A 121,896-nucleotide genomic window follows, 5' to 3' on the forward strand; every position below is an offset into this window, starting at 1 on the left:
ACTTTCCCTCCTCTCTTACCTCTCTTTATTTTCCCTTCTGTCATGTCGCTCCTGTCCTTTTATCAGTGTGGCCAGCGTTATTCCCACTGGACTCATTTCTTTCGCACAATAACAAACACAGATTTTGTATTAAGGTTAGGGTGAAAAATCCAGCCGGCTAATGAAGGTATCAATCGATCTTGGAGCTTAGTGCCTCTAGCTGAGGGTGGGACAAACCTTTAGGTGATCAATAGCCTCACCTGGAAAACATATTTATCCACACCGCTTGTTTGACAGTCCTCGCCAGCTGTGTATCAATGATGTAAACACTGCAAGGCTCTTAACTATTGCTAATGATATATCCTCAGTTTACAGATGTATCCATCATTGGTTGACGATAACTTCTGGTTTTGGACAGTGAAAAGAGGGTTAAAACTGATACCATATGTGGCGCTCCACATTTGATGAGTATATGTGTATATTGGAGTAAATGTGTCTGTGCGTGGTGGTGGTGGTGGAGGGTTTTTGGGATGAGTTTTGTGGATGCTCACACTTACTGACAGGCCTCCATGAGTGATTCACCAACAGACAAGCTGTTTTGTATCATGTGGTTTCCAAAAATACAGCATTATGGACACACATTCATTCCACCCCCTCCTCCACCTCCACCTCCACCCTACCCAAACACACAGCCGAACACTCAACCCAAAGAGACAGTGAGAAAGCCCAGGCTGGCTGACCCTCCATGTATGCTGTTGCCTGTGACCCGTACCTGTTTCTGTGGGTTTTACAGGCAGCTTCACACCGCCATGTCACGCATCGCCACACTGTAGGCCTCTGAACACTGACTCTTTGTACGGCCACAGCAGTGCGTGGGAAGGGCCTTCTGCCACACACCACCACCATCATGTGCACAACTTCACATTGAATTTTCAGTGATGAAAAAAACATTTAGTCAAGCACAATTTTCATCATTAATCTGACACCAGCTGATACTGTCACCTCAATATCGGTAAACATTTCCAATGCAAACTGCAATTTAATTACATTACATGCATTTACTGCAGTGTTTATCTGTATGTTTTGTAGGATTTTTGTGTGTTTGTGACCTTGTGTCTGTGTGTGTGTATGGACATCCTTAGTTTAGGACAGTGGTCCAAGTACTGGAGAAGTGCACAGCAAATGAGTCCCATCTGGAAATCATTGGCAGAGACTGGAGCCCTGCAGCTACAAGAGCTTCTGCCCACTTTATCCTCTTTTCACAGGGCAAAGCCTCTCGGTCTCTCTGTCGTTTTTTTTCTGTCTCCTCTTTCCATCTCTCTTCCTCTTAGATGTGCATGCACAGAATGTAGGCCCAATTCAGATAAACTTTCAGAGGGACACATGACACACAGGCCTACACATATACAAAGAGTGACTGACATAACACACACACATACACACTTAGCCAGTTATTGGCAGCATCTCTTCCAATCTGACCCCAGAGGGAAGTGGTGGACTGGGTTGGAGATCCCTATCATCATGGCCCCAGAGACACTGAGCTGATTGTGTGTATGTGTGTGTGTGTGTGTGTGGACGACAAGCTGGTCCCTAGAGAGAGGTGGATGTAGTGGAGCCCTGAGGCCACAGGAAATCCACAGAGACAGACAGACTGAAAGAGTGAAGCCTGTCAGAGAGAGCAGAGGAGGGAGACGGGGGAAAGAAAACTGTAGATAGAGTTTGTCTGCTGTTGTGATGGATATACAAAGAAGTGGAGCTGTTGATCTTTTGCATCTTCGTATTTACATTGAAGGCAGCAGCTGTTCTTGTTGGAGATCAGATCCCCCACTTTACATACCTGTTTATTTTTTATTAAAAATAGAGCTTCTGAAATTTTTCCCTTAAATGGTCTTTTGAGTCATTCTCCAGCTGCTGTTAATGTGGAACATGGATTCAGGTGGCCAGAGTCAGAGCAGCGAGCAGCAGCCGGCTCCTCTGACTCAAGGCCTTCTGCTTTGCTCCACTCAGACCTGGCTTTGGTTGTCCAGCTATTTAAATCTATTGAAACTTTATTAGGCGAATCAGCCATCCCATATATGTTTCCCCCCTTGTGAAAGAGTTGCTTTGTAGAGGCGAGCAGCCAGGCCCATCCACAGTCTCAGTGGGAGACACCCCCCACCCACCTCCATGTAGTTGTTTTTTCATTCTGGCATATTGTGATTTCATTCAGGCTGCTCCTGCAGCCTTTAACAGTTCACTTACGCTTGCAGTGTAGAACCTTCATGGCCGTGCGCTCTCGTTTTAGGAGACCACCCACTCACACACACACACATTCATCTGCTGTCTCATTTGCTCCTTTCCTCTGTCTCTTTACCATGGACACAAACACACACGTATGCAGGCAAGACATGGTACACTGTCCAAACAGAAAAATCATCATTCTTGCATTGGTTCTCCAGGATGGAAAAAAATCATACTTGGGAAAAAGGAAAAAAAAAATAATAAAGAGTAAATGGAAAGGTTGCCTCTACTTTCCTGTGTGCATTAACTCCAAAATCTACCAGTGGATATTATGTGTTCTCCATTTTTGGGTTTGATTACAGCGACTATCTCTACATATCAATGCACCCCGTGTCCATTTGGTTCTTAATCCTTCAGTGTATTGTCTTTGCTCCAGGCCTGGACCAGCATCACCCCAGGGCCATACAGAGACAGGCGTGAGCCTGGCTAATATGCTGACCACTAATATTGTATTAAAAGGTCAGCTACCCTCACCTTTAAGGGTTTTTTGAGATACAGCAAGACAGCTAATATTTGTGGGAAGAAATCATTTGCATCAGCAGGTCTCACTGTGTGTGGTTAATTTATCTTCAGTGAAAGACTGAAGATAAATTAAGTAAAAGAAAGTGCAAAAAAAAACTAAAAGGCATGGTGATTTGTTAGTTTTTAGAGTTGAAAACAACTAGTTGTCTTTCATATTTTATGATTGAAATTATCAAATACATTTTAACCGTGTTGCAGCTAAATACAAAATAGTCAGAAATATATTTTTTATATTTTTTAAAGCACCATTTTAATTAATGTAGGACTTTTTGTGATGAAGAATATTTTAATTGATCACTCATAATAAATTAAATGTGTTTCATTGCTGTATAATATGACATTTGTTGTTATCATGCATCGTGAGTAAATCGGGAAATAAATATTCTAAAGGTTAGAGAAACTCAGTTCTTCCTTATTGAGTTACTTGTTCAGACACTTGCACATGGTCAGAGACAAACACACATTCAGCCACCCACCGAGGATTTTAGAGCCATGGTGGATATCAGATAGATGGCAGATCCTCTAAAGCTCTAAAACGGAGCTTGCAAATTACCATCACCTCCTCCAGTCTTTCACATGCATGCCTATACTTTTCATTTAACCCCCCTCTTTCCTTCAGCCTCTAACTCCCTCTCTCTGACATGCAGGCTCTCATGTTACTCTGTGTTGCTTTTGCTTGGTTTACAAGACAGTTAAGTCTGGAGAAAGCCCTGGAAATAAGACAGGAAAACCAGGATTGTTCCTGAAAAAGGCTGCTCGGTGACATTGTTTTTACTGGCAGCGAGAAGACAAAAATCAGCTCATATAGTCTGAATGGTGAGCTCCAATAAACCCAGAAATGATTCTTCTTTAAATTATTGTTGTCCCCAGAAGAAACAGAAGAAACAGACTCATAAGCAACTTCAAGTCCAAAGATCATTTCAAAAATAACCTACATAAATGAACTTTGACAAATTTAATTTTGTTGCTACTTTTATCACTAATAATTAACAAGAAATAATACTATTAATGATACTTATTTAATGTGTTGTATAGTATTGCAGGATTGAGGTGGAGCTACGCACAGTTTAAAAAAACTGCTGGTTTATTGTGACACCAGTTCTCACTTATGTAAAATTATAACACTATTAATGTCCCAACACACTGAAACCCTCTGACACTGTACAGAGTGTGTGTGTGTGTGTGTGTGTTTGTGACAGAAAGAAGACATTGAGAGAGAGTACCTTGTTAGGTAAACTGTTTGACATTCATGTGGAAAATGTGATAAACAGGAAACAGTGAGACCCCACGCAGTGTCCCACAGCCACACGCCAGGGTCATACCAAACATCCTTAATCTAAACATGTCTGATAAATGGACTTTTATAGCTATCACCCTTGTCAAAACATCAAAGTATAGCATGAATATTGGCTCCTTGCATATAACAGTCTCACACAGAAACCCTGATAGCTGCAGCATACCACACTCCTACAACTGTTCTAACATTTTTTTTGTATGAACAAACTAGTGAAGGCAGTTGTCAGTTTGGATTAGATTATTTGTCTAAGAGCACAGGTTTGTATATGAACTTATATTCTTATTTATTAATAACTAATTTACAGTAAAGCGTTGCCATCGATCAATCTGTCTGAAGTCACTTATTGTTGTTCAGTCTCACCTTACATTTCACCTCTACAGTGAAACCTGAGGGCAAAGCCAGAGAGCGAGGCATAAACAACCTGTTTCTGTGTGTGGTACATCACTCTGGCAGTCATGTGGTAAATATTGTGTTTCCTGTCTCCTCCTTAACTGTTTTGGTAATTGGCTTGTGTTAACCCTGTGACCCAGTTACTGCAGGTCCATGTAGGCCAGGCCTGGCTTGATGTGTGTGTGTGTGTGTGTGTGTGTGTGCGTGTCCATGAAAGCATCAGGAGAAGATTGCATGACTGGATTGCTGTGAATAATCAGATAATGGAAAGTTTACAGTAACTAATAATCCAAGATTTGTTTGAGAAAGTACAAGTGTGATATATTACAGGTAACTTGCAACAGTTTCTGGGCCACATTCTGGCCGACATCATGTCGTCTGATTTATTATATATAATTTTTACTAATAACAGCACAAAAATGTAAAATATGCAATGGAATGGCATTTATCATTTCCTTAAAAACAGCTATATTTACAGCAACAATAATAATGTGTACATAAAGAAATGTAGAAAAAGTAGAAAAACAAAAACAAATTGCATAGTTAGATTAATAATAAAGACAAATTAATTTCCTTATGGTATATAATATTAAACTCAGCAAATCAGCAAATGAGCACAAATTAAAAACAAATTTTAAACTGAAGTAGCTTGATGCAGAGCTTGACACTGAGGCTGCGTCAGTGCTCTGTGACAGTTGCATCCTGTCCGGCTGCCTCCATCAGTTCTTCCTCTGCTGAAGCGTTTCTCTGATTCTCCTGCCAAGTTCAACTCTTGTACCACAATTGTCGAAGCTGACACTGGTCTGGTGGTTATAAGTTTTTCATAAAACATGTTAGATTAGATTTGCTACCTGTTCACTTTCTACAGCAGTGTCGGCTAGATGTATACATGTAACTCTGTAACCCTCACAGAAAAATGTAACAGAGCATCAAGGTCCTCAGTCTGCAATGATTTGTATTTTCCATGTCATGTATACGAGGAAATAAATGATTGTAACTAAATGCCATGATTACAAGTAAACATCTACTATGTGGGCATGTGCGTGTATACATGCAGTTAGACAGATCACGGGAAGGCTCGGGGGCCGAGACTGGGGCTAGTTAGTGTTGCTGAGTGGTTGGAGATACAGAACAAATGAGCAATTAGGGAGCTCTTCTGTATCCCTCTTTAGTCCTGGCAGGCTGATTAGATTGGCTGTGACGTGCAAACAAGCAAAGCTTTTCTTTCTCAGACCTATCTGATCACCTTCTTCAAGAAAGTCTTGTGGCTGAAAAAGGTGAAAAAAATCTATTAGAAGAGAGTTAATAAAGAAATAATAATTTTAGACAGTGATAAATATTTTAGGTTTAGTCTCTTGTTTTTTGAAATGTGATAAAAAACAGCTATCAGATGTCTTGAACAGTACATATACATTATGAGTAAACACTGAACTTGCAAAGTAACAGTAAATGCTTTTATACTTTAATACTTTTAAATGATCTGGGTTATGTATACAGCTTCTCTTATCTTTTGCTTTCTGTATCTGCCATTGCAAAAATGCAATTTCCCCATTGTGGAACTAAAAAAGGTATTCTTATTGACAGATTTTTAAAGATTTAAATGAATTTGTTGCCATGAGGACAGCTAGAATGGTTGTGCTTATTATATCTCTATATCTCTATAATGCAAATAGAAAACATTCTTCTCCTAAAAATAAATTTACTATTGGCTAAAATGTATTGAATTACATTTAATGTTTGTTCAACTGTCACTGAAACTACAGACCACTTAACAATATGTTTCAACATTTGCCTATAATTAAACCAAATTATATTTCTGAATCACATTTTTGCAGGTGTTCAGCCCACACCATGAGAATGAAAACGCAAAATTTTAGCAACTGATTTCTCAAACGAATCCTCCTCTTGTTCTCAAATAAATTTGGCTAAACTGCATTTAGATGGAATAAAAAAAAACTGCAGAATCTCCCACGGTACAGGGCTGGCTGCAGCTGAGCAGAAACAGTGTTTGCATATGTATTTTGGTGTTCAATGAAACAGCACTTGCTGAGCCAAGGTGACGTCACAAAACCATTCGTGTGCTGTTTCACTCACTCTCCAATTAGGCTGCCTGCACTTCCACTCACCCATCCGGCCCTGTCGCAGGCAGACATGGAAGCTGGTCCAAACACAACATCTCTTTGTTTCCACTGGCACTGGCCACTCCGTAGGGCCGGCCTCTCATCAGCTCTGATCTGTAGCTCTCACACATTCTGTAAAACTAATTTCAGATTGAGTCCATGTGTGTGGGTGGGCATGTGTAAGGTGTAGCATTGTAAGTCAGACAGTTGATCGTCATGTGATGCACATTCCCATACATTGATAGAAAAAAATATCCTGCAAAGCACTAACATTTGTGTTTATTAATCCCAACAAATCATCAATGAGAAAGCCACTGCAGCATCTAATCACCAGACATGTCATACAACCTGTCATACTATTCTCTGTGTGGTTAATCTGAACAGAATCTGTCAAACGTCTCACATGCAAGGCACTGGAAAACAAAAAGCCTTTCCCCGCAGTCAACTGATGACTCACTCTTTTTGTTCCATGTATGGTGTTACTGTGGCAGTGAAGACATGGGCTATTATGGTCCATCCCTGGGGAGCAGACCACGACAGAGAGATATGAGTGGTATCTGCAGCTACGGAGTCCACGACCCCGGTATGTAAACAGTAGGGTTAGTACAGGAGAGGACAGGATGGGACAGCACTGCAGCAGGCTCAGGGCGAGAGACAGTGCTCTGTCAGCTAATACATCAATAATAATCCATTAGAAGAGCTAACATATATACATATATAACATATATACATAGGTTATGTATATGTTGATTTTAAGAAAGAGAGAAAAAAGAACCTAGTTTCACCCAAACATAAAAGAAACAAAGGGAAACAAAGACACAAATACACTGTGAGACTATGAGAGAGAGAGGCCAGCACCACTTCTGCTCTTCTGGGTGGTCCCAGTTAGGAGGAGTATAGAGGACAGACAAACAGTCAGATGTAAACTGTAAACCAGCTCTACTCTACAATAGTCCAAATGCCGCTGGCACCGGCCACAGAAACAACATGAGACTACTGTGCTGACGTTTTGGGAAAGATGCAGTGACGACGAGAAGAAGAATCAAACATCGATCTGCAGAACATGCTGAACAATACAAAATGAGTGATGAGTCACTAGACTTCATAAAGAGGGGGAGGGTGGGACTACAGCTTCTTGAAAGGTGGAGTGGTTGTTCTTGTAGTAAACTTTAGAAACACAGGTCATATAATAGCCTGCAAACTGGAGGCTGTCTAAGGTGATCAGACAGCCACACACACAAATGCACACACACATGCATACCGAGAGCTACAACAAGTAGGAAATGACACAATTTGCTTGTGATTCCAACTGTCAAACATGAGGACGTTGACCCCAGCTGAAAAGGAGCAGTGTAATCTCATAGCAATCAACTATATGCTTAAACAGAGCCACGGCCCTGCAGTTTACCTCGTCCACAGCAGCACACAGCAAGGTGAAGCCAGGCGACCTGGAGGGCCAGACGCCAGGCCGGTCGGAAGGGGGTGAACTTCCATGTTTAGTGACAAATCCTCTCTGGTTGAAGACCAATTGAGAAACATGCATGTGTGGATTTCTAGCTGCCATCTCCGGAAAGGACCAGGTTAAACTTTTGGAAGAGACAGGAGAAGTGAGCTGGCAGGCAGGCTCTTGTCATCCCTTACCACAGGAAATGAAGGCAAACAATCAAGACCCTATATCCTGTCCATGGGACCACAATGTGCCCTGATCAGAAGGTTTGTGTGGGAGCAGTGTGTGTGTTTGCTTGTATCAGAGTGGGGTAGTTAAACAGGTCAAATGGGTATACTCCACTACTCCACTAATATGCTCTAATCATTTCCGTCTGTGTGCACAAATCAAAAAGAAATGAGGATTATGCAATAATATTATTGGAAATGTTTTATTATACACGTTTTTAATTAGTTTTTACAAAATTGTGCACAACTATATAATTATTACCTCTATTTCATGTAATAAAACTATTGTACTGAAAATGGTATTAGCCTAATTAAAATGATGCAGTGTCATCGCTGTTTAGAAAATATAAAAATGCAATAATTGCCCTCTTGTAGCCATTGTTGTGCACTAAAACAGTGATTTATATAAAAATCTTAAATGGATCTTGCTGTCTTCCTTAGTGCGGTCCTCACCTCATCTCTTCCTCCTCACCTTCATGTCCTGCCCTCTTAATTTGTCTACTTCCCCTGGCTTCTTCAGGCCTCCCTCCCTTCTCCACTTTTCCTCCCCTGCCTCCTCCTCAGGGGTTCTCAGGTTACCACGAGTCGCTGGTCCAGACAAGCTGGGGATTCTTTCAACGAGCAAATTACAGGCAATTAGGAGCCCAAAGGATAACATTTAGCATGCAGGGGAAGGCCGAGGCAAGAGGACAGAGGGTAGTGCTGTGGATTGGAACACCCAGATCCTGGCCAGAGTGGGGGGAGAGAGAGAGCGAGAGAGAGAGAGAGTTTGGGTGCATTACATGTGTAGATTATGTCCTGATAACTACCACCCCAATCCTCATCCAAATACCTTCTTCTTTATCCTAACACACACAAACAAACACATACTCTCTAGAAAAAGAAGTGTGGACTGAGTGAAAACGACCAAACGGACAGATACAGACACAATGGGAGTGCCACATACAGGAGTGTTTAGAGCAGCAACATGTCTAAGTGAACCGCAGCCATTTAAACTGCAGCATTTTTCAGAACATCTAACCAATATGTCTATCAGTGTGTGTGTGTGTGTGTGTTACAGAAAGAGTGTTAGTGTGTGCTGCCATCATGCCTTTACCCTTCTGAAGTGACTGTGAGAGAAGAGGGAGGAGATTAGATCTGAATTGGATGAATAAGGAGGAATGGAAAAATGTATCTCAGCATCTCCACATGATGGGGTTTGATTTCTCCCCGTATCTCAAATGAGTCCAATTATGCTGGGGGAGCTTTGTGCTAAATGAACATTTGGTTTGTGTTGTGTTTGAGCGGGGTTCAGAAAGTCAGTTTCATCTCACTGATCACTGCTAATAGATGAGGTTTCACTAAACAATGAGAGTATTTGCAAGCGACTCCAGATGGTTGTTTCACCACTCATCATGCAAAGAATATCCCACACTCTATATATTAATTATTCAAAACACATCTTTACACATTTCTTTATATAAACAAACTTCAGGACAGCTATTTTGTATGCACAGCACTCATCTGAAAGTGCGGTATGGGTGCAACTTGACTTTTCTTTGTTAATATGTGCAAATTATCTTCACTGTAATGAGGTGAGAATGGAAGGAAGAGCATGAGAGGAGGATGAGTGCACAAAGGATGGGTGCAGCCTACAGCTGTGAACAAACTGGGGCCTGGAAGAGCCAACATCATAATTCCAGGCCTATCATTGTAATCACAGCTCCATCACAAAATGGATTTTGTCAGGGCACGCCAAGTCCACTAAGAGCTGCTCCAGTTAAACATTAACCAGCTGGTCTTGCTCTCTCTCTCTCTCTCTCTCTCTCTTTCTTTTTCATGTGCACACCATGCACACACACACACGTACATAAGTACATATATGCACACAGAGATGCATACATACAAACACACACACAAATATATCACATGGCTTTGTTTGTGTAATTGTGAAGGATAACAATCTTTTGCAGCTGAGTGTGAGTATACCTGTGTGCATGCGTATGTTTGTTTTTGCATGTGTGTGTGTGTGTCAGTGTGTTAAAGTGAAGCCTGGAACTGGTTTGGATTAGCTCTGTGTCTTGTTCAATCTGACAACAGTGACGTGTTCCCCGGTGGCCTGCACTATAGCAGCTGTGTGAGCATGCGCATTTATTCCTCCTCTGTGTATGTGTGTGAGTGTGTGTGTTGCTTGTACCTGCCGCCTCGCAGCTGGCTGGGAATGCAGGGAATGCTTGGCTCTGACCCTGCCCCACTTGTCCTGCTTGCCCAACCCACTCCAGAGGGACACAGATGGGGAGTGATGGGGTTGCTCAAAGGGGATGGGGGTAGTGACAGTTCAGTAACACTCGCCAGAGCCTGCCGTCCCCTGTCGCAGAGTGGCATCGCCCACCCTCAGTGCCAGAGGCGAGAGTTTATTTTTTTAGCTCCTGCTCTCCTGAGCACTGGCTGCAGAAGACCACCGAGAGCGGGGTCTGTCTCTCCCCTCTGCCCTAAGCCTCTTCTGCTCGGCCGGAAAGAGATTTATTGGGGAGAGGAGGGGAATGAAAGAAAAAAAAATGCTTGTGACCTCCACTTAAAGAGAAGTAAACACACGACTGTGGTAGTTTAATCAAAAGTACACGCTCTTCTTTTACTGTCATAGCAGCGGGGTTATGGGAGTGCTGTAAACAGATTGTAATGTTAGCTTAAATAAAGATGGAGACGTAAAAATGTCAAAGCTGGGGCCTTTAGGGTTTCCTTAAAATCAGGCTGAAAATACAGGCCGAAAAGTGAACTGTGACAAAAGCCTTAAATCTTGCAGGATGTAATCTGAAGGCCTGATTTGATCAAATATTATTAATAGGAGATGAGCTCACTGTTTTTATGACAGCTGTGAAGTGCCGCTCATCTTTGAATATCTCTATCTGTAATCAGATCCAGTCCTCCCGGAAAGTAATTAAAACACACAACACTAATAAGCCAACATCTGTTTGACATCATATTTATTTTACATTGAGGCAGGCTTTACCACTTATTTGGCTTGTTGGGTCCAGGCTGTGGCTATAGGTTTCTGCTGAATGTTCAGAGGTTGTCCTTACAGTATGTAGTAAATACAGTTCACCTATATTAGTTTTCTGTTTCAATTTATAACACATTACACTATAACTATAACAACTATGCCTCTCCATAAGAATATAAATGTACTTTTATTAGTACAGCTGTTCCATTTAAGTGTTTTAAATTTGATGAAGTGTTTTGATGCTGTCCATAAATGTTAAACTCTCCAGAATTATATGATTTTTATTCATGTGTTAAAGACAACATCAATAAAGCCTGAACAATTTCCTTGACCTGCTAGATGTTCCAGTAAAATGTCTAAAACACAGGTGCAATTGTGCTGATACAGAGAGGGAGTCAGACCTTGATAAATGTCAGGAGTTGCACCACTCTTACACAATGTTTTGCACATACCAGTGAAGAAGACTGCAAATTCGTCAATCATCTTCTCCTTCAAAAACGTAGACAGTGTTCACTATCCCACTGCCTACATCTCTGTCCGGCACCTTCCAGGTCATATATGAAAAATAAATAATATGTTTGTTTTTCTGTTCCACCTTCCGGCTGTGTTTTGTACATTGGCCTTAAACTGACCTCTGCGTGTCCTGTTCCTCCTCACTTCCTGACGTTTTCTTGGTTATGAATTCACAGCGATGTCTTCTGTATCCAAAACCACACTGACCATTTTACAAAATACACACACAACACTGTGCACTACCAGCACTGAATCAACAGGCTCCTGCTCCTTGGGGGCGCTGACGAACACACATCCAGCCCTCTGACCAGCTCCCCCTCACAGGGCAGTGGTTGTGTGAGGCCTACAACTGGCTTTCCTGTCTAGACCAGTGGAGATAGGGTTAATGAAATGCTGAACGCTGTCTGAATGCCGTCTGAATGTTGGCTGTGGCGTCCATCTTCAGCTCATTGCTGCTGAAGCAGACCATCACACCTCCGAACACACTTTTGTTTCTTCTCGCCACCCCCTCACCGCTGCCTACCTCCTTTTCCTCCACCCTCCATGTGCAAACACTGACTTACTCTCTTTGTCACTGTGGAATTCTTCCTTTCCCACCCATCTCTTTGGCTTTCACGCATGCGCTCTTTCAATCCATGGAGAAGCACCATTTACGAGACAGTCCTAGAATAAATGGTGGTCAGCAGTTCAGCATGTTGGCTCGTCCAGCACTGTAAATATGGATGACTGGACCCAGGCAGAGGGAAAATGTGCGAGTGTCTGAAAGAGCGGCTGCACAGCGCTGCCAACAAGTGCACCTGGATGGTGTTAATCACAGCTTAACATAAACAGCACTTCAAAACAACTGCACACGTTGGACCACGAGCGCATGCACAAAACTTGTCTCCTTTATATGTGGGGACACACACACCAACACTTGGTGATGTAATGCACATACAACAAAGTTAATCCATTGGAGGGCATCCAATATTCTTACCACTTTAATGTTCAGTTAAGGGTAATATTTAATTTTGGTCACCGAAGCTCCCCCTACATCTGCCTCAGTTGTTTCTGCATTTAGTTCTACACAACAACAAGCCAAACATGACACTGAAGTTATTATATTATAACAGAATGCCTCTTTAGGCACATTTTGCACATTTTAGGCTACACATTTTATTGAAAGCTATGATTAAAACTTGAAGATTCCCTCAATGAAAAGTGTTTCTCTTTACTAAGTTTAGTCCACCATCACAGCTGCAAATCTTTGAGGGCATATATTGTCATATGACATGTAGTCACATATGTAACGATTATAAATCAATAAAAGAAACACACATCACTGGTCGGCAATCACCTCACTTCAGATCATATTAACTGCAAAATGTTAACCACTCATTAATCTGGACTAAAACTGTCTTTTTAATTTAGGGGCCAAAAATAAAACTGTTTATCTGTAGCACAGCTTTCCATGTTGAATCAACAGACACTGAGGTGGTTTATATATTGAGTACACAAATTTGCAGCCACACACACAGAAAGGAAGGGGGACACATTTCAGCACAGTGCTTTTTTTTCAGCATTTTAAATAGGTCTCGTGGCTCTTGGCCATCTAGTTATTTATCTTTCTGGGACCTGGACTCAACCATAATGGATCATCCACACTGTCACTTAAGATACAGTCAGCACCGTAATAAGTAAACACATGCTGTCACACATCAGCCTAACAGCCAGATCTCTCCAGGCTCTCCAGCGGAGGGGGCCCTTGATCCAACATCCCTGCCCAGGCTGCGTCAGTGATTGTCGGGTAAAGAAGAGCACATGACTGGGCTCGGTACTGACAATGAGTGTGCTTTATTGCCCTGTGTCCGGGCTGAAATAAACACAGTCAGCATGCCACAAGAAGGCTGTGTGTAAGTGTGTGAGTGTGCTTATCAGTCAAAAGAGAAAGACACATTATCTGTTTAAAGTCTCTCAGTGAAACCAGGCCACACAGCAGGCCTTCTGCCTTTTTCATTACAGCTTACACAATCTGGCCTTCCTCTCATAACTGTAATACTTAACATTTTTTAAAAAGCATGACTTTAAATTTCCATTCCTATATCATATGTCCAGGCTGATGTAATACAACACAGTGACAGCTGTAGACAAATAGAATTTTCGGTGTTATCAATCAATGGTGTAACAGAGACACATTGCAGAACAAAACTCTTTATATGGGCTTTCCTTAGATGCTCCTCATGCTGATCTGTTCTGCCATGCTGTATATTTTTCAACTGACTTACCATATGACGTTCTCTGAATTGTTTGCTTTTCTCTGGTGTTATAAACCCACAATGTGGCAGCCACAGTGTCCAAGCCTTGACCACAACAGGCCAGGTCTTGGTTTTAGAACTGGGTTTGGTTTTAGTGGAGGAGAAAAAAGGAAACTAAATATTTTTTTTCTGTTCTGTTTCTGTTATCTGAGAGTATTGTGGTTTATATAAAAGGACAGAGCATATGATAACTTAAATATAGTATTATAAACAAAGATATTATTGACCAATTAATTATTTTCTTTCAATTTTTCATATATTTTTGTATTATTATTATTAAAATAATATGCTCTACTACTGAGAAACTTGGAGTGAACCTGTGACCTTTACTTTATGGGAGGCACTGCAGTGATCCAGCTGGAGTCTCTTCACTCCCAGCCCATTATCTAGCTGTACATCCTGCTGTGTCTCTGTCAGACAACAGACCTTCTTCACCATACATTACCAGCTCCTTCTGCTTCTCCTCTTATCCCTCTCATCCTAGGCAGTAAACTCAGATCCACCAGTGAGTTGCAATGTGTTTCTACACCAGCAGCTACACACGTGGCGGCCTGTGTAGTTGTGAGGCCCCCAGACCTATACCCTGCCCTGTCTACTCACACATTGATTAACCCTGAGAGTGTTTGGCCATTAGAGCCCGATCTGCAGAAATCAAACCAATATGTGAACTCTGTGATTAGTGTCAAAAGTATTACAATGCCTTTCACTCAGAAGCCAGAGCTCAGTACATTCCAGCCCTGCTCCCCATATCTCTGGTATGGAATACGAATACTCTCCATTGAGGGAGAGAAGCACAGGAAAGATGTAGGGTGGGGGTTATCGAGCAGCTGCATTTTTTCCATGTCAATTCGGAGAACATGTCACCCTAGTGCTCCTTCTCTCGGTCATACACACTCACACACAATCAGTTATGAAAATATTTCCCCATCGTCAAATGTCCAGGGGCTACAATGGCAACACAATTCTCTCCAGTGGGAGGCAGATCAGAGGAGACGTCTGCACTCTACCTGTTTCACTGACAGACCTCCCTGAAATCTACAGCCTGCCTTTCACCTGCAAAGACTGCATTAATACAAGCCAATAACCCCACACGGCAAAGGGCGGGCAGCAACACAACTCAGGCTGTTTCTCCCAAGACAAACAGAGCCTCCAACCCTGAACACCAGCCAAAAAGTTACACATGTCCTGCATCATTTTTGCCATCCATACAACCAAAAGTCCAATGACAGGAAAGAAGGTGAGGCAGTAGGGTGAGAATACAATAGCATGGGTGTTGGAAGGATGAGGAGGTAACAGGAAGGACTTTCACCACACTGTGTGGGTTATAAGGACACAGAGGCAGAAGGATGGCGGTGCAGAGATTTCTATTTACACCAGGGTTGTATTTTTTTCTCCTATTCTTCCACCTCTGACTCAATGGCAGTGTGCTAACGGGAAACTGAGAGATGGTTGCTTTCCATTTCACCCTCACCAGACATGTCTTTAAACTGTCTCATCAATTTCACAGCCTTTTTGATCCTAGATTAAATTTTTGACATAAAGATGTCCCCCCCAGAGACAAGACCTTCTTGTGTAGCAAAGTTAAATTACAGTCATAATTGAGATATGATATCATGTATCTCTCCCAGGGGTGGCTGGCATGAAGACAGAGGCCAAACGGGAAGTTAGCGATAGGAACAAATTGTTAAGAGGAAGGAAATGTTTAAGTCCAGAGGGATGATAGCTGCTGATTCTGCCACAACACACCTCTTAGGACAATCTAAGTCACTGCTGAAGTTGTGCATACTGTTGTACACTCCTGTGTATCATGGCAGTAATTAAATTTGTGAACATAACATAACTGGCAACAATCAGTGCTCCAGTGAATACTTAGAAGGGCACACTTGTGATTGACTTTGTGCTTATCTACACTTTCAGCTGGAACAAAGACTGGCATAAAACCAATGGGAAACCTCTGCAAATGCAGAAGTGCCTAAAACTGCAACAAGTGAGTCAATTCTCATAGACTGCCAAACTCCAGTCGTGGTTCAATGCTTGACCCATACTGCAATCAACCCGAAGTTAGACAGACTTAAGGAACTGGGTCCACGCTGAGGTCTTTGGGAGACCCACAAGTGATTTCACAAAGGTTCCTCACAGTCTATGCTGTAATTCTTCTTCTAAAATCTAAAATATGTAAAACAGATCAGATCAATTATTAATAATAATAACAGTAACCAACTTTTTTGCCTTTGTGTCATATTCAATGCTATTTTGAGTGTTCACTGTAACAACGGGAGGCAGCATTAACAGTAAACCCCCTGATGCAACATACCAATGTTTTAGTTGCACATGGATGGTGTAACATTGTATGGCTGCCCAGGCTGGAAGGTGCACATGTGTGCCACAGCCCTACAGTGTAAGGATGAGCCAAGGGAGGCCTGGAGCTCCTCTCTCCACAGGTTTAGTCTACATAAGCAGAGGACTACGGCCCCACATCTGGAGTTGACCACCATCAACGCCATCGACACGTGCAACCCCCTTGTCCAGCACAGAGCATCAGAGGACAGCACAAGCTACTTGAGGCCGAAAGATAGCATGTATTACATTATACCAGAAAGACATTCATTTAGGAATAACATATCTTTATAAAGGGCGTGTCACAAGTATGTGTTTTAGCCAACATAAAAAAGGCACTGCATAGCTCACTGTACAAATGTGAATGTGTGCATGCAGTCATGATGTGAGGAGCCTCACCGAGGTGTTAGGGGGCTGTAAACAGATATGGAGCAGAGCAGACTCTAATGGTTCACCTACCAACAGGCCACTCACAGTTCACTACACATAGCATGCTGGAGTGCTGGTTCACTTTACGACTCTTTCTCTCTGTCAGTCTTCCACACTCTTCATCTCCTGCTTCTGTCTGTTCAGCTTCAGAGAAAAACACATTTGTGTAATAATCAGCTAATTACATAGAAAAACAGATTTCTATTACCCTACTGTTACTTGTGTGACATACGTGGGAGAGCAGAAGCATCCAAAGTCACATGTAATGGCACAATTCCAGCAGCCACACTCAGATGTCCCCTCTTCCTGCTATTCTATATGTGTCACCAGCCCTTTTGGACGGGGCTCTTATGGGAGTCTTGCTGGCGAGAGATTTGTCTCTTAACACTCATGCACACTTGGCATGGAAATAGACGTATATACATACTGATGCCTGACACACATACACACATACAGAGAGGGATAAATGTGAGTGTTCAGCTGCTGTGTCTGGGTGAGAAATGACTAGCCCAGGCTTGTGGTCTGACACTTCTCGCTGTCTGTGTCACTGTCAGCCATGGGAAACACTGCTGCCCAGGAGAGCCTCAACTAGAGGGTGACGTGATTGGGGCAGGATGTGTTTCCAGTGGTGAGGTTTAACCATGTATGTGGACATGCTCAGAGACCTGTGGAGGAAATTCTCAGCACCCCTTGGCCTCTTCATCTCGTGGGTGTCAGGAGAGGTGTGCCCCAGCTGGCCACACACACACACACACATTTACCCAAATGCAAGGTCCTGCACTATAAACACAATTGCTACATCACCCTTAGTTTAACCTGTTAACAGGGGATCTACTAGGAATATTCCATTTACTTCATTACTTTTTAGGCTACATAAACTTTCTGACATCTCAGAGGACCACTGAAAGACCCCTTGGAGCCCATATAGTGGCTTAATAACACAAGGCGGTGTGATTGATCCAGTTCTGCTTTGGAAGTTATGACTTCTCCATGTTGCTCTCTGAGTTCAAGCCTGTGATAAAAGCATCAGTCATTTACATTTAAAAGCAATCTGGAACTTTAATTGTTCCCATTCTACCACACATAGATTTCCTGTGACAAGAATATGAATGCTTTCTCTGCTTAATGGACTGTGACAATCCTTCTCACAAGTCTCACAGCACGGCCACACGTTTTCAATCACAAAATGTACCCTTCCATCAATTTGTTCTGCCTCTCGCAGAGTGTTTATTTCTCTCACTCTCGCCCTCTGTAACTTATCCTCACTCTCTTCCTTGCTGCTTCCCTTTTTTTAACCCTCTGATAGAATTAGGGAGTCCCTGAACCATGGTGATCATGCTTCCTGAAGCAATTACTATTAAGCAGTGGTCTCCAGAGAACGTAGCATGAAGTGCACTACAGAGAGGTGGGAATCTGTTTACATGAAGAAAAGAGAGGAGCTGGGTGACACCCACAACAGCAGCAGTGCTTAATGCTGTCATTAGGATGGCATAAGGGGTTGGGGTCAGTAAGGACAGGGGAGCACAGAGCTTACAGGGCACCGATCTGGTGTTCTGTTTTGTTTTGTTCAGGATCTAAGCAGTCAGGATTTACCCACATTGCATGATATGTTAGGAAACATTACATTACAGACAGATGTACCTCTGCTTCACATGGAAAACCAGAGGTCTGGTTACACACATTGTATACAGAAAGATAAGGAATGAAGGAAAGATGAAGAAAGGCGTGTCGAGAAGGGGGGGGGGCTTCAGAGGTGAAACAAAAACCAGCACTTCTCAGCAGTTTGGAGTTGCTCTTTGTGGACATGTTTTTAAATTTACTGAATCTGAAAATGATGACAGAAGGTAACATAAGAGAACACACAGCCTGTATGTCCTCTGAATGCAAAGATGAGTCAGCATTATGTTTGTCTGATGTTTGCGAACAAAGGTCAAATAAAAAGGCAGAGGTGGGGTTCAGAATGGCATTAATATGCAAATGACGAATAAAAAAGTGTCAAATCTTGATCAAATGTTACGAGTTTGTCAGAGCTTCTGACAGTGAAAAGATTTTACATGTCCATCCCATGACTGTAGGAAAGTCAGTTGTTATGTTTCTGATGAACATCAAGCTTCCTTATACTTAACTAAATCATTATTCTTCCACCTCTCTGTCAACGAATTCACTTCCTCAACTCTGTTGTTTTAATCAACATTAGGGTCATTGGAACAAATCTATGTCTAAACCAGCTGTTTATTTTTGGAATGGTCTGCGTTAAATCTAATTTGTGCAGGATGGGTGCTGGAATCCCCTGCAGCCTTCGAGAAGGAAGAAGAGGAATGTGACCCCCAGAGGTCACTGGTCCCCTCTCCCAGGTTACAGGGGCTCCTGCACCAGGGCTGGCCCAGGGTCACAGGTCAGCAGGCTCGCTCATTCGGCTCTGCCCTGGCGCCTGTCGGCATAGACCTCAATTTGTAAAGCAGTAGAGGGTGACCCCAGAGGGCCTCTCCTGGCTTCCCTGGCCAAACACTGGTCTTAAACACTACCAGCCTCCCCTCTTATTCTCCTCCTCTCTTCCCTTGACTCCTCAGTCCCTCAGTTCCGCAACAAGCACAACACACACACACACACTCAACACCAATCCATCCTTAATAAGTGGAATTACCCCGGGCAGGGGCAGAAGAACAAGGGGGGAGGGGGGGGGGGGTTGGAGCAGGTATGCCGCCATCCCCGCCTCATTACTTAGTGGATTTATGTAGGATCATATGCCCTGTGTATAGTGGCACACTTGGGTGCTTGACTCTTTGACCTGCACTGTAAATAAGTTAATTTATAAATTCAAGGTTATATGCTGTCTGAGGACAGAGGTCCTAAACAAAGAGAAGCTACAAGGCTATGTTGACATCATCCCTATTAAGCTCTCGGTTCTAAAAATGATAATATTCCACCGAATAAAAAATGTTGTTAGACACAGAAAACAGAAAATACTCCTCGCCTGTCGTTGTCAGATCAGCCACCATCACTGACGTCAACCTCTGCAGGCTTTGCACTGGAAAATGTAAAGGTAACCTCCAATGCCAGACTGTCTGCTTCTGAGAGAGTTGCCAATCTGTCTGTTTCCACTGATGAGAGAGGCTGTACTGGTTCTGATACTGACTGTTACAGAGAGACCAATTACCCTGGCCAATGAGGACAGGCCTCTGACAGCATAATTACAGGCAGCTTTGCCTTGCAGCAACCAAATGCCGGGGTATAGCTACCAGTCATCCAGCAGTACGGAACAAGAGCTAGGGGAGAAATGAGTTGGGGGTGGCTCTGAAGGTGTCTTAATCCACCAGGACTCAATGTCCTGTCTTGTCCCATACTCTGGGGCCTCTCCATGGGCTGCTGAGAGCTGGAGCTGGGGCCTGATTTGGCCCAGCTGGAGGAAGCGGGCGATCAGAGTTCAGTTGGTGCAGACAGAAGTAAAGTAAACAGCCGTGGTCACTGGGCAGGCCGTTAGCAGGCCTCGGACAGATGAGCAGGGGGCCGGGAAGACCACACACATACACATACAGCTAGACCACACAGGGGCCGGGGCTCAGGGGCCTACGCACGCAAGCACACACCCCATCGGCAGGGTTCCCCTGTGGGCGAAAGCATGGTGCAGGTCAGGGCGGAACAACTTGGAGCCAAGAGGAACAGCAGGCTGGTACAGAGCTGGACAGGGACCCTCTGTGAATCTTGGTGATGCAGATCTGACCCAGTGACTGAGATATACTCCCTCTATACAGCAGAGTTGCAAAAGTGACTAAACACAAACAGGAAGAGGTTCACAAGTATGCTGCTTCTCTACTGCCAAATCCTAAAGTGCATTTTGGAGTGTGTGTCATCTCGGAGACACACACACTTTTCTAGTAAAAACAACACTACGTTATCACTGGGAAATCACATTATCTCAATAAAACAAAGGTCAGAGTCTTGTCAGAGGGATTCACATGTCAACAGCCACATCATCAATATCAGTTTTTTTTCTAAAAATGACTTAATATACAAAATCTATACAAGAAAAATTATCCTTTCAAACATGAAGTTTTGGAACAACAGGTCAAAATGTATGCATTTTTTCTGGTGCTGAATACGTCTGTGGTAACTAAAAATCTCCCTAACTTAGTGATTCAAGACAAATAAGAGTTGGTGTGTGTTGAAACTTTTATAAACCAACATACAAATATTCAGAGATATTAAAGAAATTCATGACCTAACAATTCCATCACATACCATTCCATTTTGTTTTATGTTTCTGGTAACTCCTATTAAAATTAAAAAAAAAATGCTTATCATACTTCACAAATCTCTCCCTCACACACAAGTCAGAAGTTTGGCAAACACATTAACACGCCAAGGCTAAACAAAAATAAATATATATACCACACAAACTCACACATACTCTCTCTCTCTCTCTCTCTCTCTCTCTCTCTCTCTCTCCCCACGAGTCTGCATAACCATCAGTCTCTCTTTATCTGGACAGTGTCAGAATGACCCATGGGAGAGCCTGTGTGTGTGTGTGTGTATCAGCCTGACTTAGGGTGGAGTGAGGAGTAATGCTCTCAATCACAATTACTCCCCACTGCCACCAGTCACGCTGCCTGCCTCACATCACTACCATGTGAACACACACACACACACACACACAGAAACACAAGGTCAGCATTTCCACTGGAAAGTCATGATGCACTCGAAGTTCGGCAACGAGTCCAAGCTCACCTCCACTGAGGATCTACTCCAGCTGTCAGGGGGATCACACAGAGCAGGACTGGACCGCACCATCTGCCTGTTTACAACACACACACACCCTTCAGTGCGTCAGTAATCCCCAGCACCCTGCCTCCTTCTTCTTTCATCGCTTATCTCCACATTTAATACCACATTTATGATAACGAATGACAGGTAGCTTGGGCTGTGATCCCTGCTCATCTGGCCTTTATCTCATAATGGAGCTAGCTGCATTCTTCGTTCTAGTGCTGGGCCCTGCAAGCTTTGATAAATCCTGATCACAGGGTGGGCAGACCACAGACTAAAAGTTTTCTGGCTATAAAGAGGATAGTTGAGAAATAAGTATGAGAGTGTGATTCTGGGGGTTTGTGTGGCTGGACAAGGACATGCATAAGTTCAGTGTCTGGACAGGAAGGGTCAGGGGGCTGAGAAGTGGCAGTGACTGGAGGTCATGGTTGCAGGTTTGAGGAAAAGAATTGGAAGAAGTCTGCAAGGGTGGAAAAGGCAGACAAATGATTTAACGTTGATGGTGAGGTTAGGTCAGGGTTGTTGGGAGTCTGGCTGATCCATGGCACTGAAGAGTGGAGGCAGAGAGCTTCAAGAGGGGAGTGGGACACTTGTCGGCTGGGTAGGGAGCCAGTGAAGGTCACAGAGCAGTGAAATATTGTTGTCAGGTAGAGGGGAAGAATAACACAGACTCTGTCCTTCCTGCCTGCCACAAGAGTGTCTGGGTCCTGACAGGGGGGACACGATGAGGTCACTGTATGCAGGTTAAGACAAGGTTCTCACACTTCAGTGCTTGTACTGTAAACTGGGCCGCTGACACACATTTTACAAGAACAATTGGCAGTAATCATGATTTTGTCTTTATATATAATTATATAATAAAATAATTAGCAAATGCTATTTGATTTCAAACTATATAATTTTAGCAAATTATTGTTTTTGGCATTATTTTAAATGATGCCATTATGATGATGCCATGACTAATACTTTTGTTATTTTGAGAGTGAAAAACGGGGAAACTTAGAGTGATTTAAGAGTGTGGTGAGAATAAACTTGAATAAAAATTGAAAGACTTTGGCTCCGATTCTTCTATTGTTTCTCCAGACATGAGAGGTCCTCAGCTTTCCAGATTGGTCCTAAATGAGACTCTCACGTAGGCCACTTCCCTTTGACCCCCACATCTCCAAGCTTGTCTCTCGGTTCCTCTTCGGAAAAGGAGGACCTACTGGCGAGGAAACCTTCCAAAGGAAGAAGGAAGGCTCGAGAGAGAGAGAGGTGACTCATTTAATGTTTCAAGCTCGGGTACATGGTCCTAAAATGCTTCAACACGTTTCCCGTTATGGATGCTGCCAAGTGCTGCACTCACAGGGCGTAGCAGAGAGGGACAAAGATTTGTGTGCAAATAGTGAGCTCTTTTTCTCCTCAGATTACATGGGATAATTATTAAAAAACACCCATTATTATTATTATTATTATTATTATTATTATTATTATTGAAGGAGTGATTGCTAATTTTATTCAGTTTATATTTGGTTGGTCAGACAAAGTTGAACTTTTGTGCACTTTGTGTCTGGCTGAGAATTGAAAGACTCTTTCAGTGATTTCCAGATGATGTTTTTTTTTCTGTTATTATTGCTGTCTAACATGTCCGGGAGCGACGACGCTTCGCACGGGTTATGACCAACATATTGCGCATGAAACATTTAAGTCTGCTCTTAAAATAGCACCTGCGCTGCAACACGTCGTAGAGGAAGAATAAAGAAAGCCATAGCTAGAAAAAATAGCCATGGATCCTGCAAACTGTAAATACAGACTGATATGAGGGAGAGCATCGGTGACTGACATGAGCGCAGATTAATGCGTCAATGATCTGTGAAAACTTGACGTGACTGTGGACAGTGTGCACGTTTCACCGGGCAGGAGGAGAACCTTTTATTTAAATAGTTGCATTTATTTAGAGTATTTGGTGGCGCATATCTGAGGTGTTCGGGTTCCTAAATCCTGCATTTTAATATGTTGCAATTCGTCACTATTTTTTTTTTTTTTTTAAATATTACAATGCGTTTTATTTGCAGGTTAAGAGAGATTAAGAGTCCAGAGATTAGATGAAGGTTTATTTAATTAGTTACAACAAAGTAAAGGTATCTATTTGCTTTCAGGGGAGTTTTAATTTGAGCACTTTGATTGTGTAATTCATGTTTTTATTGTTAATAATTTGCTTTGTCTGTTGGAACTGTAAACACTGTGACAGACATATTATACAACACTGAGTGTGAGTGAGGGTGCGGTTTACTAATAGAACCCTCTAGATGGCGTTAACATGCTGTGAGGGCCTGTGGGCTATTTTCTGAATATAGACACTAAAATAATGTGTTCTGTTATTTGCATTTAAATGAGAGTGTAAGTATCACAATGTTTGATGAAATCTTCTGTTGGCAAATTTAGCTGAAAGTTAGAAACTGCACAGAATAGAATAGAATAGAATATATTTTCATTATATGGTGAGGTAGGTACAACGAAATTGCGTAAAATTATAAAGACATTTCTGAAAGTATCTTAAAATACAGTAGAGTGCAATAAATAGTTCACAAATAGAGATATTATCACTGTCACACATGTTTGCTCACATGGACCAGGTGCTCACTGCACGGGTGTGTTTTCACATATTCTCCCTGCTGCACTAAATACTCATAATTGTTGCATCGGTCTGTCAGCTAGCAGCACATGATTGGTCTACACAGTTCTGTGAAGGGGTGGGGTGGGCTGGGAGCAAGAAGCGTCTCACAGACCTCTTATATCTAATGATTTGGGGTCTCGGGGTCTCGGGGTCTCAGGCTGCATGGCTGTGTGGTCTTGAGCAGACACAGCAGGCTCAGTGAAAAGCAGCACCCCCCCACCCTCTGGGACAGAAACAACATTCATTCTCTGGATCAAATAGCAGCATAACACTCCTGTCGACATCAGATCTTGTTACCGCACAAAAGAACTGTTGTGTCACTCAATATCAAACAGACAAGCATTTAGACAACATACAAGGTCAGTGTCAGCACACTGTAACGGCATCTTCACCTGGTGATGGCATTTTAGTTTAAATAATAAATTCTAATCTATTTCAATTTCAATTTTTAAACTTTATGAGCAAAATATTTTTTGTGGTCTTTGTTCAGTGGTGGTTTCTGCTTACTTTTCTCTTTGTCTATATTTAGAAACAGTAATGGAATACAATGGAATCCAGAGATGGAATAAAAGCCAAGTGGATCTGAGTGATTGCTACTATAAAACGTCTCCCAGGCCTTGTAGAGCTTTAAAGGACAAAGAGAGATAGTTGGACAGGCCAGTTCTCAGGCTGCAAACAGGCGTCTGGCTGCCTTCAAGACCGCTCAGGCTCTCTCCCTTCATTTCCCTCAGAGTCCACTTCTTTCTGTTTTTTAACTTTGTCTTTGTCTCTCCTTTAAAAAAAAAATGTTTTTTTTCGCATTTCCCTTTTCATCTCTGATAGTGTGGCTTGTCTGTGTCTCTTAGTGTCTTGCCTTACTGAGCAACGGTCTGACACGGCTATTTAAGGGTATAACTGTGTGTGTGCATGTGTATTGGCAAGGGTTATGGCAGAAGTCTGGGGAAACAGTAACCAGAGAGTGTCCCTGAAGTGTCGAATGGGGTCAGAGAGAATCGGGGGTCTTCTGTGACCCATCACAGAGCAGAGCAGTCGACAGGGAGTTCTTATCACGCTGTCACTCACAAATCAGCTCCTCCACACAGACAGACAGCTCCAAACACACACGTGTGCAAAGCACTGATCGACATCTCTGCTGAGGCACCGCATAAACAGCAGTTTTACACCCCATATGTCATGTTAAAATAAAAACACAGCTTGATATTTGTCCTTTAAAAAAGGAATATCCCCATACTCAAGTGTGTGCAGACTCAAATGTATACAAACAAATGAAATAAATGCTGCAAGCAGTGTTAGTTAAATCTGTGCAGGACATCAATATAAAGGTAAACAGATATCGAACCTGAGTGTATTCTTTATATGCAAGAGCTCTTAAGATAAATTATGAATCACACTTAGTAAATTTAAATTTAAAAACTCTTCTGTACTCATGAGAGTGGATCCAGCACTTTGAATTCAGTCTTCTGTTTGTGTTGCTGCTTCTTGAGTATGTGCGAGTGTGCAGGCAGGTTAGGGGGAGCAGCAGAGTATGAGCAGAATTCATGTTAGTCAGCTCTCACACAGAGGTCTCAAATGTCTGATTTCCTGATGTGTGATCCATAAATATTTGAAGTGGAAAGGGCTGAGCTGCGTTGTAGGACAAATCTAATTAACCCAGAACTTCCTAAGGGTTCCTCAGCCTGTGGGACTGTGTGGGTGTCTCTTACACTGCCACATCAGGGTCTGACTTTAAGCAACTCAAACCTTGATACATCAGTTACTTTATTCAAAGACCTACTTTTAGACGAGTTAAAGAAAAAGGCAGGAGTGCTGACTTCTTTTACCCACATTGAAGCTGTTTGTGTTTGTCATCACAATATTGTAAAATTACGTTTAACATTGACGGACGCACACTTGATGCTGTATTTTGACGCAGATGCCTCTAAGATGATAGTCTGTATTTAGAGTGTGTTGTCACTGTGTGGTGAGACAGAAAAGAAAGACAGACAGCCCTGTGACCACAGACAACCTTTTTCTTCTGTTTTTCTGTCCTGTTTCTCATCAGACTCTCCATATAAAGTTAAAATTACGACTCTTGGCATTGTCTCCAGCACAGTCTGTATGTTTAGTACACAACTACAGTAGCCTATTATTCAGTGCATTATACATCTCTTCCTTCTCTGTTCTCAATCTGACCCTGGCAGGAAACATACAGTGCCTCCAAAATACTAAAGTACTACAGATTCCGAGATAGTCCGCCATCCTTTTAGCCAGATGAGACTTGAGGCCTCTTCTCCTTAAAACCAGCACTGGAATGCCCAATTGAAAAGACGGCTTGGGTGAGGATGCAGGGAATGAAAAGCGGTGCATGGATCTCATTCCTGAGGCCTGGGGTTGCTGATTTCATTAGAGTGCACCACACTATTAGAGCTGCCTCAGTTTGCTTAGCACTCTGTTGGAGCCCCACATTTCCATAATGCAGCACAGGATACAGTTTCACACCAGAAGACTACGCTCAAAATATTTCCGCCATAAACCACTTGCTTAAGTCATTTTCACAACAAATACAAAGGAAAATGTGGCCAGCAGCTCATTAGAGGAGCTTAGTTCTAAAGCAGCGTCAAGCCACACTGTGTTCCTGTTGGTCAGTGTCAGCTTACTTTGTGATACAAAAGTGCCTGTACCTTCTTAAGCACGGCACATGCTTTACTTTATTTTAGATTTTTACCACAACACTGACAGACAGCTGAAGAGAGCAGGAGTTGAAATAAGGTGAAAGAAGCATTCTCTGCTGTACAGTAACAAGTAACTCTGAGAGAGATGGCCGAGCCTGCTGGAGGAGCATGGCCTCACGGGCAACCAATCAGGTCTGTTAGCCTGCCTCTGCACACTCAGTGCTGCCAGCAATTATTAGACACACAGACGGAGGGCTAACGCCTGCTCCAGATGTTCCAGTACAAGCAGCAACAGGGAATTGGATGAGACCTTGAATTAAAAAGCATCACACACTGAGCATAGAGTGCACTTCCCCTGTGCCCCTTAGAAGTGCTATTCCATTACACTGCATACCACCAACAGTGTACCACTGAGGCAGGATAATGAGAAGGGCCAATTAGGAGCTGTTGGACAGGATGAGGAGTTTTAGAACAATACTGCCTTTATTATGATTTCTCAGTTGCATTAGCCCAGTCAGTGCGTGTTCATAGCCGAAGCTGCCTTTGGGATACAATTATCAATGAAATCCTTCTAAATTCAGGATCTGTTATCAATATATGTCTTCATTTATATCTCATTCATTTGCTGTAGTGTTATCAGGTTTAAATGTGTTACACATGCTGATAAAGAGGGTGGTCAATAACTCACTAAATGTGATGAAGTGTAGCTGAGTTCAGATTTGATGTGCACATTACATGTTATGTTTAGATTAATTACATTTATGAAGTCCATACTGTACTATTTACTGTCCTACAGCCACAGATCCTCCATTCTTTACAGAAGTCATGCTGAAAAATGGCCCCTGATAAAATGATCTCCCACAACAAAGCTCTTAACAGCAACGCAAGGATGTGACATGTGGATTAAAAGATGGTGCCAGATGATTGCAGAACAGCCTGGAACAATTCACAAAACAGAAAGTTTACAACCAATCTGACTGTACTCAAGTAGCATATAAAGCTAAGCATGACTTAATAATCTGCCTGGTTTTGTAAAGAGTGAACAGTGACAAATATGTGCCACATTATTGTCTTTGTCATTTTATTCTATCCTCACAGTGTGCAAGGTTTCTGTGCAAACGAATGTTTATGTGATAAGGGATTAAATAGCTTTAATTTAAGCACCACAGCTACTAAAACAATCAACACATCATTATTAAATAGTGTTCATTTTATACCAAAAGAAAGCTAGTGCAGTATTTGTGCTATACTCTACTTACTCATGCACAAAAGTATCCGCAGTGTGCACCTTTGACGTCTTCACAGAAAACAGTGCCTTTTGTTCTACACACAACATAAAGAGAATAAAATGACCAAAGCAAAAGTACAAAACCATTTAAGTTTTTTTTGAGCTGTGATGCAAATGAAAGGCTACTTCACATAACAAATGAGACATTACAAAGACTTGTTTAGTCTCAGTGGTTGTTTAGTGCAGACCACTTCAGGCCCTGAATGACAAACAGAGAAATCGAAGAAAAAAAAAATGGGTGCAACTTGTCATTTAGAGTTCCTTGATGTTAATTGTTATATATGAATGGATAATTAATAATGTCACATTTTAGGTAATAAAGAGCATTTTGAAGGAAGTGATAATTTCACATCAATTGAGTTTCCCAGCGCTGACAGCAAAGGGTTCATCAGCTTCACCAATTATTAAACTAAACACAAGGAGAAAACAGTCTAAGTGGAGCTGTACTTAAGCTAATTTGTCAGATAAAATAAGATGAAAAACATCATGTATGAACCAGATGAGCTGACAAGCATCAAAGAATGTCTTTGTAGATAGTATAATTATTCAATCAGTTGTTGAAAACTGCCCCAATGGATAAAAAAAACTGATTTGTGCAGCTTTAAGCCTTGTAATAATAGCTCCCCTCTTCCCCCTGCTCCCTCATTTGCTCTTATCTTGGTTGTAGTGCGTGAGGGTGAGACAGTGTTAGAACATGGAGGGAAATAGAGAACATGCATGCCATGTCGTCAAGTCAGATAAGAGAGTACTCAGAGTGTATGTCTACATTTAAGAGCACATTTGTGTGTCTCTGTGTGTGTGTGAATGGCGTAGAAGAGTCTGGGTCTCTGATTGCCTTTGCCAGGCTTCCCACATTAAAGTGGCCTCTGCCTCAGGGAAGAGATTCCTGACTTCATGGCAAATGGAGAGGGGTGGGGAATACAGCATGGAAAAGATATGGGAGAAGGGAGTGAGGTGGGAGGGTAGGGGCATTTAGGTGAAAAGGAGCTGCCAAAACAACTCCCAGGCTTCATCTGGCCTGCATCCAACTGTCGGACACACACTTGTTCACTCTCTCCCTCTTTCTCTCTTACAAACACACAAACACAGAGAGCTTCGCCCCCACCACATGTTCTTGAGTGTGGACCGCACAGGGGGTAGCCCGACTAACCTCGCTGGCCCCATATCCCGTTCCTCTCTTCCCCCTCTCAGCTTTAATTGAGAAGACAAATGGATCTTTCAGAGCCCACTACTACGGCACCATACATCAGTCATGACAATGTTAGCTTTATAACGGTGGGCCTTCCATGAGCCGAACCACATGTTTGGCCCAGGCCACATACACCAGCAAACACTTCATTGCCATGCTAATGGTGCCCCAGTAATTGTCTGTTGTTTTATTATTAAAGGTAATTTAGGCCCTAATGGAAATGATTCAACATTGTGCATCCACCCCACCCGGACAGCACCGGTTCTGTGTCGGACATCAAGAGGGCCTTTTATCTTTTGGCATCATTTGGGATGATATAACATTGTACAGAGAGCCAGATAGCAGCCGCCTTTTCTTTCTGGCCTCTGTTCCAGTGAGATGAAGTTTCCATCTTTTTCTCTCTGGGATTTTTCTGAAATGGCAAATCATAAGAATGCACAATGCACTTTCTTCATCTGCATATTGCCATCAATCCTCCTCATGATAATAATGTGAGCTGATCAGTTGAAAGGGCAACTTGAAACAGAAAGGGGACGCGGACAGCAGCAAAAAGTACAGGTTTTCAACAGGTTCTCACTAAACACATCACATTCAGTCAGCACATGCATATGTTTATGCTAATGGTTAACTCACAGCTAAAGTTAAAGCATTAAAGTAGAGATGTCACATCACTGCTAGAGTAAAAGACAGTGCTAACAAGAGAAGAGAAGGATAAGTTGTATTTAGTTATCTAAATTGCTCCACTGCAACAGGCCAACCTAATGGCAGCACCCAGAATCTGCTGTAGCTTAATGTGTGTGGGCAGAAACAGGCCGCTGACGCCTGATTTATTAAGGTTAGATACAGTTATGTGAATGTGACAACTCTGAATTACAGTATAGCTATAAATGGATATGATGGATTGTATGCAGCCCATCCTAAAGAAAAGCAGATACTCCACAGACATGTGAGAAAGTGTCACATAGACATTCACAAACTGAGAATCTGCCCTAAGATTTACTAACGTGTGCTGACATAGTGTCAGTGTAAGTTCACTTATAATGTATGTAAGGCTGTGGATGTCCTACAGAGCTGTTATCAGTCCATCTTCTATCTCTTTCCCCTTCCGTTTCTCTTTACAGTAATGTCCAGTGAGTTTTTAGTTTTTCTGAGCCTGAGTGTTCCACACCTCATCATCCACTGCTGTACCTTTTCCTTCACTTAAACCAGTCTCTTTGTTTTACAACACAGGAAGCATGTGGTACCATGGGAGCATGTGAGGGTGTGTGACCATCATTGCTCGTCTTGGTCCCTGCTCCCATGACTTTTAATGCCTGGTGTCCAGCATGCCTATCCTCTGACTGGACTTACTCTCATCTGGGGCCAAAAACACCAAAATAACAATCTTCCCTCCCCTCATCTGTTCAATCTTATACTCTGCTCTGTTTTCCGCTGACTAACTACCAACAGGGTTTCCCATCATTTGTGTCGCCACGATCCTGCATCACATTTTATGAAATCATTTTCAGCATGTTAAGAAGGGAAGTCAGTGCTAGATTCTTTCTAGACCTTCTCTCTCTTTCTATTCTCTCTCTCTCCCTCTCTCTCTCATTCCCAGCAGCATGTGAACATTAGCCAGGGTTTTTATCAGAGGGCTTCCAGCAGAGCTCGAGCAGGCCTTCCCAGGAGAGGAGGCTACAGGAAGTCGTAGGATGATAAAACTGGGCCATTACTGGGCCAGCACAGGACCCGAGGGTTCATTACCCCCCCTCCCTCTAATCTCACTCTGGAACTGCAGCATAACGGAGCCCTGCACACACCTAAGAATCATGATCAAAATATTACCATTTTATTTAATTGCACTCACTACTGGATCACTAATGAGGGATTCATGGGCAATAGAAACTGTAGGGAAGTAATCCAAGGTAAAATTTGTATTTTCTGTTGTGTGCTTTTCAAGAGGATAGTAGGAAACAGAACCTGTAGTCATTTACAAGTAAGAAGAACATTCCTTAGCATTAAGCTATTACTCAGCACTCTGCCAGGCCCTGTGAGTGGGTGCAAGAAGAACATAAGAATGAAACCAGCTGCCTCTGGAGTGACGTCACAGCCTTGAACACCACTGATGTAGCTCCTAAGAATAGCTCACAAAAAAACACATGCTCTTGAATAGTAGTGTGTGGATGTGGAGAATTAATTGGCAGTGATGTTGGAGTAGAAGTGATGACAGCTGATAGAGAGAGCAGCTGGAAGTGTCAGAAGAGAGGAGCACACAAACCACTGAGTGAGGAAACAGAGACAGAATACAGAGTTAATTAAAGATTACATGATCTGGTCACTGTTTGAGTTCTGTTCTGTTTTCCTGGTACATCTTCTTTATTGTATATGTTGTGTCATGTTTTGGCTACGTGAAGTATGTTAGCTTAGCTTAGCACAAATATCCATCCATTCATCCATCCATCCAACAAATGATATGGAATTACACCAAAGTCAAGAAACTGTTAAAAACATGCAGTTTAACTGGGTCAAACACTCTGTGACCTCCTCTTTCATTTGAATTGAAAAAGCAAATAGTATGAAAATAATAAGGCTCTGTTGTTGGAAAGACATTGACAAACTGTCTTTAGTAAATAGGTCTATAAAATGTGTCTGGTTGGTTCTGACATTCCACTGCCAATCCAGGGAGAGCAGCTAAATGACCCTGATGCTCATGGGACCCTCTACAGGCTCTTTCCCCCCTCCTCATACTAGCAGATCAGCCCAGCTAGTTTCCTTATCTGTTCACCACTCAATTACCCAGGGCTGCACAGGGCATTTGAAGCCTCAGATGAACAGCCTGGAGGTTACACTGGACTGAACTGGGAGGAGGCAGAGGCTGCTGATGGCCTTTTAACCCTCCATTAAAAGAGATAAAGGCAGAAGGGGTGGGTCGCAGAGGCTCCACCATTAATGTAAAAATGTATCATCTGCAGGGTGATTTTACCAGGTCACCTCTGATATCTAAATAATTCACTGACTCAGCAAAAACTGAGGTCTGACTGACAAGTATCTGTGCATGCTGAATTTAGCAGAATAATCAAGTTTCAACTACATTTGTAGTCTATTTGTTATTGAGTATCTACTGTTTAAGAGCTGTAAAATAAAATGTGTTTTTAAAAGGTTATTGGAATTGAAATTCATAAAGATTCTATATCTAAAAATCTGCACCCATTAGTTACATACAATGTCACAATCTCTGCTTTACATTTATGATATGAGGCTTTGTGTAGCTCTCAGGATATGTTTTGTGTCAAACAACAAGACCTAAAAGGGTGCTGTAAACAGAGATGGAAACAGAGGACAGAGCACTGAATGAATGTGACTGCAATGAACGGAGACAGGAAGACAGCACAGAGAGCTACCATCTCTTGTCACGACTGCCTTTCTGTGTAGTGAGATGTTTCCCTCCTTTTAAGGCAGCAGGGATGTTCCACATTGTTCTGTAGTGCAGCTACACAGAGCAATGCATGATGGTTAGACAGGAATTTGGGGAGCAGTTTTTAGCCAATTACTAGTTATTTTGACATTTTTAGAAAAGATGAACAGTGAATTTAAATTGTGCTTCTTGCTGTTTGTCAGCAAGTCTAATCTGGCCAACCAGGACCGAGTCTGTCATGCCATCCATCACCCGCTGGTATACAGTTATCTCTCTGTCAGCACCCAAATGCTTCATGTGAGCTATCACCCTCTGCGTGACAGGGTCTCCTCACCTGTCCATCAATCACAGCCAAGACATCTAGATTTGGCATCACAGGGTGTTTGCCTGTTTGTCAGTGATTAGAAGGGAGGTGCTGAGACTGAGACCAGCTGTGGGCGACTTAGGTCTGATGGGGAACTGACAACAGAGAAAGCTCTTCAACATGTCGACAGATCACACTCTCACTCCTAGTGTAACTTGCACTGCTAAGATTGTATTTTGTCCCTTAATGTAGTAATCAGTGGAGTTGATTTGACATGGGAAGTTTTTTATATGAAGCACATGGTCAGCTGGAGCTGGAGAGATTTGATTCTGTGCTCAAGGACATGACATTGTTACTGTACATACAGGTTCCACCACAAGAAACAAAGCTGAAGGGTGGTCTTTCCGCTCACTACGCCATTCTGCCAGCCTGAATGCCATCAACAGAGGGAGATTTAAGAAAGACTTTGTAGGTTTGTGTATATGCGCATGCCTACATGTGGGTCACATGTGCATGTGTGCCAAAATCTGACTGCTGCAATGTTCTCCGCTCTCTCCTTTTCTTCATGTGTGTTCCACGTGTTGCAGCCACATTTCTGCAAATATTTATACCGGGTGTAAAATGCTCTTGATCTCTCTCCCCTGTTTATTCTCCTGTTCTTTCTCTTTGCTGACTCTCACACTGACCTTTTTTCTTCCTGACTGAGAGTGACAGGAGGGAGGGGACAAAGAGTCAGGGGGCAGAAAAAGAGCATGTTGAGTATAAAGTGAGGTCAGGGAGAGAGAGAGCGAGAGAGTGGGGAGAAAGCTTGTGGGGAAGAGAGAGAAGTGTGCAGGGGAGTGGGGAGAGAGTGTTAAGCATGATTGATGACTTGTCATTTTATAGAAATCAAAAGCCCAATCTGCCAAGCCTTCTTCTAGCAAAGTACACAATGTAGTCGTGGCAAGGAGGCCCATTGGGTTAATTGTGCAGTAATTTGACATCTGTTGACGTCTGAAAACGTGTTAGCTACTACTGAGAGACAGGGAGAGAGAGAGAGAGGTGGGGTGGGGTGTGGGGGGGGGGGGCTGTTGGTGCTGTTGTAATGATCCCTGCTTGATTTCTAAATGAGGCACATGCCGCTGACCAAACTGGGTGCACACGCCTCTGAAATGAGAACAAAAACATGCAGATCCAGTTACAAGAGCAAGTATCACATTTGTGGTCTTTGTCATCAGCTCAGCTGCATTCACAGCAGCATGATCAATGAGGTTTGTGTAATGATATTTAACCTGAAACATGAAGTAATGTGTTGCCGAAACTAATGAGCTTTGTCGCTGGGTGGCCCACTAGACACCACACACACAGCTGAACATGAACATAACTTACCCATCCCATTCTTCCATGCAGCATTCATTTGTGTTTACTGTGCTATGACAAAAAAGCCTTTTAACCACGATGCAATGTCTAATATGTGCATAAAGATCTCTCCAAGGGATGTTATTTTGAGCATCCGGAGCTCTATGCTATAAAAGGGAACACATTAATCATGTAATTTATGTATTTTGAAGATCCCTGTCATCAGATACGTGGGGCATTTTTATTAAACTAACTGTTAAATCATTAAAATCTCTGTGAAAAACATTTCTCCTTTCAAGACTGTATTAGAAAAGCTAATTTATGGATTATTTTTCCACCATTGACATTGCAGACCTGCTAACAGGGTGCTAACATGTCTCCAGCTGTGACGAGTCCTTCAACTATACCTCCACATTCCTTCCAGTGTAAAAGGCTGCTGTTCTCTGCCCGTGGACGGGAAACAGAGCTGGTCGCTGGATTCCTCTGCAGTGTTTTGGCAAAAGCTATGGAAGAGGCCTTAAGATCATTAGTGAGGCTGGCACGAGAGGTTGAGGGATATCTGCTAACACTCTGCCATTATTCAGCAAGGATGAAGACAGCTTTTGCCTGACTCTAATCACAGCGGCAGTTTTATTCTCGTTTAAATGGCAGCTGTCAAAACAGGTCTTTTAACACAAAATAGTCATGCAGCACAGGCACGTTCCAAGGCTCTGCCCATAAATGAATTGCTGACCGTGCTGGGCTGTTTGCCCTCTGTGCCTTTTGCGCACACCCTGCACACGACCTTGCAACCGATCTGCCATTTGGCCTTGCTCCTTTCTGTGTGTACTCAGGGTGCACACCTGACTTAAGATAAGCAGAATGTAGGCGTCAAGACATATAAGACAGAAAAAGGATGCTGGAAGCAGAGAAGAGCAGAATGGAAAATTGTTGGATAGAAAAGAAGAATCTGAGGCATGGCTAAAGAAAAAAAACAAAGTAAAGCTGTCCTTTCTGTGCACCAGTGCATGACATCACAGCACTCCCAGCTTCCATTAGGGCCTAATAAATGAAGGACTAACGAGGCAGAGTGGGTGGGAAATATGGGAGAAGGGGATGGGGTGGGGTGCCACCCCAAACCTCTGTCAGCCCCTTCAGAAACACTTGAAGGAGGGGGAGTGGAGAGTTCTGTAGCAAAGCAAGGGTGGAAGAAGGCTAAAAAAAACTCTCGGCCCATTAGAGAAATCAGGCCGGGACTCTAAAAACACCCTGAGAGCGGAGAGGCCGAGTGGCCCTGGTGTAAACATACGGTGGGTGGCAGCCCCCGAGCGCTCTGACAGCCAACAGCGGCCATGATGGATCTGTGGAGTTATCTCATTTTCCACTGTTTTAATTAGAGGCCAGGCTGTGAGCCTCGGCAGCTGGCTCTGCTGTACTGACTCCTGCAGCCTGACAGAGAAAAATGTCCACCAATAACGCTGCCAAGTTCAGTCTGACCAGACAAAAAGAAAAAAAAAGATCAAACTTCTGGGATCCATAACTTGTTTATTAATCAGGTTGTACAATAATGTACTTTAATAACTAGAGTTTATTTCTCTCACATGTCTGTGACAACATGTTTGGATTTCCCTAACTCAATTTAAAGAAAGCCATGTCCATAATTTTGAGGAGAAAAGGATCACCTATATTTACAGATAATTAGAGCCATGCATCTTAGATGACAATGACAGGATGAGCTGAGGTATCAGGTATCCATCCACATAAAGGTCTACAGTAGAATTCTACAGTAGAACAGTGCACCCTGTTATTAGGTGGTACTCTGAACCCTGTAATCCAGCAGAGCACCACAGTGATGGGGACAGGCTGGACACAAGACGGAAAACTACCCCACACAATGGGACGAATATTAAATATATTAATGCAGTTAAAGGTATTGATGTATAATTGACGGTATTTAAACATAAAAAAATATTAAATATGAGAAATATTATCCTGAATGTTCTCACAATGTAGATGAGGCTCAAATGTTTCTGAAGCTGTTCTGTAATTTCGGTGGGTTTAGTTGGTGTAGTAATCGAGCAAAATGTTTCTACAGTTATTCTGTCATTTAAACTTTTGATTTAAGGTTTACAGTGATACACAGAATTACAGGCTTGGAGGATAAAAAGCTGAGCAGTGACCATTCATTGCAGAACTCATTTTCTGTAATCTAAAATCACAGCTACCTCAAAAACCTTCCAAAATGAATGATGAGGTGGGAAAAGAAATTCTTTTAATATGTAATTTTGATTTTTACTTGCAGCTGTAATTTATACATTTTTAAATAAATAGCAGTTTTAATGTAATAAATCTCTTATACAAATATTTGACATATCTACATAGTCTTGGCTATATTCGTCATTATTTTGAGCTTCTGTATCTGTGCACATTATTCTGCACTCATGTTTTCCACATTGGGAGTGTAAGTTGTGAAATATACAGAAGATTTATCCATTATTCAAGCACAAGCAAAGAATTTATACACTTCACAGTAAAATGTGTACAATAAGCTTTTATATATGCTTTTCTTCCTCTTGAGGAGAGATAGAAAGTAGAGAGAGTACTAGCGTGAAAGCATTTTTACTGAGGCGCTGTAAATGAGGAAAATAAAATCATGTCGTCGTTGTTTACACTGGACCGCCCCGACTGAAAGCCTGTGTGTGCGAGTCTGTGTGTGTTCCAATGTTTTCACTCTGTTATTGTGACTATTGGGCCTGAAAGGAAATTTTGAAATTCACAACCACAAGAGACCAATTTATTTACTTGAACATGTATGTGTATGTTTTGTATATCTTTTTAAACATAATTTTCTTATGTAATCAGTTTTTTTAAGATAAAAATGAAAACACTGAACATGATTTTTTTTTTAATTTTGCACATAGCTTAGCAATTTTCTGTTAAATCTAAATTTAGTGGAATTTGTATGTGTGTGAATATGTTTTATTTTCAACCTTTTCTTTGAGCAATAATCAGTCTGTGCAATTGGTTGATAATGAGCCATGCATGCACAGCAGTTCGAGGTAAAAAAAAAAAACCTTTCTGCTGGCACTGGTCATAAAGTCGCCTCCTCCTCACATTAGAATAACCTTTTATGTTCTCTACACATAAGGCCAGAATCTCATGCTTCCCTTATCTCTCACTTCCACTCTGCTCCTTCAGCCTGTTTCATAGAATTTCTTTCTCTCTCTTCCTCTGTGCCTGTTTAGAATGAACAGCAGCCTCCATTGTAGAATGGCAGGGTGTTATGACAGCATGCTACTGTTAGCTGTGTTTGGTTTGGGAGGACAGGGGAACACACACATGCAGACATTCTGCAATACGCACATTCACAAGGACATTGACGACTTCATCTTCAGAGCTGCTATTGTGCATGAGCATGCTCTCTCTCTCACACACACACAAATGCACACAAACACACACAGCCATCAGCTTCTCCAGATGGAGCTCATCCCCTCCCTGCTTGAACCCATATTTTGACTGTTTACTCAGAATTTCTCTCTATATCTGGCCATTGTTAAGCCTGCTTGGCTCATCAGATATGTTCAGAAACATGTTTGAAGTGGGAGTATGTGCTGCGTGTGCCAGTGGAGAAGTATTACAGTATGGGTTTGTCTACATGCCAGCACTGGGTGAAGGTGGGAAAGGTTTTCAGTTTAGCACCACGGGGAAGAACGTGAAAGTGTTTGTGAGCAAACATGTCAGCGAGGCCCCTAACTAGTGAACCGCTTGACCTGCGCAGGTGGGTGTCGTTCTCCAAAGTGCATCCTGCCTCCTCAGGACAGTTGTTTGTACACATGATGAGTTAGTGTTAACTGCAAGCAGGATGTTTGGGACCTGAATATGTGTGAGAGAGTACATCAGTGGGTGGGTGGGTGGATGGTGCGTGCATGCATTTGCAGCCAGACGTTAACCAATGTCCTTAAAAGTCATGTTATCCCCGGGAATTAGAGGCTTTCTCCGAGATTCTTAAAATCTGTCATTGTGTGAAATTACACCTCTCACATGAGTGTGTAATATATAGTATGCCATAGCTGCTGCAGAGAGAGGAACGCAAACACATTTGAAACTTGGAAAATAGTGGAAAAATGAAATGGTCGACAGAGCGGAGCCTCATTCTGCTATTGTCTTTCTCTTCTCTACATTCACTTTTTCCACATTTAGCACTGGCTGCTTTGATGCATGCTGAAGGAATGCAGGGTGAGTAATCATGGTGGGAGAGGGAGGAGGAAAGAGAGAGGTGGATTACACTGATGAACTGAAGAGGTGATGGAGACAATTAAAGGGGCCACAGGGTGAGAAGAGATGGACATTTAAGAAGAAAGAACAGGGATAGATAGAAAGTTGAGCAGGAAAGAGAAGTAGAATGAAAGTAAGAGGGGCCTCCCTGGTTGTCGTTACGCCGTGTGCGATCATTTGGGTTGATTTGGATTAATGCTTTAATTGGGAAACACACACAGACCGTTAACATCTGTATCCCATAGCAGTGGAACGGCCGCCAAGACAAACCAGCGCTGCATCACACTGACAGATTTCCCCCAGTAAAAAGAGTGCTCCAGTAAAGGCTCCATCTGAGAGACAGGGGTTTAATGGCAACAATTGTCTAGCTCTAGGTCAATAAAATGGCACTGCCAACCTAGAGCCACACACAGAACGCACAAAGAGCATCTCTGTAGAAGAGCAGGGCGCTGGAGAGTTACACATCTGATTGCACAATATTCCCCATCTTGCCCCGTGCATACAAAAGAAAACAGTTCTACAGCACTTCAGTGTTTTGATTTCTTGGGTCCTAAAAATAAAAAAGCCTGAAGGTCAAACTAATACAGATCTCCTGGAAACCAGCTGCAACTCCTAATGTTTTAAAATATGGGGCTTTCACGTCAAACTAAGAGTCCTATCTTGTCTAAATTTTAGCTGAATTTCTCTGCAGTTAAATTGTCAAAAAAAGTGGAAGGAGATGCCCAAAAGGAATAAGAGGTCCAGTTATTCCCACCATGTTGCACAATGCAAGAAAATACTGGCAAAAAGTTCGTAAGAGATAAAAACATTAGGCTCGTTGAACATAAACCCACATAAGAAGATGCAGCAGTGCTGTTCATCAGTACAGAACTGATGAAGCTGCTTGGATGAGCAGCGAAACGTGAGTTTTTCAACGTTCTTGATGGTTCTATTCTCTGTAGTGGACCGAAGTGTCATCTGGTTTTTACAAATTGCTAAAGAAACCTCTCGGTATATGCCTCTAACATGGTCTTGACATAGTGTTCAGAATCTTCTTCAGTGGTTAACTGGATGTAGGGTCCTCACCTAGTGTTGCCACTACGACCTGTGCTGATTTTGAATTTTTAAATGTAACAAGTACTGAATATTTCCTTCTACCTAAGAACAAACTTACTAATACTACTTGTATGTGTTTTTTTCTTACATGTCTTTTTTCAATTTGTTATGTATCACAGAGGAGGAACACAGTAGCATACATGAGCCTAAAATTCATGAGCACACACATTCTTATAGACAATTGTGAGAAAGTTGTTTTCATTGTGACACATCGTCATTCTTACAGGCAGGCTGCCACAGAACAATGTACGGCTACACACCCTGTCTGTGCGACTCTGTGACCTGTGGACCCATAAGCCTTGGAGTGCCTCTTTTACCCAGACTGGGTCCCTGCTACACCACTCCAGCGCTGACCCCCATTCATTTGCTCCGACCCTTCTTATCAGGTCTGCCAGTTTTGGCTGTAACATGCTGATGCATGCCCCCCTCCTCAACTTCTACCCCCTCTGCTTCACTCTCCCTAAACCGTACATGTCAAAAACTTACTAGTTTCCTTCTCAAGCGTTCACACACATCTAAAGCCACATGCTGTGGGAAACCACGTTGACTCGATCCTGATGGACAGCGCAAGTAGCAGAGTAGAGTGTCAAGGCCTTGGTTTTGGAATACAAGGCCAAGAAATCAGACTTGTGCAGAAGCGATTAATATACAGCAGAAAGCCCAGGCTTAGTGAAAGGCCACATCATCCAACAAGCTCTCTCTCTCACACACACACACACACCTACACACACACGACTGCCAAGAGAGCTTCGTGACTGCTTCCCCTGGTCCCTGTATGGTTTCACATTCAGCTCCATGCGTTTGATCATGCAAGCCTGCAACATACTCACATCACCATACCTAATTAACATTGAACAGTGAGGGGAGACACTTACATGCACATACTCACGCAAAGATAAGTAAAGCATGTACCCCCAAAAAGAGCCACCTCAGTGTAAATTGAACCTGTTGTCATGTATGGATTAGCAGTGCTACCTGTCAGATGCACCTGTGTGTACCGCACACCGTGACCACTGATTCAGTAGCAGTGGTGGAATGTAACTAAGTATTTGTACTTAAGTAAATTAAGTAAAAATAATAGTGCATACTTTATACTTTTACTCAATTACATTCTGCAGCTATTATCTGTACTTTCTACTCCACTACAAAATTTAAAATGTCTGTAGTTACAAGTACATTTATGATACAGTTGTGTTCATACACCTGACTGTACTGCTGGACTGATGTGAGGTCAAACATGAAGATGGTGTCACGCTGTGAGCTGTGTTTCTATAATGAGCCTCAGTTATGATGCTGGTGCTCTGGCAGTTAGCTAACTAGTTAGCTACTGTCTGCTAACACAGGTCCATCCATTAATGTCTGATTAACATTAATCATAACAGTAATCTACAGCAGGAATACTTACACAGTAAAAATGGCAAATGCTTATTTTTTATTACCAGCCTCTCTGTTCACTTAATGCCCACAGCCGGCCTCATGACACACAGACCTGCCCATAGCTGCTTCTGTATATATTTCAAAGATTTCTGTACTGAAAATGTAAATTAACTACACATTGACAATTTTAATTTTAAAGGTAGGGTAGGAGATTTCATTCTGATGCACTTTTTGTTAAATAAGTGTAACTTGTCTTTACAGTCCGATAGCAACCAATTAAACCTTTAAGACTTTTACTTAAGTAGGATTATTGATGTAGCACTTCTACTTTTACTTAAGTATATATTTTGCTGGGTAGTTGTACTTTTACTTAAGTACCAATCTTCAGTACTTCCTTCACCACTGCTCAGTAGCAGGTTGCACAATCCACAGCACAAAATAACCTTAATCATCCACAGACATACTAGAAGAGAGAGGAGTTAATAAAATTATAAGTTATGTTTATTAGTTATAGTTACCTTATGAGAGTACAAAGTAAAAATACAATCTCCACACTCTGATTTCATCTGAGAAAATTTTTCTATTGATCATTTTCTATAAAAAAACTGCCCTTTAATTCAGCAAAGAGGCCACTGAGATGAACACTTGTAGCTACAACAAGTTTCACCTCAGACCATGGGTCAGCATCACAAGCCAGGAAGCTCCCTCCCTTCACCTTTGCCACATTTACATTCACAACAATCTACTCCAACAATATGTACAATAGTTGTATTGCTCTCAGGATCGTTACTGCACAGCATGCAGCAGCAGTTACTGTTTCGTTATCTCCCTCCACAAGTTGAAAAAATGATGAATGAACTTGCATCCCTGCATCACTGTGGTGGATTTACATGGAGGGTAATAGAGGAAATGTACTAATACAACAGGGAAGGCTATCTCTGTTTTTCAAGCCTCTGTGAGTCAGCTCAGCTTGGTGACCCCTCATCAGTCACCATGCAGCAAAACAAAAAGATCACACAGGCCCCGGGGAGGATAAACAAGGGGTGGGCCAAATTATGGGTGCTAAAATGTGGCAGAGAAAGGTGGTTTTTCTATGCCTATTTACTGTCTAAAAATACAGCAATGCCAACCCAGAGGACTGCGTGCCCACAGAGGTATCCGTGCCAGTACCTTTTATATAAAGCATCTTGACTTGTGAAGAGTAATGAGCATCCTGAAACATTCAATTATAGATTTTCTACTAACGAGGTAAACAAAGCATCAAACGCAGCTCAAAACAAAGCTTGTGATGAGAAGTTTTATTCAGGTAATACTGTCTGTCTCTGGAGTTACGGGGGTGGAAGGTGTTGACAGTGTTAGTGTTTTCCAGGCGAGAGCAGCACTGGTGCTTTCCCATATTTGCGTCAGTATTTATGCATGTGTGTACCGGCCCTTTGAGAGGTTTACATACTGAGGGGTAATAGGATAACTTCAGCCTCTACTAGCAGAGAAACAGGTGCTTATCTTGTCAGAGCTGTTGTGCTAAGCCACCCTTTGACCCCTGGTTAAGAGCCAATTGAGAAATTAAAACAAGAAATTTGCACGCCTCCATCCCCTCTCCCCACTCTTGGCTCCTCTCCCTTACATATGCACAAAAAAGCATGCGCGTGGTAAAGGTCAGCCTGATGAGGAATCATTTTACAGCAGTTTGGGTTCTGAAGCATCCTCTGCTAAGGAGAAAGAGATAAATTCATTAACATTGCAAAAAGTGAGTGAGTTTAGGGGTTTCTGCTATGTGGAGGAAGGGAGGACTGAGCGGTGAGGTGGGGAGTGAACAGGGAAAAGCTCTCCGCTGTGTGGGGTCCGTCTCGCGTGCGTTCACCACCGGGGTCTGGGTTATTGATTTTCAGGCATGAAGCAGGAATATGGTCCAGGGTCTTACTTTGCTCTGCAGTGCCTGCCAAGCACTTTCTAGCAAGCCTCCTCCAATTACACATCTCTCTCTCTGACAGAGAGACTGACATTGTCTTTTCATAAATATAACCACTAACTGTAACAGAACCACATCCTACAACTGAGCGACTGGGCTGGTAGAGGTTCTATTCATAGGATATTTTAAGAAAAATCACAGTTGTTACAACAGTTTTTCATATTGTTGTGCCAGTCAGAAACTCCTGGCTTCTCTTTCACCCTCAATTTGAGTAAACTCCAAATTTGTTTTAGCTATTTTACAGGAATGCCCTGCAATTTTTTTAAAAAGCTTGCTCAATGTGTCAACATGCATTTATTATAACATTTCTTTCACAACTGTCAGCTCTAACTTTAGTTTTTTGGATTTTACGTCTTACACAAGTATTATCACTACTGAAAGTTTCCATTATTATCCACTTAACCACTTAAGACATAAGACATAATACAAAACAAATAACATTTTTTTTAGAATATTTTTATTTGTGTTTGGGAGGCATGCATATAATTAAATCACAGGATCCTTGTCATCACATTTCAAAGTGTTTGTCTGGTCATCGGGCTCAGGGACTGTCATTAACTTTAGTTGTGTCTATCATCCCTGACACCAAATATAAAGCAGAGACATAAGCATGCAGGCACACTTTCATGAACTCTCGCTCACACACATAAACATGGATTTATAAACAAGCAGTTGAGCAGCTGAAGGAAGTTCTCAGGCACACCATAACACAGACAGTAGGAGAGAACACACATTTATGAGCCTGCAGTGAAAAATAAAGCACAAAAAACCACCTATTCTAGGACGCACTATAAGGACTTGTAGAAGACACTTACGCCAAATGCATGACAATTAAAATATAGTTTAACACATAATTACTTTAAAGAAAAATAGAAGAACAATATAGTTATTCCTTGGTTAATATGAAAGTCATCAATCCTGTGTTGCGGGTGAAACAGCGGTTCAGTTCATAAAAACCCTCTTACAGGGACACCAGAGTTAAACAAATGAAAACAGTCCAGTATTTCGCCGCTCAAAGAATGTGGTGAAAAATATGTGTGATGTGCTGTGGGGCTGCTACAGAGGCCAGGAAAAACAGGCTTTGAGGCTTTCATATGCATATATTAATGGATGTCTTTTGTGTTCCTCCAAAACATCACATTTGAGGAGAGCGACTGCCTGGCTGAAATGCCAATGTGTATTTTTAGAATAAAAATGATCAGATGAAGACATACAAAAAAATAAAAAGGATAAAAAATATATGTATCTTCTAAACTCTAATGCTTTGTGTGCATAAAATTATATCAGTAACATCTTCATATATCTGAAAAATGTGTCTTCCTTGTCAGATAATGACCAGAAGATTACCCTGCCTCCCACGGAAAGATGCTGTTCAAGTGTTTGGGGTTAGTGAAACTCAGCCTGTGTGTCTCCCCAATAATCTTTAGCAATGGAAGGTGGAGAGCAGCCTGTCCTGCTGCAGCCTGAGGGCTCAGGGCAGATCTGGGATTGAGGTTGATAATGAGCAGAGGGATAAAGTAGAGTTATGGAGGTCTTATCACCCTGAGCCCCTGGGTCACACAGTCCTGTTGGTGGTCACAGACAGTTCTACACAGAAAAAGGGGGTAGGCCTACTTGTTGTTAATAGATAAATGATGCATTGATGCTTCTTGAAAAGAGTACATTTATTTAACGTTATTTATCCAATATGACTGTCATAATAGTTCTTAGTGCAGCTGCTGATGGTCCTGAGGTGTTGGGTTGGTTGGGCTCCTGGTCAGTTTGAAATCGGCCTCTGGGTGATATCTAAGTTGGGTGCTGTACCCTGTCACTGAGCTGTGTGGAGGTCAAGGAGGGAGACATAGAGGAGTGAGTGTGGTGGGGGGATTGCCAGACCTCAGGCAGTGATTTGTTAAAGAGCATCAGACGGGAGTTGACCAGAATCTGAATAAATCACTTCAGTGGCACCAGTGACAAAACCTTGATAATTCCCCTGCATTATCTGCACGAGCATCCATGAGCCTCTCATTGTAAGCCAATAAGTGGGCCAAATGTTTAACTGCCTTCACCTAAGTGCATTTTAACCTTTAAAAAAATCCAGAATTAAAATTGGGCTGGCTTTAAAGTCCTTGTCCCACATTTAAACAATAAATATATTTTTTAAAAACGAATTATCCTAGCAGAACAACAATAAGCAAAACACATTTTGAGTTCTAAATCACTTTAAGCCAAGCTCCTCAGCTGTAATATGCACAGATAATTGCACAACATTGCACAACACAAAGTTGAATTTACATTGGCACGTTAGGGAATAGCAGGTCAGAGCAACTTGTAGGAGTATCATGCATGATCCTGGCCAGGATGAGTCAAGCACAGATTGCCTTACCATTACCATTCTTACTTCAGGCCAACCACAGACACAGCAGCTGATGAAAAGATTGATTGGGGGAGGTTAAAAAGCCATTTGATACTGCTGAGTTTGAATTAATGACGTATTTTCAGATTAAAAGAGTATCAGCAGGAGCAGACTGGGTGACAGGGAACAGAGCTGCTTTCTGCTAATCACCATTATTCAACTTATTTAAGTCATTTTCTACACTTTACAAATTTAAAAAACACAGTTAAAGATTTTGTCTGTACCAAACACAGATATTTAGTATCATGGCAGCAGTAGTCCATCAGCATTTCCATGGCAACAGCACTGAAAACAGGAGCAGGCCTCCACTTCTTCCCTCATGTCAGTATGTATCCCATTATGGTTGTACTGTGCGGACAGAGGAGCCCTGCCTGCTCACCACAGCTTTATTTATTTTACTGTCTTTCATCTGCAAACCACCACCAATCTGCATCAGAGGGAAATCCACTCTGTGTATCCCATAGGTGTCATTTAGGATTGATTCCCTGGAATTAGCAGACGTCAAAGTAGAACCATGTGGCTGCCTGTCTGTCCTTCTGTCTGTCCATACCAACACCTGAGATAAGGCTGCTAGCACGCAAAGAGAAGCACATAACTGCCTTTGGTTATCCGCACATTAATTATGGCCGCCGGGGAGCCCTGAAGGTTTACATCTCAAGTGTCTGTCAGGTTCTGCTAAATATTAAGGCAAGAAGTGATTATAAGAGAAAAGTCAAATCTGCAAATGTGATTCTTGGATAAATATCATGCGTTAATGCTAGAGCAACTATTTTCCCCAATGGTAAAACATTCCTAAATGATCCACTTACTAAAAAGACACAAGCAGAAAATATTTAAAATGCTGACAGAGACAGTCTTATAAACACAGTGATCTTTTTTTCATGGTGAAGACATTTTTAAGAACTCTTCAGCTCCTCTGGTTCACATGACCTTTTCAGAAAAACTGATAAACACGTGCAAAAGCACAGAGAGAAGACACCAGCATATATGACAGTGGCACAACACACGTTATTGATTTAGCATGATTTTGAAGCAGGGATGGATGTTTGGACAGTGTGAACAGAGATCCCTAATCCACTGGGGAAACTAAAGCTAATAACAGTGAAATAAACAACAGGACCACCAGCAGCTTCAGTTCAGCTGAATTTGTTTCTGGCAGTGTTTATTGTGTGTGTACCCCACCACAGTACAACACAGAAGTCATCATAAGGTCTTTTAGTGGTTCTTCACTTGAATTTGGCAAAAAACAAAACACCAAAGTTAAATTTAACTCCAGCAGAGCGGCTTCACACATTGATTTGAAAAAAAAAGGCGTTTAATTGAGTTCTTTTGTTGCTTGGTATGTTTATGTGTTCAACATCATCTGAGAATTTTCATGTACATTTTATTATAAGCCTCATCATTTTATTATCACCTAAACCTCTTTTTGAACAGAGTATAATAAAGTGCTCACTTTACATGGCTGCCAGTTGCAGCATAGAAAATCCCTAAATATGATGCACAGAGCAAATGAATGTGTTTTCATTGCTGGGAGTGTAGTGTGTGTACAGTGTGTGACACTGTGGGTACTCACTGGTAGCATCGCTGCTGGCTGAAACTGGAGAAGGAACAGGAAGCACAAGAGAGAAGTCGTGTGGCTTTAAGTGGTAGATCTGATTACACATTTCATCTTGAATAATAATTAGTTCATGTACAAAGATGAAACAATTGTTGTCTGTCAAAGATTAATGGCGCCGCCTGACTTTTTGACTGCATGCAGGTACACTTTCATTTGATTGCTACATGAGCCACTTCAAGCAAATTGAATGAAAGTTGAAAGAGAGAGCAGGACAAGGTTGACTGATCCAACATGAAACATCTGCCACCTGATTGATTCCTGAATAAAACTGCCCATAGCTACGGCTCCAACTCTGGCTTTTTAAAGAGCTTTTTCATCCTAATACATGGCCCATTACCAAAAGGCCATTCATCACATGAGCCCTACCTTTAGAGAGCCACAGTGCTCTCTGTCTCCAGTCAGGACACACTCAGCAGCGTGTCCACTTTGCCATGACTGTGTTTACCTCAAAAATACACAAACGCAGCCTGCTGCAAGCTCTATTAACGAAGCCAGAGTACAGCTCTGCTGATGCACAGAACAGGGACTGATCGCCCAGAATTTTCTGTTTGGACTTTAATTGTCAACAATATAGAAAGTCTACATGCAGTCTGAGCTGCATGCATTCATCCATGTGAGTATCTGTTAGATACAAATTCAACAATCAGCACACATACTATATTTAAAAAAAAAAATCACAAAAATAAACAGGTTTACCAAACCTTTAATTAGCGTGAAGCAGTGTACATCAACTGGAATTAAGGAGCTTCAGGCCCAGCTGTGGTGAGCCTGATTACTTAATAATATGGTGATAAATGCAACTATCAATCAAAGCCGCTGACAGGACTTACAATTCAGGAGAGATCAGCCAAAATAAGAGCTGCTGACTCTCTCATTGCGGCGGCGTGTAAAAGAATTCTCAGAGATGAGATGAAGTTACTCGCACCAAAGCAAAATGGAAAGAAATAAAGTGTCACCTTTATTTTGAGAACACAACTTCAGTAACTACAGCAGTGTCTCAAAAACAACTGTTGTGTAATCTAAAAACTGGAGTCAGTCAGCATGGAGGATAACAATAGAAGTGTGGTGGAAGCCAGAGTAAACACACCTCACAGTGCTCTGAGCTTGAAGTCTAACAGAACATGTGTGCAATGATGCAAAAACACACACACAATATATAACACAATGAACAAATACTAATTGTAATACTGTGTTTCTGATTTTGTAAAATGCACTGCTGGATAACAATTAGGATTAAGATATTTATTCACAATTCAAACGGTTCATTTTTATCAAAGCCAATGATTTCATTAGCTCCACAAACTGAATTTTTATGCCCATTAAATAAATATTCGTTTCATGCACAAATCATAGGCGATAGAGCTGAATCCTGCTGGACAGATGTCATTATACACTCAACAAAAATATAAACGCAACACTTTTGTTTTTGCTCCCATGTTTCATGAGATGGACTTGAAGATCTAAACTTCATTCCAGATACACAATATTACCATTCCTCTCAAACATTGTTCACAAATCTGTCTAAATGTGTGATAGTGAGCACTTCTGCTTTGCTGAGATAATCCATCCCACCTCACAGGTGTGCCACATCAAGATGCTGATCTGACATCATGATTAGTGCACAGGTGTACCTCAAACTGCCCACAATAAAAGGCCACCCTGAAATGTGCAGTTTTGTCTCACAGCAAAATGCCACAGATGCCACAAGCATTGAGGGAGCGTGCAATTGGCATGCTGACAGCAGGAATGTCAACCAGATCTGTTGCTCGTGCATTGAATGTTCATTTCTCCACCATAAGCCGTCTCCAAAGGCGTTTCAGAGAATATGGCAGTACATCCAACCGGCCTCACAACCGCAGACCACGAGTAACCACACCAGCCCAGGACCTCCACATCCAGCAGGTTCACCTCCGAGATCGTCTGAGACCAGCCACTCAAACAGCTGCTGAAACAATTGGTTTGCATAACCAAACAATTTCTGCACAAACTGTCAGAAACCGTCTCAGGGAAGCTCAACTGCATGCTCGTCGTCCTCATCGGGGTCTTAACCTGACTCCAGATCGTCGCCGTAACAGACTTGAGTGGGCAAATGCTCACATTCGATGGCGTCTAGCACGTTGGAGAGGTGTTCTCTTCACGGATGAATCTCGGTTTACATTGTTCAGGGCAGATGGCAGACAGCGTGTGTGGCGTCGTGTGGGTGAGCGCTTTGCTGATGTCAATGTTGTGGATCGAGTGGCCCATGGTGGTGGTGGGGTCATGGTATGGGCAGGCATCTGTTATGGACGAAGAACACAGGTGCATTTTATTGATGGCATTTTGAATGCACAGAGATACCGTGACGAGATCCTGAGGCCCATTGTTGTGCCATACATCCATGAACATCACCTCATGTTTCAGCAAGATAATGCACGGCCCCATGTTGCAAGGATCTGTACACAATTCTTGGAAGCTGAAAATGTCCCAGTTCTTGCATGGCCAGCATACTCACCGGACATGTCACCCATTGAACATGTTTGGGATGTGCTTGACCGGCGTATACGACAGCGTGCACCAGTTCCCACTAATATCCAGCAACTTCGCACAGCCATTGAAGAGGAGTGGACCAACATTCCACAGGCCACAATAGACAATCTGATAAACTCTATGCGAAGAAGATGTGTTGCACTGCATGAGGCAAATGGTGGTCACACCAGATACTGACTGGTTCTGAGTCCCCAGACCGCCAATAAAGCAGAAACAAAATGCACATTTCAGGGTGGCCTTTTATTGTGGGCAGTTTAAGGTACACCTGTGCACTAATCATGATGTCAGATCAGCATCTTGATGTGGCACACCTGTGAGGTGGGATGGATTATCTCAGCAAAGCAGAAGTGCTCACTATCACACATTTAGACAGATTTGTGAACAATGTTTGAGAGGAATGGTAATATTGTGTATCTGGAATGAAGTTTAGATCTTCAAGTCCATCTCATGAAACATGGGAGCAAAAACAAAAGTGTTGCGTTTATATTTTTGTTGAGTGTAATTTAGGTTATTTAAATAAATATACTGAATATATTCATATATATAACTGTGTTAGATTTAATGCCAAATAGGTCAACTGGGTTTAAATACATGGCTGCAAAAATCTATAAAAAACTGAAAATCAATCTTTTAAAAATGTTTGATTTTCTTTTATTAATTTAAAAAATAATATAACAGCAAAAAGATTAAGGGCATAAGATAAGAGATAAGATAAGATAAAACTTTATTAATCCCGAAGGAAATTCTTGTGCCAGAGGTATTAAGTTACATTAAATGCAGTTAAGTACAGAGTATAAGTATAAGTGTCACTATAATCCAAAAAGAGTACAGTACGCGGTATGAGCACAACATATGATACATGGATGCATGCTGAACATTATTCCATATTCAGCAATAAATCTGATCTTTCTTCAAGAAGAAGAGTGCATTCATTTATCACCAAGTGTGCAATGTTCTCATCGGCACTGAAGAAAGTGGTTTCTGAAATATTTCCAGAAGAACCAGTGAATGTAAAGTTTTTCTAATTGAACAAATAAAATTAAAAAATATATAATAGAGTAATTGTTCAGTCACATTTGCCTCCCCCACTGTAGAAAACACATGGAGCCCTTGCTGTTGTGTTTTCTTCAACAACATTCAGCCGTGCCGCTAACACTGCTGTTTTCTGTTGGCCGAAAGTTTTTTTTTGCAGCAGAGGTGACGCGAAGTAAGTCCTGGCTCTCAGAGGTAAATCACTGCAGTGCTCTGGGGCTGCGGCTATTCTCTCTCACCTCGCCACTTTTAGCAGACCATGGCTGATTTCCTTCCTTGCGTGACTCCAGAGTGTAAACACACAGCCAGAGTGACTCATCACTATTTCTCACTTCCATGGTCTGATATAAACACATGAAAGGGTCAGGGGTCATTTTGAGGTGGTGAGTGGGTGGTTGGGAGGCTGCAAGAAGGGGGGGGGCTCGCTATGTCTCCACTATAAGACATCTTCCATCCTCCGAGAATTCACAGCTTCCTGTGGCTAAAGCCACACGCCTGCCCACTCCAGCCTAAAGGAAGGAGAGACACAGTTAGAAATAGGCAGAGAGAAGAACAGACTCTGGGTGATAAATTACCTTCTCTGCCACGCTCTTCAGCAAAATGGAAAGAATGCAGTTAGGATGAGCCTGTATCTCTCTTTCCTCTAGGCAGGACAGGGGAGAAAGGGATGGAGAGGATAAAGTGGGGTTTTATTGTGTAGCATAAATAAACTTCTGTTTCAGTTGGTGGCAAATTGATTTATAAGTCATGAAACATTGTTTATGTGTGTCTGCCAACGTGTCTTTTGGGCTGATTGGCACTTTGTTAAAATGGGATGTCTAAAAAGTCCTGATCAGCACTTTGCCCTCTTCAGCCCTGTGTTATTGCAGGGTACTCATAGGTGGAAGGGAGGGTTAGCCACTTCCTCTCAGGCCCCAATCTGAAGAAGGGCCAAATACAGTCCAACATCAATCACTATGCACTCCACAGCTTTCTCAGTACCATTGTTATAGAGCAGACCAACGGAAAGAGGCCGGTAGCAGGTGGAATGAAAAAAGCACTGTGACAACTATAGGGTAAGATTCCTCCCAAGATCGTCACAACGTTTACACAAACCGAGCGCAGCAGCGGCTGACTGCCAGCAGCAGACTGCATACACGCACCACAATATTTAGTCAGCAACATTCTCTTGAGCTATGATACAGGAACATATGCAGCCACAGACAGACACACAAAAACAAAGGTGACGCAGCCACTGACATACATGTACACCCTGAACGAAGTGATGGGATAAACTTGAACTGTCACCTCCACCGCAATATGTGCTGGATTGCTCCATTTTCCTTAAAATGTTATTGTGTTAAAGTGTGCAACTACGTTTGCAGGTGAAGATACAAGAAACAATCACATCTCACACACACCACCAGCTGTGGAGGTCACTCTATACTCCAACTGAGGTAAAATGTACATACATTTAGAAATTCTTAAAAAAAAGGCACACCTCCTAGCTCATGTGATTTGTTTGTAGTAATAAAATCAAATGGTCTGATTTCTAAGAGCCAAAACAATGTTATTTTCATGCTGTAGATGTCCCAACTAATCACCAACCTCCAGTTTATAAAGACATTCATGTCATATGTTGTCCTGACTGCTCACTCCACAGGATATTAACACACAGACCAGTTTAACTCTGAGTATGTCTGTGACTGAACAGCAATAATACACAGTTTTTACTGACTTCAGTGTCTGCTGCAGTATTCAGGATGGCTTATGATTTGGAACTTGTTGTTTGGAATTTGTTTATAATTGTGCTGAAGACATTTAAGTTCTTCTACACCTTTTAACCATCCTTCCTTCACAGGCTGTGTGGTGATTTTTCCCACTACAGCTGCATTCAGCATTTTATCTTCTGTTGTTGCTCCGAGCCTCTCCTCCTTGTCTCTTCACTTCTTTCCCTGGCACTGCCCACCACACCCACACCCACACCCACACCTCCCCCACAGCTGTACTCCTCTCTTGATTTGGGATCACAGCCTAAACCTGGCAGGATCTCTGTCACACGATGCCCATGCGTGTGATGCTTCGCTGGGACCCCCCTCTACTCAGGAAATGCTCTCGGCCTTTTTCCCACCCTAGTGTTCCGCTGTGGAGAGCCGGGCATTACAACTGAATCCAGTTACCATCCCAAAGCATTCCTGACTGATTCCAACTGCTGCCTTGCTACAAGTTCCCACAGACAACAAGTATATGCCCCAATTTCAAATCGGCTGGAGCACTGGGTATCAAGTTGTGAACTACCGAAGCTGTTTATGACAGAACAGAGGAGTTTGAGCTCCACAATAGGCAATTACTGTGCCCACTCATCCCCCTCCCCTCACTCAGTTTGTGGTTTGTCTGTAGGTGGATTCAGTTATGCACAGATTAAAAATAGTCAACCCATTCCAGACAAAAACTGCGAGGGACATGGAACACACATTGCACAAATGATATCTCCCATTGTGGTGTACTGTTTGGGAATTCTTAATTGCTTTTTCCGAAGCAGCTTGCCGCAGGAAAATCCCCCTTCAGAGTAAAGAAAAAAAAGGGTTGGTGGGCTGCGTGTAAACACCATAGATATTATGTAAACACATACGTATAAACCCATGTCGCCCCATGTGCACCCATCAAACTGCCATCAAGACGGTATCAAAGGAGCTAACCTGCAGCCGAGCCAGTTGTGGCCTGCGTGTGCCCTCCCTCTCTCCTTTGTGTTCTCCACTGTGGTTTCTGCTTCAGCTCTCATTATTGATGTCTCTCCCTGCATTAGACAGACCATGATGGACTGGCCCCGGGAGGTGTGCAGGACTGCAGGGTGGGGCACCAAACAGCCTCCCACTCACTGCTGTGTAGGACTGAATCTGCATAGAGAGGCTAAAGTCGACAAGAGAGAAGCGGTGAGAAAGAGAACCAAGAAAACATCTGTACAGACAACATCAATGTGTTTTTATTAATGTCAATTAATGCTGAAATTGTGCATAACAAAGGTGTTTATATGCTGCACATATCTGAAGGAAAAAAAGAGCTCAAAGTGCTCCCAGAGCAGCCTTAGCAAGTGAACAAGCATTACAGGCACCAGCTAGGGATGGCCATAAGGATGTCCTCATTTATATATTCAACATTAGGTTTAAATGAAGCTTTTTTATTTTTCATGCTCTCACATTAAAACTTCGATCTGCTTGCACTTATCCTAACATATTAAACAACCAAGAGAAATGTTATTTAAATAGTAGTGAAATCCAAACAATATCTGATGCTCTGTTTAAATAAATATAATCTAATGTTGTCAACTATAAAAATAAAAAAACATACACACAATTCAGCAATATTGATGAAGAATTACTTTATATATGTGTGTGTATATATAAAAATAAAGACAACCTTTGGCCAACCAGCCATGTAAAAATATACACTGAACCCACAATCCTATTTTTTTTCATGTTCTAACCTTAAAGTATAAATGTGGATTTTTTTTATTGTTTTATTTTTAACTATATGGATGTCTTCCGTCCTGTTTCACACACAAAACAGCCTGCTGAAACACCATTTTGTTATGTGCAGGTATTTAACATTATAAAACATGTTCCCTGCAAGTGCTGACCACATTTGGACAGTTTGGAATTTGTAAAAACTTTGGACCTGCCAAATTCTCCCCGCTGCCGTCCTTCATGTGAAATTATGTGGTGCTGCCTATGATCACAAAATAAACCGGGAGGAATTTATCATATGCCTTTATGAGGGGTTTTTTTCTTTCATTATCTGAAAGGGTGTTTCAGGACGAAGCTGTCAAAATAAGACAGAATCAAATCTGCGTCAACATGTGAGAAACACGAGGACTCAGACAGAAGAAAACTGGAACTATACAAGGGGCTCTCTCTCATTTGACAGTAAGACACTCCAGGGACACTGGTGCGGGAAAGGCCTGTGAAGTGCTGCTGGGTTCTCACAATAACGTGACTCATGTAACTTGGCACGATGAGCCCTTTATCAGCGACGGCTGTTTGAACACAAAAGAAACACTTTGGTCAGATGAGCTGCAATGTAAATACTAATTTCACACTTACTTCTCTGAGGGGGACAATAAACATAAACAAATAATCTGCAAATTATTTTATTTTAGGTGCATTTAAAGGTCTCAGTGATTCCAAATTGTCAATTATGTCTAATATGTGACTAATTGCTGGTGCAGGTGTGCGTCAATGTAAATGATGCAAACAGCCAACAGGGAACACCAGCAGCACTCCACCGGTGATTTAGCCATTTACAAAGTTAATATAGAATGCAGCGTAAACCTATATTTTAAACTATAGACAGGTTATGATGTGCCAAATTATTTTCGCAACTTCGCAACATGGGAAAAAAATATAAAGTTCATTTGTTTCACTTTAATTATTGTGTATCTTTTATTTGCTGCCTTGTAATGTCTTATTAAACTGGGCTGAATCACACCATGAAATTAAAATAAAATTCAACTGTTCGAATGTTCACCATTTTAAATAAATAATATGAAGGTCTGATTAAATAGCTACTTATTATTCACACCAGAATACATTAACTAGCCTAAAGATACAAACAAACCGTGACGGTAGTGTCAGTATATTCTAGCGGGATTGGGGTCAATCTCAAGGACATTTCGGATTATTGTATTATCAAATTATGTTGAGAAATATTAAGCTAAAAAAATATATAGATATATATCAAATATATATATATTCCGTTTTAAATGTAGTATTTTTTTATTACGCCTTTACACACAATATCTAGTCATGAAAATTAAAAAGTCATAAAGCCGCTGCTGCTGCAGCTGATTACTGGAGACGGCGGTGCCCATCAAATACACTTCAAATCCATGCAGCGGCCCAATGCGCGCAATCAGCGGTCTGCTAGCAATCCCGTCCTTTCTCGATCACATAAACACCACTTAAAACGAAAATATACACGGCCACCTACAGCGCAGGGAAAGTGATGAGGGGGTACCCACCTCGACATTACACTGTTTTCAATTAAAGTGACAATGCTAAGCGAAAGTCAGGCGACACTGCAGAGGCAAAGAGCCAAAGAATCAATTAGGACGCGCATTTCAATTATGTGTAGGAGGCGGTAAAATATATACGTGTAAAAATGTAATTAAAATAAAAACAGAATCATAGGTGTATGATGAACATTTTTATTTTTAATGTTGATAAAATATGTGGATGATATTTATAATCTTCAGAATTCTTATGGAGACCGTGGTTTGTCTTTTAAAACGCATTCTTTTTGGTATTCAGGGTTATCCCAGCTGTAAGAGAGCTCTATTCAGGATATTAAAAATATTCTGCTATCAAATGCAAACATTTACAGGTTAACTATTATGTAGATTATTTCCAAGGCATCTTGATTAAGTTTTATTCTTCTTTGTAGCCTCTTTAGTTGAAATAGTATCAGGCTAGTTTTTGGCACAATACGTATTTTTTCCTCAATATTTTATCAATTTAAATAAAAAACAATTACTCAACCGTTAACTTTAACTAAATGTAAGCCATCGTATTCTATTATTACTGGTAGCTATTAATAACATGATAAATATTTTCATATTTTGAAGCAAAACTTGATTCAAGTTCAAGTGGGATGAAATTACAACCGATTAATCGATCACTCTGTCCTCCAAACAGTCCCTGCGGCCTCTCGGTGACCCTCTGCGGCCCCTTTTCACCACCAAGAGGGGGAACTGGCTTATTACTCAATGTTGCTTTGTAAAAGAAACATTTAATCTAACACTAAGAACTCCAGAGTCTATTAGACTTGGCCTTACGCTGCTATGAGCACACACCAGTTAAGAAGGCTAACCCCTACAGTAGCTGGATCTGCGTGGTGTGGTAACTAATTTCTAACGTTAAAGAAACTGAATTTACGTTTTTCATGTTGAGACTGGTAGATAGAGTCCAGAAGAACAAAACCCATCAGTGTCTTATTGGTACAAAACCATATCAGTAGGACTGATACTGCACCACATGTCCAATGCTACACAGGTTGAGGAAAAGGCCCATATCAGTCTACATATTCCGCATATTCAGTGTGTCATTGTAAAACACATTAAGTTGAATGTATATAAATGTTGCCAATAGAATTTATGTATACAGTTCTGCAGAATAAAGCAACAACGTGACCAATCAAAACTGGTTTCAGTGCACTAAATAACGGTTAGTCGGCCCGGAAAGCCTGTCAGGACTGTGCACTCTGTGGTGTACCTCCACCTAAGTGGCCGAGCATTCCTGAGGATGCAGCGCTGTCAAATATTTCATGATGGGACGTCATGGAAAAGCGCATGACTTCGTCTGAGATGGAGCAACAGGGAAGCACTGACCTCGGTCTCAAGTCTCAGTGATGAAAATAATCCGCCATCAAGACTCTCATGTAAAATGTTTCCCTGCTTTTGCATGTCTTCATAGGAATTGTAAAAATATTATCAAAATATGACTGAAATACGTGAGACATTATGGCGTGCATAACATTTCTAATTAGCTACTTATTTAAATGTAATACTTAGAACATCAAAAATGATGTGATGCAATAAAAAAATAACAGCTATTACTGCTTTCACTGAGGGAAGAAGAATGCGGCAGGGAGGAGCGCATCATCATCCAACTCTGATGGGTATCCTAAACATTAATGACACAGGCTTCGGCTAGACTTAAAAGTAAAAAGACATATAAGCCTCACAAAGAAAGAATAAGAAAAACAACGTGGCAAATGAGCGTGAGAGAAAAGAAGGCCTTAATGGAATGAAGTCATCAGTGGTAATTAAATGCAGTGGGCAGAGAGAGGACGGGAGCGCGCCTGCCCCTGGTGCGCGCTGGGTGGTCCGCTACGCTGATAAATGTGTGGCCCTCACTCCAGGCGAGTGGCCGAACAGGCACCGGTTAAAACAATACAAACATTCATTTATCCACGGTTTTAAATCTCCTCTGCAACAGCGAAACCTAACTGGCGCGTCTGTCACCTTGGGCTCGACAATGAGACTGTGACAATTAATTGTTTTCTCGGAAGCCGCCTGAAACAAAAGCCCATTCGTTCATGATTTGGAATTGGGCAAATAAATAATTAAAACACGTCAACAAAACATTTAACTCGTTCAGTTATATATAAATTAATTTCAAATCGCTCACCTCAAACGTTCTTTTACGCACGCATGGAACATCTTTGCGCACAAGATTAGATGCCAAACATTTTACGCACGGACCAAAACCTGTTCATGTTCATCTCTTATAAGCCCCGGTGTTATTTTAGTATATAAAAATTAATCATGAGCATTCCACAGAAACAATAAAACCGGTAAAGATCAGAAGCACGCACTCGTCTAACCAAGCCCACGGATAGAAGGTTGCAGGCGGGATCTCAGGGGAACAATAAGCAACCTACTGTCAACAGTTTTAGGCTATGGACTGATCGTCTTACAGTAGCTCTCGCTCCCAGCTGTGTAAGAGGCCGTAAAAGCAGCAAAAATTCAGCTTTTCAATGTTGGAAACACAAACAGATAAACAGCATCTTCTGAATAAATGACAGCGCAGTTAAAGACAGACTCAGAAGCTTTTGCACTTATCCTATACTGTGTCATATTAAAGACTCTAAACATCACGTGTTTTCTATTATAGTGCTGATTTCTGAGTGCAGCCCTGCCTGTGATATTGTGACTGAAAGTGTTAAACACACCTTACTTCAGTTCCTGAGTCATTCGGTGGTAAACTGCCTGCAGGAGTTGATCTCAGGTCTCCCGTCCGAGTTTCTGCGCGCAGAGTTCGGCAGAGCCTCCACCTCACTCCTCCCGCGTCCCTGCGTAAATATTATGACTGCATTACACAAACAATATTCATGTGTAAAAACGTCCAGCGTCTAAAAAAGACGCTACGAAACGACGGGCATAACGCATCAGATTGAGTATTAGCTGATCTACCGGGGCTTTTGCTTGATTTTTTATTTAAAGAAGGCCAGGGAAAATGTTTACATTCTGCTGTATAAACATCCTGCCCATGTTCCTGTCTATCTTTTACAGAAATCGGGAGGGTGGTTTTGAATATGAGGGGCATGTTTTTTGCTAAATGCTTTTCATACAGTAACATTGATTTTTTAAATATATATGTAAATATTATGTGTTTAATGACAATGGAAGCAGGACCTACAGTCAGTGGTGTGGTGCATGGACCGTGTGGCCTGAAGGGGGGGAGGTTCTATTATGGACACAACAGGTTTATAAATCTACAGTTTATATCAACACATTTAGTTTTTAGAAGAAGACCATAATAATCATTTTAGAAAACAAGGCAACCAAAAATCTGTGCCATGTGGTCAATGTTGCATGGTGACGCAATTAATAATAAGCTATTTAGATGTGTAACATGTAATAGCGTGTAGTTTATTACCTTCTATGCGGATATATATTCCCTATTTCTTTGTAAGAAAGAAAGAAAAAAACACTTAAAAGTGAACGCACGCAGATGTGCATGCTTACAGCCCACCACTGGAGTAGGAGGGAACTGGGCGGGTCCCAGCATTAGGATGACCAAGACATCCAGCTTCCAATACGCCGATGGCAACAGATAAGTAAAAAGTGAGCTCCTCGGACGCACGACAACACACCAACTGAAGTGGAAAGCGGCTCCTGTTCTGCTCCTTATCCCATTTCGGACGCTGCGTACAAGGCGGTCCGTCTACAGGCTGCTGCAGGACTGAATCAAAAGCAACAAGTCAGAATTAAGAAGTGTCGCGTCTTCGGCTTCAACTCCTTCTTTATGACAGCGACTTGGTCTTCGACTTTTTAGTATTTATAGGTGGAAAGGTGGAAATAACATTTTGTTTTTTGGTTTGCCATCGAGAAGACTAAATTTAACCAATGACGGCAGAGGTCCAACAACCCCCAGCGCAGACTCCTGCCCAGAGCAGCCCAATGTCTGCTCCGGAGAAGCCGCACGGACAGACGGTAGTAATGGAAACTGCGTCCTCCACTACGAAAACCAAAAAGACAAACGCAGGTATCAGACGGCCAGAAAAGCCCCCTTATTCATACATAGCCTTAATAGTTATGGCTATCCAGAGCTCTCCAACCAAGCGCCTGACGCTCAGCGAAATCTACCAATTCCTTCAGAGCCGCTTCCCGTTTTTCAGGGGCTCATATCAGGGATGGAAGAACTCCGTGCGTCACAACTTGTCCCTGAACGAGTGCTTCATTAAGCTGCCCAAAGGGCTTGGTCGGCCCGGGAAGGGCCACTACTGGACTATCGACCCGGCTAGTGAGTTTATGTTCGAGGAAGGCTCCTTCAGAAGGAGACCAAGGGGCTTTAGGCGCAAGTGCCAGGCGCTGAAACCCATGTACAGCATGATGAACGGCCTGGGATTCAACCACATCCCTGAGTCTTACAACTTCCAGGGGAGCGGCGGGGGCCTATCCTGTCCGCCCAACAGCTTGTCTCTGGACAGTGGAATTGGAATGATGAATGGACACTTGGCAGGTAACATGGATGGGATGGGTCTGTCCGGGCACTCCATGTCACACTTGTCGACCAACAGTGGACATTCCTACATGGGAAGTTGTACAGGATCCACTGGGGGTGATTATCCCCACCACGACAATTCCGCCTCCCCTCTGCTCACAAGCGGGGGAGTCATGGAGCCTCACCCTGTCTACTCGAGCTCAGCCTCGGCGTGGGCTCCAGCCCCCTCGGCCTCATTGAATAATGGGGCTTCCTACATCAAGCAGCAGCCTCTATCACCTTGCAATCCAGGAGCGAACCCGCTGCAGCCCAGCCTGCCCACGCATTCACTAGACCAGTCATATCTGCACCAGAACGGGCACAGTACCACAGATTTACAAGGTAGGTTCTTTTTTTATTTTCCAGTCTCACAAGTGTAAATATTCACGCTGGAGCTGATTTATTGATTTTTATAAATGAAATAAAATACACGAGTTTAGACATAATTATTTTCCTTTCGTGGTCTCGTGCTAAACATGGGCCTAATGGAATTATTAAGCAGCGCCTGAATGCATCATAACTGCGATGTATGTTTAAAGGAGTTAATTATCAAAATAAAACGCTACTAAAAGAAGGGACGTGCTATTTTTCAGTCGAATAAAATAAAATAAAGTTGTGTCACTGTTTTGCTCTATGTTAAATGAAGACACACACTGGTAAAACGTACGATAACAGGAGAGCTGACCTCTCATGGTTCCAAGAAGTGGTTAAAAAAACAGGCACAAGAGAGCTGGGAGAGTCTGCCGGGACAGTTTAGAGTCATGCCAATCTCCGGACAAGAAAAACAAGCGCGGTTAGGTCCAGCCTGCCTTGCCCCAAGGCTCTCAGTCCTCCGGGACTGGCGTGCAAGAGGGCCACTGTCAATTAGCCCTGCAAGCCCGCCTCCCCCTTTGACAAGCTTAATAGTGCTTGCAAAATGGACTTTAGCCTGTGAGGAATATAACTGAGGAAACTTCAGCTTATGTCAACAAATTAAATATAAACCTCGTCTTACAATTTAATAGAATTTAGGATATATTTTTTACCAAACTATCAGTTCAGAAAACTGTACCCGTATGTATTTTATAAGTCTAAATAATAAAGTATATTCATATTTCATATTTTTATGCTACTTTAAAACACAGATATTCCAGATCTTCCGTGTTGACACTTTGTGACAGTGGTGTTAATTTTTTTTTTCTTTTGCTGCAGGTATTCCTCGGTACCATTCCCAGTCTCCCAGCATGTGTGACAGAAAAGAGTTCGTCTTCTCGTTCAACGCCATGACGTCCTCGGCCATGCACTCACCGGGCAGCGGCTCCTACTACCCCCACCAACAGGTCTCCTACCAGGACATCAAGCCCTGCGTGATGTGATGCCCTGCACGGACAATCTGCAGACCAGAGGACGGTGTCTCACGCACACTTGAGCCATGCAGCAGGACGAACTGAAATGAGAACAATGAGTAAAATTACCACTGAGAGACACACACGGGCATGCCCAAGCCATGGAGAGCGCGCACTGCTTCAAGTAGACCGGACTACTTCTCTGTCCTGCAGCGACAAAGACACGGAGACAGGCCGATTACAAACCGCGTATTAATAATAATAATATAATATATAATAATAAAAAAAACTTGTTTTCATGCCATCATCATCGAGCAGCGGGGTAAGAGAGAGGGCGCTGAGAAACCCCTGCTGCTGTTTGGTACTTAGTCCTGCAGCGCGGATGACTACCACTTCACACGTCTTTTCTTCATGTTTATTCCTCTTGTTTAAAGTAGGCCAATGTAAAAATGCACACTTCCATTTTCACCGTCTGACGTTTTTACTCTTTCTTTAACAAATTAGACCGAGGTTCTTTTTGGACTGCCAAAGTTGAATTTTCAATCCAACCATTATGGACCATTACTTGTATGCTGTGTGTCCATATACTGTATAATGTGTAAAAACGATGACGGCACTTTTTTTGAATAGCATATAAACGCAACATTTTATTTATTCTGTAGGCCTGTATTTTTAATTTCAGGCGAATTGGCCAAGGAGTTATATGCTTTATTGGCAATATTTGTCAGATTGCTTATTATTTGTTTTAAAATGAAAATTGAGGATATATTGTAAGCACTGTTAAGTCGTTTGTCTCGGATATATGTAGACCATTACTTTCAGCACTGTATACTTATATATTTGGTAGGAAATTTAGCGAGGGTCCACAAGCAAGGGCTATATTACGACAAATCATTTGTAAAAATAAAAAAATAAATAAATATGTTGGGCTGTTTGGGCCCATAAATGCACAAAAACAGGACATAGCCTATTTTAATTTCTATCACAAACACACATGAGAGGACGCTGCAGACAAACATCAAACATAAAAAAATACTATGTGGGTCTGAAGACGGTGATGTTATTACACAGCCAGAGCATTTAAAACAGTGTCCTACAGTTCTGTAAATGTCATAATTCATCAGATTTCGCGCATCTTGTAATTAAATGTAACATTATTTCAACCCGAGTTCACGTGGGTTTTGTCTGAGCTTTTAACCCATCAGTGTCTGTTGGTTCCACCTGCAGGAGCTGCTAATTCCTTGTGTTGTAAAATTTGAATTTCATCAGCAAATCTCATTTTCCACGGAACACTAATTAAATGTTGTAAATCTAAAACACAAACGCGCCTTCTCTGTAAGATGAGAGGGAGGCTGTTAGGGCGTGACAAATCAGAGGCCAGGGATCTCAGCCGCGTGCGGTTACGCGGTGAAACTCCGCGTCGTGCTGGTAGTTTGTACAGTTGTTTTCGTCCAAAGCATTTTTGGAGGTTGAAATATAATAAATGGTGCTGATCTAACTAACTTTCATACGTCTCTCTCGTGATGAACAGTTCCGAGATGAATCCAAGTTTTAGAATTGTAAAGCTCAGAGAAGAGACTGGATTTACTTATTAAATGTTGCACAAACTGTCCATGTGCAGCAAAGGCACAAGATGCAATTAAACACACACACACACATATTCGAAGAGGGAATTCCTAAATGTCTTATCACAGCATTTAAATATACTGGACATGACACAAAGGCTATAAATATTATAGCAGATAACTTATTTACTTAATTATAGTTTAGAACACACGCAGGTGGTCGAATAAAAAAAATATAATTTACAGAAATTAGAAAAAAAATCTTGATATCCTTAAAGATTACAGATTTTTAAATTTATAGACTATTGAAAACAGGTGCTCTTAATGTGAAAAAAACCATGGTGGCTGAACTGGATTTTGCCAGGATCAACACTCAGATACACCTCTTAATTCAGAGTGACTCACTTCTAAGGTCAGTTTTGACACTTGCTCATTCTGCAATCTCACAACATGACCACTGTGTGAACTCCAGTAAAATGAGCATGCCATCGAGCACAGGGATAGCAGGCTCAACAGCAGTGGAACAGCACATTAACAAACTGATGACATTTGCTGAGGTTCAGAGCTCTGGCAGGGCTGAGGGAGAGAAATGGAGCTCCACAGCTGTTCCCTGGCCAGGCCTGGATGACAGCTCCATAAAAAGCCTGAGGCCTGCACTGTGCAGACAGACATGCTGCGTGCTTGTGTCTCAAGACATCAGCGAAAAGAGGACACTTCTGACCCTACACAGTGATCCTTTGTCAGGTCATCAGAAACATGGAAAACAGTAGAATGTCAAAATTTAAGTATGCGCTATAATATTTCCTCTGACTGAAGCTCTTGTTTAGAGTTTACGAGTTGATTTAGTTAAATTACATGTTTGAAGTGTGTGAGATGCATCACAACTGCATCACCTGCAAAATCTGTCAGAAACTCATCAGAGGTCTGAAACGTCTTCAAGACCTCTTCTCCGGTCAGTGTAATGCCTTAAATACTGCAAAAATATGTTTAGATTTATCGTCCCAGAATGAACTAGGCACAGTTCTGTGTCTAAGAAACAAACACACAAAGACTTCGCTGGTACAGTCAAACACTTTAGTAGACAGGGTTTATGCACTCTGTGATACAACTGTCATCTATAACTGAGGCTGGCATCATACTCACTTCGACCTAACAAGACAGAATGTAATCAGAAATACTTGCCCCTGTTGAGGTGCAAAAAACTATCAACAAAGCAAGTAGGGAAAGCGCTTAGCTTCAGGGTCTTCTACTAAAACAAATATTTATATTTATGATCAGAATGTTAATACTGATCTTGAAAACACAGCAAACTTTTTTTACAGGATAATAAAATGAAGGAGTGACTGTAATTAATGCTATTATGTTAGCAAAGGCAGCACAACATATTAAATCCTCAATGCTTTTTTAAGTAACATTAGAAAGTCTGTGTAGTCAAACACGGTTGTGGCCTCCATGGCTAAATACATCATAATTGTTCACTTTGACCACCAGCTTCATGGTTCACATTTTTAGTTATGTAACTCACCACATGGTGGCACCACCTGTAAGAAAAATCCTCTTAGGACCCAGGAGTCAGACAACATGACCTCTCTGGTGCTGGTCACAAAGAAGGTTGGGTAACTTCTATTTAACAAATGGACTTTTGAGTCTGTGGTTTGAAAGGAAGAGAAAATTAAAATCTAAAAAAAAACAAAGATCCCCAGGTCACAGACATCGAGGTGATTACATTTGAACACCTATAAATATATTTAAGCAGTAGATTTAAATGGTCTTAAATATTTATTTTACTGGGCTCAATTGGTTTATACAACTTAAGTCCTGTCTAACAAACTCAGAAATATTGTTAAAAAAATTATTTTAACTGTAATACTTGTGTTCGTGTGTATTTGTTTTACTGCTCAGTCTGTTCTGTGAATTCACTCTTCATATCAACTTTAGATTTTGGAGCAGCTGGCCGTCTTGGTCTCCTACTGGACTGTCCAGACCTCTTCCCACCCCGCTGGCTCTTGGCCAGTTCAGCTTGCAGATTGTGACCATTTAGAGAGAGACCCTGCAGTGCCTCGAGAGCCTGATCTGCAGCCTGAGGGTCACTGTAGTCCAGGAAAGCCCTGTGTTGAGCTCCCTGCCAGGTGAGCCTCAGTGGAGCAGCCTCCCTCTCTCTGAGAGCAGTCTTCAGCTCACTAACACGCAGCCCAGCAGGGATTCCCCCCAAGTAAACTGTAGTCACACTCGGGGGGAGATTACGCTGAGCCGGTTCACCTGCACCTTCATGTGGGCCCTGCTCCTTCATGGTCCCTCTACTTTTCCCCTTTGTGGTGGTGCTAGCTTCTCCCTCATTGCCTCCCCTGCCCTCTCCTCTGCTTTCTTTCCTCACTCTAGCTGGCTGCTGTTTGGCTTTCTGGTCTGCCTGTCTGGGTTCTCCCTCAGCATCCTGCTGCATGTTCTGCTTTGGCCTCCGTCGGGTTTGCCTTTTTGATTGAACAGTCTGAGGACCAGGCTCTGCTGCAACAGGTGCTACTCCCAGCGTTACATCTTTTCCAGCCTGCTCCTCGAGCGTGCGCAGCTTTTTCAGGATGGGGATCTTCTCCAGCTTTTCCGTGTCCAGCTGAAGAGATAAAACTAGACAGTCTGAGTGGGACTGAAAGCCAAGGAAGTGTCACACATAGAAAAAAAGCCCTGCAAAGCAACAATGAATTACACCCATGCAGAAGTTAAATTAATACAGAGAAAGCTGACAAATCACCAGTATTATTCCATCCTGCTTGCCTGTGTTTTATAATGAGCACCGTAGCAGCAGGACATGTCACTTCCTAAGCAGTTAAAAATAAAGACTGCTCTCTTGATTTGTTGGGTCTTTAAGTTTCTTGGCAGCCTTTGATGCTGACCAGTCCTGTAAAGGATATACGGGCCTATTGTTTTTACACTGGCCTGTGTGACCCATCGTTCCCCTGCCCCTGCAGAGCCAGGGCGGCTGGGCAGAGGAGCCTTTGATGATCAGACGTGGCCTTCCTGTCTGTGAGGTCACTGGGTCCTGTTTACTTACATGCGTGTCTTAAGGAACCCAGAGGTTACACAAAAAACCCACCACATAAGAATAATAGCCCCATCAAGTCTAATTAAAGAAAAATTATCAGGAAGGAAAAACACATCTTTGGACTTCTACCAGTGTCAGTAAATCATGACCAGTTTAACTCTAATTTAAGTATAGCCAAAAGATGCTTTTAATTATTCTGCATGTTGCCATGCATCCTATGTGTACAAACAGAGCACAGATATGAACTGTGTCCAAAAACTGAACTAGTATAATCACAATTAACATGTACACAGAAGCAAACTCATTACCACAGCATATGCAGTCTTCTGATGTAGTGTAATTTCACTACTAGTCCATTAGGAGGCAGTGTCACCAAGGATAAGTGCTATACACATTTATCAGGTGCCCATGGCAGAGCAGGCTACCCTACACATTTACAGCTGTTTCTATAAAAGGAACAGGACAGCTAACTCACAGGACCAAGTGAGAAAAAAAAATATATTCAAATAAACAAGGTGTTTCTGTGATATGTATATGACTAAAAAATATTTGAATATATTCACAAAAAATACAAAAGCATACAACACAATAAACTCATAATAATGTTTTGAAATAAAAAAGGTTTGCATATATTTTTAAGCTGATTGGATTGGTTCGATATTGAATATATTAATTCATAATAACAGTGTTTTAACTGAGCCCAAGTCTGGTCTATTCCTCGGATGGTTATGAAAATCTGACTTGCAACCTACAACCATTTCCAAGAGTTTAAATCGAGGCAACTGGACTCAAGGATTGTTTTTTGAAGACGTTTCGCCACTCCCGCAAGTGGGGCAGAACTGAAGAAGCCACTTGGCGAGTGGCGAAACGTCTTCAAAAAACAATCCTTGAGTCCAGTTGCCTCGATTTAAACTCTTGGAAATGACCATGACCTGGATGAATGAGAGCATCTAGAACCATGTTTACCAGATCCAGCCAGAACGCATTGATGTATCATATCCCAAATGATTTAACAGTCCTATAAAAACACCTGCATTGTTTTATTTTCATTTTACCTTAAACTTTACACTAATTTAGCTTTAGCATGTTTCCTGCTAAAGGTTATTGCATTTCAGAGTTTGCACCTTTTGTTCATTACAGCACACTTTCAACTGTACCGGGAAAAACTACTGTTGTTGCAACAAACAAAAAAGTTATTGAAACGTACCTTAGTCCAGATGATTCCTTGTGGCTTGGGTGAGAGGCAGTTTGTTTTAATAAGTCGGGTGGGTGTGAGGATATAATCTACAGTCAGGTCATGACTTCCCATGAGCTCTTCTGGAATGTCCACCACCTGAAAGCACAACAAAGCCAAACAGTCCAGTCTGAAGACAGAATGAAGGTATTTGTTAAGAAACATTTGAGTTTCATGAAGCATTTTGCCTCCTAACAAAATTCAAAGTATTCAAACACACCTGGCAGTCATGGACAACAGTAACCACCACAGTAGACTCAGTCACAGCTTCCATAGAGGCCATCATGCCATATTCCATGTCAGCATAGCCCTCTCCTTTTCCAATCCGAAAGCCTACAGAGTGCAAAAGTTGTAATCAAATGTAGTCTGGTGTGAACACAAATTACAAATCTGGCAACAAACCCTCACCTTTCTCTGACACTGCCACAGAGCCAACAACCACCAGATCAACCTTCACCTTCGCATCTAGGCCAACAGGCACACTGAAGTCTTTCACACCCTGAAAGAGGTTCAGAAAAGCACAATACTTGTTGATGGTCTATTGATACAAATTCAATTAAAATGTTGGCACAACTCATACCTGAGAGGACGAGCATATGCGCAGCTGTTCTTTGTTGGCCCCTTGGGGAGGAGTAATCTTATTGAAAAGCCCGGTACGAAGACGAGGGGTTGGGACCAATAATGTTTTCCGTGCCTGCAAAGATTATCCCATACATTTATAATATTTATATATATATATATATATATATATATATATATATATATATATATATATATATATATATATATATATAATACAACAGAATATTTAAATTCATTAATCATAACTGTATGAAACAACTGAATGATGGTAACATTTATAATTATGTAGATTTAAATTCAGGAGATTCAAAGCACCAATACCTTACATGTAGACGTTTCAAAAATTAAACAATGGATGTCACAGAAAAGCTTTTGTTTTAAATTATGAGGCTCATTTAATCCAGGACGTGTAGGTAAATCTGACATTCAAAATAAGTAGTGGAACAAATTTTCAGTGTACAGCTTGAGTCACTTCGGTTCTTGTTTTTTTTCATCCCCCAACAGTGAAGTGCTACCTGCAGCACTGCCAGCCGGGCCCCCTCCAGAGGTTTATCAGGATCCACCTTCACTTCAGCTGTTTGGGTGAACACCTGCAGTTCCGGCACCTTGGCGCAGGCCTCAGAAGCACCCTGAAGAGAAAGGAGGCCATTTGATATTTTAAAGTCAACTTACTTCCAGAGTGACAAAGCGTGCCTGCTGCTGGGGTCTGTCTGGGTTTACTTTGACTGTCTGGCTGCCCTGGTACTCCTGCAGGTCTGCAAGCTTGTTGCATGCTTGAGTAGCACCCTACAGCCAGCACAGGCATAGTATAGGAAAAAGAAATGCATGGAGGAACATGCAGGACTGTCATTCAGAATCCAAAAACATCAGCCAAAAGCTGCCGTGCAGACCTGATTTACTTCAGGAAAACTAATTTTCATCAAGAAATGTGCATGAACTATTAGGACTGAGCAAATAACGGTACATTGTCAGCATTAAGCTAGCAGTATGTTTGGATGTATTCTGGTCCTGGACCAGTATATTTGCTATAGCCTGCCTTGAAATTTGGGATCCGGTTGTGAACAGGCCTTGGAAAGTTGGCCAGATTCTTTTCTTCTATGTAGTCCCAAACCTTCTGACGAATGTCCCATTTCGACGCCCCTGCAAAGAAAAGTTAACTGAATTTTACATACAAGAAAAGCTAGGAGAAGCAAGCGTCAAGTAACTTCACAACGACGCCGCAGTCGGTATTCAATTTACGGCAAAACAATCGTCACGACGAATATTCAACTTACCCGGATTTATTTTTATAACAGGCTCCATTAAGTTATCGGCGATGCAAGTCGGTTTCGTCTGCAACACTCGGCTTCACTTCACAAACTTAAATCTCACACGTGAGCCCTGTAACACGAAGGAACAGCTGCCTGTCAGTGTTTATCATCGCTACGGCAACTCAGAAGGACCGTCTTAACAAAACTCGAATGCCGTTTGTGACGTCTAGGCATCCGTACTTAAGTAAAAATTATTAATCATGCATACATTACTATAAATTGCATTTTTAGTAATGTATGCACAATTAATAATTTGCATCGATGGCAAAATTATTAATTGTGCATCCATGGCAACCTGAATGTTTGTTAGGAGCAGCTGATAAACATTCAGGTTGCCATCCCAGGCAGGCAGATATTCCACTGAGATAAATATTCCAGATAATCCACTGAGATCAATATTTAATTATTTGAACAAGTCATTGTCAATGGGAGAAATGCCCAGGAGGTGTAAGAAATCACTAACTGCAAAAATCCGTTGGCAGCGTTTTGATGACACTCCATTAACTGAGCAGGTAATATGTCCTAGTTCCTTTGATGAGAAAAATGATTCTGTAAAATCCAGTGCTGAAATTGTTCAAGGAAATCAGCAAAAACCCTGCATGCCGGCAGTGTCTTATGCTGAAATTGTACAGAAACGATGCTACAGTGATGCTCCATGTGTGGCAGGACTGTCTCATGCAGAACAGTTGGAAGATCAGTCTCCTGTAACACGTGCCTGTGCCTCTCGCAGTCAGGCCTCTTCAAGCATAGTAAATACAGAAACCAGCAGTGTACATGTAACTCACTGACCTTCCTTGCATTCCTTCATGAGAATGAAAACCTCAGCAGAGCACACCTGGATCTTGTCTTGGACAAAGGTAATCTGATGTACAGCAATGCTAGAAGACTATATCCTAACAGCATCCATCTATCTCTCTCATCTGGTTGCCCACCAAACTAATAAAGAGAGTAGAAAGTTACAATTTGTTAATTAACAAATTGTAACTTTCTATTGATAGGGATCTTTCCTTTTTAGGTTGTCTGTATTGTTTACATGATTAAAAACTGCAATAAAGGGTACTTTACTTTCTGTGCCATTACACATTTACATCCGAACCCATATAGGGCCTATTGTGTTGGTTTTGGTGGATGGCCTTAACTCTCTATGTGATGACATATTTCGTAACACTCCCCATTGTTGAAAACATGAAAACCGCCCTCTGTGCTAATAAAAACAGAGTAAGTTTCAGAGTAAAATCTTTAAGCCACCTTGTGTATCCTTCTGCAAAGCGATTTCAATAATGCAGAGGGAGAAACATAAATATAACCAGAAATAAGAAACAGTGGTGTTAGTAGTAAACCATGTGAAACCTGAAACCCCCTGCCTTCACATCCTGTCACTGATTTGATATTTGAAGGAGCCTGTATTACACTTTCCATGCAACACAAATACAACACAGTAAAAGTATTAATTGTTTATTGAATGCTTTTGGAACACACAGTGTTTGGACAATTTACAACATGCAGCAATGAGCTTTGGCCTCTGATGATCCTGTCGGTTCACATGTTTGTCTTCCTATTACCAATTCCACTACTGTCCAGATTCAACCAAACCATTTTGGAAGATGTTCTGACCCAGACCCATCAATATGCATGACTGACTATGCAGGATGTGTGAAACCTGTAACTTCTGCAGTATTTGTGTTTCGGTTAATTGAAAACTCCAAGTCAGCACTGGATGGACATTATTGGCATTCCTATAGTCATTCATGTATAAGTAACCAACCTCAGACCATGGCACACAACACTGTTCTTCGGGTAACAGCAGTGGAAACTAGAAAAGAGAATTAAATACCATAGTTGCTGGTATTAGATTCTGCCACTAGAGGGCGAGCTCTGATAGCATCATCACCTCTCGTTTCCTCCTTTTCTGGAGGAATGTAATTCTTATTTCTGTTAGGCAGCACACACACTGTGTGTGGCTGCCACATATCTAAAGTTACATGTCCAGCTGTCACTCATGAATAAGGCATAAGTCATGTATATTTGACAAGAAATGACCCAATATTAGGTGCCTACAAATCTATCCACACATTGTTGTGCCAGTCATGCAAAGACACGCTGGATATACATTCAGTCAAGCAGTTTCCACTCCCTCCACTGGTCTGTAACCCTCACTGACACCCCATTCTCTCTCTCGCTCTCACAACCTGGGCAGACTGCCAGCTCAGCCCTCCCTTTCCCTTTCTCTCCCTCTTTTGCTCTGGATCTGTGTGTGTAGTCAGTGCACATACCAAGCCAAGCCTCACAATGCTGCATTTAATAAAGCAAGGGGTTCAGAAATTTGCTGTGATGTCGTTGTTCCCAGAGCTCCCTCTCTGTGGTAGACTCGCTCTGTGAGGCAGTGTAGTACTCAGACAGCTCTCATGGCAGAGCGGGCAGGTGGAGTATACGAGTAGAGAAACCAACATCACCTGTCTGGGAAATCTAGAACAGCAGCGGACAAAAAAGAAGGAATCAATGCAGATCTGTGTCCACCCACTCCCCCCCCCCCCGACTCTCTCACATGCACTCACACATCGCACACTCCCCTTGCCTCTCCCTTCTTTCCTGCCTATTCGTCTCTTCTACTCTCTATGCTGGTGTGGTGAACAGCAGGACACACTCGGCTGAGCTGCATGGAGGCACAGGGAGGGGCAGGGAGCCCAGGTAAGAGCCATTTTCTCTTCTTTCTTTTCAAAATCCCACAGCTTTGAGCATGCCTGCAGAGTGGAATCTTTTTTTTTTTTTTTTTTTTTAAACATGCATGGTGTTTTTGCTAAATGGTTGGATGATTACCTCAGTTTGCAATATGAGCAACTAACTCTTGATTAGTCAAGAGTTAAGCACTGATATGTTTGATTTAAAAATAGCAGTACAACAAAAATCTATGATCATTGTTTTCACCTGGGAAGCACAGCTTTTTACTCCTAATTTCAAGCTACACGTTTAAACTGTTAGACAGGATTTTTTTAAAATTTGCACACTACAGGTCAACTACACAAAAACCTAGAGTGCTGAGATACAAATTGCAGGACAATAGTGGATGCAAATGTCCTTTGTGTAAAGGCTATCCAGAGAAGCCGGTGCAGTGTGGTAGCACTGGAGCATTGTTCAGTGCAGTACAGTACACTGCATCATCATTCAAAGGGATTATAGTTTATATAAAGTGTATTTAGCTAAACAATACTTGGTCAACAGATCCTTCCATTATCCTTGATGAATGTATCTCATAATGCAGAAAGTAGAATAAAGGTAGTCTATTTGTCAGTTTTACATTAGCCGGTTGCGATACAGTATCTGTGCATTCAAGCACTGTTACTCTGCGATGCCTTGGGGTAAGACCATCTGCAGCTTCTACACTATGCATGTTCAGACACCTTTTCTTACCAGGGCTTTGTTTAGGATATCATTTATTCATTATGATAAGATTGAATTTGTCTCAACATTTCTTGGTTGTATTGCAGAACCAGAATACAAAGTGTGACTCTGAGTCTGGCAGAACCCATGGTAAATCAGCTGCTCTTCTGTATTCAGAAATTAGCAGTAAAGAGAGAGATCATGCCCCAAATGACTATAAACTAAAGTGCACTTTTTCTTAGCCCAGCTTTATTTTGTTCAACATCCTTTGTGCACAGCAACTTCTGCCTTGGTGAATCAGTTATCTGTGTCACTTAGGGGTATAATACAAAATAAAACCAATGCCTACAAGGCAGAGAATATTGATCTGGTGAGCAGGGTGTTGAGGGAGCATGTTAATTTGTCCTGCCGGTGCAACACAGTCAAACTGATCTGCAATTGATTAGTAAACCGAGACACTGAATATGATTCAACTTTTGGCAGCCACACAGTGCATCGTTCTCCTTCTCCTTCCACATTTCTCTCCATCTGCCTGCCCGTCTGGGGTGAGCTGATTCACAGACAGTCATGGCTGACAGCTCAGACAGGGTCAGCCACGTTCAGAAAAGGGCACATGCATGATAGCTGTGATAATTTATAAAGTATTCTTTCTGTTTACTCTGGCTTCTTCACAGGCAGCAGGCATAAGATGGACCAAGCCATCCGTGTAAACTTGTTTTCCTTTATGTAAAGATGAAGCTGTCCAATACAACCACTGAAATGCTAAATATGGGATATTAAAGCATGAGCCTACTGTGGTTTAGTTACACAGGAGATCCTGAGAGATAGGTAATTAAAACCTGTTAAACCCACAACTCTTGGGAGGAACAGAAACTGCAGAAGACGATGATGGAAATGGAATCCAAAGCTGCTTGTCTAAATATTGAACAAATATTACATTATACAGCTATAGTCTTTCAGTTTGTTCGGCTCATCGCTGAGGAGAATCAATCAATAGCCAGCAATAAACACTGTGGTTATCAGGGTGCAATCAGAATCCATCATGGTCCGCCTTTGCCTTGGCAGCAATCCACATTTTTCAGTATGAAACAAGAAATGCAACAGTCAAGGAACATACTGCAAGTAGAAATGGTACTAGCCATCTGGTGAGGCCCCGCAGGAAGCTGCTGTACTCCCACACTGTCGGCCTTTTGCTTCAGCTCTGCATGATGTCATGAAATAAATATATAGCCATTATTTCTAGAAAAAGCTGAAGCAAAGAAAAGGAAGTGTAGCTAATGAGAAATGGACATCAGTCTGAAATACTGAATACATTTCACTGTCTTCACATTTACTCTGCTGCAGCTGTGTCAAACAGATGAGTACGCAACCTTGATCAAGTTGAAACAATTTAGAGCTTCTGCATACTCCCAAATGGGAAGAGATGCTATTTTAAGTGCTTTCTATTTTCATACTTTGTTAATAGCCTTGGTGAACTATTCTGAAAAGATGTTTGGGATGTTTTTCATATGGTCTGAGCAAAGAGTATGACCAGGCTCTTAGAGGCAAAATTACAACACAACAACACTGTCCAAAAATCATCATCATCAAAAAACGTCTTCACACATTGACAAATTTACTGGCTAAAAATGGAAACATGTTCCTGGAAATATGGGCTGAGTCTGATTATCACTAAGAATGACCTATATAAATAAGTGATCACAGAGTTCTCTTAAAATTTTTCAAAGCTATGCGCTAATGTAAACGTTATGTGATCAATTTTCTGTTTGCGGGTCTTTGTGTGATTACAGAGCCCAACAAAGACATTCAGAAGTTGCTGAAGCCTTCCAGCTCAGGAGACCTGTCCAAGGAGCTGTTCCAACACCTGTCAGGGGAGGAGGAGGGCAGCCTGTCAGGTCACACTGCTAGCCTGCTGCACATCACTGAGAAGAGACGTAAGTTGCAGGGAAAGGAGGGGGGGATATTATGTGAGATAGTGATGAATATTCATTGGCCGTAAAGAGGTGCTACAGGTTAATTATGGGTTGGAAATGCCTGATCAATAGCAACAGTCCTCAGTGCCCGAGAAGATTAGGAAGGAGAGCAGGGGATATCCTGATATCCTAATATCCTAAAGAGTTTGATCAGTAACAATCGATTCTGAATTGATTTGTCTAATCTAGACATAAACACTCTGATATGACTAATGCCTTATTTGTACACATTATGGACTATCTCTAGCATATTTCCTTTTAGTACAGTGTAGATTAATCTTCAGTTTTATCACTGACTGTTTTAGGCATTTTGGCCCCACATTCTCAAAGATCACTGCAGCACAGCACCAAATGAAAGAACTCATTGTACATCATTCCAATACAGACGATTCCCTGTATGTGCCAGACTCCCAGGGCACAAACACACAGAGACGGATAAAGGGGCTACACGGGTGGACAAGGTCGCCTTTATCTGCTTCACTAACTAAACACTTTTTCAGAGAGACAGCTCACCCAGAGGCTAAAGTCTGTGACACTGTGATTCAATGTGACCAACCAACTCCTGTGCTACCTGGCAGGTCAACTAATAGTATGTGGCAAGACGGGTAAAGATGAAGTGAAGGCTGACGGAAAGAATCATGATTGTTAGTTCAATATTTACAGCAAAGGCTGTTAAACCTCATTATCATCATATCAACCCTCTCACTCATTAATTGACACAATGATTTCCTACACAGAGAACCACAGCTTCATCTAGAATGGGACAGAAACACTGTCTTAGTGCTGCAGCTTTATCTCCTAAAATGGGGACCACAGTTACTCCAGAGTCTGCAACATTTATTTTTAGGCCCAGAGCAAACAGCCTACCTTAAAAAGACATGCAGCTTAATACTACAGAAAAAGTTGTCATTCTGTCTGCAGGAAACAAATCCCAGAATAATAGCATGCATGACAAATGTCTGGATAAATTCAAACCACATCTGTAGAAAACTTAACCTCAGGCCAAAAGTCAACTTAAAGCCACCATCCACACCTCCTTTCCAGACTTGAAGCAGCTGTTATTCCTGTGTATGCCATTGTCAAATTACAAATTGGGAGTTTTGTTTTCCAAAAGTGACACCAGCAACTTTGACATGAAAAAACAAAGACAGAAATATGTAATGGTGTATGGACTGCATGATTTGTTGCTGGGGAAAAACACCACCATGTTTTAAATATTTAGTTCAATAATTTAGGCTTACCTCCGTCATCCATCAATGAAGTATCATTACTACCTGCTCTTATGACCTCTGGTAGTCAAGAAAGGAAACGGATGAGGTACACAGACACAACATGTGAGGCTCCTAAACGTGAACTCCTCCCCGTTATCCATCCTTCACTTGCATTATCTGTACCTGTCTACACACAGAGAAAAAAAACAGAAAAGGAAAACCTTTTAATTGAACATCAAATTGACAGCCTGTGAATCTGCCATGGTATCCTGATTTGAAGAAAACACTGAAGACATCTGTCGCACACAAATTTTTATTTCATGCAGCAGAATAAACAAAGCATTCATGGGCCGCCTGACTGTATGTGGTAGTCATATTTTACATACTCTTTAGGCTCAAAATCCTCACTTTCTTGTCTCCATGTGAATTCTCTGTTGTTAGTCCACCCTGCTGGCGTTTCAGACCTCCCCTGATTGGCTTTTGAGATGGAGGCAGTTGTTTCAGTGTGTCTGCCTGGGATTGAAAACGCACTGATCAATTATTCAAGGGGAAAGGGTGTGGAAGAGGGAAAAAACAGAGATAGAGGGGGAGAGGTGGTTTAAAAAACAAGCACAGCAGAAGCAGAATAACCCAGTGCAACTGTAACCAATTGAAAATGATAGAAGAACATGAAGGCAGCATTTTGTTTTTCATAATGCCTTCATATTTCTTCTCTACAGATCTCCTTTTATTGTCTTATGTTGAGCTTCTAGCCTTGCTACTGCTCTCCCTTTTCTCCCATTATTCTGCCTCTCCCCATTTTCTCTTCATCTCCACACCCACAATTTCCTCCATGTTTAATGCTACTAGTTTCTACTTTCCATCCAAAAGGGCATCACATCATACATCACATCATGCTTAATGGTGTCATAATGGAAATTGTCTGGCTTAACCCCAAGAAGTCCTATATACATTCCATTTCATGTTTGAATCCTCTCACTTTATTGTGTTTCATGTCACATACCTTGTTGTGACATGTCTGGCATTGACTATCCTTATATCATGGCACAGGCCACGGTCTCAGGATGACAAATAGCTGTCTATAAATCAATATGTGCTCTATCAGGATGATGCTGCAGGGAATTAAATGAGGGAGCAGACAAAGAGCAGCAGCAGGAGAGTATGCCCTGCTTCATCAGCCTGAAACGTAAACAGCCTGGAAAACAGCATGCAAACTGCACAGGATAATAACACCCTTCAACCTGTTGTGCAACCCATCATTTTCTTCCTCACACCCTCAAACAGCCAGTGAAGTGTTTCATTCAGACTTGACTTTACATGGCAAGCTGCTCTACAGTAACAGTGGCAATAACAGTTCTTTATAGAGAGTCAGACCTTATGACTCAGTTCCTTTCACAGATGTATTTAAAAGAAGAACAGCTCATCTAATTGGAGTAGTGATTTCAAGAGAAGAATTAGCACTGGAACCTATCACCACTTGTGCCACTTGCACCACTGAATGCTGTGTTGATTTGCAAACTTTAGTTTACAGGTGCATTTATACCCGATGTGCTTGCATAGGAGACAAGTTTTCTCCCTCCACTCCATTCACTCGCTCTCACACACACTTACTCTGCACACACCCTTACTGCTCAATCTGAGAAAACCACACACTCCTATGCTTATAACCCATGGCAGCATGCAATAAGAAGCTGTCTTTCAAGTGGCTCAAGAGTTATTAGATGACAGTCTATCAGGCACCTTAATGTTTCCCATGAAAATACAACACTCAAAACACAGATGTGGTGAAAATATTTAAATTACCCTTCCTTTCCTGTCCTATCCTTTGGCATCTTAGTTTAGTAGCAGATATACCAGCTCTGATACACATACTTTTTCTCACCTTGGTAATGCTGTTTCTGGACCTTTATGCATGTGTCACTTGTCCTTGAATACATTTTACTCACATTAATAGAAACTGCATTTCTGAGTCAGACACGTAGATGCATAACACATGTGAATGTGGCCCTGTTGTATGTAGCATGTTTGTGAGGAAATGAACAGGTGCAGCACACCCCGGAGAAAAATGGAGATCATAGTGCATTAAAGAATGGCTATTTTTAATCTCCACTGAGCTCTTATTTCAATTCTTGAGACACTGCCTGTGTCAACCCTGACAATGACAGCAGTGAGCTCAGAAAAATGTACAGTCTGTGAAATACCTCTGAAGTGGAGAGCACTTTACAAGAGAGGTACAGATAAAAGTGAATAAAAGAGTAAAGATGAAATTGATTTTACAATGCTACTGCAAGAGCCAGCTATTGATCCGATTATGAGTACAATAGAGACTGAAGAGCAGTATCCTCGGGATGTTCAAAATGTGTAATTGATCCTTAATCCACTTCTTTTAAAGAGCCGATCTATTTCTGCACTGTCAGCAGAAATGTGTGGATAACTTTAATCCTCGACTCGTTTTCTCTCTGTCTCACAGAACCACTAAGCAGCGTGTCTTCTTTAGAGGTGCACTTTGACCTTCTGGATCTGACTGAGCTGACGGACATGTCTGACCAGGAACTGGCTGAGGTGTTTGCAGACTCTGATGAGGAGAACCACAATGAGTCCCCAGCAGGTAAGGGCCTACTAAAATTACACAAATATATTATGATGAATAATTATGAAAAAAAAATCAAGGTATAACAATCCCTACATCCAGGTCATGATGGAAAGAGCACCAGGATTTTACAATTGTAATTTTTGAGCACAGTGAGCACCACAACTAGAGTGCCAGTTACTTCCATTAAATTTGAGATAAGGCAGAACTGTACAGCAGAAATATCCAAAACTCTGCAGCTCACACCAAAGCAATAGATGGATGCATACAGTAGCACTGCAGGGCAAAGGAAAAAACATGAATATTTCATCTGGGGCGGGACTGTTCCTTTGAGAGTAGAGACAGGGTTAGGTTAGTCAGAGGTTGTGTTCACATAGAGGTGACAGTTTATTGTGAGTCACAGCAGCAGGTAAATTCAAAAAGGTACTTTTCCATCCCATTTTGCAAAATTCTGCCCAGAGTTGTTCCCATGTTTTATTTATGACCCATAGGTCTCACCCTGTCAGTGGAGAAGAAACACTAGCCTCAGATACTAATCTCAGACTTATGGATGAGGGTGAGGTCAAGATGTGTCCACATGAATGTTAAGTCTGGACTGTCTGACTCTGCTGTTTCACTGAAACAGTTGGATGAAGCAGACTTTTTATGATCTACTTTCCTTCTCTTCTGTTTATTGCTGATGTCCCGTATTCTGGGCACAGCTTGTTAAGCTTGAGTTATAATGTGGACCATCTGTGCTGTAATGTGCAACACCTATTTAGACTAAAAATGTTCTACAGTATTTAGTGCAAATGTGCATTTGTCCAAAATATTAAGTCAACTGGAATCCCATTCTGCATTTTCTCTGATCTAGAATTTGCTCAAGAACACTGAACATTTTTAAGTTTTGCAGTGCATTTCTTAGAGACCTTGCTGCATTCATGGCTGCTCTGTTTCTGTCTGCTGCTTGGTGCCGAGCGGGTGTGCACAGCAGACTGTAGACCATTTTCACAGCTCCTTGCTACAGACACTGAGTGTGGTGAGAGTGAACAAAACAAGCCAGACAGTTGAACAATGAGGTGAAGCTTTAGAAAAAAGCTGCAGATTCAGGTGATAAACCCCTGGACTTGCATTGTCACCATTTCTTCATAAATTGTAATTATAAAACTGTTGACAGCAGCTTTCAAGAGGAAAAATATAGAATTTTAAGGTTTAAAAAGTTCCCCTAGTGCATCTTTAAAATAAAATCAATGTACTTGTTGTTCGTTACAAAATGTATCCAATCACATCCTATTAAGATGAGGCTTATAGTGATGTGTTGGTCACGAAACAGCACGGCACTGAGAACCAGCTATTTGAAGTGAATGATCGAAACCGACTCCTACCCTGGAGCTAGAGACACTTTTTTCCCCTTCTGCTACTGTTCAAGCTGAACGTAATTGATCAACTGCACAATGTGTGGTCACGTCTGTGTGTCCGCATTGAGCAAGAGGGGGGTACGGAAACAACACATGTGCACATACACAGAAAGAAACGGGAGGGAGAGGAAAATAAAGGGAGTACAGCCACTACAGAGACAACACTATGGACAGATGAGAAAATGAGTGACTGCAGGAAACACAGAAAAAAGGTCTCATTTCTATTCAGTTTCAATAATTGTAAATGCAAAGGCAAGTGTGCAGTTTGCAATGTTAAAATCTCACATCAAGCAGGCTAATTAACCTGCACAGGCACAATAGAGGTGCACAACAATCAGTGCAGTGAACCAGTATTATTCTCTGAGCATCTTCCCATTACTAGAAGCCCAAAATCCAAATAAATGCAATCTGAAGCACTTTTAGAATAAAATTTTGGCCTGAGCTCAAACAATTAGGTGTGCGTGGGTGACATCTTTACACCCGGTCCCTATAGCTGTACCCTTGCACCTGTCCTTGCAGCTGTATCAGCATGTAAACCATAGCTGCACAGCCCTTCCACCAATGACAAAAAGAATACAAAGAGTAGCATATCCATAACTGGTTTAATCTGAGAGGTGAGTACAATGTGTAGTGTCATTCACTCTGGTATTTTTATCTAGATTCGTGAATAAAAATAGCTCATTCCTTTGAGAATTTGTCTGAAATCGTTAACCTTTTACCATAAAATGTCATTATGAGCTTTTCTTCCAAAAACACTCTCTACTCTCTCCGAGTACAATCTTTCCCCATCCTCTGTCCCTTTGCTTGCCTTTATCCCTTTTTAGAATTTCTGTCTCTTATGTCTGACCCTGGTTATCAGAGAGGGAGAGGCAAACAAATCAGCAAAGTTTCAGTGAAAGCAGCCATCATGATGCAAGCAGAAGTGCAAATATTTAGCTTATAATAAAGTCAGATGAAAAGAAGCATGGGTTCTACATGTGTTGTGTAATTATGATGTGATCCTCTCACATGATGGCATTGCACCAAACTGCTGTGCAGATTAACAAAACAACAAAAAAAGATTGATGCGTCTAAAACGTTCAATTGTTATTGATGATGATGAAAAAATAAGAGTACATGTTTAACAAGGCGGTATAAACATGACTATTCAGTGACAGACATAACATGCTGTCCAATGCGCCCCGATAATGGGAGCAGCTACACATTTGACAACAAGTTATTTAAGGGCATGCTAACCATGTAGCACTAGCAAACTATAAAATTAGCCACCACCGTATCAGAACAGAAAGCCCATCAAAAAGCATTTTTACCAATATAACACACTATTTTTATACAGCTCGAGCGAAGAGCACAGAGCAACAACACATAAATGGTGCGCCACAAAGCTAGCAACCGCGACCGTGTTACTTACTGCTAACACACAAACCACACATCACATGGACGCTACATGGACCAACACGAAGTAAACCAGCAGCCAGAAATGGTCAACAAAAACGGGCCTTTATAGAGAATTAGCTATAGATCCATGTCTGACCTTTGTTGACTCTGCTGCCGTCCACCTGACGTCTTTGTGTCACATCCAAGTGATTCCTGACAGTTTCGGGCCACTTCCTGTTCCTTTAAAAGCTTCGTCGATGCGGCGTCTTCGCGCCAATACATTTGCGTGTTTGTGATTGGAGAATAGTTGTGTTGAGTTGAATTAGGAGGCTGATCAATAATTCATTGGGCTATACCGGTAAGAGAAAGAAATTATTGATTCCTACTGATGATTCATTTCCTGATCTGTCACTCAAACATCATAGTGTTTGATTAGTAGCTAAAAGAATAGTTTTATAGTTCATTGAACCTTAATGTTAATTATGTGAGGTTAGGAGCTGCAACCACCTTTGTTAACCCAGCCTGGTCTGGCAGTCAGAGATCAGAAATAATAAATATTAGGCCAAGACAATTTGTCTGTAGTTTTAAAGGAATCGTTTAGAATAAGTCGCTTACAGTCCTGCTTAAAAAACCTTACACATTACAAATTGAATTATGACCAGAGGGGAAAAGGAGGTCAGGGTGAGACTAACATTTAATTATTTTCTGTCAAAGTTTGCATTGCAAATGTGGGCCAGGTAGCAGAAAGCCGTGCTAAGCATTTGGCTCTATATGGGAAACTGCTGATTGCATGTAGGAGTGGAGAAAGAGGTTAAAGGAGAGGAGAGGAGCAGAAGATGGGTGAGTGAGTTCATGCTAAATGCAGGTTCCTTAATAATTCAACCTCCGCTTAGCTGGAAACAAGGCCTGAGTCCTTCAAAAGCCATTTAAACACTTACCATAATCCAAACACATCCTCTGACACATTACTTATACATGTCTGTATCATGTTTCTTTTTTATTGGTTTGTTTCTTTTTTTCAGCTTAAAATATATTTCTGATTAAGAATTGGATGCCATAATCTTTTATATTTAACAGGAAATTCAGAAGCGATACAAACAAACACTGTTGCATCAAGTGTTTAGAACAGCATTAGAGAGGCAGACAGGAAACAGCTTTTCTGCTACTCACTGGTCCTTTTAGGGCACAAGACTGCATTTTACAGACTCTGTAAAAGATCAGGTAACCTCACTGCCTTTATTTCTGCTTCAGATTTATCATCTTCAATTAGTTCTCATCCCACTTTAATTAAACATGTGAACATAATAAACATACATGTGGTGTTCCTCATTGCTCTTCTTGTGCCTTTGGAGACTCAGAGACAATATCATGCTGACTGAATCTCATGGCTGTTAGCCAGCAGCACAGTAGGAACGAGCTAAGGCTCCAGTGTAAGAGAACAAGAGACATGAAGGAGAAGAGGGAATATGAGGTTCTTTTTATGCTGTGTGGAGGTTTCTGAGACTTCACAGGATGTCTCAGGTTTTTTTCCCTGAATTCTTTTTCATCAGTTTTTTAATTACATGCCAGTGTGTCAAAAGAAATCTGAACAAAGCGGAGAAAAAATGCAAAACAGATACAGATCCACAAACTGTTCCATATATAGCTTGTACACATTGCAGACATTTAACTACAAAAACACAACAAGCAGCCGTTGGCAGGTGCTCATGGCGCTATCTGCAGCAGACTCCTGCTGATGAAGAGGCTGTCGTCTCCCTCGTTAAAATCCAGAGGAGACGCCATCAATCATCTAAGATCAATACATCGTCTCTTTGTCCCCCTTTCTCTCTCTCATCTCTCAGTCTCTAATGTATGCAAGGATATAGGTGGGGTTTTTGGAAGATATATATACCATGTTCTGAGTATGACATTGACTTATAGGAGACCTCACATTAGGCTGGTAGGTGCAGTTAAAGCCAGAGTCATTGTGCAGCTCTGTTATCTCTGTGCTTGTCTCAACATCACCATCCAGTGGTCTGAAACGGCCACAAGGACAATATTTGCATGGCTACACATACAAAACAGTCAAGCAACAGTTGGTAAGATGATCAAGTAATTTTAGGCATTGGCAGAAAAAATCCTCCATCTGGTCTTTTTGGCAGTGTTTACATTCCATAATAATAATTTGGACTCTTTGCTGGTGTTTGCTGTGCAGGCCTGGGACTGGAAGCTTTAGACTAGCAGGGAGAAATGCAGACAGCAAGTACATCTTGTGATAGCTGCAAATATGTGTAATGTGACAGCTGCATCTGTGCCAGGCTGCAGACTTTTGTTTAGTAAACCACTGTATGTTTGGTTCCCAGGTTCCCACCAGCCTATGCTACCCAGAGGCGGGTACATGCGTTCCCCTTCATGGACACGCTGCAGTAAAGCCGAGCCTCCACGAGAGAGAAAGCACCACAGTGACTCAGACACCACAGAGCCCTTAGTGAAGCTGGAAAGGTCAAAGCATCCCTGATGTCTGACATGAAACAGCCGGACCGCAGAGAGGGAAAACCCAGAGCCAGACACAGAGCCGGAGTTGTATCACTGAGCGGACCAAGAGGCCTCCATCCATGGTGCTGGCAAGTTCAGGCTGAACTCTGGACACTGTGCTCTGTATTTTAAAGATGTTGAGATGTGCAATATTCACACTCTCCTCCTCTCTCCCTGTCCTCTCTCTCACACACACACACACATATACACACAAACACATGCAAGGATTGTGTTTGTAAGGGTTTGTAATGCACTCTGAACTGCCAGATTTAAGATTTGTTTTTGGATTACAGACAGGGTATGAGGTCAGCAGAGAAACAGCACCTGCATCTTTACAGCCTCTCAGGGTGGGATTGACCTGCACAGTGAGAGTGGCACCACAAATTGTGTCATGTGTTGTTGGACAAACAGTGAGAATTACTACTTTTTGCAGGAAATAAGATGAAAGATATATCAAAGTTCAAAATAAAATTACCACACTGAAGCTCATTGAAACATTAGTTTTGTTGCTTATAACAGTGGCAGGGAATTCTGTTGTTTTTGAATGTGACCCAGTTAATGTGGTTTCATTGAGGCTCAAATCTCTCCAACACACTTTCTTCACCTTTATGAAGAATGTGTGCTGTTATTTTAAATGCCTAATTAATAATATTGCACTTCTTTCACTTAATTGTACTTCAATGCCCTCCAGAATTATTGGCATTTGGTGTAGATGACTCAAAACATAAATAGACCAAGTAGCAGCTATACGCAATACACTTTTCCATACTTAAATATATTTTTTCAACGTTTGTGTTGACAAACACATTTTTCTCCTTGTCCTTATAAAAATGATGGCTGCCATGGTCACTGCTGCTAAAATAGTTAAAGTGATGAAAAGTAGCCAAAAGACATCAAAAGCCGTTAAAAATGAAAATATATTTAAAAAAAAATGACACGGCTGGATTGCGTGCCAAGCATTTTGAAATCATCTTTGGAATAATTAAGTTAACTTCTGATGCAATTTTCATATACTGGGAATAGCTGATAACTGGATTTATTTGTCGGGTGTTAACGCTTGTCTGTACCAGGAGTGCCAATAATTTTGATGCTGTGAAACGATTGATCAAACGTGACACTGGGATGGTTCAGACGGAGAACAAATAATAAAGAAAACGTGTGAGCATTGAGTGATTTATGTGGTTCCTGTGGAGAAGTCACATCAATAGCACTATAACCACTGTGACAGGACAGAATAAAAATAGTTTAACATTGGTGGCATCCACACATTTCACATTTCATTTGTCATAACATCTCAATAAAAATCAATAATCCTCACTGACATGTAAAAGGAATCCATCATCAGGGGAAAACAACACAAGCAGTACAAAAATCACAATATCAAAGACGAACAGTGAAACTAAACAATCATGGATTAGGTTTTAATCATCTGGATCACAACAATGCTGTTGTGTGACACTGCCTGAGGTCTTCAACCACTACTAGAAACCCTTACTAAGATAATGCCTACTGTACATACTACAATACTAACAACTGTGTCTGGCTGTGAAATGAGAATGCTACATGACTTGAGCCCACAGTGGATTAACAGAACCTGGATTATCCTGAAATACATCAATATGTTGTCATGTTAATAAAAGTGTAACAAGGGTTTTAAGGCACGGCAAATGCTTTGATGCTGACATTATTTTGAGTCATTATTGAAATCTGTTATCCTCACCAAGAGGACTTCAGCCCGATATAGGGCTGCTGTAACCAATGATCTGCTCACAAAAATACGGAGACAGTAACGTAGTGAGTGGGAGTTTGCAAAAGGCATTTCTTTTTTCTAGAAGCCTATTTGATATGTATCAAGTTGTTGTTTTCTGTGCAACACAGCATCAACCTCAGATTTTTAGCAATAAATAGGGTCAGTGTAACACAAAACATTTTCCCTCACATATTATACATTTAGTCACCAACACAATGAGACTACAAACAACCTTCCTGCACAAATTTACTGTATGAGTGACTTTAAGCTCAGTAACATACCCGTCCATACTGATGCTTGTAGTATGATTGTCAGAGGTATTGCACTATAGTGTGGGAGAAAGGGTTTAGAAGGCACCTGCAGCAAACTTTAAGCCAGCAAATGCACTTTAGGGTTAAAAAATGAAATAAAAATATGCATACTGCATATTAGACCCTGTCCACATCACCTGTCCTTGGTCGTGAGGCTGCAGGCGGTACTCTGGACCAGATGGTGCTTTAGACACATGGGTTTTTTTTATTGTCCCAGTTTTTTTTGCCCTTCAGGTAGTGAAGTGCCATCATCGTATTCCCCTGACCCTTCAACAAGCTCTTCATATGAGGACTTTTCATGAAAGGGTCGAGGTCCCAGCAGCTCCACCATGTCTGCCCTGTCTAGAATTTCTTTTTCTAGAAGACGTTTTGCCACCTGTAATACATGATTAAAATAGTAAAGGACTAGCCTTTTGTGCATTTAGTAAACAAGCTACAGGGAAGCAGTGTTTGCTATAAGCTGCTGAAAATAATAACTGCACACCTTCTCCACCATTTCCTTCTTGTTGGTGATGAGCTGAAGTGTCCGCTGGAAGGCAGCATCTATGAGCAAGCGGACCTCTTGGTCTATAAGCTGTGCTGTAGATTCACTGAAGGGCTTCTCGGTTGCCATGCTGCCCTGCTGAGGTAGGTCAAAAGACAGCTGACCCACTGCGTCATGCATTCCAAACTGTACAACCTAAAACATGAAGAGGAAGACTGCTGTAATGCAACATTCATAGTAGGAAAAATCTTTAACACATCTTTATTGGTCAAACTGAAATGTTGCAACTCATTTCAATTTCAACCAAAGAGTATGGGTCTCATTTTTTATGGGTAAAATCAAAAGAGGTGCAGATTTTTCACCTGTGCGTAGGCAGACTGTGTGACCTTCCTGAGGTCATCTTGTGCCCCAGTGGTGATTTGACGAAAGAAAACCTGCTCAGCTACTCGACCCCCCAACATCATGCACATCCTGTCAAATAGCTGCTCCCTGGTGAACAGGTACTGTTCTTTAGGTTGATACAGTGCATAGCCCAAACCTTTCCCTCTGGGAACAATGGACACCTGGTAGAGTACATTATAATGATTAAAAATGTATAATACATTGAAAACAAGTAATTCTTATCTGATTGTATAAAGTAGAGAAAGAACAAGACACAGTAAATACTGTGGAATGTTGTAAGGAAATGAATACCTTAAGCAGAGGGTCTGCATGCTCGAGGAACCAGCCAACAATAGCATGCCCAGCCTCATGATATGCCACAGTAGTCTTCTCTGGGAGCTGCAGTAGCTGAGTTTGTTTCTCTAGACCTGAGAGGAGAAGTGAAATGTTTATACTGAACTGAACTGTGTGTACGCTGACACAGTTAAGAGAAGCGTATCCTTAGTGTGATGATTAATGTAGGACAGAATTTATCATTAATTACTACATAAAGGACCCCAGCTGTAACACTGCACTACTGATGTCCCATTATTGTGAAATTTACATATGCAGCTGTGAAGCGTACCTCCAATCACCCTCTCCACTGCCTGCTCAAAGTGCTTACTATTGATACACTGGTGGAAATGACGCGCCGCTATTAGTGCAGCCTCATTACACACATTAGCAATATCAGCCCCTGAGACAAACACAAGAAGAGACGATAACGATGTTAGACTGTGATGCAGACAAACTACATGATTCTTTTTTGATTCACAGATGAGTCAGTGTTATTACCAGTGAAACCTGGGGTGAGTGCAGCCAGCTTTCTGGCCAATGCCTCTACATCTAACCTAGAGTCCAGCTTCAGAGGGTGTAGATGCACTTTAAAGATGGATGCCCGGCCTTCTATATCTGGTGGGCCTAAGAAAAAAAAAGCAAACAAGCATGGATTTTATATCATATGCTTTCCAGACAGGAATTATGCAGTCACAGTGTTTACATTTATATAAAAATTCTGCCTCAGGCTCTGAACGACAGGGACAGGGATTCTTCTTCTTCTGTTGTAATACAAGCTCATTATCAGTAATCCACTGAAAATAGTTAACAGGCAACTTGCAACCTAATGAGAAGCATAGCCTCTATGCATGCAGTTTTAAATGGTGACACTATGATGTAACGCATTGCATAACTAATTACTGATCAAATGCATTGTCAATGTGACTGTTTTTAAGCAACCTCATCTGACTGTGAACCATTTATATCAGACAACAGGGACAAGAGACACATAAAAGAACAACACAAAGGACATCAGTGTGTTCATCCCACATGTTGACCTGCAGTTATCTAATCCATCTTTTATAGAAGACCAGCCCTCACATTGTGACCCTGTTTTCTTTGTCAAAGAAAACAGCCCCTGTCGTTCTGCAGTGCTGTTGTCAAGCTAATTAGATCCTATCAGCCAGAAAAAAAGATCAACCGTTTTAACCAAAGATAAAAGCACACCCTGTACATTGCATGCTTTTAATGACATGAGAAGGGAACAGGTGGCCAAAAAAGACTCTGATATAATAGACTTGATGCTATGTTTATGGAAACCATACAAGATATGAGGGTCAAGCTTTGCATACATCTGTCACACAAACATGCACAATAGAGCCAATGATGACAAGGGAAGTGATGACAAATCCTGCATGAGTTATAAAACACCGAGGTAAAGTGCATAATAGAAAAAAGGACACATCAGGTTACATTATAAGGTGATAAGGTGATTTAAAATTTATATTATCAGCTGACACCAAAGTACTGGGCACTGCTGCCAGGCAAAACCATGTTAAAATAATTATAATAAATGAATTATTATTATTATAATCATAAAAAATTATAAAACTAGAGAGAAAGCAGTCCCTCAGATGAGTGCTTCTACTTTACCTATGTAAATATGTCGATCAAAACGCCCGGGCCTCATTAAAGCTGGGTCCAGGACGTCAGCTCGATTGGTGCCAGCTAAAACGACTACGTTTGTGCTACTGTTGAATCCTGTTGTGACAAAAAAAAAAGAAAACATGCAGCCCACACAGCTTGTGAAATGTTACAAAGGAACGGGTTGAAAATGAACAGTTAATACAACTGTTTACCATCCATTTCCACCAGCAGCTGGTTGAGCGTGTTTTCCTGCTCGTTCTGGTCACCAACAGTTCCACTACCTCTCTTTTTGCCGACTGCATCAATCTCATCAATGAAGAGAATGCACGGGGCATATCGTCGAGCTGTGGAAAACATGTCCCTCATCTCACGGAGGACAGTGCAAATAGAAATCACATGAATAATCTAACAGAAATATGAACTGATTACGAGACTAGTTAGAACATTTTGTAACAGTGCCAAAATTATATTATCTTCTATATTAGCATCTTCACTGTACAACAATCCAAAGAACTGCTGTGTTTACAGATGATGTGGCCGTATGGGAGCATAGACAGCATGTGACCCATCTAGACTCCTTGAGAGTCACAGTATTCAGCTCAGTACTGACCCTTGCTGGGCCCACGCCAACAAACATTTCCTGGAACTCTGAGCCGTTGACTGTGATGAAAGGGACGCTGGCCTCTCCTGCTGTGGCTTTAGCTAGCAAAGTCTTCCCGGTCCCAGGAGGACCCCATAACACTGCACCCTGAAAACAAAGATGCTACTGTTGTACATCATCACTTAACAGACATAAAGTATCTGAGTAATCCAGTGTAAAACATGCACCTTTGGGATCTTGGCTCCAAGGTCATGGTACTGATGTGGATTCTTCAGGAAGTTCACAAACTCCAAGATCTCAAGTTTGGCCTCCTCACAGCCTGCCACGTCTTTGAAGAGCACATCTGTTTTTTTTGTAATTATCTTGGCTTTGGATTCACTCAAGCTGAAGCTGCCACGTCCTCCCACCATTGGTCCATGACGTGCGGAAAAAATCAAAAATCCAACCAGAAGTAAGACTGGAAGGACACTGAGAAAGAGCGCTCTGTGGGTTACACAAAGAACCAGGAAGTATATGAGAACATCTGATATAATTAATGCTGCTGTACTGTCTGGAGTTCTTTTCTCACCCATCACTTTCACTGGTGTACAGTACACAGAGTTGATCTGTGGCATCCAGACCCATCTCCTGCTGAGCCATCTCCAGGTTATGTTCGAATGAGTCCACACTGCCAATGTTGAACCACAGATAGCTCTGAAACACAAGGACGAAACACACTGTATAACATGCAGCATACTGCACATATACTGTGCTTAATTCTATTCTTTAACTGGCTCTACAACTACAGTCACCCAGCACTATTAATATCTGCAAATATTAATAAAACAAAAATACAATCTGGGGTTTGGATTGAAACTAAATTATTTACTTAAGATCATATCCTGTATTATCAGTACCTGGTTTACCAGTGAGTCATGTTAGGACTGACTGACATAGCACGCTACACAGAAAAGCATTTTCATCTTACTAACCACTTCTGAGGTGACTCCGTGGGCAGGAAATACTTTGACATACTGTTTGTTGACAACCTCAACATGACCCACCTGTGTAAAGAAGCACAGCAATTAAAGTAGCTAACATGAAGACAAGACAAACACAAACAATCTCACAGCCACTCACAAGCCTCTTCTCAAGTAATGATGCACAAAATCCTTCCAGGAGATCTGGATCCCCTTTTCTTTGAAGTGAAAGTAAGGAAAAAGCTGAGGCCATGCCTGCTGCACCGACTGAGATGTTTCCAAATCGTTCTTTTATCCAGAGGAAAAACATCCTGTTAGAGGATGAAATGATGGAAGAGACACTGATTATAGGAAAACAGTGAATAAATATATCCTGCTTTCATGATCCCCACTTGAAAGCGTGTCCACCAGTATGATTCTTCCTTTCTCCTTCTTCTCCGTCCTTCGTCTCCATCATCACCTTCTTTTCCATGTGTCTCCTGTTCTTTGGTTTTTTTCATCTAAACGGCAACAACAACAAACCATTTACACACTGCCGCAGAGCTGAGAGAGCACAGGATTTTGCAAGTTATTATGACAAACTTTTCTCACCTTCAACAGATTTGTTGGTGTCCTTGTTTTCTTGACTCTTTGGGAAAAACTTCTCAAAACCTAAAAAACAACAAACAGATGAGGTGAAGGTTCTGTGATATATAAGATCAAGGCTCCTGGGAACGTGTAGCTTCATTAAACAGTGTAAACTACCTCTGGGTGGTTACTTGAGCAAGAATCGACTGAGAAGGAATGTGTGCTGATATAATTCCTCCACATGTCTCCTCTGGACAAGCGATGTCTTCTGAAATAACGACACTGTAGGATGAAGTACGTTAGTGACAGCAGTGACAGCAGTGACAGCAGTCCGACGAATGATCTGTAGAAAAGAAGTGGAAACAAGCCCCAGCTGTTTTATGTTAAAATTAGAAATCTGCAATCAGTATGTGCCTTCTACGAGAATTACTGAAATCCCATGATAATCTGGGAAAAGCTGACTGTGTCACATTCAACCTGATTTTATATCATATATAAACAATCAACAGAAAGCCCACTTATAATTTGACACCAAGCAGCTGCTATAAAACACACATGGTGTTTACTTACAGTCATCTGTGCATAAAAGATTAGATTTGATTATTATTAAGGTTAAATAAAGTCTTTTGACCATACATTTCTGCATACACATGCACACTAATATAACCTGTGATCAACCCAGGTCGGGTGATATGTGCCTGCATCTAAATGTAGCTCTGCATGTTTATGTATTTTCTCTTCACTTTAAACCAGATGCTTCCTCTCTGTGCAACCAACAAGGCAATACAGTGCATCTCTAACACATCTCACTGGAGCTAACAGGCTTGGAACACGATGTACAGTTGTGCTGAAGCTCCTAATCTGATAAAGATCGAACTTAAATTTCTCCTGGAAGTCAACCCCCACTTCATTAGGTCCACCACAATACCAGGCACTCATTATAACCGCTAAATATATTTTAAATAATAAATGAATAAATGATTGGCAGCACACTGTGACACAACCCCTCCGAAAAGAACATTATGAAACCGAGGAAGCGGACTCCTAAACTACTTTATCAAACGGACACAGCGTCCTGTGAGAGCACAAACAACTGGGGAATGATACACAAACAGTGCTGCGCTTTGTTTGTTTGTTTAGATGTTTTAGCGGATTTGCTGCTGCCTGGATAGGAAAACTTCCCCAGACAGACCCCCTAACACAGCAACGAAGTTCCCTCTTCTGCATCAAACTGTGAACCAACACTCAAGAAAACTTTGCAGCCACCTTTGAGAGGATTAATCATAACTTTCCTTGAATAAAAACAAAGTCACCGTACCCACGTGAGTGCCCCACGGGAGCGAGAAGTAGCCAAAACTGTGGACAAGTCTCGGCTCCACGCACGAATCGCCCGGACTCGGATCCGATAGGGTCCAAGTCCGACCAGGGAGATCAGACCCATCCTGTCAGAGCAGGAGGCTTCACTGCAGCTGCACGGTCCGCTGAACCATCATGAAGCTCAGCAGCGGCGGCGGCGTGTGCAGGAGCTGCCAAAATATCATCCAACTCTCGCGAGATTTCAGTTACAAAAGCATCAAGTGTACGTCCGTGGGTGGAACAAAACTGGCCACAAACCTCTGTAATTAAAGGGTCCTATCAGACTGAAAACAAAGGAGACACATTCAATAAACATAACTGGAATAATTGTGTATTTAAAGTAGACATTGAACTCACACTTTTTTGTATCCATTGAGTTAAAGGAACACTCATGAGCACTGCAGCTTAGTACTTTCATCACTTTATTCATGCAGTATTCAGCACATGATTTTTACCAACATCACGTATGTCCATGTATTAGCTTGAAAAATATACAGTACTGTATCATGCTGAAAGATAACACAGCGAAAATTCATATTTTAACAAATACTTACGGTCAACATGTGCACATTGCCATTTATATTTGTCATCTCTCTGATGAAATGTGCTGTATTCACACATCATTAAGACTGAAAGCATTGACACAATAGTATTAAGGTGTTTGAATGGCAGCTGTAAGTATTCTAACAAGCCCAGGCACACATGTTGATATGAGTACAGTCACCATTGTTTGCTACACTGTACTAAGAATGAGATAAAACGCATGTCAAGCACAGAATGAGTTCACAGCTTCAAATAGAAGAAAAGCACATTTATCAACTTCCATATTCCGACTTCAAATCAACATGAAAACCTACTGTACATGCTGCTGTCAATAAATTTAATAATTTTGCTATCTATGATGTTATAAATACAGCTTTTTGTAATTACAAGCCATAGTTCTTTCCTCTTATTGTATCTATGGATCTTCATTTACTATTAACAAACAGCAGGCCTATTCTGGTGCAAACAGGAAGAAGAAATAAATATTGCTTTAATATTTTAAGAGCTAATAAAATGATCAGTGACTAAACAGAAGAGAGAAAATGATAATGGAAGGGAAAATCCTGCTGTAAATTCATACTATACATTTTAGTCCATTACTAATATGTAGCAGCTAAGTAAGGGTTACAAATTAATTACAGGATTTAGTTTAAAAATAAACATGAAAGGCAATTTTCTGAGTTTTTTTCCATTGGAAGCTTGAAATTCAAAAAGCTTTTACTGTATGGCAACCATAGTGTTTAGTGTTATGCAAATTTGGCATTACGGGTCAATGCTGTTGAGCCTTGTAAGATTAAATATGAAACCATGCATGCATATTTGCCTGCTGATAAGGTGGGTCTGCATTTAATTTTACATTTATACAAGCAGGCACTCATTCACACCACACACCACAACACACACCACACTAAAGTGAAACATACATAAAACACAGTGTTCGGTACGAATGCAAAAGTTTGATTAAAAAATATATAGAGCATATCTTTTGCAGATGAGTTTTCTATTTACCCTGCTTCATAATGTAGTACACAGAGAAATATAAGACACTACAGCATAAACAAAACAAACAAAAAGATGAGAAGCGACTTTTAACACTTGGATCACATGGTCCTTTGTAGAGTTATGCTTCTTTCACATCCAACACATCCTCGTCCTGCTTGCGCTCAGTCATTCGGGCACATCGAGGACAAGTTGTAGAGTTGTCATAGTAACAATCTCTAAAAAGACATACAACATTTTTGTTATATAATACATGATATGAATGGTTTTAAACATCTGGCTGTGTGTTTTTTATTTTAAACATCCAGCGCAGAACCTCCTCCTCTGGCAGTGAGAGGAATGACAACAACACTGCTGACAAGGTTGAATGACAGGCCTTGTATCTGATACTCCATTTACTGAAGTGTGATTGTTTCTGTTGCCAATTTGTTCCTCCCTCTGTTCCCAAGTACATTAATGATTTGATCATTGTAAATCTTGTTGGGTTGACTAACCTGTGGAAGACAGCGGAGCAGTCATGGCAGACTGAGGTGTGACTGTCAAAGGGGAACAGGATGTCACCCTCCTTACAAAGCTCGCACACAAATCCTTTGGCCTGACAGCGCTACATACACACACAGACAAAACAGAGAAAGACAGGGTGTCAGGAAGGTCATTACTAACCAGTTTTCTTGTGTGTAAAACAGAAACACAGGCACCAGGATTACTGACAAAGAAAATTCAACAGTCATCAGTTTTTTACATGTGCTCACCTCACAATCTAGTTTGATGTGCTTAGCAAATGTGGTGTGGATTTCTGTGAGGGAACAGCTGAGTCTGCCACTGGAGATGTCAATCAAGTCCTGTAGTGAGTACATATCATCATTCTCCACAAAGTGCTGTCGATCTTGTAGCTGGAAGATACAAAAACAGTTTAAAAGAACAGATTATTGTCTTTAACAACTGAACAGGAACAAAAAGCCATTTTAAAGATACTTAAAACTGATCTGATACTAAACTTGAATAAGTCAATATTATATATTGACTACTCGTTAATGTCTCAACAGACTGTCCATACCAACCTTTCAGCGCAATGTCCCATTTTCACCACATGGTGGTGGTGTTGTTCAACACAGGTTTTCAGTGTCAATAATCTGTTAACTGCTCATCCCACTAAGCTGAGTTATTCAAGTAAATACATATAGTGAAAACATGCAGACCTGTAGTAGTAGCCGAGCTTCCATTGCCTCCTTGCAGGTAATAAAATAAGGTTTCATCAGCAAAATGTCTTGACGAAGTTTCTGTGAAGACAGCCCACAAACACACACATTTCTCATTCTCTCAGGGTAGTTTGGATTCCTGAACCAGTAACAAAAAGCACTTTTCTTTTTGTAGGATTTGTTAAAGTGAAGCTTCTCACTCTTATCTCAACCAGTTCCTCCACAAAGTTGAATAGCAGCGGATTGATTTCTTTCAGTCTCAGCACAGGCCGTGGCATCATCAGTGCCAGGTAGCGCAACGAGGAGCGACAAACCTGAAAAAAGACACACTATCAGAGGGCAGACTTTCATAATAGGATGAGTTAGACTTTCATTGCAAGACGGCAGTCAATGCTTATCTTTTGACCTGCATTCACAAACCTCCTCCTGACCTGGGTTGATCTAGAAAGCAGGCCAGATGCTGGCTGGCTTTCATAAAAAGATGTTTCTGTTAGCCATGGTAATGTAATTTCATGTTACTTATGACAGCATCAATGTGAATCACACAGACAACGCTCCTTTAGAGCCACAGAAGGAGGTTTCACAGGTTGTGTAGTACTCCACATGACTGGTAAATTGATTTGATTGGTGGAGTGCCCACAAGTTTGCTTGATGCTTCTGAAATATAATTCACTGCAATACTGATAGGAGCATTATTCCAAAATAATAATATACAGCAGTTATGATTCTCTTTCAACAGTGACAGATTACTGCTTTCACATCAATACGCTCATTGTCTGCTGTCTCCTTGACAAGAAGTCTCACAGAGTGAGTTATAAAAGATGGAGTGGGGGATTTTGTGTATTTTTGTGAGGGCACCTTGCGTGGTTCAAACTCCCAGTTGTGGATGACACGAGCTGGAATAATGGCTGTGTCATTCCAATGGCATGTGCTGCAGTAATACTGGCCTGTGTAGTCACACTGTCTGGCCTCACTTGGTACGCCCCCTGGGAGATAAATATGTACAAATGAGAGAAGCTCTTGTTTAAATTGTGTTTGTGTGAAACTTGCCAAACAAAGTTAATTAGTACTCACTCAGTGAAATGGGTGTTCGACATTCTGCACAGCGGTAGTCTTGGCGGTCTAGTCCTATTTCAGGGCAGATGCTGAGTTCGTACTCTGACTGGTGGCTGACCTTTGACCTGACACAAGGCTTGGTGATCAGGTTCATACACTTACTATGGCAACGATAGTAGCACCCTGTAACAAAACAAGCAATTACACGTCCTGGCAAAGAAACTGAACAGGGAAAAAAATCATTTCTGACTGGTGTCACGGCACCTTTGGTTAATGATTATGAACACATACTGTTGACTGTCAGAATGGTAACTGTGTGTGGGCTTTACAAGAGACAATTCAGAGTATGCAGGAAGAAGGATGAGTCCAGACTGTGACTGACTATGACACTAGCAACATACTGACAGTATACATTATCTTTGGCCTCATCAGAAACACAAAGAAAAACAAATATGCAGGTGGACAACAAGTGGGACAGTAGTGCTATGCTTTGCAGCCTTGGGAAGTTATCAGTCTGTAGTGTCTCACCTGTGCAGGTATACCAGGTCTGAATGAGGCCCCAGATGATTGTGCTACACTTGTCACAGGTCTGCTTCACACTCTTGCTCTTTTCCTTGGAGAAGCGGTGCTCCAGTAGGATTCTCAGATTAGGCTCATCCTCCTCTGGGTCCTTATAAAAAAAGAAAGAATACATTAGTATTATTCAGCTAAAATACAAATCAGCAAAACAAATAAAACATTCTGTTTTTAATCCTTCTGCTCCTTTACTATATGATCCTTTCTTCAGCATAAATCAATCTAATCTCTTTAGACAAAACTTGGTCTGTTCAATCACAGAGAGGACAATTTAGCTATCTTATTACATAACAGAAAGCTCCAGGTAAATTCCATATAGTTTGAAATATTAAATATAACATTTAGCTGCTTCACATGATATGGTGAAAAAAAACACTTTATTGAAGAGGATGGGATGATCTAAATCAATCTATATAATTGGATTTGCTTAACTAAGGTATGGTCAGAGACACAACTCACACAATGCAGCCAGGAAAATGTTCTTTTGTGAATCGCAGGTCGTCGTGACTAACATTTTTGATTAGTTTACAGTGATCAACACCTTCCAGGATTCTGTATCGGCGTATGACAAGAGATTTTGTATAAAAAAATAAACTGAAAGAAGTCACTGATACACACACTATAAATACAAACATGCACCTCAGATATCACGTCTTTGTGTTTACTAGAGTACCACTCAGGATTAGAACATTTCTGCACTGTTTGCATTCAAACCTTTATGGTTCAAACTTGAAGAGTTTATGTAGGAAGTGTCTGATGCCTACAAACCTGTTTATTATCTGATCTCTTCCTCCGAGAATGTCTGTAATACTTTCTGCCACTTTCTTATGAAGCACACTGGCTGAGACTAACAAAGTTCATACCTGCTTAAAGCTCACATTTAAGATGACATTTTATCACAGTCCTCAGCTCCACAGGATTTCTTACAGTCTCCCATTGTTCTCTCTTGACAATGAATCCTCCTTAAAAGCACACTATCTCAGCTATACAGACCTGAACTGTAGCACCAATCAAATCACTGCCGTCTGTGTCTAACTGTCCTTAAAGCCCATTCATCCCTTAGTCCCAACCTTTAGTTCCTGCAGTTTGAGACGCAGGTGAATAAGTTTCACAACGGTGTCCTTCTGTCTCTCTGAATGTTCTGGCAGCTCCAAGATCAGCTTCTTACACTCCTCTATGGCCAGTTTCAGCTGCTCAATATCTGATGCCACAAAAGAACCCTGTAATAGGCAAGGAAGTACAAAGAGAAGATGTGACAGATCAGGTCAGTGCCTTACGGTTTATAACACAAAACAACCTGACTCAATAAGATGAATTGTTTGTAATTAGGCTGTGAGGAAAACTGCATTTCTTACCGCAGGCCTTGAGAAGTGATCCTCAGCTAGACCGAGGTCCATGGTCCGATCTGAGGTATGGGTTCTGCTCCCAGAGAACAGCTCAGGTTTTGATTCTACAAAAAGGGAAACATTCTTCTTTCAGACATGCACACTTCAGTTCTGGCCAGTGCACACTGGCAGTCATGCATGCTAACTTACTACACATGACTAAGGTCACCTCAAGATAATCTTCACTCTCAGGCAGCACAAAAGCACAAAGTAAGGAATTTACAGGTAACGCCTGTTGTTAATGTGTAACAAAGTCTGCAACACACTTTCTGTGTCATTTAAAAGACTACTAAAAGGTTTAACTGCTGATATGCTACAGTGTTACTGTCACCTCACATACTTAAAGCCAAGCATGCTTTGTAATTATTCATTTAGTGAGCATCTAAATCAGTCAAACTGCACATTTTGTGCTAATCTATAAACAGACAACTTCTGGCACTACTGTCAGCTATGTTTTTTGCTTCATCATTATGCATGATAAACATTAATGGTAAGTTTATGATACAAGAACTGAACAACATCTACCTTCAAAAGCTATTGCGGCAAACGTGAGTAAAATCTTTTCAAATGGACAGAAAGGAATTTTGACCAGGTGTGATATTTAGGTCCACCTGAGAAACTAAATAAATAATTAATCTTGACTTGCTAGTCTTACACTATTTGGCATTTAGTGATCAGCAGGAACATTAGGAACATAATTAAGCTTTTATATTATTCTGATCCGATTTGCATTAGTTCCCCATCTGTACTGTCTAGAATCAGATATCAGATATATACCGGCAGTGCTTTCCCAATCAAAGTCTTTGCTTCATGGATAATCTTTGGCACATACTGTACATTTTTCAGGTTTGGTTATTTAAATGAGAATGTCAAAAAGGATAAATAAATAAAATGCAAAATGCTAAACTGCATGAATTTACATATTCAAAAGGCAAATCTGCTGATATCACCAGTGACTGAAAATATTCGAATCAAATAGAAAATACAAGAATATCTATTTCTAAATGTAGAACATAAATTTGACAAAATTACAAAACCTTCTATCTTTAATTGAAACACATTAAACATTAGAGAATTACCTGCATACACCTCAGAACAAAACATGTTGAGCAAATTCAGCTTTCAGCACAGCTAACAGTGTGACAATACTGTCTGTAATCAAACAAAACTCTGAGTCCCAAATCCTAAAAATACAGAAGTGTTACTAAAGTACTGCTAAAACTTTTCTTTCATTTCCTCCACATTACCCTTAACATTTCCAACTTCCTTTTCCATACACTTAGAATTACTCACAGCAATGAGCATAGCAAGGGGGAGGGGTGACATTAGGAAAAGCAGAAACATCTATTGAACACCTGCTGTTAATAAAATTGTACATCAAAATACAAATATACAAAACATTAAGCATTTTATGACATTTTATTTTAGGAATAAAGTTCACACATGTCAGATCATAGTCAAGGACAATTTGCCCATTTTAACACTGCTGCATGGCTGATAATAACAAGCTAAATGGTTTGCTGTCACAATCTACAACCTCATCCTTTGGGAGAAACACTGAAATAATGGCTGGATATCTGCCAGAAAAACTCTGACCAGACACATTTGCTAACGAGATAGATAAGATAAGTTGTGAAAGGCATTAATTTCCTATGTAACAATGCAGGGTGACTCACCAAAAACATCTAAACAATGCACTCTCATAAATGGTGTAAGACAGCATGAGTTATTGTCATCACTAATAATACTTGTGGAGGACTAAAAAAAACTATATGCAACCTTAAAGTAACACCTAAGACAGCTGTGTGATGAATTGCCTCTGATGAACTTTACCATGATGCGGGGGCGTTTTCCCTCCATGGGGGCCATCTTCATCCTCATTGCGATCAAAGGGATTGAGGCGGGTCTGGCGGAAAAGTGCGAGTTTCTCATCATACTCCATTTTACTGACTACATCTGAGGAAGATAAACACATTGCAGTCACACTGAGAGGTTAGCTAAAATATCATGTGTTTATGAGCTGAAGCAGGAAGGAGGAAGTAATGGAAGCTGGACTGCCTAATGTGTCTGCTTTGTTATTGCTTATGGTGCAGTGCATTCCCATTCAGATTCCAGTCAAAATGGGCAGCTCTTTAGTGATCAGAGAGCTGTCTAAAGACCATCAGAAGACCATTCCATGCATTTAGATATCCTGACTTTTAGACAACACTCCCTAACAAAGGCCAGGCTTGAGAAGTAAATCACTTACTAACATGCATTTTAGTAAATTCAAACACATTTTCACTGTCTTTTCAACTGCATGCATCAATATTATAAGACAAACTATTATTCTACTTAATAAAGCTGCTCCAGACAACAAAAGACATGCCTTGACTCATAATTTGCCTTTAACAGGAAATGTATGTGCAGTTTACGCTGAGACCCCTTTCTGAAAAAAAGCTGAATTGAGTATTGCTGAGTCAGGAGGGTTTGACATTGATCACAGCACATGACCAGCACATGGCTTGGCTTTACATTTACACAAGACATGCTTTCCTAAAGCCTTATTAATTGCAATGAATCAGAAATAGACACATTAATGAAGGAACTCTGAACACGTGAGTGAAAGCCTGAGATATTTTACAAAAACTGTGAGATGTTATACTAGTGTTTTGTGGTTGTGAAAAAAGACATAAAATGAAACCACATCAATCCTTATGAAATCTTTGCCAACAATAACACTAGCTCCTGAAGCACTTGGAAAACAATTACAGATAAAAATGAACAGTTTGCATTTAAGATGATAAAATGAGGTCAAACAAGGAAACCGTGCACACAGTGGGAAGCCTGAGAGACTTAAGTTGGAGCCTCACCTCACCAATTACAACCAATCAGAGACGCGGGTGTCAGTTTCCCTACTCTAAGCAGAAACTGTGATTATATTTCACTGATAAACACAGCGGCATAACATAAATTACACCGATGATACCAATATAAAGAAAAATCAATAGCGTTACAAACATGTCAACAACCAGTCAGGCTAACTAGCTAACATGCTAACCCAAACATGTTGTTTTGATGCTAATGTTAGCAAATTTCACACGGCGGTCTGGTTAGAAACGTACCCCGTTGTTGACCGTATGTATCGTCAGGGAACTAGCAGCTGTAAATATATTTAGTTGTCGAGGCTTGAGGATATTCAAGCTGTTTTCTCCGTGTTGTTTTGTCCCTGTCATCAGCAGCATCACAGGGGAATCGTGTCAAGCCATCTTATATTATCTATTTCCGGTTACTATTTTCAAAATAAAACAATGTGGCCACGATCATGCATGAAGAGATTGATTTGAATAATGAAATTGGGGGAAAAGGTTGCATTTTCTTCATTAAAGGTATTTGTTCTTGGTGCCTCTCTTGTTTAACTGTGGTATTCTTCTTTACGTGAAAATAACATTTTATGCTTTTACTTTGAAAGTAAACTTACCTTACCTTCACTCCTTTTCCTTTGAACGGAATAATAGGTACCTTCCAAGTAATCGTAGATATAACAAAACATGACTTTCAAAGAGTTGGTTACGTGTCTTAGTAAGACTTGTCCTCTGGCAGTGCAGCAAGTTCACAGTTTATTTAATTATAACTGCAAATTGAATCAGAGATTGGGCCGGAAAACGGCCTAAATACTGGATTTTTTTCCTCAGTCCTATCCTGTTTATTCTTATGCAGATATTATAACTCTACACCAGACTGTCATATGGTCTAATGTTATCTTTAGCACACTGCAATGTCCCATTGAAAATAAACAGAAAATGGAGTCTGTTTGTTTGCTCATGGAACAAAGTGCAGAGATCAAGTGCAAAGTGAAGGGCTTCATTTCCCATTTCCTTGTTTTTGACAGCACTTTAGGAATATGAGTAAATATGAGTAAAATGAGGTTTAAATTATTTAAGGAGGTGCAGGGTGTTGCTCATGTCATGTCATTATCCTCTTCAACAGTGACAGTGTTATAAAAACCATATTCCAATGCAATGATTCCCAGAAAGCATGTTTTGACCACTGGTGAAACATAATTTACAGCACAGTCCTCCTGGAAACTGATCATGTGGAAGTCATAGGGCTTTCAGAGCACATCATCCTGATCTGCAAGAAACATTCAAAAGCAAGTCAATATACAGATCCTTGTCTCAGTTTAGACAAAGTATTAATATAGTATAGTGATATACAAGTGTGTCAGTGAAATAAGTGCTCTAAGTAATAGCAATAAAACCTTTTTGGAATCTCAAACATCGCCAGTGCCAGTTGGATTAAAGAATTCTAGAAATGTTCTGCCTCAGGATGAACCAGTCATGTCTGTTTTGATCTGGTTGTGGATGAAAGGACTAAACCTTAACATATATACCCAGATAATTCAAGCACATCACCCAAAGAACCTTATAGGAACAATATGAGGAAGGCCTGTGCTCAGCATGTGCTATAATCTTGATACAGACTGGGACATAATGGACTAACAGTATGTCAACTACAACAGCTATTTGTGTTATTTATAGTTACTTCTATTCTTCAGTATCTCAGTAAAAGTTTCAAAGTTATTTAAAAAAAAATGTTTTAATAGTGTCCGTCCCTAAGGGTCAGCGCCGGGGTGTCTGGTCATATGGGACAACTCTAAATCTTCATAGCTTGACTGTGTTTGTTGTTTGGATGACAGCTGTGGAGCTTTTTCCTTGCTGTGAACAGAGCTGTGTTGTGTGGCTAAATGAAGGAAGAAGTCATAACCCTGAGCCTAACTGTAAACACGCTGTTCCGTGCAAATTATACAGTCACACTTTTGTCCTGCTTTGGGGTAATCAGCAATAATTACAGTCAAGTGGCATGTCTGCTGCATGTCTGCCTCAACATCTCTTATGCTACTTACTTCAGAGGACATGCTGCAAGAGTGCTTTTAAAGAACATCACCCGGGCTGTATCAGAGCCAAACTCAAACACTTGTGTATTCGTATTCTACACATTTGACTTCACAAATTAAAAGTCCTTCATTCAAAACGTACTGAAATGGAAATTGAATTGATATTTAAACTGCATTCATAGTCTGTTTTTCTGCCTGAGGGCAATAAATATTACATCAAAGAGGATTTAAAAATAAAAAGAACCACTTAGTGTTTCAGGGCATAAATAAAACAAATTAAAAACTTGGACGATACATGACTCTTAATGGGCATGAAGGGTATGAAAAAAGGAAGCCCATAAAAGAACTAAATCAAACAAGTGAAAAGCGCAACTGTCTCATGTAGTGGACTAGAAATTTGTAAGTAGCCTACAGTACACCTCAAATGTCTGCTGAAGTCGCACCTAAATAAACGTCTTTTTACCTGTGCATGAATTGTGTCCTGTGATTAGTTACAAAGACAAACAGCTCAACTCTCATAATAATGATATTGCGGATTAAAGAAAGTCAACTAAAAATAATATAAGAGTGTGATTTGATCAATTGGGTAGATAAAACAGAACAATTCTGGGTTTATCAGGACAAATGAATACAGTCCAGTGTAACATATAAGAAGTGACTGTACATCTGTAGTCTAATAAATGGAATGGTCAATAAACAAATATACTATTACAATGAGAACACACACACACACACATAAGATCTCAAAACATTTATACTGCAAATATTAAAGAGATACTAATATAAAAATGTTAGAATATATATTTTTCCAAGCAGAAGACCATAAAACCATAAATATTTAAAATCATTTATACAATTACTGTTTTAGGGCAGGATTTTATTTGTTCCATGTGGAAATCCCCTTTTGGTCAGTGCTGTTAAGAACAGCAACTAAACTGATCATGAGTTCAAAAATGGAGCATTTCAAAAATCACCTCTGTTGTATCATATATCAATGGCCCTACTGTCTGCTGAGGGCAAATGTTTATTATTTTTAAACATGAAGCAGAACAAAAATGGTTCCTCATACCGCATGTAAATCCATTTATATTCATGCAAGCGTGTCTGGAATGAGATCTGCATGTTTACTGCAGAGATTTTTTTTTACCTTTTTATTTACGGTATGTATTTATTTTACATGACAATTAATGCACTAAGTCTATAATTTGATAACCTTCGTTTCTTGGTTGCACCTCAAAAAATAAACGAAAAATACCAAACTGCTCAATAAAGAGCCATTTCCTGGAGAAATTTCACAGTTATCTTGTAAAACTACACATTATTAAAGACTTCAGTTTGCTTAGTTGGTCTCCACAAAACTAAATAGGTGGTCACAACAAAAACCGATGAGGCATCAATCTGACTACTTAAATTAAATGTGCCCCATGTATTTATGTACAGCTTGTACATTGTCCTTTAGAAATTGAAATAGATTTAAAGATTCATACAACTGACAGAGTATTAAAGCATAAAGTGAACACGTGTAAAGGTGGGTAATGAACTTTTACTTTTTAGATTCAAGTACATGTTTATGAGTATTTACACAGTGGTACCTTTAAATGTGAGAATACAAGGTGTGAGAACTTCTTCCAGCACTGTAAACCACAAGCTCTCCTATAGGCCCCTCTTATCGGGGACAAATAACAGGACGACATGTAAACAGTTTCAATGACTACATGAATACATTCATAGTTACTGAACAACAGTTTCATTGGACTTTCACGTTCACATGGATGCATGCACAGCATTAACAGGGTGTGTGGAACCGGAACTGTTCCAGATAAATACGGCAGCACCGACTCTTGGCCTCTGATAGATGTTCTTTATATAGAAGACACCAAATAATACTTTACATTGTCAGTTCTTTGTAACACTCCCCACATCATGAAGAAAAAACACGGATTTACATGGGATGGACAAATGCGCATGAATCCAAAATAAGACAAAGAGTAATGTGAGTAAGCTATAATTCAAAGTTACACGGGAAAAGACGAAATTCAACGATAACAGAGGCGACTGTGTAGCTAAATTATATTATTAAATACTCAAGTAGTACAGTGTACCGACAATAGGATGCATTATGAGCTCATTATTCACACTGTATGGGTGCCAGAATCTAAACAGTGAAATATTATTTTTGTCTTAGCGGGCAGCTTGATCACGGGAGTCTTGTTCCCTTCATTTAAAATGTCTAAAACGAACCCAGAGTCCTTCTTCTCCATACAATTTCACGGCTCAAATGCAGAAATATGACTGCATTTCAATCCAAAATATAGGACCAGTTTTTTACAAATCCGTTGAAGAACAGCATGGGGACGAAAATGTAAATGGTTAAAATAATATACACACACATGAAAAGCTTATTTCCAGAGATGAATAGTTGTTTGAGAATGAAGTCTATGCTGTGATTTGCCAGCGCCACATAGACTGTTATATCTGCGTCACATACAGACAACAAATGTTCTAATGGCAGAAACCAAAAAAAGACTTGCTCATCACCAAAGCTTCCAGCATGCCGCCTGTTTTGTGTCTCACCTATTCGCCTATAAAACATGTAAAAACACCTCTGGTGTGCACATTTCTTCTTTCTTTCACTTCCACAAATGACATTTTAATATGCCTTCTTTCATAAACGCTCATATGCCATGCGCCTCAGGCCCACCACCAGTGAGCCAGGCCGTTCATGTGATTTGTCTCCATCTTTTTTTCCCCTCAGTCATACGCAACGTTATTTTTGGAAGAGATTATTCACACGCAGACCCACAGCCTGCAACAGACATCTATGTTGCCTCATCTCATTTTTAGATGAACTGACATATTATCTTTTTCCGCTTCTTTTGCATCATTAGGCCTTCCTATAGACAAATATGCATGCGCACTTATTACATGAAATTAACGCTGCTTTAGCTCCACCATTTTCATCCGACGCCATGCACACAATCACAGTCTTTATTTTGTTGAAGTCTCAGGGCCCGGGACCTGAAAAATCCACTGCTTCAGTACTTGTGACATAATCTCTAGGCCCTGACGCACCTTGGTGTGTTTGAGGCCTACAGCGGAGCCGGATTTGGTGGGAAGGACCACATCCTGACATAATGAAGGCAGGTCACATGCTTCCACCAATAGAGACACTTTATACGTAGAATTTGACATCAATTACGTATGACAAAAAAACAGGAATAGACAAAACACATCTTTAGTCTCACGTCTTAGTAACTGTTAATTAAGAGAGTCTGAATAAGGATCCCTCTTATTTAGGAGAATCGTTCAGGCTGATAGGTTAAAGATCACAGTGTAAGGCAACAATAAATACAGCCACACACAGACAAATCCGTCAAAACATGTCCAAAAGTCTCTGTGGGCTCGATACAGTATAAGACTGTCATGCGCAGTATTACGCGCGGCCATCATGTGCCAGTTCAAACATGTATCAACCCGGGGTTGCTCTCTTCTGACACAATGCACAGCCTGATTCGCTCCTGTTTTCTTCCTGAATGTACACGATGTCACACTCCGAAGCACCAAGAGCACAGAACCAGCTCCTGCAGGGTTTTACGCAGCTCCTGGCTCCGGTAGGCGTAGATGAGTGGATCGATGAGTGAGTTGCAGATGATGAGGATGAGGAAGAGATTAAAGTTTCGGAAGAAGCAGGTACAGAAGGGGCTGGTGGGACAGGCAAGGATGAGGATGAGGTGGAGGAAGAAAGGGCCCCAACATAAAATGAAGACCCCGAGAAGGATGGTGAGGGTAATCGCTCCCTTCATGCTCGTGGACTGGCGCCTGCTTTTGTGGAAAGCCATGATGCGCCGGGAGTGCACGTGCGCCAGGATAAACATGTGCAGGTATAGCACGGCATTAAACACAAGTGTGGTGCAGAAGAAGGTAACAAGGCACACGATGACGGCGTTGTCTGTGTGATACACGATGAAGAGGATGCTGGAGGTGATGCTGGCCAGCCAGACCACAACGATGATGGCGACTGCGCGCTGCGTGGTCATGATGCTGTGATAGCGCAGCGCGTAAAAGATGGTGATGTAGCGATCTGCTGCGATGGTGCACAGAAAGGAGAGCGAGGACACCACGGAGCTGCAGATCATCACGTCAATGACGTTGTCCAGGTGGCGCAGCATGCCGGGGTGCACGTCCAGGAGGCCGTGGTCATTCAGGAGCATGAATATGGTCTCCACCACGTTGCTGACGCTGACCAGCATGTCGGACACAGCCAGACAGCAGATGAAGTAGTACATGGGCGAGTGCAGGTTGCGGTTCTTGATGATAGCCAGAATCACCAGAATGTTTTCCACCAGGCTGATGAGCCCCAGCGCCAGGAAGAGCTCCTGAGGGATGCGGATCTGAACACAGCCCAACGAGTTTTGATCTCCTCTGGTGGAGTTCGTCGTTTCGTTCTCATCCATAAAGTCATTTAGCGGGCTGAGCTCCACGTGGAGAAGTGAGGGGTAATGCAGGGACCTGTTGGAGGTTTCCATGCCTGTCTTCTTTGCGATAAGTGACGGGTTTGCAGGTTTGGTGGAGTTTTAGAACAGTTTTTTCAGTTGGTACTCTGAGGGATGCTGTCGTAGTCACACGGTGCCTCCAAGTCAGCTGGAAAAATCCAGCGACACATCCGAGCAGCTGTTTAGATGGTAAACCCTTCAAAGTGTTGGTGGCTCATTTTCCACAGGAGCTCCACGAGAGCTTAAATGTTATTACCACGTATTTAGCCTCAGCCACTCTGTGGAAAGGTCCAATTGACGCGCGGTAACAGTCCAGAATCCAGATAGTCCCCTCGATAAAAAGCCTCTCTCAGTCATCCACTCCTCTTCGAATACAAATACATCCAGAAAACATCTTTCTATCAAAACAGCATCGCGCTCGCAGTCCCTTATTGTATTCTCATTTGCACCCGATCCACCCAAACTCCCGAAGTCATGCTGGGTTCTGGATGACTTCAGGCGACTCCTCCTCTCACACAGACGTCAACTGGGCTGCGTTCGCGTCCTTGTAGCAACAGACAGTCGAGCGCACACAGCTGGTTGATGGTTTGATTCTTCGTGCTTTGACACCTTTAAGTTTTGGACGCGTGCTTCAATAAACGATGCGCTTTGTTTTATCATTACCAATGTTATTATTTATTCTAAATATCTGAATCTCACTTCGATGCGCAACCACTCACCACTTCACACCCATTTCACTGTCCGCATTTTCTGTGCGAGCTTTCTAAAAAAGAAAAAAAGAATTCATAATATTCAATATTCATAATAAAGGTGCTTTAGGTGTAAGAAAATTACCTGTGGGTCTGTGTAAATATGATTCTAGTTGTACTGGGGCCTCGGCATTTTGTAAAACAAATATTATACTAAGAGGGTAACAAGCAGTTACAGTAAGACATCTTTTTTCAATATTTAAAAAACAAACAAACAAATGATTGTTTAGATCCATATTTAATTTAAGAACAACTCCTGATGTCTCCATGTTGCTGAGCTTCAGTTGTTAACAGAGGAGTCTTTAAGTCTGAACAAAGAAAGGCAATCGGCTATGAAATGTGTGACATGTTCAGTGCATTAAAAAACACATGTGGATAATGGTGTTCCTCATATATGGACTCTTTTCAGTTGGATGGCATGGCAGCCATTGTTAAAAAGCAGCCTTGTTTTCAAAATAAGTTTCTTCCTTGTGGCTCAGTGTGATTATGTGAACTGTCTGGTTTTATATCAGTGCAACATTTAATAATGTGAGCTATGCAATGACTGCAACAACTGATAAATCAATATAATCACTAGCTGCAACCATATAATTGTCATTTAAAAAAACATTTGTATATATAAAGTAATGTAATGTAACCAAAAGAACTTTAATATTTCATTTCCTGTTCCTTAGATCTCAAATCTAGTAGAGTGTTGATTAGTTTGTGCCCAATTGTGTGCAGAAGTGACAATAATAAAGTCACACCAGATGACCTCTGAGCCCAAACACAGCTCCATCTGAGAGCCTTTCCATACAGCAGAACGATCACATGAAACATTCTCACAACCTCAACCATAGCTCCAGGTGAAGAAGGAACAATGGCCTTATTTGTCGATCAAGCACAGTCTCTCACATCATGTGGCTCACTAAGCAACAGAGTCAGTGTATGGCATCTACAGTATGTGTTCAGTATCTCAGGAGCCTGCCCTCTGTTTGACTGAGACACTTTTAGGTTGGCTTTACTGTGCATTTTTTACTGAGTGAAAAGCTACTGTTCTAAGGAAAAAAACAGAAAGGGATAAAAACGCGGGGTGAAAGCAAAATTCATTTTAGTTTTAGTGTTGATGGGAAGACAAAACAAGCACAAGATGAGCATATTCTTCCTCCTGCCAGATAATCATCTTGATATTGTACCCCCAAAAATAATGAGCTTACTGTCTTATGTTTTTGGTGCAGGGACTGTGTTTGCACGTTCCATTCCATAATCTGTTCAGGCAAACGTTAATGACTGCTACTCTCCTGCCTTGAACATAACTTCATGGACTAGTGCACACAAAAATTCCAGCTATATGCTTTTTTTACCATGTGGTGTTAGCCACAAAACATCTAAGTCACATGAAAATGTGAGAATCAAACAGAGGGAATGCGATAAAATAAGAAAGATGGAGAACCAAGAATAATTGATTCTGCCCTGAGAGAGAGAAGGGAAATATTTTAGCACCAGTATTTTAAAAATTAAAGTGGGGCTGATTTAATATTTTAGCTGAAGACCTTGGTTTCTCAGTGACATTTATGTATTGATTATCTCTATGTTTTATGTCCATATTTACTCAAAAGTAGACTTTTAAAAATTAAAGTCTGACAAATGCAGTTTGTTAAAGAAGATGTATGTTGACTTTTTACCTGTTTACTTAGTATATTTTTCCATCACAGTTAAGTTTGTACAAGATGATTACAGTCAGAGTATCCCAGCAAAAATACCGATGTGAAAAAAATGCACACTCTCTCCTAAATGTTTGAGAGGAAGTCAATAGCAATAGATTAATAAATGTCACCTAACAATATCCCCCTGCTGGATCAATTAAAGATATCGCTCTATCTATCTTCTGTGTGCTGAAGATGGGTAAAGACCAAGTAATGACCCAGTAATTTTGTACCAAAATAACTGGCCAATATTTACAAATAAAACCATTTTAAACAATTAAATACTTTCATCATCAGTGTGAAGCATCACACATTAAATGTAATTATTAAGTGAATCTTGTTCAACCTTCATCAAGCAGTCGTGTGTCTGTGAACATCCACCCCACAAAGCCACAAACCAGAAGAAGATTTACACTTTTTATGCTGCAGATGTTGGAACCAATTGTTAATAACACTTGGTGACATGACAAGTTCAACAAGTTTTCTGACACTGGAAAAAAAGTGCTGCATGTTCATACCCGTAAAGAGTTTTCTATTGATCACTGCCTCTGCAGCAGTTTAGTATTCTGAACATGTGACGATAAAAAAAAAAAAATCTAATTTTTGCTTAATATGGATGCCACTCATGCCACCTCTTTCTCTCAGTCCCATTCCTCCTCATCTCTGTAGGGGTTGTCCTCTCTTGGTGGTTCCTGAAATCGGATGTTTGCCAGCATGTCCCTCATCGCCAACATTAGACGATTCACTTCCTGGTTCAGCTGCTGACCAGCCCGAGCCACTTCCATCTCATCCTCCTGCCTCAGCTCACCCTGAAAAGGAAAGGGGACAATCAGTCAATTAATTTACTGTTTTTTCCTGGTTTGTTAGTGTGCTCGTGTGCTCCTTGAAAGATCTCCTTTTCTGAATTGGGGTTATTTTTTTGAGTGTGTGTTGTTTTGCTCCAAGCATTGAAGCACACTGATTAGAGGTTTTTAGTGCAACTATGTAAAAAGTCACGTTGTTCAATGACATTCAGTTGCTGATTTTATTACATTCAAGAATGTAATGTATTATGTTCATGAATGTGGGGGTCTCACCTCACAGGTAGCACTTGATGGTGCCCTATTCACTGTATTATGTCAATACCAGTGTAATGTTGGGTTATGCTATTGAACATACACAGCATTGTTTTCAGATATGTAACCCTGTTTCAACATAAAAAGAGCACTTGGCAGTATATCTTATTGTGTCTTAACAAGATTCCTTTTATCCATATTATATCTCTTCCTCTTCATAAGTGGATAAAGTGATCAGGATGGATGGAGCTGTCCTGATGGAAACATGCCTGGGGCACATTCTTTACCATTAAGCCGCATGTATAACTGTGTGTTACATACATTAATGTGTCAGTGGTTGTTTGTGCTGGGCACCGACAGCGGACTACAGAAGAGCAGTAACCAATAGCCTGAGAGTCTCTCCATTAATCATGACAGCGTGTTATGGAGAAGAGCATGCTGCAACTTCTGGTTTCCTCATCCTGAAGACAAGTCTTTCACATTGTGATGTCTGCATTTTTCTTTAACACGGCTGGTTCACAGTAGAGTAAATCACCAGCTCTTAAAGACACTTTCTCTGGTGTCGTGTCTACACTACTCTTACTTCTTCCATCCACCAAAACAGTGATTTAATTTCCTCAAGATCAAGTTAGCCTGGAACCAGCACACACATGTAAGTGAATCAGGTCAAGGGGTGCTTTCAGAGGGCAGAGATTAAAATGCTCTGGGTGAAACCTGATCTAGAACCTGGAACCAGAGTAAGGAGATGTATGACAGAGCTACCTTCCACAGATCAGCTAACAGATTCACATGCCTGGATGGCGGCTGTTTATAATTCATCGTCTAGCATGCTATTCTATTTGATCTGTCACTTGAGCATTTCTGAACTGAATATACGTACGTCTACATTGTTTAGTTTGCAATTTTCATAGTCTGACTCCATGCTTTAGTTCAGCTGCCATCCTGCCTGTGAGCTGAACTAAAGCATGTGGTTGCCTGTAGAGGAGTGCCTCTACATCATAAGAGAGGGTGAAGCCTGTTAGTGGTCTACACACATATAATTTATTCTGTGTATCAAATGAAATTACGTTTTAGATAATGTGTAAATATATTACATTATCACATTTTGGACAGATACCAAGAGCACTGTTAATAGTGCTGTCAGTGCCCAGCTGAGACACTCTGATAGCCCATATGTGAAATGTTGAGACACTATAAAGTGATTTAATAGCAAGGAGTGCTTTTGTTGGTCTGTAATGAACAAAGTAAATGAGCAGAAAGGGCAAACACTCATTTGTTCCTGAGGGTAATATGGAAATGTTTTTTTTTTAATGGTATAATGATTTATTGTCAAACTGCAAAACCCAAATATTATTGTTCAATACCTGTGGTGTGGTTTATTTATGTATACAGCACACTTCACACAACAGGCATAGTTTTATTTGCTGTAAAATTTCTTCCCAATTGACCCACTTCAGTAAGCTGACACACCCGATGGCATGTTACACAGAACCTTCCTTCACTTTAAAGGCAGTTGAATAATTCTGCTTAAGTCAAGGATGACAAACATCACAAGCTTAAGCTTCATTGATGGCAGTATCAAGCATGCTGCTTGTTGTTAAAATAGCATTTCCAACTGCACAGTATGCAGCTACATACAACAAACCTAAAACAAATACGGAGCCAAAACCATAAACAACTTTATACATGTTGTTTTCTTCTCAACTGAAACCCTGGAAAATGGTAGACAGAATTAACTATAACAAGGTCATATGCCTTCTTCGATATTTTTGAGTTGCCATTCCCTTAGGGTAACCAAGAGTTACGAGGAAAAAGATTATCAGTCAGTGATGTGTGTTAAAATGTTTTTCCCCCAGTTCACCAGCCCTGCAGGCCGCTGATTCTGAATAGTTGCATCTGTTGGTTATTTTAGCAATTGTTAAAAAGAAATTCACAACATGCGAGTCCTAAGTCTTAACCATATTACTAGCAGGGCAAAAAAGGGCAGGTAGTAAGTGAGTAAGTTTATATTATTTTAGCCACAAAATGTAAGGCATGTCCATTTTTTCCATTCATTAAATAAATAACCACTGCATGGTGGAGAGACTTCTGAACTATTATCAGGACGTACACTTGACAAGGCCACTGAGAATTGTTGATCTGATAACTAATTCATGTATAATAATTACTCATAACTGCACAAAACAAATCATAAAAATCAGACTGTGAGTCAGTAGTAAAAAACATCCTGCGGATCGGGCTACGGACACCAGATACAATCAAGCTCTTTGACTGAGGCTGAACTCTGCACATAAATTTAGACCTACGGATAGACCAGTTTTTCAAGGTTCCCTAAAACCCTTGGGTTGTGAGCGATAATGGACTTTAAACGCCAAACAACAACATGCATGTTGCAGAAAATCTGCATACAAATTTACATTTACTGTGTGTTTTGTCTCTAAAAAACATGCAGACAATGTAGCTGTAATGTTTATCTTTCCATAAATAAAACCCACTACAACTACTTTGTTGCATCTATAATTTCATTTTTACACACATCCCCTACCAGGCCCGTTTCACCTGATCCATGCAACTCACCTGAAGGTTGAAGTTTGGCAGCAAAGACCGGAAAAACAGTGACAGTGTACTTTCATTGGATGTGCCAACAATCTGCCTTTATGTAGACACAAAAACACACAGAACATCAATCTCTGTTGACATTTAAAGCAAACTGAGGCATTTTTGTTTTGTAGAAATGTATGGGGCATTTTATTACCTCTCTGGTCTGGTGTAAGATATCACAGAGTCAAGTGGAGGCAGAGGATCAAACCCCATCACCGGCTGAGTGGTAACTTCCTGCAACAAAAATTGAGGTTTCTTTCACGAAGCTGCACACATGTATGTTAGCACGTCAAGATACTATAATAGTTAAAACATACAACAGCAATTATACTAAGTATAAAAGTCATTTACTATAGTAGAATTTAACAGTTTGACTGATTGTTTGTTTACATAAAAACACGTAATGGGAAAAAGGATTGAGCCTGCACACTTTAGACAGTGGGTGGCCTGGGTGGTGTCCGGAGCTATTTATTCCCCTGATAAAGAAAGGGTAACTAAAAACATTTTGTGAGTTGCACAACCAGGTGTCATTTAAACAGACTTCCATTTGCCTCATACTTTGCTGTGCATGGCTTCTGAAAACACAAAACACAAGTGTGGTTGCTGATAGTTTCTTACTAGAGGCAGACTAGAGGTGGCTTCTTTTATCTCAGAGAGGAGGACATGTCGATGGATGTTCCTTGGTGCACTCTGGTACCTCTGCTTTCTCCTAAAACAAAAGTAGATAAAGGCTTTTGAAGCTATTTTTCATAATACTAATTAAATAGGAATTACAGAGGTAAGGTCAAGCCTACTGGTGAACTTATTGTCAATAAAGATAATAAGTCAATAAAGCATTTTTCTAGTAAATCACTGCTTCATTTAACATTTTGTGTGCTATTCTTTTTCATTAATAAATGTTTCTATTTTATTTTTATTTTTCTAATTTTGCATCGTACTTGTTTTGGCAGTCCTCCACCAGAGGATCTTTGGCATCAACTCTACACAGCACCTCCTTCACAGAACCTTCCAACCAAAGCATTACTGCTGCCTCCCTCCACAGGGTGTGTGTTCTCCCCACATACAGGGCTGTCAGCTCAGCCAGGGCTGGCAGCTGCCTACACACAGAAAAAGAATGATGACACATAAGACAAAACCAAGATGCTAAAAATAAAGATCATAAAACATATGATGCAATTATGTCTTGATTTAGTATAATAATTTATGTACCAATTATATCATTTGTTGCAATTTTGCAAAGTTGTTAAAAATTACACCAGACCATGTGGTGTAATTTTTCATTGAAAACTAGTTAAAAACATTACCCTATCTGACTCTTTGGACCAAAGAAGTTATGGGAGGTGACTGTGGCATCAGGCTGCACACCACACAGATCCAGCAAAGGCATCAAGACTGTAGGAAACATTTACAGCAAGATAAGGTGGTGAAAAAGCTTTCCTTTATATGATGCTATACATTTGTATAGAATGGCCCCTTTTACACACAGATGATGCAATAATGAAGATGTCATCAAGAAGATTTTTGTTTGCTTGTTCCGAGTCTCACCTCCAGGGAACATGATGAGAGTGTTCTGCAGCATCTGGTCAGCTTTGTGCCTCTCTTTGCTGCTTTCATGTGGATCCATATCTTCCTGCTGACTGAGATGGAAATGGCAAAGTGCAGTGGAAAATGCAAAGTTGGGTAGCTGAGACAAATTTCTGTGTTCCTGAAAAGACAGATGACAAACACATTGTTTCACACTGAATCATTAACAGAGGTACACAGACATATTGTACTGAAATAATGACAGTACCTCCCAGTCCTGATATAACTGAAGAAGAAACTGGTACTCTCTGGAACGCAGTGCCAGGAAATCAACGAGCAGGAGCATGCAAAGCGGGTCAGAGTCTGGGTCCAAACTAGTCAGAGCAAATAAAGAAAATAATGTTTTGTTAAAGGCCTCATCCCAATGTATGGAGTCATTTCAAAAACAACCTGGAAGCAATACACAGGCCTTAAGGACCACTGCTAGCATAGCTAACATTTAGCTTAAATCTAAGTCTGTAGAAATCAATAATAAGAAGGTACCATCTGAACTATCTGAGTCAGACTGATGATAACAAATAAGGTCTGTATAAGAAGAGAAGAACAAAAATATTTTTTAATCATATGTGGGTCACTTCTTCGATCTGTCCTTTATTTTAATATTCTGTTATTGATTACATTTCAGGCAGTGATTTAGCCTGTGCTGGTGGCAAAGGGACAGCCATCAACTTGTATTCTGACAGCGGTGCCTTATAAAAGGACCAGAACATTACTGTCATGAGGTCAGGAAGCCAGAGTTTGATGAACATCATAGATAAACATTAACCATTACATGGATTGGCTGCAAATCTCAAGCCTCAGCAGACCAATGAAAGCAGTGTGTGAGCAGTTTTTGTAAGTCCTGTCCATACCAAGACAAAAGAGTTCATGCTATGTAAGGAACTGCAATACCATGCAAATTGTATCATATTATTTTATCACAGTTTTGACCTTGGTTAAACACATTATCTTCCATGAAATATTGTTTAAAAAACTCCTTAAAATGTTCTATTAGTCCTTATCTGAAACACACATTTGGTTGTCTTTTGCTTTATAAATACATTTGAGAGGTGCATTCTGATCACTATCAGTAGTCAACACATCCACACAAGTGCCAGAGCAGAATTACTCCTGGCAGAATACAAATCTAACCACAGCCATGTGATGATATGTAATAATTTTCAATGGGATGCCAAATAAAAAAACCATTTTGTGTAAACTTCTACCTTCATTCATTCTGTTACAAGGCATGTAATGACTGTAATTATAGTACATCTAATGTTGTTGGTCGACCTTTAAATCGAGAAGCCTGTGGGTTTTTGAGTAAAGTAAAAGCGTTTGACTTTTTAATTGTACCTCAGGATCAGTTTGCAGTACTCCAAAGCAGTTCGTGGGCATCCTCTCTTCTCCAGGAACATCATGTGCTTATAAAGGGCCAGATAAAAAGCTCTGTAAAAATATATTATTAAGTTACTGCATCGCTGAGTCTATAAAATATAATTCAAAATGAAAACAGTAATCTAAGCTGGTGCATCACAAAAAGCACAAAGAATGAAAAAACAAGCCGCCAACCTGTTTTCTGGTCTCAGATAATCCAGCCTGCTCTGACCTGATGTCAGACTGAACAAAGGATGAAAAGCACACTCAAAGCTGTACAAGGCCCTTTCTGAAATAAACAAATAAATCATTTGTTTACAGAGCAAATAAGCAACACAAGAAATAACTATTGATAGACACAGTATTGTGTGATATAGTATAAAATATTGCTGCAAACTGCCAGTACATACAATCATACCACCATCAGCAAGGCCATGCACCCTAAAACACCAGAATTAAGGATCACTCTTTCCCTCTGTGTCTTATGGCAAACTTTAATTGATAGCATGTAATCAAAATACTCAGGCAGAAGACAGACACTCTTTGTTAAATTATCCCTCTGGTCTTCTGCATGAACGTTTAGATAACCAGTTGAATACAGGGTCAGTGAAAATAACCCCTGCATTGTACATTGCATGAAGCATGAACTTTGACTTGAATAACTGTAGTTGGTTTGTTCATTCAAATTGAATTTGATTAAAAAATTAACTTAAGTCACCCCTAAGCATTTGAAGGTTTGGTAAACTGTTTAATTGCTCTGACTAATGTGTTCCTATAACTGTATTTTTCTGATGATCCCACTGGTAACTATCGATCTATCTCTGTAGTGTAACACAGCACAACAAATGTGCTTGCTGTGGTATTTGCCTGAAATTTTCTATTGTGACATTCAGAGCAACATAAATACAATTATGACCAAATGCATTTTATGATGATGACTCCTCTGTGACACAAAAAAAAATTGACATTGCACAAGGTCTTCAGTTATTACAGTGCAACAGATGTGCAGTACAGTATATGTCTGCCTGGTCCTCTTAGTGATGAGGAGAAACAGACTTGCACTTAAGAAGCAGATTGTCTGATGAAGGATTGCATTATTTTATGTCTGTACCAAAAGCTGATATGTATAAATTGGAACAGAAGAAACTTCAAGCACCAACTATTAAGCTTCTCCTTCAGTCTAGTGAACGTCTCTATAAAGGCACACATGTAACTTGGAAATGTGCGATTAATATTGCATCATAGCTGAAAGATATCAGAATAAAGTGCCATCATTGTCTTTAGACTACAAGAATCATTTTGCTCCTAGATGACAGAAGTACTGATATTGATTTGGCTTCAAGCACTTCTGTGATATGGAAGGAGCCTTTGGTCCTCACCAATGAGGTCCCTGGCCATCTCTTGATCCTCCTGTATGCGGCAGACATCAGAAAGCTGCAGCAAGGAATCAATGTGGTAGGGGTTAAGCTGCAGCAGGGCCTGGAGACAAAGACAGGCAAAGACACAAGGTTGTACATTCAGACGTGCGCTACAGATTCCAGTCAAGCACCAGCACCAAGTCGTTTCATTTACCCGGAGCACCTAGCTTCTTGGGATCAATACCCACGTGTATCCTAAAGTTTTACAAAAAAAAAGTTTTGAACGCTAATACAGGATACATACCACAATGTTGTTGGGATCCATGGACTCAACCGCATCGAGGAACTTGAACTGTATTTGTTGATAATCCCGACTGTGCTCAAAAGTGAAGTAATGAACACCGTCTTTTGACTCCAGCAAGGTCATTGAAATGCCTGTGGAGATGTTATGCAGAGTTAACAACAGCTACACACAAAGAAAGTCTCACATTTATTTGGAAGTCACACCAGTAAACACATAAGAACAGATGACTCCTGCAATTGACCATGGAGAAAAATATAAACATGTTAAGTCACACAACCAAATATAACACAAATGTCTCAAGGCAACATATAATCCTAAGGATGAAGGTTAAAGAAATATAACAGGCTTGACTCTGGTGGTGAGGTAACAAAGTGTATTGACCTCAGTATACGAGTAGTTATCCATTTCTAGATCAATGTGAGTTTAGTACTGATAGTCCTGGGTATGAAGTTTCAGAGTTACTTGGCCTTACCGATCGGTATGTTCACAATTTGTTTTTAGAATGACATCACAATCATAAGCCATATTAAACTTATGCTGGATAAATCTAACAATATTATTAATGAGACCTGTAATAAATAAAGACCCTTCACCTCCTTCAAACTAAAAGGTAAAGAACTAATCAAAAGTGTTTAGTTCTATTATATGTTGGTCAGTTTGAGATATAGTAAAAGAGCTAGACTAACACAATAATGTAACACAATATGTCAAAGGCAAGTATGCCCTTTTGTGTCAAACAAATGGGGTAGATAATAATATTATTATTGCATATCATGTATAAACTCTAGAAGTTGTATTAATTTGGTCCACTGTGTTGTGATAACATTAAAGGAGCAATAATTTGTTAATCAGCAAGTAATGTAGCATAATCCAACCTGGGCGGCTGAAGCGAGGCCAGCTGTCCTTAGGATTGGTCATCCAAGTGCTCCGGTGAAACTGTCTGTTTCTCTGCCGAGGTCTCAAAGTAAAAATAAGCAACATTTTATAAAGTGCATATATACAAAGAAGGCATGGGACATTTATATCCAGACAATCCCACTTATTTCTTTTATTTTACCTCTGATCCCCAAGAACAGCTCGAGCTCCAAAATATCTCTTCAGCTCTGTCTCTGGGTTGAGATTCCTAATAAGTTGACCAAGAGAACGACAACCAGTCCAGACAAGTTAAATAACAACATGGACTAGCAGAGCAAATGCATTCCATTCCAACATAACTACATTCATACTGTATAATATAACTATATATAACTAAAAGGTGAACTGTATACCCTGCCTGTGAATACAAGTAGCAAAAGGCTGTGGAGGTTACATGACGAATACCGATTCACCTTATTATGTTGTCTGAGATTACCTCTTCTTGTGTGAGCTAAGCGCCATCACATGGCAACATTTAAGAATCACACAGATGAGTATATTATACTGTAATGTAGTACAGTAAAAAGAAGCATATTTTTGTACAAAGAAATATGATATCCTCACCTGTGCTCCACATGTAGCACAGATCTTCTGTCAGAGCAGCCGCAGTCTTCACTCTGCAAACCCAGGCCATTAGCCTGCTCAATGTTCTCCAGCAATAAATCAATGTTATCATCCTGCGAGATATCCTGAAAGTAATAAAACAAAAAACAGTAATTAAATGAGAGAATGTTTAACTCATTTTCTTGAGCTACAGATACAGTACAACAGGGCTGTAGGTGTAGTAGTAGTTTCTGGCTTATAGTATATCTTTGTTGTCAGTAAATATCTAAAGAAGTCATAATTATTACAAAGAATGCATGGTGTTCAACAAATTTACCTGTCCGTTTTCAGATGCCACTTTTGACTTCTTTTTTTTCTTCTTCTTTTTACCTCGATCTCCAGACTGTTATGGAGAAGACAGATGATGCAAAGATACACATTTAGTTCAAAACGTTTTGGCAGATTACAGAAAAAACATACCGTACTTCTTTTATTTCTTTGTTTTTACCTTGGTGGACAAATCCTCTTGCTCTTGGGCTATTTTGTCTGTATCTTTGTTACTCTTCTTTTCTGTGTTAGTTGCTTTGCTTCTCTCTTGTTTCTCTTCTTCATCAGGTGAAACTTTCTCTGCGTCACCGTCTGCATTCCCTATCTGGAGAAAAATAGGAGACTAGAAATAAAGCATACTAGTTGAAGCACTGCTGGGGAAGAGTGAAAACCCCACAACTAGGTGGAATGTCCTGTCTTGTTGCAACAAAGTAAGATTTTTAGATTTTTTTTTCTGAAACTATGTCATGGGCCAACAGTAATGCAAATCAGTTTTTAGTCATGATTTGATTAGACGTGAGAGAAGTAGGAGGATTTAAAGAAATGTGGGTTTCTAAAGCTGGACATATTAGTGTATTGAGTTTATTGTCAAATCTTACTTAGTATAATAAGATACTGATTTACAATGATAAGTTGTGCAAACACACAGCAGAATTTATTGGCTATTTAAATATTCAATTTTATTTATCACTGTACTTACGTATGACGTATTGCCTGTCCATATCAGCAGTCAGATTGAATTTGGTTTATTTGCATCCATGTTTAAGAACACATGTTTTTACTCAAAGAACATTGGTCTTCACCAGCTCCCATTAATAAAGTGACTGTAATACACTTCCATGCCTCTTGTAAAGCACATTGCACCTTTCCCAGTGTTCTGTTAAGGTAAATGTAAACTAACCCACGGTGATGTAATGGCATAGACTTGGTTTGTTTTTACTTTAGTCTATAATATAATACTTAGTGCGTTAGGTAAATAAACTGCCACTTGAGCTAACGCCACACAGCTAGCTTGATTAGCAAGCAATTCTGATCTACAGCCAGCTAGCTGACAGTTGTCCGACAGAGCACAATCAAAACGTAAAATTAACATATAACGGCAGTAGGGAAAGTACATCGTCAACTTACCAACTCAAAAATGTTGCTGAAGTTTTTCTGAGCCTTGTTTTTCTTTCCCTTTCGGCTGTTGGCCGTCCTGTTGGACGGAGGAGAAACATTAGCCGTGTCACCCTCTTCACCCTCAGCCTGCTCCTCTGGGCTGTCACCCAAAGTTAGATCCCCAAAGTCCAAGGCCTCCTGACCCCGTTGTTTCCCTCTGAGCCTTCGCAAAGCCCGGGTAGACATCGTCCACTACTTGTTTGTCACATACACCTAGATAATCGTAACGAAAATAGTTTTCTCTCAGCTGACAGAAACAGCAGAGCAGTGAAATGGGGGTGAATTTCATTGGTTGCTTTTTCTTCTTCGTTACAATGTTGCACCGCTTCTGAGCGTGTTACTGCCCCCCACAGGGCATATGCCTGAATTACAACAACAGTCGTTTATCTTTCTTTCTTTCTTTCTTTCTTTCTTCTATTATTTCTGTCTAAATTTGTAAATAAAAATGAAAACCATGAAGCCTTCAGTCTATAAACCCTCTCTACCCTCATCAACAATGGCTTGATGCCCTCTTGTGGTAAAAAGGTGAAAACCACTACAGCTGTCATTCAACAAGCCCTCTGTGATCCTCTGTGTGTGTGCGCTGTCTGTGTGTGTGTATTAGATGTGTGTGCAGACAGTAAACTAGAGGGAGGTTTGTCTTCATGTTTGTGTGCTGTGGATCTTGATGCTGTGCTTTTGACTTTGCTGAGCTGATACCATCACTTAAAGATATTTATAGTTACAAGAGAAACACAAAATTGCACATAAAGTCACATCAATGTAATATTTTGTTTGATTTAAACTTTCTGCTATACTGAATTATGTTAATCTGTTAATATGGTGACCTTTGAGCTGCTACATGTGGCCAGCACCAATACAAAATAAAATTCTGTTGAATGAATTTTGACCTACTGAACTACTTTGACCAACTAAAACATTTGTGTTCATAATAATCTTGTAAATAAAGAATTAAATAATAAATTATATAATACCTAAAATCCTTCTTTTAATAATGCAAAAGATCCTGTTGAAGCTAATTGATTTGATAAATAATTAACTTAAAACCACAGAACTTTACAATCAAACACTGTTGACTGATAATGAAGAG

The 121,896-nt window shown here is 41.0% G+C and overlaps 7 protein-coding genes and 1 long non-coding RNA gene across 10 annotated transcripts; 2 read left to right on the forward strand and 6 right to left on the reverse strand.

The window, feature by feature from the left end:
- Positions 1 to 54,328: 54,328 nt before the first annotated feature.
- mthfsd (methenyltetrahydrofolate synthetase domain containing) lies at positions 54,329 to 69,344 on the reverse strand. 2 transcript variants are annotated; one of them, XR_003670347.1, is made up of 9 exons: positions 69,198 to 69,344; positions 68,960 to 69,063; positions 68,439 to 68,552; positions 67,922 to 68,035; positions 67,750 to 67,840; positions 67,562 to 67,674; positions 67,315 to 67,440; positions 64,553 to 65,678; positions 54,329 to 54,341 (listed from the first exon to the last, which is right to left on the reverse strand). XR_003670347.1 is itself a non-coding variant. In XM_028401712.1 (8 exons), exons 1-8 carry the CDS (start codon positions 69,223 to 69,225, stop codon positions 64,965 to 64,967), a joined length of 1,404 nt encoding a protein of 467 aa, XP_028257513.1. In that variant the 5' UTR covers positions 69,226 to 69,344; the 3' UTR covers positions 64,134 to 64,964. The 2 variants fall into 2 exon arrangements, 1 of the variants encoding a protein (XP_028257513.1); XM_028401712.1 differs by lacking the exon at positions 54,329 to 54,341 and having other exon boundaries at positions 64,134 to 65,678.
- Positions 59,252 to 62,676, forward strand: foxf1 (forkhead box F1). Its single transcript, XM_028401713.1, has 2 exons — positions 59,252 to 60,525; positions 61,375 to 62,676. Exons 1-2 carry the CDS (start codon positions 59,547 to 59,549, stop codon positions 61,536 to 61,538), a joined length of 1,143 nt encoding a protein of 380 aa, XP_028257514.1. The 5' UTR covers positions 59,252 to 59,546; the 3' UTR covers positions 61,539 to 62,676.
- A 2,490-nt stretch (positions 69,345 to 71,834) lies between the features above and the next one.
- Positions 71,835 to 84,561, forward strand: dbndd1 (dysbindin domain containing 1). Its single transcript, XM_028401995.1, has 4 exons — positions 71,835 to 71,921; positions 74,402 to 74,545; positions 78,266 to 78,403; positions 83,502 to 84,561. Exons 1-4 carry the CDS (start codon positions 71,891 to 71,893, stop codon positions 83,654 to 83,656), a joined length of 468 nt encoding a protein of 155 aa, XP_028257796.1. The 5' UTR covers positions 71,835 to 71,890; the 3' UTR covers positions 83,657 to 84,561.
- A 271-nt stretch (positions 84,562 to 84,832) lies between these two features.
- Positions 84,833 to 90,621, reverse strand: LOC114433628 (AFG3-like protein 1). The gene is made up of 14 exons (XM_028402272.1): positions 90,514 to 90,621; positions 90,282 to 90,409; positions 90,134 to 90,206; positions 89,731 to 89,855; positions 89,390 to 89,645; positions 89,172 to 89,309; positions 88,774 to 88,927; positions 88,568 to 88,675; positions 87,434 to 87,559; positions 87,225 to 87,335; positions 86,912 to 87,027; positions 86,581 to 86,781; positions 86,219 to 86,413; positions 84,833 to 86,110 (listed from the first exon to the last, which is right to left on the reverse strand). The coding sequence occupies exons 1-14, from the start codon at positions 90,619 to 90,621 to the stop codon at positions 85,940 to 85,942; spliced, it is 2,010 nt and encodes a 669-aa protein (XP_028258073.1). The 3' UTR covers positions 84,833 to 85,939.
- An 87-nt stretch (positions 90,622 to 90,708) lies between these two features.
- LOC114433434 (uncharacterized) lies at positions 90,709 to 92,218 on the reverse strand. Its single transcript, XR_003670355.1, has 3 exons — positions 92,007 to 92,218; positions 90,866 to 90,953; positions 90,709 to 90,772 (listed from the first exon to the last, which is right to left on the reverse strand). It is a non-coding gene; the product is annotated as an uncharacterized LOC114433434 (long non-coding RNA).
- A 622-nt stretch (positions 92,219 to 92,840) lies between these two features.
- Positions 92,841 to 101,064, reverse strand: def8 (differentially expressed in FDCP 8 homolog). Of its 2 annotated transcripts, XM_028402554.1 has the most exons (12): positions 100,907 to 101,064; positions 99,636 to 99,758; positions 97,773 to 97,867; positions 97,488 to 97,637; positions 96,370 to 96,511; positions 95,860 to 96,024; positions 95,644 to 95,771; positions 94,986 to 95,099; positions 94,786 to 94,866; positions 94,339 to 94,479; positions 94,081 to 94,190; positions 92,841 to 93,804 (listed from the first exon to the last, which is right to left on the reverse strand). In XM_028402554.1, exons 2-12 carry the CDS (start codon positions 99,742 to 99,744, stop codon positions 93,708 to 93,710), a joined length of 1,332 nt encoding a protein of 443 aa, XP_028258355.1. In that variant the 5' UTR covers positions 99,745 to 99,758; positions 100,907 to 101,064; the 3' UTR covers positions 92,841 to 93,707. The 2 variants fall into 2 exon arrangements, with proteins under 2 accessions (XP_028258355.1, XP_028258356.1); XM_028402555.1 differs by lacking the exons at positions 99,636 to 99,758; positions 100,907 to 101,064 and adding an exon at positions 98,882 to 98,963.
- Positions 101,065 to 104,201: 3,137 nt separating this feature from the next.
- mc1r (melanocortin 1 receptor) lies at positions 104,202 to 107,819 on the reverse strand. The gene has a single exon (XM_028401588.1). It carries the CDS (start codon positions 107,202 to 107,204, stop codon positions 106,224 to 106,226), a length of 981 nt encoding a protein of 326 aa, XP_028257389.1. The 5' UTR covers positions 107,205 to 107,819; the 3' UTR covers positions 104,202 to 106,223.
- A 2,189-nt stretch (positions 107,820 to 110,008) lies between these two features.
- On the reverse strand, positions 110,009 to 121,097 carry tcf25 (TCF25 ribosome quality control complex subunit). The gene is made up of 18 exons (XM_028402382.1): positions 120,777 to 121,097; positions 119,830 to 119,973; positions 119,659 to 119,724; positions 119,343 to 119,467; positions 118,921 to 118,986; positions 118,739 to 118,821; positions 117,864 to 117,994; positions 117,581 to 117,680; positions 116,397 to 116,490; positions 116,181 to 116,273; positions 115,054 to 115,159; positions 114,807 to 114,966; positions 114,566 to 114,653; positions 114,200 to 114,358; positions 113,880 to 113,970; positions 113,416 to 113,495; positions 113,238 to 113,313; positions 110,009 to 110,414 (listed from the first exon to the last, which is right to left on the reverse strand). Exons 1-18 carry the CDS (start codon positions 120,990 to 120,992, stop codon positions 110,247 to 110,249), a joined length of 2,046 nt encoding a protein of 681 aa, XP_028258183.1. The 5' UTR covers positions 120,993 to 121,097; the 3' UTR covers positions 110,009 to 110,246.
- Between the last annotated feature and the right edge of the window lie 799 nt (positions 121,098 to 121,896).

The sequence above is a fragment of the Parambassis ranga genome, chromosome 3 (genome assembly GCF_900634625.1).
Source record: "Parambassis ranga chromosome 3, fParRan2.1, whole genome shotgun sequence".
Classification (NCBI taxonomy): domain Eukaryota; kingdom Metazoa; phylum Chordata; class Actinopteri; family Ambassidae; genus Parambassis; species Parambassis ranga.

Bases quoted from the DNA above. Each gene is read 5' to 3' on its own strand.
- LOC114433628 (XM_028402272.1), bottom strand. From the start codon at position 90,621: ATGAAAAAAACCAAAGAACAGGAGACACATGGAAAAGAAGGTGATGAT. The intron at 88,928-89,171 runs GTCAGTACTGAG...GTCCTCCGTGAG, and splicing joins TTGGCGTGGGCCCAGCAAGG to ATGAGGGACATGTTTTCCAC. The intron at 87,028-87,224 runs GTACGCTTCACA...TTCTCCTCTCAG, and splicing joins AGTGGAGAGGGTGATTGGAG to GTCTAGAGAAACAAACTCAG.
- foxf1 (XM_028401713.1), top strand. From the start codon at position 59,547: ATGACGGCAGAGGTCCAACAACCCCCAGCGCAGACTCCTGCCCAGAGC. The intron at 60,526-61,374 runs GTAGGTTCTTTT...CTTTTGCTGCAG, and splicing joins CAGTACCACAGATTTACAAG to GTATTCCTCGGTACCATTCC.
- mthfsd (XM_028401712.1), bottom strand. From the start codon at position 69,225: ATGGAGCCTGTTATAAAAATAAATCCGG. The intron at 68,553-68,959 runs GCAGGCTATAGC...CTTTCTCTTCAG, and splicing joins ACCGGATCCCAAATTTCAAG to GGTGCTTCTGAGGCCTGCGC. The intron at 67,441-67,561 runs GTGTGTTTGAAT...TTGTGCTTTCAG, and splicing joins CTGTTGTCCATGACTGCCAG to GTGGTGGACATTCCAGAAGA.
- mc1r (XM_028401588.1), bottom strand. From the start codon at position 107,204: ATGGAAACCTCCAACAGGTCCCTGCATTACCCCTCACTTCTCCACGTG.
- dbndd1 (XM_028401995.1), top strand. From the start codon at position 71,891: ATGGAGGCACAGGGAGGGGCAGGGAGCCCAG. The intron at 71,922-74,401 runs GTAAGAGCCATT...GTGTGATTACAG, and splicing joins GGGAGGGGCAGGGAGCCCAG to AGCCCAACAAAGACATTCAG. The intron at 78,404-83,501 runs GTAAGGGCCTAC...TTTGGTTCCCAG, and splicing joins CCACAATGAGTCCCCAGCAG to GTTCCCACCAGCCTATGCTA.
- def8 (XM_028402554.1), bottom strand. From the start codon at position 99,744: ATGGAGTATGATGAGAAACTCGCACTTTTCCGCCAGACCCGCCTCAAT. The intron at 96,512-97,487 runs GTTGGGACTAAG...TTTTTTTATAAG, and splicing joins TCAAACTGCAGGAACTAAAG to GACCCAGAGGAGGATGAGCC. The intron at 95,100-95,643 runs GTGCCCTCACAA...GTCTTTTTTCAG, and splicing joins GGGAGTTTGAACCACGCAAG to GTTTGTCGCTCCTCGTTGCG.
- tcf25 (XM_028402382.1), bottom strand. From the start codon at position 120,992: ATGTCTACCCGGGCTTTGCGAAGGCTCAGAGGGAAACAACGGGGTCAG. The intron at 116,274-116,396 runs GTTGGCGGCTTG...ATATTTTTACAG, and splicing joins TATCTGAGACCAGAAAACAG to AGCTTTTTATCTGGCCCTTT. The intron at 115,160-116,180 runs GTACAATTAAAA...TGCTCTGACTAG, and splicing joins TACTGCAAACTGATCCTGAG to TTTGGACCCAGACTCTGACC.